Genomic DNA, 119,531 nt, shown 5'->3' on the forward strand with positions numbered 1-119,531 from the left:
CACCTCCAGTGCTGCCCACGTCAAGCTGAGCCTGCTGCCACAGGTTCAGCCTGCCCAGGCACCTCCGTGGAGCAGGAATTGCAGAGATCCCGCTGTGGCCAAAGGAGCCTCAAAGGGAGCCGACAGAACCCAGGCAAGTGGAGCACCCCCAAAGCCCAAATCCCAAATCCCAAATCCCAAATCCCAAATCACAGCTCAGCCCCTCACAGCTCCCAGCTCAGCTCATCCCTGGAAGGAAGGGCTGGGATTGCACCCAGCCACCAGATGTGGGGACGAAAGTTCTGGTCCTGGTTAACAACCAGCATCAAGATGAACGCAGGGAAATTTGAACGGAGATTCATTGGACTCGAACGCTTGGATACCGGGAAAACAAACGCACGAGCTGCACTTTCTGGAGATCCAACTCAGCACCTGAAACCGGTCCCTGCCAGTTCACAGCGTGTCCATCCCGCGTTTGAATACTTGTGATGCCAGTGTGCTCTGCCAGCTCACCCACATCCCAGAAATGTGCTTTCTCCTGGGATTTTGGTCAGGAATAAGTCACCACCCGGGACTGACAGAGTCTGCAGTGCTAATTAGGAAGAAGTTCCTCCCTGTGAGGGTGGGGAAGCTGTGGCTGTCCCTGGATCCCTGGAAGTGTCCATGGCCAGGCTGGGACAGGGGAAGATGTCCCTGCCCATGGCAGGGGTGGGACTGGATGAACTTTAAGGTACCTCCCAACCCGAACCAACCCATGATTCTATGAAATAACTGAATTCTCCAAACAGCTTCATCTGTTCTAAAAGCACCCCATAAATCAAAACTTACGCAGGGCACGAGGGGGAAGGGGGCACCTCTGATTCCATCCCTCATCCAGACAGCGAGGGCCAGTTAAGGCCTCCCAGTTAAACCCGGCTTCCAAAGGCTGAATAACCATCACAAGGCACAGATCTGCTTAACGTGCAGTTCAATTATCCCAGCGTGTGGCCCAGACAAACCCAGCTGTGCTAGGGGCTGTCCCTCGGCGTGGGGACCCTCCCTGGGACGCTGCCACCTCCTCTCTGCGTCCACCGCTGCAGCGAGGGCTTGGTGAGGTCTTGGAAGAAGGAAAAGGCAGAGGCAGGGATGATCCTGAGCTCAGCAGAGGCTCCTGCAGCCAGGGGCTCTGTGGTGCCTCCACTCTGGGACAGCGAGGAGCCAATTCCAGGCCCCCCACAACAGGACAGAGACACCAGAGTTTCCAAGGGTGACACACAGGTGACAGAAAGGACACGGCAAAATCTGGGAGCGAGCAAGGGACGTGGGAGAAGGAGGGAGCAGAGCCCACCTCAGAGACAGCTCTGCTGTGAATATTCCCACCCTGCAGCTGCTCCCAGCAGCCTCCCCAGAACTGCAGAAGGCAGCTGGATGGAGCAGAGAGGCCGAGGCAGGAGCAGAAGAGACAATTTTCACCTGGAAGTTGCACCCCCAGGCTACGAATGAAAGTTATCGTCGGTGCATCGAGCCCTGGGCAAACCTGCGGAATTTACATCAGCCTTGAAGTTTAGGAAAGCACAAAGGAAGAAAGAAATTAAGAGAGCAATCCTGGCTTTGTCTCCAGCATTGCGAGGAAGTTCTCCACATTTTCTGTGCTGCCCAAGGCTCCCCTTACGCAACAGTGGCTTATGAAAAAGCAGCCTCAGCATCAACAGTTTTCCCCTCCCTCCATGAGAAATCCTCCCTCTGTGAGAGATCCTCCTTCGACAGAGATCCTCCTTCCATGAGAGATCCTCCTTCCATGAGAGATCCTCCTTCCATGAGTGATCCTCCCTCCGTGAGAGATCCTCCTTCCATGAGAGACCCTCCTTCCACGGGAGATCCTCTCTCCACAAGAGATCCTCCTTCCACGGGAGATCCTCCCTCCCTGAAGATCTCCAGAGAAGCGACCCCAGCACCACATCCTGGCTCCATGCAGCATCAGGGAGTTGCTCCTCCCGGGAGAACTGCCCAGCTCCCACCTGCCCAGGAGCTGAACTCCGAGGCACTTCCAGGACTGCAGGATGCTCCAGAGGCTCCTTGGATGTGCTGCTTTCCTTCAGAGCAGCAGATGACCCAAGTGAAACAGAGGAGAAACGCTGGGAGGACGCTCCAGGTGTCCTCACACCCCACACACATAAAAATTCTCTCCATGAAGAGAAACGAGGCTCTCGTTTGAGCCACCCTCAGTTCCCTGCTCTTCCCCCAGCTCCTGCACCTCTGTCCTCTCTACTTTTGGTCCCACCTTCCCAGCACGGAGCCGTGAGCGTGCCCAGCTCAGCAGGGTTTGTTTTGCACTGGTGTGAGCCATGTTTTGATCCAGCTCTGCAATGCCGAAGCTGTGCAAGAGCCAATTCTCCTGCTGGCACCGTTCCTGCTCCTGGATACCAACAGCTCACGGGACAAAGCCCGATGGATCTGGGGGTGGGGGGTGGTTTGTCACCATGTTGAGGGGCAGGAAAACCCCACAAACACCATCCTAATTCTTCCTCCAGCAGACCGTACACCACACCTGGCCTTGAGACTGAAGTTTTAGGTTGAGGAGAGACAAACCCAAAGGTGGGGTGGATGTGTGCAGGTACCAGACGTGACAGATGGCCACTGCCTCACTCCAACCCCTCCGTGGGGACCCTGAGGATGTCCCCTCCCTGCTGGAGGCCTCTGGGGGTGGCAGCGTGGCGCTGACTCAGGGCTCTTTCCTCAGCATCCTCGGATATTGCCCAAGAGGCGCCGTGGTGACAGCGACGTGTGGCACCCCCAGCTCTGCCACCTCACGGGCTCTGAGCCGCCTCCAGCCCCGCTCCACCTCCAGGATGATTCTGGGAAATCTCCAGCCTCACCCCAACGGGCACTTGGGCTCTGTTTGCTATTTCTAGTGTGACAACTGACTGGGACGGTGCCACCCCAGCGCTGCCCAAACTCAAACCCAAGCGGCCGAATCCCGCTCGGCGCTGCCGGAATCCGGCGCATTCATTCAGAGTTAGCAACTGCTGCTATATCGGGAAGACAGCTTCAAGGGAGGACAGAGCTCTCCAAGACAGAGAAAGAAAACAAATCCCTCTCCTGCAGTCCGCAGGCCAGCACTGCTCTCCTCAATTTCCTTGGCTCGGCTTAACAAAAGCCGGGTTTTTGTGCTAAAAAGTGAATATTTACCAGCACTGCACGTCCCTGAACTCTGGTCACCCCCTGGGAAGCTTCATGACTCCATCACATCAAACAGCAAATGTGCCAACTCAGACCTTCCCTGAGTGACAGAACTGTCCCTGACAACCCCTGGCCCGGCCCTGCCCTCCGGGAAAGGCACCTGGAGCAGAGCAGCCGCTGCAGGGAGGCGGGCGTGGGGTGCCCAGAAACAAACCCTGTGTGTCAAGGCACCAACAAAGGCAGGAAAACATCCCGGCCGCTGGCGAGGCAGCGGGGCTGCTCCCAGCAGCGCTTTCCGAGGTATTTTTAGGGCACTCGGAGCCGCAGACAGGACCGGCCGTGCCAGGCAGGGTCACCGGGAGCTGCCCCAGCCCGACACCAGCCCGGTGAGGACGGGCAGGACACGCTGCCCTGCCCGTGGGTCCCCTCCCCGCCTGGCAGGGACACGAGGGACAGCAGAGGAGCTGGGAACGGGGAGCCGGCAGAGCCTGAACGGGACGGATGCATTCCTGCCCTCGGGGAGCATAGCAAGGGAATGAGACACAGACAGCGGCGAGCTCCAGCTCCAGGACTGACTCAGCTCCCTCCTGTGCTGTCCCAGAGAGCAGCGGCGGGGCCGGATGGAGATCAAAAGGTAATAAATCAGATCAGAACAACTCAGGTTTGATGTTTGAACCAGAGATGGAAGAGGAGATTTGCCACCTCCCCCGCCCGAGTCGGGCAGCGGGGCAGAAGGAGCTGCCTCGTTTCGGAGCCTTGCCAACACACTTGTTTGTTTTTTCCCCTCCTCAAGGTCCCAGCTGTTAAATCCATGATTGCAGGATTTCCCAGACTCACTGAAAAAGCACGTATGCCATTGTATCCCACTGCTGGAACAGGAAAAAGCCTGAAAATCTGAGCCACAGACTCTGAACACACAAGGTCTCCTTACAACTGACGTTTTCAAACCTCATTTTTCTTTCAACAGTTTCTAAATGGTTCAGAGTTTTGCCTTTCAGCTTCCCCAGAATTGTTCCTATCCCAGTGTCCCACGGTGGGAGAACGTTTTTTGGCATCAAATGTCCCAAAGCCATTGATGTGGCCACTGACATCCCCAGAGCCTCTGAGGACTTTGAGCCACCGAGCCCTGACGGAAGCTGGGTCTCGACTCCGATCCTGGGCCAGCGAGATGTGAACACAGAAACCAGGATCAGTCCCTCGTGCTCCGGCCACCCGAATTCCCCATCTCTCAACGCAATTCCAGGCCCACGGTCGCAGGAGGACACGGAGTTTCTCTCTTTGCTGCTCCCCAGAGAACACGGTGTCGCACTGAAACGCCCCTGCCAGCTCAGAGCCGCCCAGGACAGCAGCCAGCACCCAGCCAAAGCCTCTCCCTGCCCCGGGGAGGTTCCCAATGAAGCCATTTAATAACTGCAGGAAAAGACATGCTCCCATGTGCCCGTCCACGCTCAGCTCCATCCCTGCTACGCTGCTGCAGGATGAGACTCAGCCTTGGGCCAGCCCTGACACTGGGACCTGTCCCTTCCCAAAGGACACATCCAAGGGTTTGGGACCCTGCTCAGGACCCACCCGCTCCCTGCTGAGCTTCCAGCCCCACTGTGAGAGCCTCTGCTGCCATTTTCACGCTCCCACTTCCTGCTCGCATCAGGCAGAGAGTGGGAAGTGCTGAAATCCTCCGACCCTCGCTGCGAACCAGGAAGAGCCTGAGATCTCCTGAGAAAGGCTGAGATTTCAGGCTGGAACCCTCTGCGAACATCTGGTCAGAGGCATCGCATCCGGACCCTCGGAGCGGGGCCCGCTCTCCCCATCCTCCCGGAGCTCCGTCTGCTGGAACAAACCCGGGGCAGGACCACTCACAGCTCATCCTGTCGGGAAAACGCTAACGCAGAACCCAAACCCTCCGGCCACTCGCTGCCCTCCCTCTCCCGTGACTGACACCTCGTTTGTCCTGCCCGAGCCGGGTCCGGCACATCCCACACCTCCTCTGCAGGAGTCTCCCAACATCCCATTACTCAGCAAAGCCCCCAGACCACAGATAACACTTTTAGCATGGAAAAAAAAAGGTGGGAAAAAAAAAGCTGCTTTCCGGGACCGCAGGGATTGCCAGCACAGGGCCAACCTGGGATGGGGCACAGATCTGTGGGCTGCACTGGCTCGTGGCTCTGGCAGACGGATCCGGGCTATTTGGGGCATCCACAGCTCTTTTCCCAGTGCAAATCCTTTTCCCACAAAGTATTTGGAAAGAGAGAGAGAGAGAGAGAGAGGCGCCCTTGCAGCAAATGCAGCAAATGCAGCAATGCTGCTGCTCCTCTGCCCTCACAGCCCCGCTCACACCGGCCCTTCCGAAGGGAAAGGCAACAGGATTAGCACAAAAACATTCCAGCAAACCACAGGCTCGGCTTTGCCACATCTGAACGCTCTCGAAGGCAGCCACAGATCCGCGGGCCTGGCTGGACGCGGCGAGCCGGGGATTCCTGAGCCTGAGCTCTGTCCCCCAGCTCTGGCAGCTTGTGCAGCTGAGCCCCGCAGCCACACGCACCCATCCCATGGGACACGGGCTCCTCCGGGCTGGATCAGCAGCTCCCGGAGCCGCCATCCCCCGATGCACCTCCGCTCCGGGGGATGACAGCCCTGCCAGCAGCTGTACCCTCGATATGGGGTCACCGACACCCCAGCGAGCCCCGGCTGGAGCTGCAGAGCCCAGGCAGGCACTGCCGGGATCCGACAGCCCCGGGATGGGCGCTCCCCGTGCAGCCCAGCCCGCTCCCGGCTGGGGAGCTCCCGGGGCCGCACGGAGCGCCCGTTCTCTGCCCGTTCTCTGGAGCAGGGGGTGACAGAGCTGGGGAGGGGCCGAGCAGAGCCCCTCGGAGCGGAGGCTGCTCCCTCCTGCGGGGAACGGAGAGGGGACGAGGACCCCACAACCCCCGGGGGTGACAGACCCGCGGCTGCCCCCCGGCCGAGGTGGAGCAGCGGCCGCCGCGGTGTCCCCTCGTCCCGGGGTCCCGGTGCCTACCTTGGGCTGGCGGCGGCACCGAGGCGATGCCGGAGCGTCCTTGGGCGGGGGCGGCCCCGGCCGGGCCGCGCGGGGGCTCCGCGGGCTTCGGCTCCACCTGCGCGGCCGCTCCGGAACCGGGCGGGCCCGGGCGGGCCCGGGCGGGCGGAGCGGGGCGGGCCCAGCGGGAGCTGCGGGCGGTGCCGCTCCGCCCCCGGGACGGGCCGGGACCGGACGGGCCGGGGGCGGGCGGCGCGTTCCGGGTCAGAGCTCCGCCACACGAGGGACCGGGAGCGGCGACTTCCCCGGGAATCGAGCGCTGGTGGCTGGATGCTAAACTTGATCCTGAGCCCGTCCGTCCCGGGTGCTGGCGGAGCCACCAAAGTGCCGGGAGAGGGGCGGCAGAACGGCAGAACATGGGGAGAGCTCCGTGCACGGAGTTGGAGCCGAGCGCTCCCACCTGCCCGTTCCCGGTGTCTCGCTTCCTGCCCGGGCGCTTCCTTTGGCCGGGGGGACCGGGACGAGGCGGTTCCACCGCACCGGGGCGGAACGGGGATGAGCCGGGGGCAGGAGAGCCGGAATATCCCTCGGGATGAGCTGGGCAGGGAACAGCGGGAGTATCCCGAGGGATAAACTGGGCCCAGGACAGCGGGAATATCGCTCGGGATAAACTGGGCAGGGAACAAGAACAACGGGAATATCCCGAGGGATAAACTGGGCACAGGACAGCGGGAATATCCCTCGGGATAAACTGGGCAGGGAACAAGAACAACGGGAATATCCCGAGGGATAAACTGGGCACAGGACAGCGGGAATATCCCGTGGGATGAGCTGGGCAGGGAACAGAACAACGGGAATATCCCGAGGGATAAACTGGGCAGGGAACAGAAGAGCAGGAACATCCCCACGCAGTGACTGGGGGAACAGAACAGCAGAAAGAAAGAAACGGAACCAAGTTCAGAGCGAAGGAGGGAGGAGCCTCAGGGGCTTCAAATCCTGTCCAAAAGCACAGCGAGACCCCGAGGTTCCCCCGCTGCCAGCGGGGAGCAGGCGGCTGCTTGGCCGCAGCTCCTCGGAGAGGGAACAGCTGCTTTTCCAGGAAATCCAAAGCGCGGGGGGAATTCTCCAACCACCGAATTACACTTCTCTTTTCCAAGGAAGAAATCTCTTCAGACTCAGAGCAGATCCCTGCCCGCTCCCGGGGTGAGGAGCTCTGCTCAGCTGCAGCCCCGCAGTCTCTGGGCTCAGCGGGTGGAGTTTCAGCATCGAAACACGGCTGGGCAGGGATGTGCTTTTGCTGAGTTATTTTGCTCGCTTTTATGACACCAAAACAGCTCTGGGAAGTTACACACCGAGCCCGGGGGCCGGCCCATTGTAACCCCGCTTACAGAGAGGTTATTTTCGGCACTGAAGCTGGGAGGTTTCAGGGTGCGTCTCACCCACCTCCCGGGCTTTCTCTTTCCCTTTAATTTATCCCCGTTCTCTTCAAGATCAGCCTTTCCTTCCCTTTCATTTCCAAAGCCGTTTGGAATGAATTTCATTTCCATTGTGGATCAGCGGATCCACAATGAAACCTCACCTGAGGAGAGGCACAAACATCACCTGACAGTTCAGCCCAGAGCAGCGACTGCGGCTTTTTTAATAATTCAGAATTACCGGGGTTACGCTTAATGCCTCTCCGGTTTGGAAAATAAAACAGAAGCCTCAGCTCTGGTCCCTTCAGAGCCCCAGCAACACCCAAATTGCCCTGACAAGGTTTTAGTGACTAACAGCTCATTCCGAGAACAGTCAATAACTTCACAACTAAGTCCCAGCGGGCCCCGCATGAGCCCACTCCTGGGCTAATTATAAATAATAAATAATATTATTTATTATAAATAAAAATAATAAATAATATATATTATTTATTATAAATAATAAATAGTAAATAATACATAATAAATAGTCAATAATAAATAATGAAATAATAGATAACAGAATAAATAATATTATTTATTTTTCATCATTTATTATTCAACATATACTTTAATATTTAAATTATTATTTAATATATTTATTTATTATTTAATATTATAAATAAATAAAAATAATAATATAGGGTATTATATTATATAATATATAATATATTATATATTATATTTTATAATAATTATATAATAGCATAATATAATGAATTATATATAATATAATGAATTATATATAAAATTAATTATATTATGCTATTATATAATTATTATATAATATCATATATATATAATATTATATTATACAATAATTATATAATAGCATAATATAATGAATTATATATATCTAATAAATAATGATAAAAACCTGGTGGTTTTTATTGCCTGGGCAAGGCTGCAGAGCCACCACTCAGCATTTAAACGTCTTGACTTTCATTCAGTGAAAGTCAAATTATTTCTATTTCAATGCAAATGTGGGAGCATGCAGACACTCTGCATACAGGAACTTGAATAATAAATGAGTTTTCTCCTTGTCTGGCCCCTCCTCTGCCTCCTCCGTGGGGACTTGGAGACCTTCAGCACCCTCAGAGAAGCCAAGTGGCTGCAGGGGCTGCCAGCAGCCACCGCATTTCCCCAGCAGCCCCATCCTCTGCTCTGAACTGAGGGCTCACATGTGCTCAGGCAGCCCAAAAGTTTGTTTTAAATAGACACTCCTTGAATAAAACCTACAAAAATACCCCCATGTCCTGCTGCCGGGCGTGAAACCACAGCACGGCAAAGAGGAACCGTCAAGTTCAAACCAAAAAAATGAGTAAAAAATAAAAATAAACACACTTCTGCCTTCCTCAGCCTCCTGCTGCCACCGTTGCGCAAAGAGAACGGAGATGGGAGAGGAAGGGGCGATTCCAGGGGTGGGGGGCTCGTCCTGGTCTGGAGCCCCCCGGGGGTCTCTCAAGATCTGGAATCCCCCAGGGTCTCTCAGGGTCTGGAGCTCCCTGGGGTCTCTCTGGGTCCGAAGGCCCCTGAGGGTCTCTCAAGATCCAGAGTTCCCTGAGGGTCTCTCAAGGTCTGGAATCCCCCAGGGTCTCTTAGGATCTGAAGCCCTCCAGGGTCTCTCAAGGTCTGGAATCCCCCAGGGTCTCTCAAGATCTGGAGCTCCCTGGAGTCTCTCAGGACCTGAAGCCCTCCAGGGTCTCTCAAGGTCTGGAGCTCCCTGGGGTCTCTCAGGATCTGAAGCCCCCCAGAGCCCCTCCAAGCCCGAAGCCCCCCGGGTACCTTCCCCTCAGCGCTCACGGAGCTTCGGTTCCGTCCCCAGGGGAGAGAAAAACATTTGCTTTCAAAACAGGAAAATGTGATTGTCAAACCACAACAATGGGCCGGGAAGGGGCCGCGGAGGCTCCGAATTTCGCTCCAAAACACCCAACGAGTGACTCAAAGTTTCTGCCCCGCGCCCCCTCCCGTCCCCAGCTGGGACTCGGTAGCCTTTAATAGGCCTTTAATAAAGATTTCCCTGATAACGGGGCACCAAATCCACCCCTGAGACATCCTGGATGAGGTTTTCAGGTACAGAAAAACCCGGTGGGCTCCTCTCTGCACCCTCAGCCGAGCACAGCCCGACTTGGAGAGGCTTTTCCCAAGGGCAGGGAGTGACACGACAAGGGGAATGACTTCACAGTGTCAGGGAGGGGATTTAGATGGGTTTTTAGGGAGGAATTCCTCCCTGTGAGGGTCCTGAGGGCCTGGAACAGGTTGCTCAGAGAAGCTGGGGCTGCCCCTGGATCCTTGGAAGTGTCCAAGGCCAGGTTAGACTGGGCTTTTACTGGGTTTTTATAGATTTCTGCCTTTTTAATGTAACTTAAAAGCAGCTCCCACGTGGCAAAGCCAGGGAAGTCCATCACACCTGCACATGTCCCTCCTCCTCCTCACCTTTTCCTTTAGAGAAGCTCAGACCAAACAGTTTCACTGAAACTGGTCGTAGAAGCTTTGCAAATGTTACTGGGAATTGTTTATTTCCCTTCGTTTAAAGCCCAGAGGCTTTGCAGCCAGAGAAGGGAAGAATAATTGGCAAAACTCTGATTTTCTAAACACCCGAAAACTTTTTGGGTTTCCTGAGTGGATTTTATGGGGTTCCCGACAATTTTTTTGGGGTTCTCGATCAAAATTCTGGGGTTCCTGAGTGTTTTTGGGGTTCCAGACCAGAACTTTTGGGGTTCTAGACCGCCACTTTCGGGGTTCCGGACCCGAATTTTGGGGTTCTAGATTGGAATTTCTGGGTACTAGACCTTAAATGCCAGGGTTCTAGATCAGGAGGTTTTTTTGGGGTTCTAGACCTGAACTTTCGGGGTTCTAGATCGGGAGTTTGGGGTTCTAGACCCGAATTTTTGGGGTTATAGACCGGGAGTTTGGGGTTCTAGACCCGAATTATTCGGGTTCTAGAGCGGGAGTTTGGGGTTCTAGAGCGGAAGTTTGGGGTTCTAGACCCGAATTTTCGGGGTTCTAGGCCCAAGATTTCGGGGGTTCTAGACTGGAACTTTTTTTTGGGTTCTAGATCGGGAGTTTGGGGTTCTAGAGCGGCACCTTTTGGGGTTCTAGACCAGAACTTTTGGGGTTCTAGACCAGAACTTTTGGGGTTCCAGATTGGCCTAAAATCCCAGTCTAGAACCCCGAAAGTTCAGGTCTAGAACCCCGAAAGTTCAGGTCTAGAACCAACAGAAGCGCCTGGCACGCTCTGGGCACTGCTCTGAGCTGCTGGGCACGCTGGCATCAGAGGCTGTCACCCCCCCAGGTGTGACACAACCTCTCCTTGGCCACCTCCAGAGTGCCCCCAGGTCCCTGCGGCCTCTCCTGCACTTTGGAACAGGAGAAGGAGGGGATGAAAGAGGAGAGATTCGGCTGGGATTGATCCTAATTTGCACTAACTGCTGGCCACCATCAGGTTCCCATCTGCTGCTGCTCCCAGCTGTTGAGAACAGCCCTGGAGGTGTTTTCTCGGCCTGGAAGCAGCTGTAGGAACCCTGGGGTTGAAAGTTTTCCTGTCACAGTCCATGAAGAGCCTCCCCTTTCTCCCCTCCCCGAGCATCCCAGGGCAGGCTCAGTTCTTGTGCTGTGTCCTTCCCTGTCCCTCTCTGTCCCTCTCTGTCCCTCAGGCGGGGGATGAGGTGCTCCAAACTGAGCTGTGCTGCCACACCAGCCCTCCAGAAGTCACAGTCAGAGGTCTGCAGGTCACGGGATTCAGCTCTAAGGGTCCTGACAATAGTGCCAAACCCTCCAGTTCATGTCCTGCTTTCCAAACCAGGCCCCCCCAGCCTGAGCTCAGCTTTCTGGACAGTCCAGAGAAGCAAAACCCAGTTGGGTTTAGCTGGAAATTCCCTGGAGGGGGTGTGGGAGTGTTTCAGCACTTTCAGCACTTTTGAGATAGGACAAAACAAATTCTTCCATCACAGCATCCCTCCCTCCCCAAGCCGTGGTGCTGTGAGCTGCACTTCTCTGTCTTGATGCAATTTCCCATGCACAGAAAGAGAGCCAGGAAGCACCAGGGGTGGCAAGAGAAGGGAAAAAGCTGGAACACTGCCTTGGGATGAAGGAAGAAGAGATGCCCCCCACGTCCCAGCTCCAGTGGGTGCCCCGGGCGAGGGGAGCTGGGTGAGGAGATTGTCACGGGTTGTGTGGTGAGAAACCGGCGGTGACAATGCCACCTGCCCTGTCACCCATCCCTTTCCTGGCTGGTGTCACCCAGAGCTCCAGAGCCAGCCCCTCAGTGTCCATCAGAGCATCTCACCTGAAACAGCCGAGGCTGGACCAGCACGAAGAGCCCTCAGGAACAACATGGCTCAGACGGACACAGACGGGTCCATGGCAGGGGTGGAACTGGGTGATCTTCGAGGTTCCTTCCAACCCAAACCCTCCTGTGCTGAAGGTCCCTAAATCCCTGAGTGCTCTGGGTCCCCAAACACCACCCCAGCAACCCACCAGAGCCTCCTCTTCTCCAAACCCTTCGCTCCCCTCCACCTCCACATCTCCTCGGCCTCCAGCTCAGGGCTGGAGATGCCCAAACGCCCTGGCAGAGATGGAGAGCAGGAGGACAGAGATGCTCAGCAGAGAGCAGAGCATAAAGAAACTCCCCAGGGACATCTGAACACAGAAGATGGGTTGGGGAGCCTGGAGAAGATTCCCCAGAGACATCTGAACACAGAGGATGGGTTGGGGAGCCTGGAGAAGATTCCCCAGAGATATCTGAACACAGAGGATGGGTTGGGGAGCCTGGAGAAGATTCCCCAGAGATATCTGAACACAGAGGATGGGCTGGGGAGCCTGGAGAAGATTCCCCAGAGACATCTGAACACAGAGGATGGGTTGGGGAGCCTGGAGAAGATTCCCCAGAGATATCTGAACACAGAGGATGGGTTGGGGAGCCTGGAGAAGATTCCCCAGAGACATCTGAACACAGAGGATGGGTTGGGGAGCCTGGAGAAGATTCCCCAGAGATATCTGAACACAGAGGATGGGTTGGGGAGCCTGGAGAAGATTCCCCAGAGACATCTGAACACAGAGGATGGGCTGGGGAGGCTGGAGAAGATTCCCCAGAGACATCTGAACACAGAGGATGGGTTGGGGAGCCTGGAGAAGATTCCCCAGAGACATCTGAACACAGAGGATGGGCTGGGGAGCCTGGAGAAGATTCCCCAGAGATATCTGAACACAGAGGATGGGTTGGACGAGGGGAGCTGGACAGGACAGGTCGGTGTTGGTACCTTTCTTGTCGCCGCTCATCGGCCCGGTCAGAGGCCCTTGAGGCTCCCGTCGCTGTCCCGCAGCACGTGAGGGTCCCCAGGCAGGCAGAGGCGCTCTCTGCTGTGGTCTGTGCTGTGCGTGGTGAGCAGCCCAAGCCCAGCTCTTGAGCTTTTCTCCTCGGCACAGTTTCCATGCCTGGTTTCAGAATGACAGGCCCTGGTGCCGGCTGCCCTCGCTCGCTGCACCGGCGGCTTTATCTCGCATCCTTTCATTTTACTCTCACACCCAGCTGGGGACTGACTGGTTTCAAAATAAAATGAAGCTGCCAGAAGCTCCTGGGGCTCAACCAGCCTTTTGCAAACGCTTGGAGCTGCCACAGAAAACGTGGGCTGTGTCCATGAAAGCTCCCGCTGGCACAATCGGCCACCAGGGATTCCCGGACAATGAATTTCCCTGGGAGCAGATGCAGAAGATGCCCAGTTTAACATCTGGGTGGTGCAGGGAGGCTAAAATTGGAGCAGCCTCGGAGCCACCCACGCTCACCCAGGAAGGGAAAAATCCCTCAATCGGAGAAGTTCAGCTCAGATTTCCCCCCAGACACCACCCGGACCAGGAATGGCTCCGATTCCTGAGACGCAGAAGGAGAAAGGTGTCACTGTCCACCCAGCTCTGCAAGGATGAGTGGAAAGGGTTTCCTCAAGGGGAGGCTGGAAAAGTACAGGAATTGTCCCAGTTCTCCTTGCTGGAGGAGGAGAACCTGGGCTGGTCCTTCTGCTGGCAGGACCCCGTGGCTCAGATGATGGGGCTGTGTCTGTCCCCCACCACGCCGCTGGAAATTGGTTTTCTCCCTGTAATTGCCCTTCTGTTCACAAACACTAATGTGTGCTTTTAGTCCAAATCACTTTTAGTTTAGGTTAAAGGCAAATGGCAAATGAGGAGAGAGCCCGAGTGAAGCTGCCACGAGGCACAAGGCTCGTCTGTCTCCCCTGCCATGAAATGAATCGACTCCCACTCAGGGACAGCTCTTCCCAAGGAAGGACCTGCACTGGAAGTGGTCCCAGGGCCATTAAGTCCAGGTCTGATCTCTACACGAGCTGAGACGGTGCCAAATTGTCCCCAGCATCCCATTCCTGGAGCATTCCCCACTGCTGTGTTTATTGCTGAAGAGCAAAAGCCACCGGCTGTGACCTGGCACGTGAAATTAGAGGCACAACCAGCGATGGAGCCGCTCTTATTCTGGGGATAAAAGAAGGAAAAGTGCCCGGTCCTCACATGAAGGAGGATACAAATCCAGCCCTGCCTCTGAGAGAACTCAGGGATTCACTCTCACAGTAACACAACCCGAGCTGCACAATTGTCCTTCGTTTTCCATCTCCAGGTGCGTGAGAGGCGGATGAAAGAGACTGTCCCCAACAGAAAAAAAGGTTTTAAGAAATGAAGGGTCAAATTATCTTCTTATGCAACACCACTGCAACCTAGAAAATCTAAAGCTGCAGGACATAAATCAACCACCAACTGCCTGGGGTTAAAGAGAAACTTCCTCTGGTAACAACCTATTGCATAAGAGCCTTAACGGGAGCTGCTGTCTTCTGAAATCTCTGTTAGGAAGGGGTCACTGAGCTGCAGGGCTGGATCTGCACCATCCTTTCTGTGCCCTCTTGCTCTGACCCAGCTTTTGTCCCTTATTCCAGCCCACGAGCACTGGGGAGAGGCAGCAGGGCCCAGCTCTGGGCTGGGATGATGGCAAAGCTCAGCTCAGGCTGAGCTCGGTCCCTTTCTGAGCCCTGCACCAAACTGAAACAGAAGTTTAGATTTGATATTTGGAGAGAAATTCCTCCATATGAGAGTGGCACAGCCCTGGCAGAGGGTGCCCAGAGAAGCTGAGGCTGCTCCTGGATCCCTGGAAGTGTCCAAGGCCAGGCTGGACAGGGCTTGGAGCAACCTGGGGCAGGAAGAACCCAGCCCATCTCAGGCTGAGCTTTAAGGTTCCTCCCAACCCAAACCATTCTGTGGTTCTGTGATTCTCTGATTTAGCACCTTCCCCTGCTCCAACTCAAGTCCTGCAAAATTTCAGCCTCTGAACTCTTCAGCCTCGTGCTGGCCATGACCACACGTGTCCACCTGGCCACCGGACACCAGCTCCAGGTCCAGAGCTGCCCAGCAAAGCCCCTGGCCCTGAGCAGCTGCTCCTGCCTCCCTTCCCAGCCACCCCCAGCCCTTCAACCAGCTCAACTCATTCTCACCAACCACTTCAGGCTGAAACTCGGATTATTCACATTTTAACCCTTCTCTTACTTCCTCCTTCCCATAAATAAGACAGAAACCAAGAGAAATCACTGCGAGGGGCAGCCACCAGCACGGGGAGCACCAAGTTATGCCAAAAAAGGCCCCGGGGGGGGTTATGGAAAGGCGGAATTGGGGTGCCGTGCCGCGGGGTCCGAGCTGCCGCGCTGTTTGTTTGGTGACTGTTCTGCCACGGTTATTTTTAGCTGGTGACGCCCGGGGTATTTCGCTTCAGGACGTCCGGTCTGAGCCTCTTTCTGGGAATCCCACGTTCTCTAATTGTAAACAGCCCCATTCAGTCGCTCTCGAGCGCGAGAGGCCCCGGCTTGTGTCAGGTGTGAGTCAAACAGGAAACTGCTGCTGCTGCTGCTGCCGAGCAGGACAGAGGGGTTCGATGTGAAAAAGTGCCCTGGATGGAGCGGCAGCACCGGCCCCACGGCCCTGCCCGAGGCTCTGACCCAGCCAGGACGCTCAGGATGCTGCTCAGGGGATGCTGCCCACACCAGGGTTTGGTCTTGCAGCTCCTCCTCGGCCGGGTCACCCAGCGGTGCCTGTGCCAACCCCTCTGAGAGACAAAGTCTGGCTGATTCTGAGGATTTCTGCTGCTTCTGAATGTGCTGACGCTGTGGCAAAAGGGTTCCAGAGCATCAGAAAGCTCCAGCCCAGGCTGGACAGGGCTTGGAGCAACCTGGGACGGTGGAAAGTGTCCCTGCCCATGGAAGGAGGGTGAGCTTTAAGGTCCCTTCTAACCCAAACCATTCCATGGTTCTGTAGCTGGGACAGGACGGATTAACAGCAGAGAGCAACGCTTCCAAAAGGGGCTGAGGGTAGGATGCTGCAAAACATCCAGGTCTGGTAGGAACATGAGCTCCATGGAGCATCCACAGGGGCTGTGGCCTCCAGGACACCCCAGCACATGGCAGAAGCTCCCCGGAGGGAGCAGCAGCCCCGGCACCAGCGCAGGGGGAACGTGCACGTTGTGCCCATCTCTTATCTGACTCATTTCAGTGTCTCTGGGGAAACCCTGGCACTGATAAACAGCTCCTGCTCCCTGCCTCCGCCTTTACCAACCAAAATCTGGAGTCTATTTTTACCCCAAAACACCCACTGCAAGGGGGGGAGGCTGCAGCGGGGCGAGGGGTGGCTTGGCACCGCGGGGATGGGAGGGTGGCACTGCCAGCCCCGCTTTGGAGCCCGAGCTGGCTCCTGGTGCCGCTCACCGGGGTGATCCGGCTGTGGCACTGCCAAGGTGAGGCCAGAACGAGCCCTGCAGGCGCTCACCGTGCCCCACACGGGCTGTGCAAAACCAAACTGCTTCAACTTTTCACTTCCCAGCACATCCCCCAAAGCTGACCCTGGCCAAAGGCTGCCTTGAGCAGCAGAGTCCCGTCCCTGCCATGGGACAACCCCTGAGGTTTCTTTTCCAAAGCCCCGACACCATCTGTGAGGTCTTTGGTTCCATCAGTTCTGGGCCAGCTTTTTCCAGCTTTAGGAAAATCTCTGTGGCCAGGACTCCCAAATATCTTTGGATTTCTCCAAGTGGTCCCTCCAAAGGCAGTGTGAGCCCCAGCTCGGGTGAGAGCAGAGTTTGATTCTCCCACTGGCCCTTGGGGAACATTTCCTCTCATTTTCTGCCTCTGCTCCCTCCTCACACGGATTCTCTGCCTCTCCCCAAAATGCTTCAGGTCATAAAACCACAGGATGAGTTGGGTTGGGAGGGACCTGAAAGCTCCCATTTCACCCCCTGCCGTGGGCAGGGACACCTTCCTCCATCCCAGGCTGCTCCAAGCCCGGTCCAGCCTGGCCTTGGGCACTTCCAGGGATGGAGCTGCCACTGCTGCACTGGGCACCTCCGCCAGAGCCTTCCCACCCTCCCAGGGAGGAATTTAAAGGAGGAGGTTTCCTCTCCTCGGGGTGTTCCAGCCCACAGCAGAAAGCTCAGAGACCAGAAATAGCTCAGGAGACACAAATCAAGCCCGAGAAGCAGGTCCCCGTTTCCCCAGCAGGGAGTCCCAGCCCAGGCAGCCGTGAGCAGGGGGGTTCTGCCGCTCCCGGGGCTGCGGTTCCTGCTCCGGCTGTTTCTGCTCCGTTTGCAGAGATGTGCTATAAAACCTTCATTTCCTGACACACATGGGATCAGGCCAAGGGGTCGTGTTTTGGACAACCTGGCTTTTCCATGGCAACCGGCGGTGATGTCAGCGCCGTGCAATGATCCGGAGGGGCCTGGGGAATGGAGAGCTCTCCAGGAATGGGGCAGGAGAGGGGGCTGAGGTGGTGGGGGACACGCACAGGGCTGGGGCTGCATGAGAGCGGCCCAAGCAAAGTTTTCCTTGGATGGCTCCGAGCACAAATAGTGACCCAACTGCTCTGGGGCTGGAGCAGCTGCAGCTGAGAGCGTCCTCCCTTCTCCCTCCTCCTGCAGCTCCCAGCCCTCCCTGTGTGCATCCCCAGCCCCTGCAGCCAAAAGGCCCCAGCCAGCTGCTCTTGCCCAACTCTGCCTAAACCCTCTGACCCTCTCTGCCCTCCCCGTGCAGGGGCATTTGCAGGATCTGGGGGCTGTGAGCAGCTCTGCTCCCCCTTCCCTGGCCTTTCCCCTCCCTGCTTTCTTCCTGCAGCCGCTGCTTCTTCCCATCACAACCCCCCTCCCCACAGGGGAGCCCCTTTACAACAGCCAGATAATTAAAACCTCGGGCAGAGAAGTTCTTTCTGCTCACGGCCACATCTGCTGCCCCGGGGCTCCCACGGCTCTCGTGCCGCAGTGTCTGTCTGTCTGTCCAGGCTTCCTGTGGCTGGAGCCATCTGATACTGCAGCGCTTCACCTCTGGGCACGGTGCTGAGTGAGAGCCTGTCTGGGTTTGCTGCTGGAGGATAAACACGCTGAGTAACAACATCCCTGTGTGCTGGGAGCTGCCAAGGAGCCGCGGCTCCGCCTGTTCGGGGTTCGACGGGAGAACCTGAGCGTCTCTTTTCCACCCCAGAAACTCCTGCACAGGCGTGAGACCTCGGCTCGAGCCCCATCCCCGACTCCTCTCTGGTGCTTTGTGGGACTGACCTGGGCAGATGCAGACCTCAATACCACCTCCCACTATCCCAGGCTGCTCCAAGCCCTGTCCAGCCTGACCTGGAACACTCCCAGGGATCCAGGGGCAGCCACATCCTGTGCCAGGGCAGCCTAGGCCAGGACCTTACCACCCCTCACAGGGAGGAATTCCTTCCCAATATCCCCTCTAACCCTGCCCTCTGGCAGTTTAAAGCCACTGTCCCTTGTCCTGGCACTCCAGGTCTCTCTCCATCGTTCCTGCAGCTCCTTCAGGCACTGGAAGGCCACAGTCAGGTCACCCCAAACTTTCTCTTCTCCAGGATGAACAACCCCAATCCTGCCTGAAGGTCAAGGCACAAGGAAGGGCACCAGGAGGTAAAGCTGGCAGGGGTGACCCAGGTGTGGTTTAGCTCCTCGTCCTGCCCTGAGTCTCCACGTGACATCAGCCAAAAGTGGGTTCAGTGACCTGGGACAGACCTTCCCCAAAACACCCAACAAAAAAATCTTCACTTCAAGGTGAACCAACCAACTTCTCAACAGAACCAAAGGATGTGAGGCTAAACTGACCAGTTTTCATCAAACATAATCCCCAACCTACTGCTCTCCATGTCCTTCCCACAGGGACCCAACAGCACCAGCGCCGCTCGCAGGGGAAGGGGAAAAAAATACAAAAGGAGAAAAAAAACCCCCAAAACAACACCATGTAAAACCTTCCAAAAATGTTGCACGGAAAGTGGCCACTCAGCAGAGCGAGGTTTCCTGCGCAGTGAGAGTTGGCCGGGGACAGAACAGGAAATCACTGCTTCCTGCCTGCAGAGGAAGCGCCTATCGCATGCCCGTGATCAAAAACAAACAGCACTTCAATTAAACAAACAAAGGACCGAAAACTTCAGCAGCTCCAGCCTGGGTCGGCTCCAGCCGCAGGGAAACGCGTCCAAAAATAAGAGGTTTGTAACCTTGAAGAGGTTCTTCATCCCCTTCCCCTCGCTGCACGCGGGCACGGGAGGGACGGGGCAGCTCCGGGCTGTGATGGCACTCCAGGCATGTGGAAGAGGGTCCTGCTCTTGGGTTTGGGGAAGGAGCATGTCTGTCCGTCCATCCATCCATCCAATCCATGGATTCATCCCTCCATGGATCCATCCATCCCTCCATCCATCCATGGATCCATCCATCCATCCATCCATCCATCCATCCATCCATCCATCCATCCCATCCATCCCGGGGTCCCCCAGCCTGAGCCCCAAAGCTCCAGCATTGCTCATTCCCCACGTGCCCGATGCTCTGGGCTTTTCCAAAGCCAGGCTGGCTGGGAAAACTGCCCTCCCAGCATGGATGTGAGCACAGAAAGGCAGAAATGGAAAAGCCAAGGTTGTCCTGGGACTGTGTTTGTATCTCTCCACCCCCCAAGCAGCACCTGGTGACCCCCGAGGCTCCATCTCCTCCTGCTCCACCCTCAATCCAGAGGTGCAAGGGCAGCCCCTCAAATCCCACCGGGCTCTGCTGTAGGTTTGTACCACAATGGGTTTTTCAGGCACAAGGAATTCTTCTCCCGTGAGTCCTGCATTTAAAAGATGCCAAAACAACAGCAAAGCAGCTCCAGAATGAGGGAATAACTATTCCAGAGTCACCGACAGCCCCACGATGTCCTGGACAGCCAGTTCCAAGGATGGGGGAATGTGTGTGGCCACCACACAAAACTTCATTATTTAGCATTTTGCTGGTGATCTGAGACCCATCAGGTGCAGCCACCACTAAAGGCTGAGCTCAGACACGATTTTTGTCGCCTCACCCGCCTGGTTTGCTTGGGCAATAAATAACCTTACCTGTTTCCTGGCTCTAGGGCTGCTGGCTGCTTTTATTTGCTTTCAAAGTAAACTTCCTGATGAATTAGCCAAGCCTAATTAGTATTTATTTAAAGTGCATCTTCCTGACGATGCAAACACAAAGCGTGGCTGTGTCTGTGCAGGAGACACCGAGGGGCAGATGGAAATAAGGTCATGGAATGATTTAGGTTGGGAGAGGCCCCCAAGACCATCGGGTCCAGGTGTTGATGTCACAGCTGGGCAGCCACCCCCTATCACCTCAACCCCAACGTGCCACCAGCTCCAGGTGGCCATTTCCCATCCACATGTGACAACCCCAAGCTCAGCTTCACCACAGGAACGTGGCTTTTCAGCCAGGACAAGGAATGACAAAATCCCTGTGAGTCCTTCAAGACTCCAAGAAGCTCCCCCAGGTGGGACCCTGAGCGTTCCCAGGGAGGGGGAGCCCGGCAGGGACAGCCCCCGAGGTTTCCAGGCATGGTTTGAACCCAGAGCTGCTGTGCAGGAGGAACGACCTCTGAACACTCATCTGAGGCTCCCCAAACCATGTCTGGTCCTTCTTCTGCAGCACCTCAGCCCTGGCCTGGAGGATCCAAGCGTGGCTGATGCTGTTCCTCCCCTCGCTGGAAAATCCATGCAACATCCCTGGAAAGTTGATTGCTAATATGGAAATGCTGGCCCATTTCCTCATTGTGCCAGCACCAGGAGCAGGGATGAGCTCCTGGAGGCTGCCAGGAGGGGACCAGGGCACTGAGGTGGGGGGACTTTCAGTGCTGGTGAAGTTCTCGTTGCCTCCTGAAAAGCTTTGTTAAATCTGAAGGTTTCGTCTACATTTCTATTAACACGAGTCAGCTCCTGCTGGAGAAATTCCCATCCCAGCAGGGGCACAACAGCTCTGGAGGGTTCCTCCAGCCATGGACCTGAGCCCTGCTCAGTGTCAAAGCTGGACAAACTCATTTCACCCACCTCATTCTGCTACTTTACAGCCCAATTTTATCCACGTCCTTCAGCTCAGCCCATGGGATTTAAGGTCATCTTAAATCCAACACCACCTTTTCCATTGTCAGAGAAACCAGAGAGCTGCCCAAAACTGCTGGATTTAGTAGAGATCAAGAACAATTGATACAAACAAACACGGCTGCACTGGGACAGAGGGAACTGCTCCCAGTCAGACCAGAAATGGGATTTTATGGAGGGAAAAACCTCAAAACTCCATCAAACCTACTCTGAGTTATCCCACGACAGACTGCACAGGCCCTCTAAGGACTTTGAGCTCTACAGGTCCCCTAAAGAACTTCCAGTCGTGTTTTGAGCAGTTCTGTGCTGCAGAACACAGGAGAATTCTTACATTTGTTCCACAAGAACATACTGTGCTCCAGCAGCTACCTGAACCGCCACAGAGCCCCAGACGGTCTTAGTGAAGCCCTAACGAGCAATAAAAATGTTCTTTTATGCCTTGTTTGATCATTCCCTGTTTACGAGGCCCAGGATCCTGTGAATCATGTTTTATCCCAGCCAGCAGACACTGGAGACGCCCGGGATGAAGAGGAGAAACTCCAAGCGGGAGGGGAGCACCAGATAACAACATCTGGGCTGTGTTTGGCCGCATGAAATTCACTCTTCAGCCCGGGGCTCATCCCACTCGGGCTGTGTGATCCACCACAGGTCCCCAAGTCAACCAGTTCCAGTCTCCTGGGAGGGTAAAGGGAGGGATCCCGTCCTGGGAGATGCAAATCCAGCAGCAGCTTCATGGCTTGTCCCAAATCCCCTTCATTAACTCCAGGCTCCTGCCGAGCTGTCCCGGATTTCGCCTCCCGCTTTTTGCGCGTGAGACGATCCAAGCGGATCCCCGGGGCAAAGCCAGAGCCCAGACAACGCTCACACGGCTCAGGCTGCTCCCCCGCCCTCCTTCTGCACCCCGAGCACGAGGCTTCTCCCCCTCTGAGCCTTCCCAAATTCCGCTTTAGCATCCCCTGGAGCGCGCAGCCCCCAAGGGAAGAGATCTTCCTCCCGCAGCCCAGCGCAGTCACGCCTGATTGCATCATGTTTGTTTTTCTTTGCCTGTGAGGTCAGGATTCCTCCCACCTTGCCCAGAGCCAGGTTTTGCCCGGTCTCACACGGCGGGGAGCCTGTGGTGACCCAAATCCAGGGACGCGGCTGGGTGGCAAAGCCTTCTCCAGCACGGCTTGGCTGGGAGCAGCATCCAGGGGGGGACAGAGTCCGGCGGGGACAGCGCCGGCACTTCCCCGGGCGGTGCTGGATGGGTTTGAGGGGATTTTACACTCGCAGCATCAGCTCCTGAGCTACCTGATCCCTCCTGAGCTACCTGATCCCTCCTGAGCTACCTGATCCCTGCGGAGCCGGGGACAGCGAGAGGAGCTGCGGGACGGGGATGCGGGGACCGGCGGAGCCACCAGCAGGCTACTCACCCTGGCTTTGTCCTTGCATCCAGAGGAATTAAAGCCCTTGGAGAGGAGGTCTCATTGTTCAAGCTGTGCTTAAGGAAGGCAGCTGCTTTCTTTATATCTCAAGATTCACTAAAGTTCAGGAAGAGAGAGAGAGAGAGAGAGAGAAAGAGAGGGGACGGCGAAGGGGAGGGACTGAGCGCAGGGCCCAGAGGCCGTATAGAATGACAATGGAAGGAAATGCTTTATCAAACCTAGAAAGCCAACCCTGCCCTGGGAACACAGAGGGAGAAAAAAAAAAAAAAAAGGAAAAACTTGCAGAAGAAAAGCGAGTTCGGCTGCCCCGAGTCCCTCCCTTAGCAGCGGAGCCCTCCCCCCCAGCCCCTCACTCCCAAACACAATGCGAGCGCCGGTGGAAGTCGTCAGGACTTTTTTTCATTAAACAGAGAGAAGTTTCAGTTCTTTTTTTTTTTTTTAAAAAAATAATAAATCCGACAACCAAACCCTGCCCGGGAATGGGAATGTGACGCTCTTCCCCCTCCCCCGGCTCCAGCCGTCCAAGTTTCTATGAGTCAAACGTTTGCAATGTGTTACCGAAATGTTACCAAGCTGGAATGCAGCATCCAGAGGGTTCAGCTCATAAAACTTTTGTTTGTTGGCCGGGAGAAAGTGTCACCGGCACAGAATTGGGTTTTTTCCTCTCCTTCCTTTTGTTTTTTCCCAGCTCGCAGAGGGTTAAGTGCTTGTGCAGAGCTGACACCCGATGACGGTGGCATTAACCCAGCGCTCCCGGTCCCAGCGGGAAGGGAAATCGCGCTGTTCAGTGAGAAATGAAGGGAAAAGGGGCAATCTGAGAGAGCAGGTGGGAAATGAGAGCCAGAGAGAAATAAATCCGTACACACACAAAATTCCGGAATGGTTTGGGTTGAAAGGGGCCTTGAAGCTGATCTTGTTCCACCCTTAACAGCAGGGACACCTTAAATCAGCCTTAAATCACCATTAAATCAGGCAGCTCCAAGCCCCATCCCAGGGCACAGCCAGGGACAGACCTCAGCTCCTAAAGCACAACTTCCCAGATGCGAGCTTTGGGATTTTGGGGACAGAAGAGTGTTGTTTCCTCATCTGATGGTCCTGAGATGGGAACTTCCCCCCAAGACAGCGACATCCTGGGCCCAGCTTCTTCCGGCAGCGCCTGCTCTGGATCTGCAGGAATGCTGAGGGATGGGGACAGAGCATCATCTTCTGGATCTGCCAGGAGCTGGGGCCACAGCTCAGCAGCTCTGGGCTTTGCTCCCACGCTGGGAGCACAACCTGGAAGAGCTCGTGAGGATGAGGAGTGCAAGAAGGAAAGCAGGAGAGTGAGGATGTCCTGCAAGCCTGAGTCTCGTCAGGAGGTGGCTCCTTCCACCTGGAATTCCACCTCCAAAACCTTTCCGAGGGTGTTGCCTTCACCTTGCTGAAGGACCTTGAGGGTTCAGCTCCAGGAGGAGACAGTGATGCTCTTCCTGCCTCACCCCCACCCCGTCCAACAGCAGCAGTTGGCCTCATGTGGGACTGGCTTCAGGTTTTGCCTCTGTTGGAGGGAAGGGAAATCTCCAGCAGCCAGCAGGATCCTCCCGGGAGGATCCTCCACCTCTTCCGCTGAGGCTGCCCTGCTTTGTGCAGAGAGCACAGAAACTCTCCCAGGAGAGGAGCTGGGCTCCCTGCCCTGCTCCTGGATTGGAGAATCACACTCAACCTGTCCTGGAGATTTCCAGCCCAAGCATTAATTATCCTTTCATGCTGATGGGAAAAATGGCAGTGGAAAGGAAGGATCGTGGTCATCCTTCTCCCACCTCTAAAAGCCCAGAGACACCAGCCCTGCAGAGGTCCAACAGGTAAAAAAACTCCTTCATGGCATTTTTATGGCACTGTTATCAGATAAAAGAACCTGATACTCTGAGACAGGAGAAAAAAACAAACAAACAAAAAAAAGGTAAAATAAAGATCACAGGGAAAGATGTGAGGGGAAAGGCAACGATGTGCTGAGGAGGGAGCTTGGCCACCAGCCAGGCAGGACTGAGTGCCCAGGACTGGGTCACTCCTGATCCTGTAATGAGCTACAAACTCTTGCCTAGTTGGACCTTTGCATCATTTGCATGTGAGGTGTAAGGACAGGCAGGAACTGCCAAAAGCAGCTGCTCAAAGGCCAGGAGCAGATAAGAGACTGCCCTGTTTAACAAAGAGATGTTTCCAGACCTGAGGAAGTGATCCTGGCTAATTGAGATGACTGACCAAGGTCTCCCAGGAGGAAGAAAGAGGGTGAAAGATGAAAAACCTTTGTGTTTCAAAGGTGAAGAGAGCAGGAAAGCTCACCTGGGAAGGTGGGAGGTGTCCCTGCCTGTGGCAGGGGGTGGGACTGGATGGGCCTTCAGGTCCCTTCCAAACCCTTGTGATGAGCAGGGTCCTGTTCATATGCTGGAAAATCCAGGCTGCTCTTTCTGTCACCAACCAGGCCAGAGCAGGCCCCAGATGGTGTTTAGAGCATAAAAAGGCAGAAGGATTTTGGAAAACCTTTGGGTCACACTTCGAGCTTTGCTGAAAACCCCAATGCCCGCACCTCCTCCAGAACCTACTCCAGTCCAAGCACAAGGACGGAGTTGTGCTGCTGGGTCCCAGGGTCCTGAGCCCACCCAGACCCTTCTCACCTGCCCTGACGTGCTGCCAAGAGCTCCCAGAAGCCACAATCCTGCTCCCCCATCCCCGGAGATCCCCTCCCTGCCCGAGGAGAAGGGAAGTGCCAGAAGCAAAGACACAAAGCAGAGCAGCCGTGGCTGAGAGGCTGCAGGAGCAGCAGTGTGGGCAGCAGATGCCCGAGGCAGGGAAGGGGAGCTGCCTGCAGCCACATCTCTCCATAGAAGGCAGGGAAGGAGCAGGTTTGTTTCTGCAGGAGGAGAAGAGTTATGGCTGCGAGAAACGGCGGCTAAAAATACCCCGAGGAGCCGGGAGGTGACTTGGGAGCGAGCACGTCACAGGTGGCCCATGGCTGGGGCAAGGTGGCAGTGCCACACGCGTGGCACCCTCACAGCCACTGCAGGGGAGGTTCAGAGCACACAAGGGGCAGAATTGGGGTGAGCAGAGCCCTGCCTTGTGCCTGTGTTTGAGGCTCTGAATGCAGCAGCCTGGCTCAGCCTCTTGCCTGGGAATTAGGACACGATTTGAGCCCCAGAAATGCCCTGCAGGTGCTTCACCTACAGACTGAATCCTAAAGCAATATTAGGATTGTGCAGGGAACGGAGATATTGACCCCCAGGGGGACTCTCAGGGTACCCCTGAGCTCGGGCTCAGCTGTCCCCAGTCTCTGTTTGTGTGACAAACACCAAGAGCGTTTTGGATATGAAATGTCCGTGCCCCTCGCACCTCTGAGCCCAGAGATCCTCCCAGTGGGATGCACTTTTTGACTGGGAGCAACCCCAACACAGATTCCTGGTGGGATGTTCCCACTGGCAGCTGCTCAGCCCCGGAGGGGAGCACAGCCAGGTTAAACTCACCTGTTCTCCCAGCTCTGAGCTTCTCAGGATGGAGAAGGCATCACCAACATCCAGCATCGCTCCACATCACGCCAGCACCACCCTGGAGACCTCAGCCACCGGCAAATCTGCTTGAACCATTTCCCATCTCGAGTTTCAGCTGGAGAAAAGGCATTTAAAAATCATTTCTCCTCTTTTGAAGGGGCTGGTCCCTGCGGACGACTCTGCAGCGAGGGCGTGAGGAGGATCTCGCCTGGCCTGGGTCCCAGTAAATCACAGTTCAGAGACAGCTCAACTCCATTTTATGATTATTAACCCCAGCCCTGCTCATTTGTTTGGCTTGTCTGAGGCTATATATAGTGATGGGTGCAGGCATGGCCAGGGGGGAATTGTGTGCAGCTGTTCAACACAGCCCCCCACCTTCCCAAAAAATCATTTAGGGAAAAAAAAAATAAATAAAAAGCTAACAAAACAGGAAGAGTATGGCTGGGAAATGAGAAGCAGCTGTGAAGAGGAGGGATGAGGTGTCATACAGGGAGGATTGACTTCAAACCTTGCAGGAAATGTATGAGAAATTTCCCGGCCGCTTTTGTAATCCATCATCTCCCCCCACACCGTGTCCCGTGGTGGCTCTTGGCTCCCGCCACGCCTGTGAGTGCCAGGACCAGGAGCATCTCAGGCTGGACTCAGCAGGAACATCCACAAAAGTGGCTGTTTGCTCTGGCATTGCCATCAACAAGCTCCTGCTGTGCCTTTGTGACAGACCCAAATCACCACAGATGGATGAAATGGCACCAGCAGGCAGGTGCTGAACCAAGGGAGCTCCAGGGCTGGTTCTGGGAATTTCAGTAATGGAAAGCTTCAAGCACTGGTGGTGAAACACTCTGGACATTCTCATGTTCTAAAGGAGTGCAGGACGGGACCAGGAGGGAAAAATAGAGCTGGAGAAACATGGAGGTGCCTTGCTGAGATCAGTGTCCTCTTCCTGCCCCCTCCAGCCACAGATCCTGGCACAGAGCAGCAGGAGAGGCTCTTCTTCCTCATCGTGGTTCATTTTGGAGCTGTCACAGAGGGGTAAACCAGGCAAGGTGATGGGCAAGGAGTGCGCTTGTCCCTGTCCGGACACCGAACGAGCTGAGCTTGAAGTCCCCTCCAACCCAAACCATTCTGGGATTCTGTGATTTATTCCACATTCCTGGAGCAGCTCAGAGCTGGAAGGGGAGGTGAGGGAGGGAGTGTGACTTTCTCTGAAGCCCTGGTACTCGGCACAGTGGCACTGGCACGGGCTGGCCCCCAGCTCTTGGCTCTCCACCAGTTCTCCTGGTGGCTCTAACGGCAGCGCCGACACCTGAGCCGCTGCTCGGGCAGGTGCTGCAGCAGTTTAACGTTCGGTCTGGGGGCAAACCAGGGGAGGGAGGCAGTGCCAGTGCCCAGCTCATGCCCTGCTTTGGGCAGGGATGCCAGCCAGCCAGGAAAACCCGAGAGCTGACCTGGGAACCATTCACAGGTGGGACCTGGGCTCCCTACCCCAGAGCCTGCACCCTTGCTCGTAGCTTCCTGTTTGCCCGGTGGCTTTGGGGTGAGAAGGGCTGGGTTTGTTTTGGTGCAGCAGAGGCTGCTCCCAGCGAGGCACAGCGAGCTGGCTTCCCCAGGGCTGCGGTTTCGGCAGCTGCTGGCCCCGGGCTCTGCCGCAGTCAGGTGCTCAGAACCGCACGGTGCCAGCAGGAGCGGAGGGGAGCCGACATCAAGGTGCTCACCTGCAAAGGAAGGGGCTCCCAACCGAAGCACTGCCGGCGTGGTCGGCTTGTGGCCACCCGGCCCAGCCCTCCCTGCCAGCACCAAACTCGGGCCCAAGCTCGGTTCTGCACCTGCTGAAGATCCAGAGGCTCCTCCCAGGTCCTCGTTTGCTTCTCAGCCAAACGCGAGCAGAGGTCTGGGATGGGAATGGGAGAGCAAATTCCTGCTGCAGAAGGTGTCTCAGGCTCACCAGGATTTTCACTCCTCCAGGGTGACAGGAAGTGTCAGTCTCCATCTGTGGGTCCTGGGGAAAGAGCGCTGAAGTCACAGAATCCCAGAATCCCTGAGGCTGGAAAAGCTCTGCAGGATCATCGAGTCCAACCTGTGCACAAATCCTCACCTTGTCACCCAGCCCAGAGCACCGAATGCCACGTCCCATCCTTCCTTGGATCCAGGGATAGGCACTCCAAACCTCCCTGGGCAGCCCCTTCTAATGCCTGACCACCTTTTCCATGAAGAAATTCATCCTCAGAGTGCAGGCAGAGCTCAGCAAGGCTGTGCCCCCTGCCCTCCTGTGGGTCTCTAAGCCCAGGTGATTTTCCTAAAGAGAGAGGAGAGCTGGGACAGCCCTTGAGAAACTCTGGCTCTGTGCAAACACATTTGAAACCCAGAACTTCTTTTCTATCCCAACTTTGCAGCAGCCTGTGGGGATTTATCGCCTTGTTTTGCTGCTCCATCTCAATCCCACGTGCAGGCAGGAGAGGGAGAATGTGGGGAGAGAACCTGATTCACTGTGCAAATCCCCACTTGGGAGAAGGAGTTTGATTTACCAAGGCCAGAGGTAGTAAAGAGCTTGGACAGGAATTTGCATTAAACCTTTGACACACAAGACATTTCCCTTTCAGCCAAGACAAACAAAGGAAGGAAGTGTCTGGGACTTTTAAAGCGACCTAGTGGAGACAGGTAAGGGCAGATAAGGGCTGAAGGAAGAGTGGGCTGGGTGAGGGAAATATCCAGTTTTACAGATTTGTTGGAATCCTGAGTGCTCTGCAAATCAGGCTGAGGGGAGGCGAAGCCACATGGGGAAGGGCCCTTTGCAATGGGAGAAGGAGGCTGAACGTCCCCAAAGTGCTGAAGCACGGCCTTTCTGTTCTTTTCCAGAGATTCTGAGAGTTCTCTGTGCCTGAGGCTGGGTTTTGAGGCTCATCAGCTCACCAGCAGAGCTGGTCTGTCAGACCCAGACCCATCCCTACGATTTATCAGCATCATCCTCCAAGGGCAACAGCCAGAATCCGTTCCCTAAGTGTTGAAGGCAGGAGTTTGTAACGGGAAAAGAAGAGCTGGAGCTGTTCCTGTGAAAGGGAGAACACCACTCCTGTGTGATGGAGAGATTGAAACAAGCCCACATGATAAAAAAGCTCCTCCTTGATGCTGTTCTCTGTCCCCACACCACTTGGAGGGGGAACACGAGGGATTCTCCTGTTCCCAGGGCTGGGAAAGGGAGCAGCAGGGTCCCTCCTGCAGGGCAGCAGTCAGGAGGAGACCTGGCTCCCCTCTGGCTGTGGCATCTCTGCAAGCAATGATTTTCCTGGTGCAACATCCCTGATCCCTCATCCCTGTACAACAGGATTGCCACAACCTTGTCTCAGCAGACAGATTTAAAACGCCAGGCTTAACCTTGCCTGCACAGGGTTAATTTCCCTCTCAGGGTTTCAGTTTCTCCCTGGAGTCATCTGTTGGGTGACTCCACAGGTCCCCTGCCTAAATCCCTCCGGGAACATTTTGCTCTTTGACCTCAAATCTTTCCCTTCTCCACTAAATTGCTCCAGTTTCTCTTTAACCCTTTTTTCCTCACTCAAGACACAACACAGCAAGATTCAGCCACAGCACGAGGAGGCCCTGTGGGATCCTCAGGAGGGATGGAGGTGGAACTCTGGATGAAACTCCAAGGCCAGAAGGAGCAGGGAGGTCCTCAGTGCTGTCCCACAGAGTCACTGACCCCTCTCCTTGGCCTTATCTCGCAGGGTGTTTTGCATTCTGAGTCATTAAACAAACACAGGGACTGCTCTCCCTGGCCAGGACTCCCAGGGCCTGGACCAAGGCTTGGATGACGTTCCTCCACACGCCGAGTGTGAGACCATAAAAACAAAGCTGCTGCTGCTTTCTGAGTTATTTATAAAGCAAACTAGACAAATAAACCTTTCCTACCCAGAACCGTCAAGGTTCTGAATCCACAGTTCTCCTTTCCTACGGGGACCTCGCTTGTGACTCATTCCCGAGCTCGGGGGCTCCCAGGGGATGAGCTGGGAACGAGGAGCTGCCCCCAGCGAGGAAGAGGCAGAGGCAGCCGAAGGCTCCCTGCAAGGGCTGAGCACTCTGCACCCTCCTTCCTTTCCCCCGAGCCCAGAAAAGCCATCTGTGAGACAATCGAATCCTTGCAAATCCCAGGGAATTGGCTGGAGCACCATCTGGAGGCTGATCCTGGAAGGTGTGGACACCTTTCCCGGGATGAGGACGTGGGTGTCCCTCTGTCACCTCTGCTGGGGTGACACAGCCACCACCCTCCAGGCTGAGGAATTCCCATCCCACCAGGAACCACCAGGACACGGCAGGAGCTGGGATTCATCGCATCCTTGTCCTCTTCTGTCTCTCTTGGACTAAGTCTCCTCCTGGATATTCTGCCCAGCTGGCAGCTGCTCTGGCAGGTGGCCCCAAAATGAGGATTTTCCACACTCAGTCTCTGTCCTGTATCCCTGGACCCTTGGATCACATTTATTTTCCTCCAATCTGTGCATTTACAAGCCTGGTGTAACTGTTTGCCTGTGTTTCTCTGCCCTCCATTAGTTCCTGTTGCTTGAGCACAGATGGATCTGCCTGAAATTAGGGAATACTTCTCCAGGAGTCCTTGGTTTGTTACTGCTGGCCTTGATTTGTTATCGATTTTTCTAAGATTTTCTTCCAAGGATCAGTCTGGTTAAAAGTATTTTGTGCTGGGTTTGACCACAACTTTCTTATCCCGCTCCATCTTTCCGATAACGCCCGTGCAGCGCCGGGTGCCGTTTCCCTCTGCTCTCTGGAAGTGGAAATGATTAGATTTTTGAATTCTGCTGATGCTGAGAAGAGCTGTGATTTCCAAGAAGCAATGCTGTGCCTGCCCTGACACGTTTCACATCTCAGCACTGGGAGAGCCACGCTCTGCAGCCCTCAGCGGAGAGCCTGGAATTGTTTGGGGTTTTTTTGCAGGGATTTGTAACCTGATCATTCATGTTGTTCACAAAGACAACTCGATTTTTCAATATGTGATCCACTTTCTCCACGGCTGATCGAGGCTCCCTGCACAATGAGCTGACTCTTTGTTGCCGATTCCTGAGGAATTCTCACCAAACAGGGGCTTAGAAAACATTTACCTGGCTGCAGCTTTGGGATGCCCACCCTGAGCAGCTCAGGGAATGTGTTTAAAGCTGCTGCACCTCTGGGTGTTGTTTTTCCTCTTCATGTCCTACATCCACAGCATTCAACACTTCCTTCCCCTTCAGCCTCTTGAGGCTTTTCTCAAAGCTGCAACCCCAGGGGCTGCTTGAGCAGAGAACCAGGATCTGCTTATCTGGAGCTCGAAGGAAATTCTGCTTGGCTGCTGTGCTCCGGATGAAACGATGGAATGATGAAACGCCGGCGCGGCAGAGCCTCGGAGCTGCTCCCCAGGAACAGGGGAAAACTGGGAAAACAATCAGGGGCTCTCCTTTCACGGGGTCAAAGCCAGCCCCGTGCCATGGGACTCATCCAAGGCCCTCAGAGCAAGATTTTGGGATTTTGGTGCTTCAGAGAGAAGCAGTGGAAGGAGCCGATAAACATTTACGTGGGGAGAAACATCTCGGGACTGAAACATCAAATAAAACCCCATGAAATGAAATACGAGCACAAGGGCTGGATGAAGCCATTAGAAAGTCTGGGCAGGTTTAAGAGCTCACTTGTGTGGAAAAGGGGGAGTTTGGTATTTTCAAGTGTTTCTACATCACTCATGGCATTCCCCAGGGCCTGGAGCCTGCTCTTGCTGCTAAAAATAAACCACTCAGGAAGGCTCCGACAGCCTTCTCAGAGCTTCAGGTGCTCTGAGCTGGAAAAGAGGAGAAAAAGCCACAAGGAAAGAATGGATGAGGCTGTTAGACGTGCCTGGGTGAGAAATGGCCACCTCCAGCTCCGCTTGACAGAGGAGTGAGCAGGGAGCTGTCGTCTCACGGGGGGGAAATTATAGCTTAGAGAAAACAACTCACCTCTGTCCCTTCATTTCCTGCAAGCTGATGGAGGAACACTCAGAATTAGAGAGAGAGAGAGTTTGTTTTCTCTTTCTGGAAGACACTGCATGCTTTTATTCTCCCCTTTCTTTGTGCTTGTGTTTAGATAAAAAGTTAGGACACAAAGGCTTTGCTGGCTTGGTGCCAAGCTAACACTCAAGAAAACAAACCTCAACCTCCAAGGCCGAGAGGTTCAGTGGGTTGTTAAAGCCAGTCCTGCTCGCACAGGAAATCACATCATGTAATCTCTTGTTTGGGACTTTGGCAAAGGATAAAATCCTTCTCAGAAGGGAGAGCTGCCATTTCGGAGAGCAAAGGCCCAAGAGAAACACAGCATTTGAGGGAGCAGGGAATTTTCAGGATCTGTCTGCAGAAATACCCAGGCTGGGAGAGCAATTATTTATTTCAAGGCAATTAAAATGATCTTCCTCTCCAAGCTATCTACAGAAGCCTCCATCAACAGAGGTGAGAAGGAAACATTCTCCTGCCCAATCCAGGACCTGTTTCACCACTCCTGATCCAATTCTTTAACCTCTCAAAAACACACTTCACTTCTACCCTTCTGTTCTGCAAAGAAACCATAGAAAATTGTCCTCTGTGCAGGGCTAGTCGCAGTCTTGGATACGCTCTGGAGTGATTTTATGCAGTGTTTCTTTCTCTTTCTCATGGGCCATGTGGAACAGTATCAAAAGCCATAAAACTTTATGTATTTACAGCCTCTTCTGGGAGCGCAGCGCTCAGAACATCGCTGCAGATGTAAATTAGCTCAATTATCTTTGCTTGGGATGGTTGGATCTTGCCCAATTACCGTTGCAGTTTCTCATTCTCTTTGGTGCTGACAAACAACACGTTTAAGTCCTTGTTCCACTGTTTTCCCAGATGCTAACACCACATAATTCTCTCTGATCTTCAGCCTCTGTTTTAAGAGAAACCTTTGGCATTTTTCCTTGACCATTTTCTACCCTCTCTAGGTTAAAGTTCCTTTCTTGGCCTTCTGGCACCTGCTGAGTGAATTTAATCTTACCCAAATCACCTGAAAGTGATTTTAGAGATTAATTTTAGTGCATCTCTACACTGTTTTTTCCTTACTACACTGAGATTTCTCTCCTCTGTCAATTATAATCCTCGTCTGATCCGTCACCCTTTGAAGTTTTGACACATTTCAGCCTTCTTGGCATTACCCTCCATCAGCTTCTTGTCTGGAGAACGACTGAGAGCCACAGATTCCTTCCACAGACAGAAACTCCTCCGTTAATTGCCAGTGAAAACTGCTGCAATCTTATCAAAATCTCAACACCGCAATTTTTCATTACTTTTATGCCCAGACAGCAGAGCCACGTGCCTTTGGAGCAGCTGCTGGAATCAGAGGATCTGATTTCCCTTCGTGCTCTGGCTTTTATTAGTTAGCAACACTAAAAATCCTGTGGATTCTCTCGTACCTGGTGGGCCTGGTCACCTCCTCATGGATTCATTTCTGGGGGAAACCACAGCCACTCTCTCTGTGCCTGGAAAACCACTGCAAAACTAACACAAAATGCTGACACCCTCAGGTGGTGTCTGAATTCAGGGACAGGTACTGCTCCAAGTGGAGCTGTAGGAGCCAATTCCAGCGTTTCACACCTGAACTGTTCAGGTAGGAAAAGCCCTCTGAGACCATCCTGTGCCTGATCCCCACCTTGTCACCCACAGCAGAGCACTGAGTGCCACATCCAGTCCTTCCCTGGACATCTCCAGGAGCCCAGCCCCTTCCCATGCCTGTCCTCCCTTTCCACAAAGAAACTCTTCACCATTTTTCTTTGAACTTTCCTTTTTCAATTCCCTGAACTTTCACTGCCTGCGCTGCTCGCTCTCAGCTGGGGTGAACCCTACAGCCCCTCACAGGGCAGGAGCTGGAGCAAAAGGAGGAATTAAGAACTCTCAACACCCCAAACTCTCCCAGCACTCACAACCAGGCTGTTGCAGCTCTCCCTGCCCCAGATGAGCCCCCGGTGCTCTGGAGCTTCCCAGCCTGGCTGAGCAGCAAACACTCCGGGCTTATCACTCTATCAGAGCAGTTGGAAGACAGTTGAGTGTCTCTCGGGGTGCTGATAGCAGGAAAGGCTTTGCTCTGGGAGATAAGCTGCCCTCCCTGAGCAGCCAGGGGAGGCCGTTGGTATCTCAGTGTCTTCCAGGCCCTGCAGACACACCCTGGCTACGTGGGCATGGTGAGGAGCTGGGGACAGTTAACTGAAGCCTCGCTATCATCTCGCTCTGCTCCCTGGAATCGTTCCTGTCGTGCTGATCAAGCCTCTGCAGTGACCTCATTGCCTCACCCTGCTGTAAACAGGCAAAGCCTGGTGTTTTTGGAGATGGATTAATTCGGGAGAGAAAGGCGCTTGGGGAAGGTATCTCAGCCCAGGGTTTTGAAATGCACACCAGCTCTGTTTGCTGCTTGAGCAGCTGCCCAGATCTCCCTGCAGGTTTCAGGAGAGAAAAGCATCACATGAGTGCTCCTGTCCGGTCTGGGGGGAGCTGGGAGGGTCTGGAGTGCAGCTATTCCCTGCCAGCTCCAGCCAGAGCTCCCTGTGTCACCCCCAGCAGCAGATCCAGGCTCTGGTGGTACCCCACACCCCGGTGTGAGCAAGGCAGAAATTCCAGGCCACCTTTATCTGGAGGAACCAGCAGATGCAAGTGCCACGATGGGAGTGAGGAAGAAGCAGGACGTGCACAGAGGCTGCACATCCAAAGCGTTTGCAAACAAGGAGGGTAAATATTGTGGCGAGACAATACTGGCCTCAGTTTCTGTCTATATTACATAAAAAAATATTTCCTTTTTCGTTTTAAATGCTGCCCAGTCCTCCCCCCTTGGGCTGAACTCAGCTGTGAGAAGGATGAACACCCTCTCTAAGGTCCTGCTCTGCTTTCCCTCCTTGTTTTGACCCGTGGCAAACCACCACTTTCCCAAATATTGATGTTTTCATCCAAATAAAGGGGAGGGGGTTGGAACATTGTTAAAAAATAACCCAGCTGCGAGGCAGAAATGTAAAAGTGGTGTAAAAGCACGGCTCTTTTTGCCAGGCTGGGGAGAGAACGGCGCAGCAGCGTTATCCGTGGGAAGCCTCTGCCATCTGCTGGCACCAGCCTGTGCTTGGGGGAGATCACCAGGGAACAGACAGCAGGGGAAAATGGGCACCTCTGAGATTCACAACCCTTTTCTAGGAGAAACATCACCTGTTTTGGTCTCATCAAAAACACTGAGGTCATAGAAAGGTTTATGATTTAAAAAATCACCCAGTTCCACCCTGCCTGCCACGGTTCCATCAGACCAGGCTGCTCCAGGCCACATCCAACCTGGCCTTGGACACTTCCAGGGATCCAGGGACAGCCACAGCTTCTCGGGGTGACCTGTGCCAGGCCCTCAGCACCTGGATAGCAAAGGATTCTCTCCTCAAGCTTCCAAGCCAGGCTTTTCTTGTACAAATTAAATTAAATTCCTCTGTGCAAGTACCAATATGAGGTTTTAAAGTCTTTCTTTCCCCGGAGAGGTTTGTAAACCCAACCTGCAGAGCTGTGAACACACCCAAGGGCAGTGCCAGGAGCTGAAAAGGTGAAATAGAAACTGTGACAAACTGAAAGCACCTTTTTATCTGTCCTCTTACTCACAGGAGCCTCACCTGTACCTGAACACCAGTAAAGAAGTTATAGACAATTAGCAGGGAAAGAATTCAGATGTTCAGCCAGGACTCAAACTTTGTCAGGGAAATTTTGTGGCCACACCTCAAAGTATTTTTAGTTCTGGCCTCGGCTACTCAGATAAAGCTTCTTGAAGCTTCCCAATGCTGCAGGCACTGTTTGAAGAACATTTCCAGGTTCTGTCTGTTTTGCAGCTCACTCTGGTGGTTCAGAGCCCTTTCCTTGTGGCCCAGACCCAACTGAAGGAACTTTATAACAAACAGGTGGTTTTTTGGGCAAATAAACCAGGATTTCCTTTCAATCAGCTCAGAATTTGATCAGTGTTATTTGATGCAACAGAATGTTTTGAAGCCAAGGACTGTTTTCAAACCACCAGCAAAAATATTTGTATTTTTTTTTTCCTCTGCATCTTATTGCAGCTCTTTTGCTTTTCCTTCCCAACATTTATCTTTCACAACACCGAGCCTTGCCTGTACTTCCTGTTTGGCTGCTGGTTGGTAGTTTTCTCATTTGCTGTTATTTTTGACTTCCATCCAAGCTTTGTATGATATTAATAGCTGTTGCACAGAACTGTAATCATCCTCAAACCAGCCCTAATATTAGCAGATGTAGCCAAGAGCTGTTGTCAAGGCCTCAGGGATTTAAGCAGTGAATTTTCTCCTCCATCCTGCCAATTTTGCACCAGCCCAGGCAGCCAAAACATCTGCCCAGCACCCAACTCACACAGCCCCATCCTGGCCACCTCAGGCAAGAGAGAAGCAGCTTGGTCGAGCCCAAATGCACAGAAAGACGCTGAAAGAAGATGCTGATGTGAGAATTCAAGAATTAGATGTTATTGGTTGACTAATTAATGCTTCAGTCTAATCAAGATAGAGCAATCACTCATTGTTCATCCAGCAGTGCTAACACTAATAGCCAAATTACTCATTTTCTTTTAAAGGTTGTCAGCAATAGAAAAAAATAAACACAGAGGATAAAAGCATCTACCCTGCTCCTCCAGCAGTAAATTCTCCTCCTTCCTTTGCGCTGCTGCAGTGACTCATCAGCATCCTGAGGGGGAAATAGTGATAGGTTTTTTCTTCTTTGCTGGCAGGAATATGATTTTAAGGCTGGTGGTTTCTTCCTTCTCAGTTTAGAGTTTACTTGAGGCTACTTTATTTTAATATATTTTTTACTATTCTCTCTACTGGAATCTTTCTTCCCAGGGCTGCAATCCCCCATTACACCCAGACATACCACGTGTACTGCATTTTACCTTTATTTTTTATGTCACTTCCACTGCTTTCTGTCACCTGCCAAAGCCTCAGCAATGGATTCCTGGTGAGATGATGACACCCCTGGGGCCATCCCGAGCTCAGCATCCCGAGCTCTGTCAGCACTTCCTGCTCCTTAAGGAAGGATTTGGGATTTACCCCAGGGACACCGCTGTCCCTCACACCAAACTGTGCAAACACAGTTGCCATCCCCTTTTTCTGGCTGGTTGCTGTGCCAGGCAGACAAGATAAACCCCAACAAAGCCACCAGGGCAGATCCAGATGAGTCCTGGGGACAAAGTCCTGCAGCCTTTGGCTCCTCACCGATCAAGGTGACGCAGCATTTCCATTCTGATGGATCCTCCATCACCTTACACCAGGTGTAACTTCCTAAAAGCTCTAACACCAAAGTCCTTTCCAGCAGGGAGGTCTCCAGGGGGGAGTTCAGACCCTGCTGCTCTGATCACAGGGTTCCCTTCCTTGTCTATCCAATGTCATTTTATGAAGGGAAGATGGACAGCAAGAAGACACTTTCTTTTTCTGGTTTTAGCTCTTTCAGTTTCATTTCATCCTAGATAAGTGGTTTCATCTGACTCCACCCAGGAGAGAGCTTTCCTATTTAAGGCTCAGTCTGTCTTTCAGGTTACAGACTGTCCTGGCCAGGGTCTGATGCCACATAAAAGAGGTGCAGCCAAGCCATTGTCCCTCGACAGTGACGTGATATCCGCAGCAAAAATGAGGTAAGTGCACAGCATCCCTCCTTGTCACAGCTCCCACAGGAGTGTGAGGGGACAAGGCTCAGCTCATCCTGCCTCAGAATCTCACCATGGTTAAGGCTGGACAGGGCCTCTGAAAGTTGTCTTGTCCTCTAACTGCATCCAGACAGCTTTGGAGTCTCTCTGAGGGTGGAGACTGCACAACCTGTCCAGGAAAGCTGTGCAAAGCCTCTCTTCTTCTCATGGTTAAGTTTCCTGATGTCCAGATGGAGATTTCTAGGCTTGGTTGTGCCTTTCTTGCCCACTGGGCACCACTAAAAAAGCCTTGCACTTCTTTGCACCCTCCCTTCAGTTATTTCCACAGCTCTAAAATCCTCCTGAGCCTTCTCTTCTCTAGTCTGAACAGTCTCAGCTCTCTCAGCCTTTCCTCATGGAAGAGACACTCCAGTCTAACACCTTCCTTACCTTGCTGGGCTCTTTTTTGAGCCATTTCTTCATCCTTCAGCTGAAGGCACAGCTCCTACCAATAGAAGGTGAAGAAGCTTTCAGTGTATGGGTGGGGCTGGCTCTACTCTCCCTTTTTGCAGCCCATCCCTTTAGAGAAGAGAACAGCCCTGGCTCCAGGCACTGGTGACTGCACTCCTGCCCTGCTGCTCTCCAGTGGGAAGGCTCACTGAAAAATGGGCTGATTGGAACAACAATCTGGAGGTTCTTTAGTAGCCCGAGTGCAAGGGATGTGTTGAGCAACTGGAGAGAGTCTCCTCCTCCACCTCCCTTCCTCTTTTCCCCCCACTCTGTGTGGGCAGCCCAGGGTCCCACCCTTCCATAACGCAATTCACCATTTCCTCTTTGCAGCAGGGAGCAGCTGAAGGAGAAGCTGGACTCCCTCCAGTGTCACTTCACCTGGGAGTTGGACGTTGACTCTCTCTGTCCTCAGCACGTCCTGCAGAAGTTGGATGTCGAGATCAAGCACACGGCCCACCAGAACCAGGTGGCTCTCCTGGGGCTCCAGGCATTCCTGCACCAGCTGGACAACCAGAGCACGGCAGCTCTGCAAAGCCTCCGAGCTGCTGAGGAGCGCAACAACGAGGAGGAGCAGCCGGCATCCACTGCCGGCTCTTTGGTCATCTACGGGAATTATGCTTGGATTCATTACCTTCAGGGCTCCTATCAGGAGGCTGAAACCTGCCTGCAACGAGCTCAGCAGCTCTGCCCAACCCCTTGGGACGTGCGGCTGATCCCGCACATCCAGGCACACAAAGGCTGGTCCCTCCTGGTTATCAGAGCCCGCAACGGGCAGCGGGCAAGAGAGTGCTTCGAGGTGGCCTTGATGCTTGAACCAGAGAACAGATCTTTCCGTACTGGGCTTGGAATGGCTCTTTATTCCTCCTGGAATTTCTCCTGGCAACCTGATATGGCAAGCAAAGCCATAGCCCCGTTGGAAGGAATTATCAACGAGCAGCCAAATAACTACAGAGCCAAAATATATTTGGCCAGGCTACTTGGACAAGGAGATAAGGAAAAATCAATTGGCTTGGCTGAAGAATGTGCAGAGGGAAGCTCTGACCCCGAGGTCCTCAGACTATCGGTTTTTCTCAGGATGCCACAGTCGACAGAGCGAGCGCTCGAGATCGCCCAGCGAGCCGTGAAGCAGAACTCGGGTTACCACCTTCTCTACCAGGCCTTGGCCCAGTGCTACAAGCAACAGTGGCTTAAAGCAAACCAGGAGGACAAGAATAATGTACTGGATGCAGCCATCAGACACCTCCAGCAAATTGTTGAGGCGCATCCAGACCGTGACCTTACAATTGTCAGGCTGCAGCTGGCAGAGCTCATTGGTGCGAGGGATCCAGCACGGGAAGAAGAGATCTACAAGGAGCTGCAGGAGAAAATCGACACCCTGAGCCTCAGGTACCGTCAAGCCTTGAATCGCTTCTGGGGAAAGTTCTTCCTGTACCGGGGGAAGTCACTGGGAAAGGCAAAAGCCAAGTTCATGGCTGCTTACAGCATTCCTATGCAGACAGACCAGAGGAAGGACTGTGGGCGCAGGCTGAGGAGGATGGCTCAGGTCTACCAGCGCAACGGTGACCCCGACGCTGCCAACGACATCCACTGCTTCCTCCAAGAGGCCGACCGGCACCTGTATGGGGACCCTGCTGCGCTCAGTTTGGATGATGAGGATGACCCCATCCCAGAAAGAGCAGAGAATGACTTTTCCCAAGGCTAGAAGGGCAAAAGGAACTGTCTGGCTCTGCACAGCAGTGCCATCCCTCACATGGTGATTCTGCTGGCTCCTCATGTCACCCCATTGCTCACCCATCAAATCCAGGCCCACCCGTGGGTAACCAAGTGCCCACACCTCAGCCACGCTGCTGTGTCCTGCTTCTCCCCCAGGGAATGAAAACAAGAGTGAAGAATTTGGCTTACAGGGTCTGAGCACAATCTTCAGCAGGTGTGGACCCGTGTCTCTCCCTTGGAACTGCCACTGATCAGAACTGAACGCTGATTAGGGCAATGTGAGAAATCAACTCGTTAATTAGAAGAATTCCACCATTTGCAACAAACCAGGAGGTGGATTCCTCCACAAGATCGGTGAGGAGCCGTGATGAGAGTGAAGTCTTTCAGGACAGGACACAGACAGCCCCTGCTCTGTCCAAATGCATTTAACACTGCTGATTAAGGAGCCCACAGAGGTGATTTTATCTACACTAATCCTCAGAAGCACACGCACGCCTGCCCCCTGCCTGGATGTAAACCAGGAGCTTTCTTGTACTGGTTCCCACCAGGAATGACATTTGCATCCCTGTTTCTGGAGCCAAACTGTGGCTTTTAATATTCTTTGATCAATAAATATTTCTCTGTGTGATTTATCCTTGCTGGTGTCTTCTTGAAGCCTGAAGCATCCAGAGCATGGAATGCCAAAGATCTGCCCTCTCCTCACTGTTCTCACTCTCCATCCCCCTCCCAGCCCTTCCCACTTGGAATTTGTGCCCTTACCTGCAGACACAGGTGGACATCCCCCATCCCCACTGAACCACCCTCCCTCCCCTCACCAGCATGAGCAGCACTAACTCCTTTGGGCTTCCCAGGAACCCCTTTGGCTTTGCATCTACACCCTCCTCTACAGAATTCACCCCTGCAAACACATATATATAAATATATAAAATATAGTAGCAGGAAACGTTCCTTTGGAGAAGCCACAGTTCCTCGGGCAGTTCATTACAGAGAGGCTTTTGCCCACCAGCCCAGTCCAACACTGCCATCCTCAGGATTGCAGCTGCACCACCAGCCAGGTGGGACAGACTGTGCTGATGGAAAACCTCGATTCTGACAAAGTTCAGGCACTGCTGTGTCAACAACATCCTATGGAGTCCTAAAAACCCCAACCAACTGACCCTCATTTTGTGACTGCTCTACTTCACACAGGGAAAAAAACAGATGTTAGTTAAAATGCCAGTTCTCTAGAGTTTCTTTAATGATTAACACTGAACAAATCCTGCTCGTTACTGTTTTCACCAATACTACATTCAGCACAGCATTAGATAATAAAAATAAATTGCACTATAAAATCCCATTAAAAGTCTCAGTTAAGCTGAAAGATAAAAGGCAAAACATCATTTAATATAAGCTGCCAGGGGCCACAGAGACAACCTGTGCTTCTTCCACATGTGAGCATTGCTGTGCAAATGCCAGGACAAGACCAACTCCCAGGTCTTCACTTCAGCATAGGAGAGGCAAAGAAGTTCCCCTGATGCCCAAACTGGGGTGTTGACTTGCTTTTGCTCCCAAATCTAATTCAAGAGAAACACAAGAACATCAGTATGGATTCTGATTCCATACTGATATCCTGTTGGTATAACATAGACCAAACATAACAAGGTAACATCCTCCTGCTGGACACAGAAGTTTAAGACTCTCCCTCTTGCAGGGAACATTCACCCAAATTTCACCCGCCTCCCATACTAAGTTCCTCTGTGTACCACAGGAGGATGTTTGTTACCCATCAGGCAGCTGCTGTTCCCACAGCACAGATTAAGGGAGGGTTTAGTGAGCAGTAAATGCTGACTGCCCCCAAATATCTGCTCTCCTAGAGCACCCAAACCACCTGCAGTCATTCCAAACATGGCATGAGAGCACCCACTGGCACTTACTTGGGGGTGGTCTTGCTGAATGTGGAGCGGACCCTCTGGGACAGGGAGCTGGATGAGGGTGTCTTGGAGAGCTGCTGCTCCGGGGTGGTGAGAGGTCCCAGAATGCTCACTGCCAAAAGAGAGCAGCACAGTGTGGAGACAGCTCAAGTTTTTTCTTTGCCATGCAGGGAACATCAGGCATTCCCTGGCATCTGTCAAAAGCACTAGACAAATCTGGCATTTCCTGGCAGACTTTGCTTTTCCCTCTCCCTGTGTGAAGCTCTGAGAGCCTCCCAGGCTGCTGGGATTGCTGTTTTTAGAAAGGGAGGAAAAGGCAGGATTACCTTGAATCTCAGGTGTCCGTGGAGTGGAGTAGGCGTTGGTGTTCTCAATCACGTGTGCTGGGTCAATGTTCTCCTGCTCCACCATCATCATCTGGCTCCAGTAGTCCATGGGCAGCAGCAGGAGTCGCTCCACGACCTACAGACACCCCTGTGAGTCACTGTTCACAGAATCATGGAATGGTTTGGGTTGGAAGAGAGAAAATCACCAAGGTTTGTCCTACCTTGGGCTGACGCTTCGTGTCCTGCAGGAGGGTCATGGGGTCAGGATCTGGGACCGCGTGGGCAACTATGGTGGGGCCAAAGACTTTGGCCAAATTGGAGATGTCCATTTTGGTGTCCGGGCTCTGAGCCACCCTGCAAGATAAGAAATTCAAAAAGAATGTAGCTTCACCCCTTCACTTGTGACACAAGTCCCCTGTCCCACACACACTTGGCCTCTGAGGGAGCAGAGGTTTGTTCCAGAATTTGTTCATGCTCATAAGCAGTAACCAGACCCAATCAGAAAAAACACCCGTGGGGTAACCTTCCCCTTTCAGATCACAGAATGGTTTGGGCTGGAAGGGACCTTCAAAATCACCTGGTTCCAACCCCACTGTCCCTCAGAACGTACCTCTGCAGGTGGACCATGAGGAAAGCCAAGGTGTCCCTATTGGCCTGAGGCAGTTCTCCAATTGCTTGATACATAGCAGCAATGCTGTTGTCCTCATCCAAGATTTCTAGCAGGAAAAAATAATATTTAGACCTAAGAAAGTGCTCCCAGAAGATGCAATATGCCCCTCACAGCCACAGCTACCCTGAAAAATAAGCCAGAAACTGCTCATGCTGTGCTAATAATCTTGTATCCTGCCCAACTACAATTCAGGCACGAGGACTCCACAGAGCACCAAGGCCTGCTGGCTCACTTGACAGCAAAACCACAAGCACTGAGCCTCAGGAAAGAGCTGCAGATGTCACGCAGCAATTCCTCACCTGCAGCTTCCATGAAAGTCTTGTTTAACCGGAAAGTGAGAAGGGGCTCTTTCAGGCTGCGCAGGAAGTCCTTGAGAAGGCCACAGATGGCGTGGATATCGTCCACTTTACTGAGCAAAGGAATGTTCTTTCCTCTAAGAAACTTCTCTTTCAGTTCCCTCACAGTCTTCTCACAGCCAGAGACGCGGTAAATGCCTGTCTGTTGGCACAAAGCTTGGCTCAGAGGAGGAGGTCAACTGATTTTCTTCCATCCCCACCTTCTCTCCACACCTCAGTCACTCACTGAGCAGCACAATCCATATCATAAATACAGGATATTTGGGTTAAAAATTTGTGCTTCCCTACCACCACAACCCATTTCATTAGCACTGTTTCACACTTCATTTTCCTCTTACCTCATGCAGCCCTCGTTGCTCAATCTCATTAACACAGTGCACGATGATGGAAGGGATCATTGGAGGAGTAGAAGGGACAAAATCCATCAAGGTGCCCTAAAAGGCAGAAGGGAAAGTAAAAAAAAAAAAAAGACTGATTCAGTCACCAAGACATGGAAAATACTCTCTCAGGAATTCACAGCAAGATCTATGGTCTGAAAACAAGAATTGTTGCTCTTCTCAGGACTGATGAAGAAACATCACATCCATCAGCACAACGCTGCATCGCCTGCCCAGAGCTGCCACCTTCCCCACTCAACGCCCTCCTACCATCACACCCCTACACCCCCTCCCTGCTTGTGGAATGATGCATTAGCGAGCTCATTTGCATGTTATTATGCAGCTCTGAGCAACAGGAGCTTTTGCTGGGGAAGGCAGCCTTGGAGCTGAGCGAGTCCCCAAGCCAAGGTAGGCCCTTGTGGGGCACAGACCCACCTCGCCAATGCGGACCGGAGTGCCCGTCAGCGTGGGGATGCAGGGCAGAGGGCAGCGCTCCCGGCACTCCGGGTGAGTGACCACCCTGCAGTCTCTGCATTTCAGAGAGATCTTCCCAAACTTGACTCTCTTTCCACATGGAACACATGATTCTGGCTTGATAACCTGGTGATGCAGAGCACACAGATGGGAGAGATTAGTGCAGTGTGGTAACTTGGCAGGAATTAAACTGGGTAACAGTTCCCTGATCCATGCAGGTATTGACCCGAGACATAGCCATAGAATCATGGAATAGCCTGAACTGGAGGAGACCCACAGAGATCATCAGTCCAGCTCCTGCATAGGCACCCCAACAATCCTGCCCTGTGCATCCCTTGGGGCATTGTCCAAATGTTCCTGGAGCTCTGGCAGCCTTGGGGCTGTGCCCATTCCCCAGGGAGCCTGGTCAGTGCACGACCGCCCCTCTGGGAGAACCTTTTCCCAATATCCAACCTAAACTTCCCCCGACACAGCTGTTAGCCTCTTATCACACACATTTCAAGATGGAAGGAGATGCTTTTCCAAGCTCCTCCTGCCTGTAGACCCACCGTCTTTGAAACAAAGTCATGCAGCCTCACTCCCCCGTTGTGCTGCGGGGTGCTGGAGCCATCGGTGTCTGATTTGGACTCCAGCTGCTTACTGCCTATGCTGGACTCGCTGTTCCAGGGCTGCAAAGGACCTGGAAGACACAAGAGGACGAGGCTGACTGGCTGGAATCACCCTCTGCCCCTAAAAGCACAGCTATCATAAACCAGAAGCAGCTCCCAGGTCCTGGAATAACAAACATTTCAGGATAGGCCAGGTAGTTGTGTCAGGACAGGATGGAGATTGCACCTACCGCTCTTCCTCCGGCTCCTCCGAGGGTAAGGCACAGTCTGGATGGTAGAAATGGCTTCAATTGGGCCACCGTCATTGGGGACCATCACAGTGGTCTTTGCTACTATGGATTCATTAGCCTGGAATGACAAATACACCAGTGACAGGAGTGCTGACGGAACACAGGAGTGCCAGTGGCCCTGGAAACAGGCAGGAACCGTGGCCAAGCGCACACAAACCCAGCTGTGACCACCATACCTGGTCTGCTGTGTTGCTAATGGATCTGGATTTCTTCTGAGGAGCTGGGGGGCCCTCAGCAAACTTCCTGGAAGAGCGCTGAAAAGAGAGCACATTCTTGTTTAGGAGCAGGAATGCTCTTCACTTGGCATGACACTGGTTCAGCATGACTAGGAGGACTGAACGCTTTGTGCATCTGTGGTGTGTGCAGACAAGTCCTCCAGAGGTACCTCTGCTTTGTGGCAACCTTGGAGGTGCCAGGAAGAACTAGAAAACCTCTTTCAGATAATTTTCCTAGCCAGTTTTATAATTCAGTTCAGAAAAAGAAAGCTAGCCTAAGAAAAGAGGACAAAAAAGAGGACAAAAAAGCCCCAACAAACCCACAAACTACACACACAAAAAGCAGCAACTAAGCAAATCCCAGACTCTTCCCAGCTCCTCTAGGTGATGGTTTAAGGCTCTTTCCCACCTGTATCTTCTGCAGATTAAAGCAGAACAAGCACCAGCTCCTTTACAGCATAGAAAAATGTTAACTTTCCCCTTATGTCACCATTTTCCCCTAATCTGGGAGCTGTTAATAATCTCCAAGTGTTTTCTAGCAAACCCCAGACTGTAACACCACAAGATATACAGAAACTCCACTTATTTTCAGTAGACAAACAATGGCATCAAACTTAAATTTCAATCTAAACCCTCACAGCAGCAGCAGCACATCCATGCAAGGTCTGGCTGTGCTCAGTGGCTCAGAGGTCACTACAGGTGGCTGTGAGGTGACAGATGGTGGCATTGTGGCAGCCAGGGGGAACAGTGGAAACTGTGTGACAAGGAACAATTGAACAATACCCGCTTCTCTCTCCTCTTCAGCCTGACAGCTTTCACCACCGAGGAATTCCAGTCCTGGGGGAAATACATTGGTTAATGGTAAATACCACACAGCCCCTGGCCAGGGCTTTCATCAAATTTTAGCCAACAGCACACCCAGGAAATGCAAATCAGCTCAGCCACGTTAATATCCCAGTAATCTAAACACAAAGGGTCTCTGGAGATCAACCCCCTCCCCTCGGGCTTTACAGGGGAGAAGAACTTCAGAACGTGGAGTTACATTACCAGTGAGTCATCGGTCTTGTCAAAGCTGATGTCTGACAGAATTGAGCCAGATTCATCTATTGTAGACAGCCTAAAAAACAAAAATTAGAAGCAGCTTGTATCAGTTTGGCTTTCAGTCAGTCACGGTTCCAGAACAATCTCACTGACTCAGAAGAGCCGTATTTTAAAGTGGAGCAAAAAGGAAAACTGTTGACATGGGTGCGGAATGTGTCACAGAGGCCGACAGCTGGATTGATGCCTGACACCTCAAATAAAAAGCTGTTTCCTTACCTTTTGTTGCCTGCATTTCCCAGAGAAGTCTGTGGCCTGTTCAGGAAGGCAAGGACAGACTTCTGCTCCTCGCTGAGCTGGATGCTGCCCGAGGCATCACACATGAGCAGCTCCCGAATCAGCTGGATTTGCCGCTCCTGTGAGCACAGATAACATCAGCAGCTGGACACACTGTGCTTAATTACTGTAAGACCCCAAGTGTTTGAGATACCAGAGATAAGCTCTTAGAACTTGTGTCAGTGGGCTGCTAATGCTTGTAGGCAGGTAATGGCAGCTCAGACAGGTAATGGCAGCTCAGTCTCTTTTCCCAGATCAAAGCAGAAGGCTGCTCCAAGAAGCTGAACCAATTCCTTGCTTTTTTTTCCCCCTTTTCTTCCCATGAGTGGCACTGATCAATGCAGTTAAATCGCCTTGTCTCCACCCTCCCAACAGCTGATGGGTAACACAGGAATTACTCACCAGCTTCTCACAGTCCATCTCGGCTTTTTGCCGCCGTTTGATCTCCACATCCACCTGATTGCGGGCGTGTTTCAGCTTCACGTCCAGGGCACTGCGCTCAGCTTCTGTCTTCATGAGGAGATCTTTGTACCTGCCGAGCTCGTGCTCCGTTTTCTGCCATTCCCTCCGGTACTCCTCAAAGTTCTTCGCTAACTGGATAAACTCTGGGGAGAGAACACATGAGGCTTTAGCTGGGCAAGCAGAGGAGCAGCTGAGAGCAGGGATCTGTTCACACAGAATCCCAGGATTCCTGAGGCTGGAAAACATCTCTAAGATCACCGAGTCCAATCTGTGCCAAATCCCCACCTTGTCACCCAGCCCAGAGCTCTGAGTGCCACATCCAGTCATTCCTTGGACACTTCCAGGCATGGGGATCCCAAACCTCCCTGGGCAGCCCTCTCCAACCCCTGACTGCCCTTTTCATGAAGAAATTCTTCCTCCTGATACCCAGCCTGCTCCCAACTGAGGTGTGGAGAACCCAGCCACACGAGATCCATTTTTCAGACCAAGCCCTTCCTGTCAGCACCAGCCAGAAGAGCTGGAACACGAGACATTGCACAAGCAGCACAGTTTGCTACAAGCAGAACGTGGTCCTGCATAGAAATTCAGCTGGGACTCGATGTTTCTCCATAAAGGAAAAAACCAGATTGGGCTGGTTTTAGCATCTTCAGCAGATTTTTGAGGAACAAAACTCACGGCATTCGTTTCCTTCGCTCAGAAGCTCGGCCTGGCGCGTGAGCTGCTCGTACAGACCCCGTAGGTTCACCATGGCAATCTCCATCCTCCTGCCAAAAAAACACAGCTAATGACAGCCCAGCCCTTCCCTCCCACCTCCGAGCAGAAACCAGCCCAAAGAGAAGAGAACCAGCCTCAGAGTTACTGGTTGTAATGCTTTCAGGCATGTTCGAGAAGCTGCACGAACAAAACTCATGTTTTATGGAGATATATGCATCTACTTTTTTCCATTGGGAATGAAAATCCACAGCTCTCCACAGTTTATGGATAAGAGAGCTTCGGAGAGAGGCAGATCTGCCCACCTTAGTGCTTCCACTATCCTCCAGCACAGCACTGAGGGTCAGAACCCAAGGCAAGATGAGGGATCCCAAGTCCTTCCCAGCAGGAAGGATACAGAACAAAGCCCATGCCCTGTCTACAAATATCTTGGTACTATATAGGCCACTAAAAACCTGCAAGTTTTCAGCACTTTGTAAGATAAAAATAGGAGCAACATTCCGGGGAATTTTAATACAGTTTTAAATTTAGCTGCATTTTAAGTTACAGCTCCTCCTGCAAATAGCTGTTAAAATTCAACCAGTCAGCACATTTCTCTCAAACAGCAGCAACAACGGCATAAACAGAGGCAGCGAAGGGGAAAGTCTCCAGCTCAGCAAGACAGAAATGACTTCACTAATGCAAGAGGTGGCTGGGGCAGGCAGGGCAGGGAAATGCGCTGGTGCTGGAAGGCTTGGGAGAGGTGCCAGGAGAGAACACAACAAGCACAGAAGGCGTTGAGGTACCTGTTTCACAAGTACAGACTTCACAGGCACACCGATACCTCAGTAGTTTCTCTATCAGGCGGACTGGGCGGTGTGGAAGAGCTCTGCCCTTGCCCTGCGAACTCACAGCACGGGGCAGGCCCAGCTCGGTGCCTCAATTACCAGCACCAACATCACCATCCCCACGCCCACCGCGACCCCCGAGGCGGGGAGGTGGGCTTCGACCCCCGAGGCTGCGACCCCCGAGGCCGGGAGATGGGTCTCGATCCCCGAGCAGAGCGACCGGGGCTCCGAGAACCCTGAGGAATGGGCCTGGGCGGCTCCGGGATCCGCCGCTCCCCTCAGCCTTCCGGATCCCCCGCACTTCCCTGAGCGCCCGGTTCCTCCCAGCTCGCCCCCAGCCCTCCTCCGCCCATCCCTGCACTCACCTGAGCCCCTCCAGGTTCCCCTCAGGGTCCCTCAGCGGAGCCCCTCCAGGTTCCCCTCAGGGTCCCTCAGCGGAGCCCCCCCAGGTTCCCCTCAGGGTCCCTCACCCGGACCTCAGCGGCGCGCGCAGCCCCAACCGCCCCGCGCTCCGGTTTGAATCCGCGCCTCCAGCCAATCCCCGCTCGGTCCGGCCCCACCGATGTGTGTCATTGGCTGGGCGCAGCGGGATGCTGAAGCCGGCCCGCCGCCATGTTTGCTGAGGATGGGCCCCCCCTGCTCTCTAGGGCCGTTCTTGGGGCGCGGCCGCGCGCGCGCTGAAGCCGCCCGGGCGCCATCTTTGGTGCTGGCCGCTGGTGCCAGACCGCGTTGCGTAGGAACGGGGACGCCGTGAGGGCCCGGGACCCCCAGGCCTGGACCTGCTCCTTGTCCAGAGGAGCTGAACTGGGCAGGAAAATCCCTCCTCAGGCCGAGCCCTGGCTCTCATTTCCAGCAAAAACACTGGCACAGGGCTCGTGAGGGCCTGAGCCCCCCGCCGTGGTTCTGCAAAAGGTCCCTGCAAGGGGCTGGCTGCAGCCGGGTGAGGGTTGAAATTCACCGCGAGGCTGCTTATGAAGTGTTGGCGCTTGAGAAATACGATGCCTTGCCTGATTTTTGTCTTTAAATGTTGATTTGAGTAACAGCCGGCAACTTGCGCCAAAGGCGAAACCCATTTCAAGCCACGTACGAGTCTTCCCTGTGCAGGCGTTTAAAATGCAAACAGATAAAACCCAAACCCAACAATCACACAAAGGGAATTCACATAATAATAAAATAACAACGCGCTTTAATCTTTTAAATCTGAAACAAAACAGCGGGTAATTGAAGAATGGATATTAGCAATTAGAAAGCGGAACTAAATGCTTAAAATTGCGCAGTGGAAAAGGGAGTTCATAAAGCAGATTGCTCTCATCATCCAGCTGCTTTGTTGGAACTGCTTTATTTAGGGTATATAGTTTGTTTTAACTTAATAATAATTAATTTGTAATAGATTGTAAAAAGCCTCAAGATCTTTGGAAAAGTAAACGTTACTGTGAAGAAGAGAGCAAAAATTATCTACATTTTATAGGGGAAGTGAGGCCTAGAAGGGACACAACTCATCCTCTGAGCAAACGGCCAAGCAAGAGAAAGGTTCTGACTTTGATAAATGAACTTATAGATCACCCAAAAGGCCAATTTGCCCCTGTCTGGGAAGAAGCTGGAGGTTGAAGGGTACACCTGGCTCTGCAGAGTCTCTTGTGCAGGTACATTCCCCCCTTTGTGATGAGGCTCAGCTGTTTTGGTGTCAGCCCGGGGCCTCCTGCAGCTCCTGCCTGTAATTAAATCTTTGAAGATGCTAAGATGTCTCTATTGGCAGATCGTATTTATAGGCAGGCGAGTTGTTTTAGTGTCGTTCTGAAGAGTTAAGGAAGCTTTTGCTCATAAGCAAATTCTGTTCTCTTTCAAATTGTCATCCGCAATCTCATGCCAATAAAAAAGCACATTATTTTAGATGATTGCCCCCGCGGTGCTTGTAGTGAGTTACTGCAGTAGGTGCTGGGCTTGTGTTACACAAATTACATTTCTTCCATATGTGTTCAACCATCGTCCTTCCAAATCCTCCTCTGAATCAGGAGGGCAGCAGGATCTGAGCACCCCAAAAAGCTGCTCAGAACCCCCTCAGCCTGTGCTGTGGACCTGGCAAACGAGCATTTGCTCAGCCCCAGGCCCTAAAACCTTTGTGGAGCCTCTTTTCCTCCTCCTCGGTTGATGAATGATGAGAGCAGAGAGGTCAGCAGCACCTTTCATTTGGAGCTTTATTCGCCGGAGAAGAAAGGCAGAAGGACTGAGGGCCTTTTCAGGAGCTGCTTTATGGCAAAGTAATTATATTCCCTTTTTGTTTGTGTCAGGAAGGGGGGGAGAAGCCTTGAAATGTCTCATCTGGGAAACCGTTAATAGAATTTATGCTAATTTGATGATTCCGGCGATTACTGGCGGAAGCACTTCACATTCTCAGGCAGCAGAAATTCTCCTCCAGCTCCTCCCGCAGCCTCACTGGGTTGGTCTTCAGCCCATTCTCCACCTCCAGCCACTGCAGACCCTTCACTGGGCAGCTCTGGCCGACCCCAGGGACCCCAGGATGTGACCCCAGGATGTGACTGGGCTCCATGCCCATGGTGACCCCATTCCTCGATCTTTTGGGGCAGGATGGAAGGAAAACCTGCCCTGGTGCCTCACTGTGTGAGCAAAGCCAAACCTCTCCCTGCCAGCCTCATCCTCTGGTGAAGCTTTGCAAACACCGATTGCTCTGCCCAGCTCCCGTAATTAACTCTGCAATTGCAAACCCATTTGTGCAGCTTTGTGCTCAGGGGAAACCTTTATTAAGTTCCTTTTAATCCAAAACCAGTTAGAGCACGATGGTCTTCATAAACAGTCATTCAAAAAAGAAAAAAAAAAAAAAAAAAAAAAAAGGCAGGGGGAGGCAAGTGGAATTAGACATTTTAAGACAGCAACCTTTCTCCAGGGAAAAAAAAGGGAGAAAAAATAAATCTTAGATGCATTTCCTTGATGCATTCATACAGCAGGGGTGTTAAAAAGGAGTTGTTCTGTAGCAAGAGGGAAAAAAACATCGTGCTGAGCAGCGAGGGCAGCCGAGGTTTAGCCAGAGGAAGATGGACCTTTTAGGGAATTAATTTCTGATTTCTCCTGGCTGGCCAGAGGCAGAGGCCGGCAGATGGCATCAGGCTCATGTGCTGGGTGGGAGCTGCTGGGCAAAATGTGGCCAGAGCATCACCCACGGGGGGGCTGGGAGCAGGGGGATGAGGAGTCCATGGGGTCTGTGAGGAGGGGCCAGAAGGACCCTGTTTTTGCCATTAGTCCAACAACAAACCAGGTTCATGTGTGATGTCCTGCCTAAGAGAAGCCGGGGTGTTTCCTACATCAGCTTCGGGGTGAAGATCACTCGGACGGGAGGAGCCGAAGTCGCCGCGCTCCTCGAAGTGAAACAGTGCATTAACGTCAGCAGAGAAGCCACGGCCTTATCCTGAACTCCTTAAAAAACAAAGGGTGTCTCTATTGCCTTCATCTGGCTTTTAATGAATGACCTCGTGTCGCCGGGAGCTGCGTGCAGTGACAAAGGACCTTTGTGGGCCGATATTTATGATTTCATTTAAGGCAGGGAGTAAGCTAAGGCAGAGGGCTGGAAAATAAGAGCTGAGCTGATGGTTCTGTCTTTAAACTCAAGGGATCTTTATCTAGTTTTTGTGTTAATACAGTTGTCATCTCTTAAATATTTGAGCAACTCACAGCCGTGAAGGCTCCCACCCCAAAGGGACACGGGAAAATGACTCCGGCTCTCCCAAACCCACACCCTCCTCTGGACCTGGGGAGAGAAGAAGGGTTTGCATTTTCCTAGAGCCCCCCAAACCACACGTGAAGCCTGCTGTGAGTGCCCACGACCTGCTCATGGGGGGCCCCAGGCTCCACCGCCCCTCCCCACACCAGCCACTTGCCAACACTGATAAATTTTTTGCCTTTTCCTTCGGCAGGCCTTGGTGGAGGATTAAACAGCTGGGAGTCGGGAGTGAGAGCGTGTCCCCTCTCCTTTGCCATGCAAACAGAGAAAATTAATCTCCCAGCTTCCTCTGATATTTGGGCTGAATTACAAGCTGGGAGCGGAGATAAACCGCGGGCGAAGGAAGGCACAGGTACAGCGGAGCCGGGCTGCTGGCACAGGCCTTTGTCCGTGCAGATAACACTCCCCTCCTGGAGTCATGCATAATTCACCAGTGCTGCCTCCCTGGTCCTGGTCATCCCTCCCTCTGCTCGCTCTGCTCTCCTCCCTGAGCAGCTGGAAGCTCGGTGTCCGGGTGAGGACACGCTCGTGTGGGAGCCATCGTGTGTGCGGTGACACATCAAACCTCAGTGACAGCCTGCTGGGACAAAGGGGACCTTGTCCCCTCTCCCTGGAGGCTGATGGAGCAGAGGGGTGATACCCCACAGCCTGTGCTGCCGTGGGGCACCCCCTGCAATTCCCACCTGCAGTCCAGCCAAAGCACGGCAGCACATCCTCTCCTGCCAGGGCCTGGGCTGTGTTTGAAATGCCCATCACATCCCAGCTAACCACGCAATCTCCCTAAATCCCTCCACGTTATACTTGGATAGAGGTTGCATCCTCTGGGATACCAACCCCAGCATTTAACACACACCAACTGCATTTTATTTGGTCGATCATCCGGAGGCTCCTCTGCACCGTTCCTGACAGAACTGTGCCACACAGAGTGGGAAAGCCATGGAGGTTTTCCACAGCTACCAAGAGTTCCTCTCCCAGAACAAAGCAAGAACAACCTCGGTCACTCCCAGCCAAACAGCAAAAACACACACACACACACCTGCTTAATGATTTTTGCTTTGTAAACGAAAGCGGTGCCATGAGTTTAATAACCACTGCTTGGGAGTAATTGGGGCGATTATTGTATGGCCCAGGGGGAAAATTGCAGCTTGTTATCTCCAGGGAGTAGCATTAGGATCCAGCAGATAATCAGACCGTTATTTGTTGCACTTCAGATGACATTTCTCATGGATTTAGAAACGATAGTGATCGAGCCATGTTGTCAGAGCCACTGCCAAACTGCGGAGTCCAGAGACCTGGAAGCTAAATAGCCCCTGAAGCTGCCTGGGACAGCTGGTCTTCCAGCAGGAATAACACACCTGTGTGCCACATCGAGCTCAAAGACATCCAGACCTCAGCAACACTCGTCTCTTCTTTAATTTGATCTTCTCATAAGAGAGACAACACTCAGGATGAGGATGCAAAGGGATCAGCTCTAACGTGCCACCAGCCAGATCTATACTCAGTGATTAGGTTTCTTGAGACCTTCCTTCTTGTTTTTCCCTCTCCACCCCAATCAATGGTCTCTGTCTGTCCCCTTGCTTCCAGCAGCCCTGAAATTTGAGGCTTGGGCAGGAGATGCAGCATCAGGGCTGTTGCCTGCAGGGTCCTGGGTTTCTGAGCTGGGGGAGCCAGTCCCAGCACACCCAGATAGGGTGGGTGGGTGAGACACAGCACAGCTCCCACTGTGAGACACAGCACAGCTCCCACTGACACGGCCCCCACAGCAGCTCACCTGCACCCCACACCGAGCTCAGCCAGCACCTGGGTGCAAAACGGGGTTTCAGCAAGGCTAAAACCCCAGGCACACTCTCTTCTGCAGGTTTCCTGCACAGGAGCATCCCCAAATCCTGCTTTGGGCTCTGCTCCCAGGGCTGGGCTCACAGATGACACGGCAGCACCTCGGCCCCACACGACAGCAGCGATGAGGATCCTGCCAGGCCTGGAGAGCTCTGAGCCAAGGCAGCTCCGTTATTGATCCCCGATCAATGACAGCTCAAGGCCTGGAAATGACAGCGCCTTCCCCAGCCCTCAGCTCCCAGCCCAGGCTGGAGGCTCACGCAGAGGTTTAGCAATAATCCGAGGCAGGAGAGGGAATGGGAAGAGCCTCTTGCAGCAGGTGTGTTGTTTAACAAATTGGACACATAACGAGACAAAAGGCACAGAGGAAGGAGATCTGGTGGGACCGGACCTTTATCTCTGGCACGCTGGCCGCCAAATCTTTGTGCAACATTTATCAAGGGTGAGCGGACAGGAGAATTGGCAGTCGATGCATAAGTGAGGAATTAAAGCCACTGCCATCCTTATCTCCCCGGCAGAGAGGCGAGGGGAGGGGTGGGCAGGAGCTGCGAGCCAGCCCAGGGCAATCGACTTTGAAACCATTTGTGGATTTAACGAGTCCAAACTTTATTAGCTCAGCTGATGGGGAGCAGAGCAGAAGCACCAAGAGGGCAAACCAGCACATCCACATACTCCAGCTGCCGGTTTCCACTGGGAAGTCCCTTGTGTCACTGATCAGACATTGCACGGCTGGGGGAGAGAGGGCAGAGCTGCCCCAGAGGCTCCAGGTAAGGGGTTTGTGGTCTTCCAAGTTAAAATTCACTTTTAAACGAGGACTTTAGGAACTGCCGCCCTTTCTCTCCTGGTTTCTCTCAGCGGTGAGACAAAGGCAGACTGCTCTGCCCTCGGGGTATTCACGTTTCGCACACCCGGAGGCGCAGCTCCTGGGGAGAGCAGACACTGCTCGGCACTTCCAGCCACCCTGTGAATCTGCCCCAGGAGACACAGCCAGGAAAACCACAGGGGAAGGGATGGATACAGCCCCCATAACCACAGAGCTCCAAGTCAGTCCATCCAGGGCGTTTGTGCATGAGCCATCCCCAGGGAGGGCAGCTCAGCCCCCGGCCGGGTGCTGCGGATGGCGAGCAAAGGGCTGCTCCATTGCCAGCATCCCCTGGGAATCCCCTGTGATCACATAACGTCTGTAATTAACTCCATTATTGGCTTTTCTTTTGCTGAGACTGCACGTTCAAGATGGGCTCCATCTGCTCCGTGCATGGGCCTGGCTGCCGAGGGAGGGGACACAGCCCCTCCTTCCAGAGAAATGTGACATTTCTGCCAACAGGGGACAAGGACAAGGCCACACCGGGGAGCAGCAGCAGCCCCTGGACAGTGGCTGTGGGTCCAACTCCCCCAGCCCACACACCAAACTCTGCCAAGCAACCTCCTCCCCCTGGGCATCCAGCAGCCCCAGACCCGGCTCCACCGGGGCCATCAGCTCCCTTAAATTGTTTAAAGGGATTTGCATCTCTCTGTTTAATTTCTCTTCCATGCAAATAAGAGCCCGGGGAGCCAAGTGGGAGATGCTGGACTGCTGTGTGTCGGGAGGCTGCTGGGAGGAAGATGAGCTGATCTCCTGGAGCATCCAGGGCCATTTTCCCCCCTCCCTGCACCGCACAATCCCTCCCGCGGAAATGGGACACGAGCACCGAGAAGCGTCAACACCAGAGTAATTCCCAGCTACAGCCCTTTCCAGGCAGGCTCCCCCTTTGGCCCTGCTGTGGTTCTCATAAATCCTCCCCAGGTTATTCCAGCCGCTGTCACGGAGCCGTGGCAGCAAATCTGAGCTTAGCTGGGAGCGCTGCACGTGGCGCTCGCGGGTCCCCCAGCACCCATCTGCACCGCCTTTGTCTCCGCAGCCTTTCAGCCTCTCTTCCCCTCCTCTCTGCTGCAAAGAAACGCATTAGTTGCAACATTGCTTTAATTTGTTTGCCAGCTTTCGGAGATGGAGAGGCTCCTGCTCCCATCGGTGCCGTTTGAGGATGCCGGCAGCGTTAACCCTTTGGCTCCCACAGCCCCGAGCTGCTGCTGGAGCGGCTTTTGCACACCCGAGACGCCCGAGCTGCCTCCTCCAACCCGGCTCTGCAGCCGACCTGGCACTTCCCAGATGGAGGGATCCATTTCCCCTTCCAGCTACCCTCAGCATTTCCATAATGAGATGAGTTTTGTTGTGACCACAACCAGTGTCACAGGGAATAAAAGAAAAAGTGATCCAGATGGGGGCTGTGGCAGTGACAAGGACACGAGGACAAACAGCAGCCAGCAAAGCCAGGGCAGTGTGGGTGCAGAAATGGAGTGGGACGAGTGGGGCAGCACAGGAGGACGGGCTGGATCCACACCCAGGGAGGGGCTGGAGGTTCCTGTTGTCCTGTGCCACACTGGGCACATCCCGGGATCTCACCTGAGCACACACACACACACACCTGTGTGCCATGACCTGATCCTGGCCTGGACCTTCAGCAAGGTGCCTTTGGACACAGCTCTGGGAACACCAGCGTGGCCCAACAGGGCCCAGAAGCTCCAAACCAGCTTCTGGTACGGATATCAGAGCGGTGAGAGAGCAAGCAGCCAGGAGGGATGGCCTTGGGCAGCGCTGCAGGACCGCTGGCAACCTCGCAGATCCCTGCTTGACCTAGCATCCTGTGGAATGAGTTTGTTTGGGCTCTGCCCCACACTTCCACGTACAGGTCCCATCCAGCCTGAGCATCCTCAGCCCCTTCAGCCCAGGGCTGCAGCCCCAGGGCTCTGTGTGTCCCAGGAGATGTTTTCTCTGGGCACTGGGTGAAACAAGTGAGGATGGCAGGACCCACCCAAGGTGGAATTTGTGCACAGGGGAAGCGTTTCAGGACAGTGGTTGAGCAGGAGCCAGTGGTGTTGCATTGCCTCATGCTAATTGCTCAAGCTAATGAAGCCACACACCCATCTTGGTGATTTTCCACAGCGTTTCCATCCGCCTTCGGTTTTCAAGGTGCTGTCCACAATTCCGGAAAGATGCGTCCAATTGATTGCAAGATTCCGGGATGGAAAAAGAGCAAAAACAACTCTGAAAGGGCTACGAAAAACACACTCAGCCCCAAAGGAGGTGAGGGGCACCCAGATGAAAGGGTGATGAGCAGCAGGAAGAGGAATTCCCAGCTATCCAGCCCCAGGCGTGCAATGTTGATGCAACACAGGTGCAGCGTTATGGCTCTTCCCCAGGCTGCTGGTGAGGAGGTGTTCCTGCCCTCCCACAGGATTCCATCCCCAGGGAATTTGCTGCCTGGCTCTTGGGGATGGTTCCTGCTGTCAAAACCCCGGGACAGCCCAAGCCACCTTCCCCATGGCGCCATGCCTCCACCCTGCACCTCAAGGTGCACGGTTGTTAAGCAGTTCAACCTCCTTTTCATCCCAAGCACAGTTCTGAAGGTTTAAATAGAAAGATATCAAAATAAAAGATAATTGTTGAGAAAGATGAATAGGGGGAGAAAAAAACCCCATCAGCACGGAGGAACTCTTGTCTAATTTCTCACCCACGCAGAGCACAGCGATATTAGTGCCTTCAACTCTGGTTCGTAAAAGCTTTCATGGCTTTATTACCAACTCCCCGAACAGCTTGTCCTTTTAATAAGCCAAGGCCTCCAGATAGCAGATCTGCCCATGGGAGATCCCATCAGGACCTGGTTAATCCAGGCAGAAATAGCACAAAGCATCATCACACTCACCTGGCTAAGGAAGCCCCTGTCTGAGGCAGGAAAAGGTTAAAACCTAACCCAAAATGCAGGGGGAGAAGGGAGGGAGGGAGAGCTGGACCTCCTCGGTGGCGGGTTAACCGGTGCTGCCGGGTGTCCTCGCCTTCCCCATCAGCCCTGCTCTCCACAGCCGCTGGCATTGGCCATGGAGGCCTTTAATTATCCAAACTGCTGCCCCTCACAAAATTAAATGCTGCTGAGGATGACTCAGTGTTTAATGGACTGGCTGCTCCTCACGCCGGGAGAGCCAAGCGGGTGCAAGCGAGAGCACAGCACAACACGGCATAAATCACCCGGAGACGCCGCTCACGGGGCCCGGTGACCCAGCGGCTCGCATCGGCCACTGCTGGGTTTAAACACTGCTGTTTTCACTCAGGATAACCCCGGGGGGAACTCCTGGGAGCAGCAGCTCCGGGCATTGCAGCTCGACCCTCCGCCCTGGCTGGCTGTGACCTTTCCCCAGCTACCACCACGTGGATGCTGGGGATGCGCTCGGTTTAGAGACCCCACGGATTCACCGAGCTGACTGTGCTGGGTTCTCTGTCCCCGGGATTCAGATGGTTTCCTTTGGGAAGGTCTCAGCAGTGGTCAGATGTGGTTTGGAAGGCAAACAGGTGCCAGGGGATGTGATACAAAGCTTGTCTCTGCCTTTGCTCACCCGCCTGGGACGGCACTGCGCTCGGGGCCAGCCCAAGCCAGCATGGCAAGAAGCAGCTCTGTTAATAGCCTCGTTAGTCTCACCAAGATGCCGAGGCTTTGGCTTCCAGCAGATAATTAACGATGTGCTCATGAATTAGGAAACCCTGGACCTCTACCAGGATCTCTGTGGAGACAACGGAGCTGCTCTTGGTTCAGACCTGGAGCAAAGCACTGCCTCGAGGAGCAGCACAAAGCAATGGGAATGACCAGCAGGGACTGGCAGAGGCCGTCTTTGCCCATCTTTAATGGCAAGACCAGTTTTTCCTCCAGGTACCCAACACCTGGAGCTGGAAAACAGGAAACATTTCTCCATGGAAAATGTTGTCAAACCCAGGCAGTCCTGGGTAGTGGTGGAGGCACCATTCCTGGAGGGATTTAAGACACATAGATGTCTTAAAGGACATCTTGAGGACGTGGCTCAGTGCTGGCCTTGGCAGTCAGAGGATGATCTTGGAAGTCTTTTCCATTTAAAGGATTCTGTGCAGGTGCAAGAGTCCCTAACGCTGGAGCTGCCCCACCAGGGAGAAAGGCACACATAAGAAGTCCTAATAAGGCCCCACGGTGCCTCATTTGAATACAATTTACTGTCGCTAATGATGCTGATGGTTATTTCCCCAAGCTAGGAAGTGTTTGGCCCCAAAATGGGCTCCTGGAAGCAATTTCAGACGGCAATCTGTAATGCCAGAGCTGATGGAAGCAATTTGCAACCCATTAGCAGAGATCGGCTGTGAAGATATTTTACACATCACTCAGTCCACGTTTATGGGGGGATGGAGCTTTTCCCCCTCTCCTTTGGAATTTTTGTCCTGGATGTCCTGGAGAGGGCTGCCTCTGCAGCTTTGCCACATGCCAAGGGTGACTTCTGAATTAAATCTCTTAAATACACAAATACAGCCCCGGACTGCAGAGCCAGGCACCCCCAGAGCCTCATGCTCCAGGAAGGGACACAGCGGTGCCCAGCACCTCCAGCACCCACAGCACTAATTGACCATTATTAATTAATTTGCCTCCTGGACAGCAGCGGATGCAGGTAAAGAAGCGATTTGCAATCCAGGGCTGCCTCCGTGGAGGGAGGGATAGCACGGCATGACACCAAAAAAGCGTGGAAAAGCATCACTTATCCATCCTTGCCCTGGGGACGCTCTTCCAAGAACCAGGAGGCGAGCTGGTTTCCGTAATTGGGGTGTGTATGGTGGAGCAGGGACAAGCTCTGCTGGGAAGGTGAGAAAAGAGCCCCAGGCCCTGAGTTATCCCTTGGCCCAAACTCCCGAGGTGTTCCCAGATTCCTGCCTGTCTGCCAGAGCCTGCGCTGGGAGCCTCAGCTCTGTAGCACCTTCCCTTAATTACTTTTTCCATTCTAATTAGATCTGAGGGCACGCTGAGGGGAGCCCTGGTTACTGAATCTGTGCTCTGAGCACCCATTTTTAACAGAAGGACTCCCTCACAGCCTCACCACCCCCTCATTAACCCGCCCCTTTAAACCTTGGTGTCTTGCAGTTGTCACCTGGGGCTGTTACCTCCTCACCCATCCCACAGCCCTCGGCTGGTTCCGATGTCTCTTCCAGCAGGAATTAACACAAGCCTCACGTGGCTTCCCCAAAAAATAACACGGAAACGCTCCCAGTCCCCACGCTCCACTCGATTCCAAGGATGCAGCTGCGTTCTCCCTGGATGAGGGCCAGCGGTGAGGAAGTTTCCTCTGGCCGTTCTCCTCCTCCCTGGCTCCTGTAGAAAAGGGTCCTTTGGGTCTCTGGGGCCCCAAAAGCTCCACGAGACCCCCCAGGAAACATTCTCCATCCCGGGGATGCAGCAGAGCCTCTTTCCTGGGGTGTCTTGTAGAAATCAAGGACTCCCAAGAACGTCCAGGTGCTCACCTGCTCCAGCCTGAGACCTCCTCGCCCCCTGCCCGCTGCTGTCAATAAAATCCCTGCAGAGAGTGACTTCTCATCTGGAAGAAAAGAAGGAGCGGGAGGGAGGGACAAGCACTTCCTAAACGTCCTTCTCCCTTATCCCAGCAGCACATCTTTCTCCGGGCTCCCATCAGGAGCGCTAATGGAGGGACAGCTCTCAGGCTCTCGGCCCGGCAAGGAGCGATGCCGGCTGCAGAACGGAGCGGGGAGGGGAAAGGCAGAGCTGGTGCCAACTGGGAATGCTAATGCTGCTCTCCCGGCCTCGTAGCCATGTCCCCAAGCACTGGCAGGGCTGTCCCTGAGCCCAGCAAGGGGGGCACTGCCTCAGGGGGTGTCCCTGTGCCCCACCTGTGTTGCTCCCGAGCAGCTCCCGCTGTAAAAGCCAGGGCTCCTGCTCGGGCAGGGGAGAGGATGCTCCAGGAAAGATCCAAACCAAGCGTGCCCAAGCCGTGGGATTTTGGGAACAGGGTCCGTGCGCCTCACCCTGCTGTATCCCTGAATGCCCACGCTCCCGTTTGCCGCGGTTCAGGTGGGGACACGGCGCTGGGAAGGCACCTCTGGGCAGGGACACAGCTTGTGACAACCCTGGGGTCTGGCTGTCCCTTTCCAGCATCACACTTGTAAAGGACATTGAAGCATCCTTTTCCATTTGACTGCAGCCGCCTTACTGGGAGCAGTGGGCGGGCGCCTGCCGCAGCCTCCGCACCCAGAGCCGCTGCCAGGGGGGCTCACCCTGGGTGACGGGGGCACCCCGCTCCTGCCGGGGACAGTGGGAGATGTGCTGGCACTGGGGGGAGCTGGGCAGAGCTGTGCGACCCCCCCCGCTCTGCCCCGGGGAGGAGCAGAGCACCCTGTGCCTCCTGCCCCGGGGACAGCGGCACAAGGACGGTGCTGGGAAAGGGGCGGCGTGTCCTGAGCGAGGCCCGGAGCCTCCAGCAGGGTCAGTCCCTGTCATCGTGACAGGCGTGACAGGGACCAGCCGCGGGCAGCAGAGCGGGGCCGCACGGGCTGAGCCCGGGGTGGACACTCGAGTGGACACACGCGCTCCCCACGGCCAGAAAAGAGCTGGAAGGCCACCGGTGCCCCCCAAAAAGGAGCAAGGCCGGGGTGTCCCAGCACCCGCCCCGCCGCTGGGACCACCACGGGTGAAGGCTGAAGGGCGGGGGAGGCCGCGGAGAGGGAGAGACGGGTCAGGGCTGTGGCAGGGGGCCGGGGGGCTCCGGCGGAGCGAGGAGCGAGGAGCCGGAGCATCCCTGGAAGGCGCTGGGGGATGGGAGCGGCACACGCACACGCACACACACATTACCCACATGCACACGGCAGCAGCACCAACAGCCCCTGCCAGCGCCTGCAATCGCTGGAGCGCCGCTCCTGCGCCTCTCCCTCCTCCTCCTCCTCCTCCTCCTCCTCCTCCTCCTTCTCCTCCTCCTCGCTGCCCACCGGCCTGCGGCACCCCTCACCGCTCCGCGGCCTCCGGCCCCACCAGCGCTCAGACAATGACTTCATGCGGATTATGCATCTGAAGAAATCACCAGCTCCCAGATAGCCACAGGGGGAGGTATCCATGTGTTTGGCAGGGAAGCAGCCTCCTGCTCGCCTTCCTTCTCCTCCTCTTATCTCCTCGCACACGGCAGCTGCCTCCTCTCCAGCGATGGTCGCCTGCGGTCCCCCCGCGCGGCGCTGAGCGAGGCCCCGGCGCATCCCCGCTCCCACGCTTGCACCAAGGTACCAACGAGGCTATTTTTATTCCCCCCCCTTCTTTTCCGGTTCACCCGCCGCTGCCGGGCTCGGTGCCTCAGCACCCTCGGTGCCTGCACATCTCCCGCTCCCGTGTTCCCAGCCGGCGGCGAGAGGCTCATCCCAGCCCCGGCTCCCACGGCGCAGCGGCAGCGACACGAACCCAGCTCCAGCCACGGCCGCCGGCCCTGATTCCAGGTTTGCATCCCCGATTCCTTCATCTGTTTGTCGATGCGCCGGTGCCATTTGTGGGAGGTGGAGGGGGAGCGGGGGCAGGTGGGAGGGGAGGGGGAGATAAGGCGGGGGCGGGGGGGGCACAGCACCCCAGTCCTGCCGTGGGATGGGGAGGGCAGGGAGGAGGTGGGAGGGGAGGAAATGCAAGAGGCTGCATCCACATAAATGTATGTATATATGTATATATGTATAGATATATATATATTTATATATATATATGCATGTCTGTGTATATATATATATATATATATATATATATATGTATGTATGTAGGCTCGGGGGCAAGAGCAGGGCACAGCGCAGCATCTGCCCCTCGCGGGCGCTGCCGGGCGCGTCCCTGCCCGGGGCTGCCGTGGGCTGGGCACCCTCAGCACCCACGAGGCACCCACGGGCTCCCTTCTTGGCAGAGTGGCCACCCCGGCGTGCTGGCACTGACCATGATGGACCTGAAAGTGGACGAGGAGGAGGTGGACAGCGGGCAGCCGGTGAGCATCCAGGCCTTCGCCAGCAGCTCCACCCTGCACGGGCTCTCACACATCTTCTCGTACGAGCGGCTGTCGCTGAAGCGCGTGGTCTGGGCACTTTGCTTCCTGGGCTCACTGGCTCTGCTCGCCCTCGTCTGCACCAACCGTATCCAGTACTATTTCCTGTACCCCCACGTCACCAAGCTGGACGAGGTGGCGGCCACCAGGCTCACGTTCCCCGCCGTCACCTTCTGCAACCTCAACGAGTTTCGCTTCAGCCGAGTGACCAAGAATGACCTGTACCACGCCGGAGAGCTCCTGGCCTTGCTCAATAACAGGTGGGTGCCGGTGTCTTGAGGTGGCCCCAGGTGACATCTCAGTTAGTCTGGATGCAGCTGAGAGCCACCAGGTCCTGCAGCTGAGAGCCACCAGGTCCTGCTGATGCTCCTGGGTGTGTGCCTCCCACACCGGGCTGCCCCAGATGGCTCCAGCACACACAGCTCCCATCCCCAGTGTGCAGCACATGCAACAAGGCCAGGGCCACCCCCCTGGGGTCTTGTGGGGTTGATACAGGCTCCAGTGCCATGTCCTGGGTGCCATCACTCCTGGCTCCAGTGCCATGTCCTGGGTACCAACCCACACAGTGAGGCCAGCGGTGCCAGCAGGTGAAGCCACTGAGCGTGACCCACAGCCCAGGATGGTGCCATGCCTCGGGCAAGCCCCTCACCCATGGCTGTGGCGGCTCCCAGCCACTGTCAAGAGCCTGGTGCACTCCCTGCCCATGCTAATGCCAAGGGGCTTCACTGCTGTCCCCACTCCTGCCCCAGGGAGGGGTTTTCAGGCATGACACAGAGCTGAGAGCCAGCACATTCACCCAGCAAGGTCACCACCTCACCAGGACACCACACAGGGCAGGTGGCTGGGTGGCCTCAACCAGGGCTGGTGCTGCTGGACCAGCAGCGGGGCAAGTGGGATGGCTTTGGAATGTGGCAAATGCCCAGCTTCTCCTCATCCATCCTTCTGCCATCTCTCATGTGCCTCTGGGCCACTCTGCGCTGTTGGATGCTCTGGGAATGCCACGTGCAAGGTGGGGCTGTGCTGAGCCCAGGCAGGGGTAGTTCCTGGCAACCCCAAGCAGCCTTTGCCAGCGGGAGCAGCCACCACAGCCAGGCCTGAGCCTCTCCCTGCTCTTTCCCCCAAGATATGAGATCCCAGACATCCAGACAGCCGATGAGAAGCAGCTGGAAATCCTGCAGGACAAGGCCAACTTCCGAAACTTCAAGCCCAAACCTTTCAACATGCTGGAGTTTTATGACCGGGCTGGCCACGACATCCGGGAGATGCTGCTGTCCTGCTTCTTCCGTGGGGAGCAATGCACCCCCGAAGACTTCAAAGTGGTGAGTGACCCGTGGGCCCTGCCCAGTGCCACCTTTCCCCCATGCAAGGAGGGTGTTTGTCCACCTGTAGCTGCTCCTGCCTCCTTCCAGCTCGGAGAGGACCGGCAGCACCGTCACTAAGGGGGTGTTGTTGGGTTTGGGGAGGTCCAGCTTGTCCCCAGGAGCACGTGTGGCTCCGTTCAGCTCCCTGGGCTGCTCCCACGTGGGCGCAGCTCCCCAGGATCATTTGGGCTCTGCAAAGCAGGGTTGTGCCAGGCTGGAAGCTGCCATGGTGAGGAGGCTCCAGTGGGAAAGCAGGGAGAGCACGGATGGCCGAATCCCTTGGGAACACGGGTCCCAGCGGCTCCGTGCTGTGCCCTGCCATGGAGGTTGTTCTTGTGCTGGTGGATCCAGCACACAATAAAGCCTTTATCCCTGCGCCTGCCCGGCCCCATCCAGCTGGGAATGGAACAGTGCCGGCTATTCGGGTGCTGCCTAATCAATTCGGCAGCCGCGGTGGCTGTTCCCGAGCAGCTGGAGCCCGTGGCCCTGCGCTCCTCGGGGTCCCCATCCTCGTCACCAGCCCAGGGCTGTCCCCTTTGTGTCGTGGCTGGGTTTACGTGGAGCTGCCACCCAGGTCCCGGCACGGTTCGGGTGATTTTAATCATCGGCATTAAATTCCCGTCATGGGCTCTTTCCACGAGCAGGTGTCTGTTGTCAGCCATGAGGCGTTTTATTTGTTAAATGGAGGCACTTTGCAGCCCGGAGGGGGCTGGATCCCCTCCAGCAGGGCCAGCTCCAGCCTGAGCCGGGTTCCGACGCCGGCTCTTCCCAGGGCACTGTCGCGTTTTCTGCGCCGAACCATCCTCAGGGACCTTCATCCCAGCTCCCTCCCTTCATCTGTTGGGTTCGAAATCCCTGTGTTCTGCATCCCCTTCAACCGGCAAAAGCCAAACAGACTCGCAGCTGCTCTGTTATTCCTGCCTGGATTATTCCTCGCGAGCAGGTTGGGATGATTTCATGGATTTGATTAGAGGAAGCTGTGGCTCTCTGCTACGTCTCTGCTGCTCTTTGGGGTCCCCTGGCAGACCGGCATGGGGAGATCTGTGTGTGCAGGGGCTGGCATGGTGCTGGGATGGGCTCCTGGCACTCTCAGAGGCTTCTAGGGGATAGTCTCACCAGTAAATCCCTGCTGCCTTGCTGCTCTCTCTCCAGGGGCTGAGCCAGGCTCGCTGCTGCTCTGGGCCTGGGGGCCTTGGCCAGGCTGGGGGGCCTGGGGTCCAGCCCCTGGGCATGCACCATCAGCCCACGCTGCCCACAGGGGCTGGGGGCCCTCTGCACTTTGGGGAGCCCCTTCAGTGTCCAGGGACGCTTTTGCATCCAGGGCTGCCCCTCTTCTCTCACTGATCCAGAGGGGATGGAGACAGATCCAGCCAGGGGGAATCTGGGGGCTGCCCAGACCCCACAGCCTGGGGCAGCTGGGGACAAGCAGGGGACAAGATGGGGACAGCCTGGAGATGAGTGGGGCCGGCCGGGGGTCCGTGGGGCCAGGCGGGGGTCCCGGGGCCGGCCGGGGGGCGATGCTGGCCGCATGCTGATGGAGCTCCAGGGCCCGACACGCCGCGGTGCCGCCTTATCTGTCCCTGGCAGAAGGGAGGGCTCGGGGCAGCCGCGGCGAATGCAGATGAGGGGCTGCCGGAGCCGAAATACCTGGGCTGACCTGAAAAGAGGAGGAGCCGCCTCCTGCCCGGGTCCTGCTGCCGGGATTGGGGAGCAGAGGCACCGCAACAGGGTCCCCTCGTGCTGGGGACACTGCCCGTGTCCCCCCAAAGCGCCCACCCGGAGCAGCCCAGGGTCAGCTCACAGAACCACCTGCAGCCAGGACAGGGCTCCCCTGGCACGAGGAGCTCGTGCTGGATGCCGTGGAGGAGCCCAGCCTGGGATGATCTGAGCTCTTCCCACCTCCTCTTTCATTCTGTGTCATCGGCAGCCACATCGGGGGTCCTGGCATTGCTCATCCCCCTCCGTGTCCCCCCCAGGGTACAGGGGCACTCTGGTGGAGCTGACCAGGCTCAGACTCATCCCATACTGCAGAGTGAGCCCTCTGAAAAGACCAGGGGGGACCATTGGCCCACCCCAGCTCTGCTCTGGCTCTCCACAGCCCCTCCAGCACCAGGGCGGTGCTTGGTGTCCACCAAAGCTTCCCTCCTGTCCAGCCCAGGACAGTGACAGGGACGCTCAGGGAGGTGCTGTCACCTCCTCCCCAAAACCCTGGCATGACCTTAAAGCCTGGAGAGGCAAACACAAAGCTGGGGGGCACATCTTGACCCCCTGTCACGACACAGCCCCCAGGGACATGGGCTGAGATGTTCCCATCCCCAGGGCTGTGCCCAGAGCCTCACTCAGGGGTGGGACAGGCAGGACACAGAATTTGCAGGAGAGGGCTCTCCCTGTCTCCCCGTTTTGGAGCCACGCTCCCTGACACCCTCATTAGCAGCACAGATCAATGTTTCACTCTTCCTCCTTCATTATTTATGAGTTGGAGCCCTCCCCCTGCTGCGGGAACGCGCAGCTCCCCCCGGCTCCCTGCTCGCGCTTCCTCCCTCCCCGTGAGGTTCCCTGGAGCCTCGCACATCCACAGGGATCCGCGCCTCAGCCAGCAAGGGAGAGGCCCATGAGTGCTGGCTCTGGGCTCTAAATCCCAGGGAGGAAGGAGAAACGCAGAGGATGAGCTTCCTTTCCACACCTCAGTATGAGAATTGTGGCTGCACAAAACCTCGGGGAGGTGCCCCGTGCTTGGGAAGCTCCTTTTGGGTGGTCGGTGCAGCCAGGGGGGGACAGGAGTGGCTGTGCCTGGCTGTGCTGGTGCCTTGGCGTGGCACAATGTGCTTTCACAGCTTTTCCTTCTGACACCATGTGAACCCGTGCCAGGGAGAGCCCCATCCCAAGTTCCATGTCCCCATCCCGCTCCGGGGCACGGCAGGCGAGCCCGGAGCCCTGGGCAGCGTGCATGGGACAGCCTCGATGAGCTGGAGAGGATTAAGACCTCTGGACCATTTCCATGAGGCTCCAGGGCTGAGCTGGCACTAGGGAGAATTGAGTTTGACGTGGAGATCATGCCGCTGCCTTTTGCATTGGATTCTGCATCCTCTGCCCTGGAAACACCGGGAGCACAGAGAGAGAGCCAGGGAGGGAGCGGGGAGGGTCTGCAGAGTCCCAGCAAACCCCAACCACACTCCTCCTCTCCTTCTCCCATCTCCAGAGCAGTGCAGGAGCTCCTGTGATGGAGAACAGATCCTGCTCCCCACAGCACCCCACTGCTCCCTGCTGAGCCTCCCCACCCTCCTTCTGACCCCACTGTGCCTTGGTGAACCCCACGAGACACCTCCAGATCCTGCTGTGCCCCTCAGACTCTGCTAAACCCCAATGTGTGCCCCTCTGCACCCCCAAAACCTCTCTGCACCCCTGGGCTCCCTGCTCAGCCCTCGCTCCGGCTTGGGGGTGTTTGAGCTCTGCTCCTGCCACCACGGGTGCCTTCTCCCCTTGAAACAAAACCCCTGGTGTGGTTCAAACCTGCCCTCTTGGTGGATGCTGGGGTGTCCTGCAGCACCCCTAGGACCCCGGAGGGATGAGCACGGTAGCTCAGGGGCGCTCAGCCGGGGGCTGCTGCTGCTCCCCTGCTCCCCCTGGCTCCCAGCCCCACGGGATCCAGGCTCCAGCCCCTTCCAGGGGACCCCAAAGGCAGCGCTGGCCCCACACGGCCCCAGAGCAGTCACAAGCCCGGAGCCCCGTGGCGAGCGGAGCTCCCCCGTGGCGCAGCGTTAGTGGATAATCACGGAGCCGGAGTGAGAAGCATCTCCAACGCAGCTGGAGAGACCGGGCGCGGGAATTACTGATACCAGACATTTCCTGGAGCTTTTGACAGTTAATAAACAAACTGCATGGGTCCATCTGGCTCTGGAAAAACAACTTGGGGACAGCGTGTAGGCACCAGGCACAGCCACTGGCCCCAGATAGTCCTGGTTTGGGGCTGGTTCCCAGCAACATTCCCAGCCCCAGCAGATCCCCCACAGTCCCCAACGGAGCCGGTGCATTTACAAATTCTGTAAGACACTTGAGTGATTTATGCAAATCACTTTTTAAAGCGGCACACAGGCTCCTAAATAACTTATAAGCGTTCGAAACTGCTGGCATGTATCCGTTCTTTCCGAGCACTGATTCACCTCGGGCATCCCGCTGGTGTTCCCAGGGGCCCGGCTGAGCATCCTCACCTGGATCATCGGCAAACTCCGCCCGGGCTCATCCCCCTCTCCCGGATTCTGACCCCCGAGTTTTGCCCCGTTTTCCAGACGAATGGAGCAAAGCCAGCGGGACACGGCACGAGATAATCGGAGGTGATGGAGCAGAGGAGCCGCCGCGCACGGGACCGCAGCCGTTTGCTGCTGGTACTCGGCTCTCCCGGGAAGCGCAGCGGGTTGGGAGTGCCCCAACTCTGTTGTCTGCTCAGCAGCTCGGAGATTTTCCCGTATCACCGTATTTTGCTCAAAGCAAATGATCCAGAAAGCAGCCGTGAGCTGTTTCACCCTCGGGCACGGAGCAGAGACGCTCAGGCGCCGCTCCTCAGCTGCCTCCTTGTCCCAGCCTCACCCGAACGTTCGCAGACCCGGTCAGGCAGGACCGGGGAGCCCTGGGCTGTTTGTGGCTTTGCTCACCCCACTGACACGAAGGTGGACGGGAATTCTTGCGGGAAGCCGGGCTGTTCCTCACTCTGCGGCAGGACGGTGATGCCACAGCCCCGGAGCTGTGGGACCAGCACCACCGAGCCCACCACCACTGGTCTCGGCGAAGACGGGGCAGAAGAGGATCAGGAGCAAGAGGGATGAGAACACAGCCCTGACGTGGCACAGTGAGAGGCCGCCACGTGCCTGTACCTCACAGCCACTTCATTAAAGCTGTGAATGGCACATCCTGAACCTCAGAGCTCTGGTGGGATTACAGGAGAAGGACTTGCGGGATCAGGATCAGGCTCAGCCGGTGTCATTCAGTCCCTGGCTCTGCCCAGGGGCCGTGCCCAGCCCCAGCAGCTCTCCCTGCACACCCGGAGGGGTCACGCACCCCCAAAGCTCTGCACACACTCGGGGGGGTCACACACATCTTGCTCACGTGGAGATGTCACCCCCCAAAGCACTCTGCACACCCGGAGGGGTCCCACACCCCCAGAGGTGTCACACCAAGAGCTCAGAGCGTCTCAGCTTCATCTCTGGCCAATCCTGTTCCTCTTGCAACGCCTTTGCACACAAAGACTCGTTAACAAATGAATTATTAATGATTATTAATAAGCTGTAATGGCATCTGTGGCTGCTGGAAGAGATGAGGAAGCTTTCGAGTGGTATCCGAGCACAATGGAGGTGAGGATTTCACAGCTGAGGACAGGGCACGTGTGTCCCAAGGGATCCAAAGGCTGGAAGCACAGCCCTGGACAGCACCAGCATATGAGGGGTTCCAAGTTGTTCCCCTCAGCCTCTTTTTGGTGTTTTTCCCAGCTCCAGGCTGGGCAGTAGCAAAATGCTCTCTGAGGGCTCCAAAGGAGCTGCCCAGGAACCTCCTGGTGCCATAACTCTCTGCCTGATATCAAGTGGGGAGAAGCCAGGCTGGAGGGGGCAGATCCCCCGAGCCTCTGGAGCCACAGATCTCCACAGGGAGACCAGGGAATGAACTGTCTCATGGCCTTTTTGCCTCAGTTTAATTTCTCTGGCTGGAGCCACCTGTGTTTTATCGCCTGTGGAGCTTGGCGGGGGCTCCCGAGGCAGAGCTGCAATTCCCGCTCCAGCCAGGGCTCAAGGAGCTCCTCACCAGCTCTTATTTATTGATACAGCCCCGACACTTGGACATTATAACCAATTAATTATTTTTGGAGAGTTTTTTCTGTATGGAGGGTTTGGTGTGTTTGCATCCAGGCTCTCAGCTCAAGGACAGGGCTGGAGCAGGGTGTTCCCACCCACTCTGTGATTTATCAGGGATTTTAAACCTCTGCTCTCCTGGCAGGGACAGGGAGACCCTTCCAGAGGCACCACATGCCAGGGCTGTGTGACTGCTCTGCTTGGATTAGATTAGATTTGAAAAGCGTGATACGTGTGGAGCCGGAGCGAGCACAGCAAGGAAACCAGACCGGAACACCGTGGGTTTTTTCCCCCCGCCAATAAAAGCGCCGGCTCGAATCTGCCTGCATGAACTGTCTGAGCGATTGTGAAGGATGTCGGAAAAAATCGCAACCTGCTTACGGGTAATTCGTGATCCACGGGAAACACGGGAAGGCGTCGGGATCAGGGTCGGCAGGGACAAGCCTGGATGCACGGGAATTAGCGACACCTCGGCAGCATCCTCGGTGTCCTGGCGGAGTCCTGGTGACCCCTGCTCGGCACAAAGGGACTCTGCCAGCGGCTAAATCACCGGCAAGCTCTCAGCGGTACAAACTGCTTCAATTACAGGAGCGTAAACAGATCCTGGAGAGGAGGATGCGGCGGCCGCGGAGCCGTCACGGCGGATCACAGCCGAGGCTCCAGGGACACGCTCGGCTGCTCACAGAGCTGCGGGGGGGTCCTGGCTGAGCCCCCCGAGCCAGGGTGGCTGCAGGTGGCCTCAGTGCCCAGGGCAGCAGCACCGGCACTCGGCAGGGCTGGCTGGGAAGAGCCTGCCCAGGAAAGCTTTGAAAGATTAATAGAGTTTAAATGGAAGCGTTTGGAGAGGAGATAAGGCTCATCTGATATGAAATCATATGGAACAACGGGATCCAGGGAGGCCCTGGCTCTATAATGAAGTCCAGTTCGCACATTACTCACCATAATGTGCTTTTTATTAAAGTCCTGTGCTGCAGGTGCTGAGTGTGCAGCGGGGAGCGTGGGGCTGGGATGGAGCAGGGACCTGGAGTACCGGACCCACCACCAGAAGCAGCCGGGATGAGGCTTGGAAAAGGCACCTTCGGCCTCCTGGTTCCCACCCCCTGTTTGATCCGGGGATGCGGCTCCGGCATCAGCCGTGCCCGAGGCTGGGGCTGGTGGGCCTGCAGGGACGGGGTGGAGAGGAGGCGGAGGTGGGGAATAATACAGAGGAAAAACTCCTTTTTAATCATCAATTTTTCTGCATTAGAATGTGACATGCTAATCCACTGTGAAGCGTCTAATCTGGGGGATAAAGGGCCGGATAACACAAGCTGCGCCCGGCTTGGCTGGTGGAGCGAGCTGAGGCAAGGTGGCAGCATCTGATAAGGGGTGCAGGATTAGTCCCGGCACAGATCCCGCCTGCCCGGGCAATCCCACCTTGCTTGGCTGCCTCTGCTCTGTCTCTCGCCAGGGTCAGGGAGGGATCTGCAGCCCTGGAGCCGTCCCAGAGCGGCTCATCCCGCCCGGAGCGGCCGTGGCAGCACTGCCGGTGCCTCCACCACCACCTTGGCAGCTCTGGGAGCTGCAAAGCACATCCCTGGGCCAAGACGCGTGGAAAAACCTCATTTTTCTCCTTTTCGATTGGCACGCCCGGATGCGCGGTGGGAGCAGGACAGCCCGGCTGTGGGGTCTCCATCTGCCCCAAATGTCCTTCCTCATCCCATCCCTTCCCAGCAGCCAGCTCCGACCTCCGGCCACCCCCAGGGATGAGGTGGGCAGCTCAGCCAGGCTTTGGCAGGGACGGGCAGCGCCCGTCACAAAACCGAGCGGGTCCAGCTCCCGGGGCGTTTTCGGCGACAGCTTCCCCGGGGCTCGGAGACCTGGGATAACAGAACTTGCAATGTTGTTTTCTCCTCGCCTCCTCGGGGATTGGTTTATCTCTATGAATAACTCCATCCCGGCTTTGATCTCCTCTGCCATTAAAGCGTGACAGGCTGTGAAATGTGCTGTTGCTGCCGTCAAATCCCGCTCCCACTTCCCCCCCCCGCCGCCTCCGTGCTCCCCCGCTCCGGGAAACCTCCTTTCCCAGGCCCGTGAGGAGCTGCAGAGCATCGAGCGGGGCCGAACCGCCCCGGGACAGCGGCCAAACACGGTGCTGGAGGCAGGAAAATCCCATTTCGTTCTACCATCACACACCTCTCGCTGGGGCGGGGAGGAGGGCGCGGAGCATCCCCGGGCCCAGCGCCGGGTCGGGTGTGGCGGCATCATCCCAGCACCCGCCACGGGGGCTGATGTCACGGCTAATTATAACCTCCCCCGTCCCTCGCCCCCGCCAAAGCTTTACCTGAGAGAGGGTAAAAATAACTCCCGGCGAGGGAGGAGCTGGAACGAGCCCAAGGACTCCTCCAGCATCTCCAAAACTCGCACAAACCAGGACGGCACCTCCCTGCCTGCAACACATTTTGTCCCCGATCTGGGGGTCAGGACGCGCTCCCCTTGGCTCCGGTGCCACCGTGCTCGGGGCTGCGGCTGTCCCCGGTCACCTTCAGCCCGGCTCGGGTGTCGGTGCTGGGACAGGTGGAGGTAACCGGAGCCGGGTCCTGCTCGTCCTCCCGCCCCACGCGGCTGCTGGGAACCAGCCCCGGCGCTCCCCGCGAGCTGTTTAAGCCGAGCGAAGCAGGTTAATGGCCCCAGTCGATGATGGAATGTTTTCATTACAGCAGCTTTCTCACTCTCTCTCCCTGCTGCAATTGCTCGCAAGAAGAGACATTAAAGCTCCCCGCGCCCCGGGAGCGGATCCGCCCTTCGCTCGCACCGTCGGGGACGGGCTGATGGCCCCGGGCAGCACCGCTCACCTGTCCGAGCCCAGCCGGGGCCAAACAACCCCCTCAGCCTGCAATTCCTTCATTCCATTTCCCTTCTCCTCTCCCTGCTAACAGCCAGGGCACAGGAACCCAGGAGCACCAGAAATCCCAGCCCAACCCCAGACTGCTCCTACCTGCTCCTGCCTGTCAGAGCATCCTCCGGTGCCAGTGTGTGTGTGGGATCATCCCAGTGTGTTTCCCAGCCTGCTCCCACAGGGCTGAACCAGCCCAAGTCTTGCAAACCCCCTCCCAGGAGCAGCCCTGGTGCTGTTAGAGCCCTGCCCTGCAGCTTGTCCCCATCAGACACAGGGCACCTGGGACCTGGCCCCACGTCCTGATTGTTCCCAGCCACTCAGTACACCTTCCTGACTCTTTTCCAGGAGGACTTTTCATCTCAGATTCTCTGGGATGTTCCTGACTCTTTTTTCCAGGAGGACTTTTCATCTCAGATTCTCTGGGATGCTCCCAAAAGGTGTAACCTTGATCTTGGCCTGATGAAATTTCATCCTGTGGTGCCGGCGCTCATCCTCAAGGTCATCCACACTTTCTCCCAGGTCCCCAGGCAGCATCTGCCAGTTCCCCTCTTACACAAGGGCCCTACTGAAGGGAATATTGAGCTTGGGGAGCCCCAGGATGGGACAACCCTCTGTCACATCACAGATCCCTGCCCCTGGTGGGGATCCCCCAGTGCCTGTTCCACCAGCATCACCTGCCCAGGAATCTCAATAACTGTGCTGGTACCAGATCAGATTTTTTTCTGCGTTCCTGACTGATTTGTTCTCTCAATTTTTGGTGTCTGTGTGCGCCGGAATGTTCTCAGGAACCCTGCAGGGTGCACAGGGAAGGAGACACAGCGGCTGAACTGAGGGCTTGGGGTGAGTCTCTCCCACCCAGGCACCAGCCCAAACCTCCCATCCAGCCCCTGCACATCCAAGTGCTGCCGGATTTAGATTCTCCCCCTGAGCCGGTGATGGCAGTGCCGGGATGGGGCTGGAGATTGCTCTGTGGTCTCTGGATGCTTTTATGAAGTGCTGAGCACAGGAAAACAGCAAACCACGAGAAGGGGCTGCGCTGCTGCAGAGAGGAGACGCTTGTGTGCTCCCAGCAGCCGCCGGCTCCATCCCAGCATCCTGCACCAGAGCTGCTCCCTGGGACCCCCAGCCCAGCTGGCTCAGCAGCACCAGGCCTGGATGCAATTCCTTGAGGGAAGAGGTGGCTCCCTGTGCCCCACCGGGATCCGAAGCACGAGGTGACATGTCCAGCACCGACCGGGCTCTGCAGAAGGACTCACTGCCTGCACAGCACCCAAATCCTGCCAAGACCAGCCCCGCTCGGAGGGGACCTCACAGCACTCAGAACATCGGACTTGCCGGATTCTCACGGGCACACGGTGGTGCCCTGAGCACAGGGGGATGAGCCTGCAGGGATGGGCACTGCCAGGGCAGGAGGAGCATCGTAGGAGCCTGAGGACACCACAGCATCCACCACTGAACCAGGCATTTTGGGAAAACCTCTGGCTCCAGCTGCCCTGGGGATGAGTGCACAGAGCCTGGCATATGGTGGCTCTGGAGACAGCCGGGGACCCAGCAGGGAGAGCCTAGGCCTGGCTGGAGCAGCCGCTTGGGCTGCCAGGGCCAGACCACGCAAGGATGGAGGGCACGGCGTGGGGACCTGCACACCTGTACACCCCGTGTGCCCCTCGGGAGCCCCTCGGGCCCCCAGGCAGCGCTGGGAGCTCCCACGGCGCTTCTGGAGCCGGTGATGTCTCTGCTCTGTCCTGGCAGCCGGAGCCGGCCGGTCCCAGGGGGCCCGGGGAGCCCGCGGAACCGCCCCTCGCTCCTCCTCCCCTCCTGCTGCTCCTGATATACCCTCCTGGCTCCGGCCGCTCCGAGCATCCCTCTGCTCCTCTCCCTCACTCCCGCTCGCCTCACTCCTTTTCCCTTCTCCATTTCTCCTCTCTGAACTTGCTCCTTCCCCCTCCCCTGCTCTCTCCACCGAGGAACTGACTGAAGACCCCCAGGCTGGGCCAGGGCAGGGGCCAGGACCCCCACACCAGAGCCAGGACTCCACACTACACCTGGGACCCCCAGGCTGTGCAATGCCTCTCCAGATATTCTGCACCATCTCCTTCTCCAGTGAGGAAGAACCAGAAGATGCTGCAGCCACTGGGAAGGGAGAAGATGCAGCAGACGAGTTCCTGTATGGGCAGGAGGAGGATGAAGATGATGAGGAGGACACAGGGGCAACCACAGACTTCGTGGCCTTTGCCAGCAGCTGCACCCTGCACGGGCTGAGCCACATCTTCGTGGAGGGCAGCCTGGGCGCCCGGCAGGCGCTGTGGGCGCTGGCCTTCCTCCTCTCCCTCTCCGTCTTCCTCTACCAGGTGGCCGACCGTATCGCCTACTACCTGGAGTACCACCACGTCACGCTGCTCAGCGAGGAGGACAGCCCCGAGATGATCTTCCCCGCCGTCACCTTCTGCAACATCAACCGTGTGCGGCTCTCGCAGCTCAGCCACCAGGACTTGCTCTACCTGGCTCCCCTGGTCGACTACGAGCCTGGGATGGAGCTGGGTTTCACCCCGGCCCAGCCCGACCCCTGGGAGGAGGACGAGCCCCTAAATTTGTACGGGTTTTTTAACCGCACTTGCCACCAGCTGGAGGACATGCTGCTGAGCTGCAGCTACCGCGGCCAGCGCTGCGGCCCTGGGGACTTTGCGCCGGTGAGTAGCCCCAGGGTGGCCCGGCACGGGAAGCAGCTCTGGAGCTGATCGGTGTCGGATCAGGCACGGCAGGTGATGCTGCCCTTGGAGCTTGCTCAGGGACAGGCTGATATTTCAGCCCCATCTGCCGGAGCTGGGGATGGCACCGGCTGTGGAGATCTTCTGGTGGGATGTGGAGCGCATCCCCGGGGCTGTGATGGCTGAGGAGGTGCCCGGCACCTCCGTCCTGGTGGCATCAGGGCTTGTGGGGCACCCTGTGGTGAGATCCCACTGCCCTCACGTGCCCTGGGCTGGCAGCAGCTCCGTGGCGCTGGGGCCATGCCGGCTGCCGGAGGAGAGAGCTGGAACGGCCAAGGAGGGATGGGGAGGTCCAGGATCCCATCCAGCCCTGTCCTCTGCAGGGATGGAGGAGGGCTTGGAGGAGGCACCAGTGCAGGCACCAGGCTGAGTGCCACCACTCTGGGGAGCCACAGCTGCTGTGGGCTCTCTGGGGCTGAAGGTGCTATGAATCTGCAGTGTCTCCTCCAAGTCCATCTCTGAGTTTTGGGGCTGGGGACGCTCTCCTGGCCCCGTGCTCCGCACAGAGGGGCCCCAGCCTCACCCCGTGTCCTCTCCTGCAGGTCTTCACCCGCTACGGGAAGTGCTACACCTTCAATGCGGGGCAGGACGGGAAGCCACGGCTCATCACCATGAAGGGGGGCACTGGCAATGGCCTGGAGATCATGCTGGACATCCAGCAGGACGAGTACCTGCCAGTGTGGGGGGAAACAGGTCAGCCACTGCCCCAGCAGGCCCACTTAATCCTGGGGTGCTACCCAGCCCCTACCCGCCTCCTCAGCCCCCTCCCAGCTCCCCAGAGCGCAGATCCACATCCCTGAGGCTCCCTTCTCCTCCCTCCTTCCATTTCTCATCACTTCTGGTCTTTTCTTTCCCTTTTCCTCCTTGTCTTTGCTCTTTGCCATGGCAACTCCCCATCGTTTAGAGACGCAGCCATCACTTGTTTATAAATAGAGGCAAATACTTTCCCTGCCACTGCTGGGTGTGGAGCAGGGGGGTCGGGGTGGAGGGGGCAAGGACATGGTGCAGCAAGAGGATGGACAGATGGATGGACACGTGGATGAATGACTTGGCCCAGGGGAAGCGTGGGAGGCAGAAGTTGTGGTCCCTCTCAAAGCAGGCTCAGCACAGCCCCTCAGAGCAGGGACAGTGCTGTGCTCACCCCACTTCTCTCTGCCACAGATGAGACCTCGTTCGAAGCCGGGATCAAGGTGCAGATCCACAGCCAGGACGAGCCTCCGCTGATCGACCAGCTGGGCTTCGGGGTGGCTCCCGGCTTCCAGACCTTTGTGTCCTGCCAGGAGCAGAGGGTAGGAACTGGGCAGGTCTGGGATGTTCCCTCCCACCCTGCACGAGCAGATCCTCCTCGCTGTGCCCCTGTCCCCACGCTGGATGGAGAGGAGGGCACGGTCCTGAGGAGCAATACCATGAGGGTGTCTGTCCCCTGCCACACTGGAGAGTGTTCTCTCCTCACTCCTGGCTTCTGTCCCCTTCCAGCTCATCTACCTGCCGCCTCCCTGGGGCGACTGCAAGGCCGTGGCGGGCGACTCGGAGTTCTACGACACCTACAGCATCACGGCCTGTCGGATCGACTGCGAGACCCGCTACCTGGTGGAGAACTGCAACTGCCGCATGGTGCACATGCCAGGTGAGCCCCGTGCCTGGCCTGGCCCCCGCCCAGCCCTCCAGTGTGGTCCCACCTGGAAAACCTGCTCTGTGTCTCCCCAGGCGATGCCCCTTACTGCACCCCGGAGCAGTACAAGGAGTGTGCGGATCCGGCCTTAGGTGAGGCTGCCCGGCCCCGTGGGACGGAGCTGCGGCGCTGGGTTTCTCCATCTCACCATGCCCCTCTCTCCCTGCACAGATTTCCTGGTGGAGAAGGACAACGAGTACTGCATCTGCGAGATGCCCTGCAACATGACCCGCTACGGCAAAGAGCTCTCCATGGTCAAGATCCCCAGCAAGGCCTCGGCCAAATACCTGGCCAAGAAGTACAACAAGTCGGAGCAGTACATCGGGTAAGGCGCTGCAGCCGCGGCGGCAGGGCAGGCTCTGGTCTCTCCATCCCAAACCTCAGCCTCATGCCGCTTCTGTCCTGAGCAGGGAGAACATCCTGGTGCTGGATATCTTCTTTGAGGCCCTGAACTACGAGACGATCGAGCAGAAGAAGGCGTACGAGGTGGCTGGTTTGCTGGGTGAGTGCTGGTGGCTGTGGGGAGCCTGTGACAGTCCCCAGCCAGAGTGCCCCAGCCAGGTGGTCTCGTGCTGGCCCTGTCACCATGGCCCGTTCCCAAGGCACCGGGATGTGCCACCAGCACAGACGTGGAGCAGGGCACCCAACTGCTGTGACCAGGTCACAGCAGTGACAAGTTCTGCCCCTTTCTCTGCTCCCTCTGCCCCCCGACTCTGGACTCAGGCCACCCTGATGGCTTCCCTCTCCTCTGCAGGTGACATTGGAGGCCAGATGGGGCTGTTCATTGGGGCCAGCATCCTCACAGTGCTGGAGCTGTTTGACTACGCCTACGAGGTGAGAGTCTCCTCCATCCCATGGCTGTGCTCGTGTGGGACATGGGGAAGAGCCACCCATGAGCCCCACGGTGCTGAAACGTGGCTCTGGCAGGTGATAAAGCACCGGCTGTGCCGGCGGGGCAAGTGCCGCAAGAACCACAAGAGGAACAACACAGACAAGGGCGTTGCGCTGAGCATGGACGACGTGAAGCGCCACGTGAGTGTGGGGCACAGCACGGTCCCCTCCTGCTTGCCCCTTTCTGCTCATCCCCTCCTGCTCATCTTCTCCTGCTCATCCCCTCCTGCTTGTCCCCTCCTGCTCATCCCCTCCTGCAGCTCGGGGGCTGCCCGAGAGGCACTGTGGGGTGTGGAGTCACTGTTCTGGGGAGTGCCTGGGAAAGGAGCAGTGATCCCAGGCAGAGATGCTGTGGGGGGATGGCGCTGGGTCTGTGCAAGGACCTGGACGAAGCCAGCGGCCCCAACGTCCCGTTTATCCTGCAGAATCCCTGTGAAAGCATACGGGGGCACCCAGCAGGCATGACTTACGCAGCCAACATCCTACCTCACCACCCGGCCCGGGGTACCTTTGAGGACTTCACCTGCTAACCGACGTCTGGATGTACAACCTGAGCTACCAAAGCCCTGCGAGAGCTGCCCTTCTCCCCGCCAGCGCCAGCGGAGAGACACATCTAGGGGGCCTTTGCTCCTCGGCACGGTGGGACACGGACAAGAGCGACGGCCTCGGATTTCGGGGCGGGCAGTGGGGTTGGGCAATGCCAGACCCCGGCGCAGCCCCCGTGGCAGCTGCTCTGCGCCTGCTCTGCTCCTTCAGAGACTCCAGGACGCTCCAGCCCGGCCGTCCCGCGGAGCGGGAGCGACACGCACAGTGGGCCAGGGCACGGGCCTGCCCCGGCTCCCCCTTGGCTCCCCTCGGCCTTTTTAACTAAAACCCAGAAGCCAAGAAGAAGCAGCCGTTCGGCCGCAGTCTCCATCCACAGCCCTGTCCGTCTGTCCTCCGTCGTCTCCATGCTCATCCTACTCCAATGCCTTGGCTGAGCTTGCCGGGCCCCCTGTGCCTGGTGGGGGGATCATCGGGGAGCCCCCGGTGTGCCCGGCCCAGGAGTCCCCTGAGAGCGCCTCTGTCCCCCGGGACCGCAGCCCCGGCTCGCCCGGGCGCTCCCGGCACGAAGACGCAGGACCTCCACCTGTCCACAACGTCTTCCTTGGCCCCTGTCCCAGGATCAGCCCCGGGATCAGCACCGGCGTCAGCCCTGGGATCAGCCCTGGGATCAGCCCCGGGATCAACCCCGGGATCAGCCCTGGGATCAGCCCCGGGATCAGCCCTGGGATCAGTCCCGGGAGCACCAGAGGGGCTCAGCTGGGAGGTGCCACCTCGGCTCTGAGGACACCGGCCACTGTCCCTCCCCGTCCACCCCTCCTGGGCTCTGGGCAGCCTGGCCAGTTCCAGCACTGCCCTGCAGCCCCCCCATCCCCAGGTGACCCCAAACCCAGCCATCCTCGGGGAGAAAGGCAGAAGGAAACCCCTGGCCCCACGTGGCCACCGCCGCCAGCCCGGCCCAGCCAGGGACACCCCCTTGGCACCACCGTGGCTGGGCGGGCACCGGAGCCCCAACCCCCCCCGGGGGTCCTGGGGGGCTCTGGAGCTCAGCTCCAGCCCCGCTGAGCCCCGACAGCCGCTGCCCCGGGGGGGTTGGGGTGTCTGTGGGTTCCCAGGGCCACCGCTGCCCCTTCCCTGGCACAGCCCTGCCCTGGCTGGGGTCCGTGGCCACCGGGTGGCTGCCCCCCGGGCCTGTCAGCGCCCACCACTCCCCTCTGGGGTCCCTGCTTGGCCCCCCAGCCCATCTTCAAGCCCCCAGGCCAGAGCCCTCCCCGGGCCCAAGTGCTACTTATCTTTAAGAGCTTTTGCAATAAGTCTTTTTAGTAATTTTTTTTTTTCTAAACTGCAGTTTTGGGTTTTTATTCTTGTCATTTTTATTCTTATTATTTGCTTCCTGACCAAAATTAGGAACTGGGGGTCAGTCCTTTGTATCCAGCAATCACCCAAAGACGACGGGTCGGCCACATCCATAAATTTTCTTATGGATTTCTCCTAACGTTTCATCTCGTTTCATTTATTTATTTTCTTTCTTTCTCTTTCCCATTCAAGCTTTTAAAGATGGGGCTGGGATTTGACCTTGAGGCTCACCTGTTGAAGAAAACGCTTTTTTGTTGTTATATCATCGGCATTTTATATTTCTTATATATAATATATATGACTATATATATATGTGTACATATATATATATATATATCTCTATATGCATCATGCCAGTGTAGATACCCATTCAGTAGAGTTTAGGCCTTGTTCTTGTGCCATTTTTTTTTTCTGTTACTGATCTCTGAATGCCTTCAAGTGTATAAAGTGTGGAATTCTCTCCGGTATCTGTACTATGTACACACATTTTCATAGGAAGCACAATAAGATGACAGATGCATTGTACATCAATACCTGCTACTCTTAACAACGATGATATAAAGAATGATATAAATGATATAACTCCCCCACGCCGAGCCTTTCTCTCTTGCTGAGCTGCTGGAAATGCTCCCCCGAGGAGGCAGGTGGGGACAGCCGCATCCCGGGATGCTCCTGGAGCCGAGGGAAAGGGAGGGGGAGGAAAAAGCTCTGGGCCAGACTTTAGTGCTGCCTGGGACGTGCAGAGTGTGCTCTGGGTCAGAGACAGCTGAGCCTCCCTTTCCTGGGAGCTCCTCGTGGAGCTCCAGCCTCGCTGCCTTCCCAAGGAGCTCCTCCCGAGGCACGCAGGGCTGGAGGAGGGAGCTGATTTCTGCTCCCGAGCAGGGAAAAGAGAATTAACACTCACGGAGCTCTTAATCCCTGACAACTCCAACACATCCGTGGTTTGGGACCCGCTTGAGCTCCAACAGGGGTCGCCAGGTGGAATTCCACCCTGGCAGGAGCTCTGGGAGCACAACCCAAATATAAACACACCTTCTGTCCTAAAAATTTCCAGCTACAGAGAGCAAAAGTAACAACAGAGCAGATCCAACAGCGGAGCCCTCGGGACTCCATGGAGACCGAATAATAGGGAGTGGGAGTGGGCAGGGAACGCTGAAATGCCAACGCACACACACACACCCCCTCCCCCCGGTCCCTTGGCTCCGACCGTGTCCCCTGGCTCCTGGAAATGGCAGAGGAGTGTTCTGCATCTCAACGAGAAGCGTCTCACCCCGCTCCGGTGCTGCAGGGGCCAGGGGGTGGGATTTGAAGGAGAACGGCGGGGCCAGGAGCGCGTTAATGAATGCGATTCATCACAACCAGAGCCGTGCCCGCTCCCTCCCCGGCGCTGCCCCCGGCTCCGGGGGCTGTAATCCCCCGGCTGGACCTGCTGGCTGTGCTGGGAGCAGGTCACCCCGTCCATCTGTCGCAGCTCGGCTCTCCGAGGGCTCGGTGAGCCTCAGGGGCAGCACAGCCCGGCAATTCCCGTGGAGCAGCAGCACGTACCGGGCAGGCACCGCCCGGAGCCGCTCCTGGATGGGGCGCGCAAAAGCTGCTCTTTCCAGGCACGAGGCTCCTTTGGAGCATCCTGGGACAGCAGCACTGGGCTGGGAACATCAGCCTGGTCGGGATCCTGAGCTCCAGACTCTTTGGGATCTGGGAACCTTCAGCCCGTTTGGGATCCACAGACACCCAGCCCACTCAGGGTCTGTGGGGATGCCGAGATTCCACCACCGCCCCTCGCGGGTCAGAATTCCCGGTCCCCCCTCGCTGGCAACAGGAGCTGAGGGACAATCCCACAGTCCTGGGTGTTGCTGTCCTGCAGCCAGAGCCAGGCTGGCTGGGCAGGAAAGTTTCCCTGGAGCCGCCAGCAGGTGCAGGGGAGGCATTTCCAAAGCTGTTCCACCAAACCCTCGGGGCAGGAGAAAGGAGGAAGGACGCAGCGAGGTCACCCCGGAGCCTCTTTTCCAGGCTGAATAATCCCGATTCTCCCAGCCTTTCCTGCCAGCAGAGCTGCTCCATCCCTCTGATCATCCCGGTGCCTCCTCTGGACTTGCTCCAGCAGCTCCACATCCTCCCTGAGCTGGGACCCCCAGGCTGGAGGCAGCGCTCATCAGATGATCATCATTAATTGTTTAATTAATACTCGTGGTGTGACTGCGCACTTGGCTTTTTCCATGGATTAATGCTGGATTTGTGTCCCTTTTCTCTCTGAGCATATGAAACTGCTTCAGGGAAAAGGAACTTAATGTTAATACTTGCAGAAAGTGGCCTTTAACTCCAACCTCCTGCTCCCTGTGGAACCCCAGGGGAGACAGGATTCCTTTTCCTGCTGCTCTGCCTGAACCTGCACAAACTGGACCCATGCATGGCCGTTTTGTTTCCCCCATAAATTTCACTGCTAAGATCCCAAAATCCCTGAGGTTGGAAAAGATCACCAAGTCCAAACTGTGACTGATCCCCACCAGAGCACTGAGTGCCACGTCCAGTTGTCCCCTGGACATCTCCAGGGATGGCGACTCCACCATCACCCAGCCCCTTCCAATGCCTGATCATCCTTTCCGTGAAATAATTCTTGTATGTTATGGAGGGCAGATTTGGTGCCGGGTGTCACTGCACATCGGAGCTCTCCATCCCTGGCAAAGGCACATCCACCTCCCTCCCAGCACATCCCAGAGCATCCAGGACCAGGGGTTGTAATCACGGCCAGGGAGCGGGGCTGACACCCCCCAGCCCTTCCCAGCGTCTGGCACAATTCCGCATCTCCAATTCCACCCCTCGTGGTCCCCGTTCTCGAATTTGCTTTTCGCATTCCCTGTCCCACATCCTCACGGTGCCTATTCCCTCCTCTGATCCCCCTTCCCGCACCCCCAATCCCACTCCTCAAGGTCCCCGTTCCCACCCCTGATCCCCCGGGACCCTGAATCCCCCATCCCACTCCTCAAGGTCCCCGTTCCCACCCCTGATCCCCCGGGACCCTGAATCCCCCATCCCACTCCTCAAGGTCCCGTTCCCTGGTTCCCCTTCCCGCACCCCCAAACCCCCCAATCCCCGCCGCTGGGTCCTCCCCGCCGCCAGGGGGCGCTGTTGGCGGCGGGCGCTGTTGGCTCCTCCCCGGCGCTCCGCGCGCCGCCAGGGGCCGTTTCCGGTTCCGCTCCCTTTGTGCGAGACAAGATGGCGGCGCGGGCCGGGTTCCAGTCGGGGCCTGCGAGCGGCGGCGGCGCCGGGGCCGCGCCCGGGGCCGCGCTGGGCCCAGGAGCGCCGGGCGGGGCGGTGCGCATGGGCCCGGCACCGGGGCAGGGCCTGTACCGCTCGCCGCTTCCCGGAGCCGCCTACCCGGTGAGGCGGGGCGGCGCGGGGCGGGGCGCGGGGCCGGGCGCGGCGGGCGCTGACCGGCTCTGTTCTCTCCGCAGCGCCCCGGGATGCTGCCGGGCGGCCGCATAGCGCCGCAGGGCCCGGCCATGGGTCCTCCCGGCTACGGAGGGAGCCCCGCGGTGCGGCCCGCGCTGGCGCAGGCCGGGCTGGAGCAGGCTCGCAAGCGGCCGGCGCCGCAGCAGCTCCAGCAGGTGCAGCCGCAGGCGGTGCCCAACCGCAACCACAAGTAAGGCACGGGGAGAACGGGGAGAGAGCGCGTCCCGGGCATAACGGGGACATCCCCGGCGACTGGGGGTATCCCGGGGCGTCCCCAGACAATGGGAGCATCTCGGGGCAGCAGCAGCAGCAGCAGCGTGCGTGGGCAGAGGGGACATCCCCTGGGCTTCAGGAGGAATTTCCTTGTGGAAATTGCCGGGCGTCGGAATGGGCTGCTCAGGAAGGTGGTGGAGTTTCCATCCCTGGAGGTTTCCACATGTGGCACTCGGTGCTCTGGGCTGGTGACAAGGTGGGGGTCAGGGACAGATCAGAGTCAAGGTCTGGAAGGGCTTTTCCAACCTCAAGGATTTTGGTGTTCTCGATCATCCCTTGGGCCCTTGTGCATTCCCCTGGCATTGGAGGACAGCACTGGGTAGGGCTGAGTTTATTTCACGTGCCTGGATCCTGATGTGATGCCCCAGTGAGAATGAAATTCATCCTGGATTTAAAACGCTGTTCCTGGAAAAGCCAATCCAAAGTTGCTCGAGGCTGGAGGGTCCCTTTGTGTGGGCGTTGTGTCAATGTCCACCTTCCCAAGGGATGAACCCCCTTTCCAAACAGATATAATTCCCTTTCCAAGTGCTCAGAAGGGTGGGAAACATTGAGATAAGCAGTTAATCACACTGGAGCAGGGCCCAGCTAGCTGGGGAGTCACTGGCCAGCTGCAGGTTTGTGAATTCCCATTCCCATTTTCACACCTGTTTTGCCTCTTGCTCCTGTCAGCGCCAAGAAGAAGAAGATGGCAGATAAAATCCTCCCACAGCGGGTGAGTGTGACGCAGAGAGGGGCTCGGGGAAGGTGAGGCAGCCTGGGGCACTCTGGGGAGCTGATGAGCATTTATTTCCATCCTTGCTTGGCTGCAGATCCGTGAGCTCGTGCCCGAATCCCAGGCCTACATGGACTTGTTGGCCTTTGAGAGGAAGCTGGACCAGACCATCATGAGGAAGCGCTTGGATATCCAGGAGGCTCTGAAACGCCCCATCAAGGTAGGGGAGTCCATGGGATGTATCCAGGGTTTGGAGGCTCCAGAGTTGAGGCAGCAGGAGGGCACTGAAGGGTTGTGCTCTGTGAGTGTGGCATATCAGGGGTCCCAGTGCTCTGGACACAGCCAAGGACTGGGCCCAGCACCACCTCTGTCCTCTGCTCCAGGAGAGGGGGAGCGTGAGGCAGCTGAAAACATTGAGCTCAGTTTTAGCTAAACCTGTGCAGGACAGTTGGCCCTGTCCAGGAGGATTAACGCTGAGCTGATGCTTTTTCTCGTAGCAAAAGCGAAAGCTGCGCATTTTCATCTCCAACACCTTCAACCCAGCCAAGTCGGACGCGGAGGACGGCGAAGGAACTGTCGCCTCCTGGGAGCTCCGGGTGGAAGGACGGCTGTTGGAGGATGTAAGTGGGAAGTACCCAACCTCAGAGGAGACTGTGGATCTGGAATTGGCAATGAAACCAGTTTCCAAGTGTCTGAGAGCACAGCTGGGGCTTGATATCCTCCTTCATCTCTGTTTTCCAAGGAGTCTGATGGTGACGAGACCGAGAGCCCAGCTTGGAGACCGATGGGTATCCCCCATGGCAGGACATGGGTTGTCCAAAGTTCTTAGAGTTGTGAGAATCACTGGTGAGAGCAGCTCAGTGGCACTTGTGTCCCCAGCTCTGAGAACCAGGGCACTGGCATTGTACGTAACTGCTGAGGGGTTTAACTCCTGCAAGCTCATCTTTAACTCCGGTCTTTCCCTTTCTGACTTGGAAACTTGATTTTTGAGCACATGTTGGTGAATTCAGGTGTTCAGAACTTACAGGAGCTGTCGTGCACGGTGGCTGTGCTTGAGTGCTGAGACTTGCTGCCCTAACCCTCTTCCTCCCTGTGTTGCTTGCAGTCTGCTCTGTCCAAATATGATGCCACCAAGCAGAAAAGGAAATTTTCGTCCTTCTTTAAATCTCTGGTCATTGAACTTGATAAAGACCTGTATGGCCCTGACAATCACCTAGTAGAGGTGAGCTGCTTTTCGCTGTGTTTCCTCTAAAAGTGGGTTGGTGTTTCAGCAGGTGGGGTTTGTGTGTCATTTATAACTTGGGAGGTGGGAATCCTTGAGGCTCTTGGGAGTCAGGAGCTCTTGAATTCTCACTTGGGCTCTTCCTCTCACTTGCTGAAGGTTGGAACAAATTTACTGACTATTGTTTCAAACTCTTTAAGTAGGAAGAACTGGAGCTTTCTCTAGTTGGGTGGGATTTAGTGGCAAAGCAGTGGGAGCAGGGAGAATCATTTGTGGGGGAGCTTCTGAATTCGCTCTCGCATTCCAGTGGCACAGGACTGCTACGACTCAGGAGACAGACGGCTTCCAGGTGAAGAGGCCGGGGGATGTGAACGTGCGCTGCACTGTCCTGCTGATGCTGGATTACCAGGTAGCACAGTGGGGAAAAATTCCTCCCTCTGGGGGTGCTGAGGCTCTGGCACAGGTGCCCAGAGAAGCTGTGGCTGCCCCATCCCTGGAAGTGCCCAAGGCCAGGCTGGACAGGGCTGGGAGCAACCTGGGATGGTGGGAGGTGTCCCTACCCATGGCAGGGGGTGAAATGAGATTTCTTTAAGGATTTTCCCAACCCAAACCGTTCCATGATTCCGTGCTGGGAGCAGCAGTGCTGGGCATGCACCATTACCTGTGTCTGGGGCTGCCTCACCTCTCCGTGCTCTTTGTTCAGCCTCCCCAGTTCAAACTGGATCCACGCCTGGCTCGGCTCCTGGGCATCCACACCCAGACCCGGCCCGTGATCATCCAGGCCCTGTGGCAGTACATCAAGACCCACAAGCTGCAGGACCCCCACGAGCGGGAGTTTGTCATCTGTGACAAGTATCTGCAGCAGGTGAGCAATGGCAGGGCTGGAACAGCAGCACCTGGGTCGTTTTCCCCGTGTGGGCAGCCAGGGGTGGCTGCACTGAGCCCCTGCTCGTCCCTCAGCCCTGTCTCTGTCACAGATATTTGAGTCGCAGCGGATGAAGTTCTCTGAAATCCCACAAAGGCTTCACGCCTTGCTGATGCCCCCCGAACCGATCATCATCAATCATGTGATCAGGTGAGGCTGCTCCACGTGAATTCCTGTTTCCAGGAAGGATGGGGAGGGATGGATGAGGCTGGCACGGGAGGACAATGTGATATGTCCTGATTTTCAGCAGCAGTTCCCGTGTTGCCTGTCACTGTTCCTTTATACAAGAACAGCCGCCTCTCTCATTACCACATCCATCTTCCAAAGGCACTCCCACATCCCTGCTGTCCTTTGCTGTGGATAGAAATCTTCTTGGAGCAATCAGTCATTTCTTTTGCTGCAAAGCCATCAGTGGGCTTTTGCTACTTCTGGGGCTGAGGCTGACAGTGTTGTGGCTTGTCCCTGTCCCTGCCTGCAGTCTGTTTGCTGCAGCATCCCAGAGGAGCTGCATTTACTGCTTTCTTGAACTGGTCCCAGATTTTGCCTCCTTTCTGGAGCTACTCCCTGATTTTGGCTTCTTGTGGATGTCCCCAGTGTTGACCCAAATGACCAGAAGAAAACAGCCTGCTATGACATTGACGTGGAGGTGGACGATACCCTGAAGACTCAGATGAATTCCTTTCTGCTCTCCACAGCCAGTCAACAGGAAATTGCTGCTCTGGATAACAAGGTAGGAAAAGCTCCTTCAGTTCTGCTCTCCTTGTTGCTGGGCAGGGATGTGTCTCTGGACAGGACAGGTGTGTTCTGTCGTTTGGAAGCTGCAGTGGGATGAGCCATGTTTACAAACATGTGGCTGTACCTGGAAGTGTAATTTTTAAAGCAAACAGTCTGTGGGAACGTTGGTAATATTTAGAGCAGGAAACTGAGAGCTGAAAATCCTTGTAAGTCTAAGTCAGCTAGAGAGTGTAAGAATTTTCCTTCGTGTGTTGGATCCCTTGATGTTTCTGACTTCTCCCCTGTTCAGCAGTTCCATTCTGTGTTTGTCTCCTTCAGATCCACGAAACAATTGAGACCATCAACCAGCTGAAGACACAGCGTGAGTTCATGCTGAGCTTTGCCCGAGATCCTCAGGGCTTCATCAACGACTGGCTCCAGTCCCAGTGCCGGGATTTGAAGGTAAAAGCTTTGTCTTGTGTGGAAGGTGGTCCAGTTCACATTCATTAGAATGAGCTCCCACAGAGAGAAGGAGAGAATTTCCTCCTTGGAAAACGAGGCTGGGATTTGAGTCAAGCATAAGAAGCTGACCTGAGTGCACTGAGATGTCTGTGAGGAAAGGGAAGGGGGTGGGTTTGCTCAGCACAGCCAGAGCTTTTGCACTCGCTGAGCTGTTGTGCCTTTGTGCTCCCCAGACAATGACTGATGTCGTTGGGAATCCCGAGGAGGAGCGCAGAGCCGAGTTCTACTTCCAGCCGTGGGCGCAGGAAGCCGTGTGCCGATACTTCTACTCCAAGGTGAGCATCCCTGAGCAGGGGTCCCTCTCCGTGCCTGTCACTCCCTGGGCACACAGTGCTGGGGAAAGGTGCTGGCTGCATCTTGCTCCCGCTTTGAGCTCACCTTTCCCAGCTGGCTCCGGTGTTAAGTGGGTGCTCTGGTCACCGAGGGTGTTAATGCTGCAACTCGGCTCCTCTTGCAGGTGCAGCAGAGACGGCAGGAACTGGAGCAGGCCTTGGGAATCCGGAATACATAAGCTGCTCTGCTCCTCCCCAGGCAGAAGCATCACAGCTGTTTGTGGACACAGAGCTGCAGAGCCACTGTTCCAGCTCACCGAATCCCACTCTGGCAGCGAGGCCCACGTTATTCATCCTGGCATTGTCCCTGCTGGGGCAAGTCCAGCACACCTGGGGCAAGCAGACAGGCTCCAGTGAGCACACATTTCTACCTGGTTTTCTTCCTGACTGTTGCCTTGTCAGTCCCAAGGCTTCCACGAGCGTTCCCATGACCCCGCACTGCCCATAGTGTCCCCGGTAGCCAGAGTTACTCAGAGCCTTCTCTCAGCCCATTCCTCCCCAGCCAGCATCTGGCTGGGCACTCAGAGCTGCCTCTGAAGCCTGGCTCTGCTTTAAGGTGTGGCTGGGCTCTTCCCCGCCACGTTTTACAGCCCGTGCCAGGCGCTGTTGTGGGCAGGATGCCATGAGCTGACATACCTCCCTGCCCTCACCCCCTCCTCGGAGGGTGCTGCTGCACTGGGCTGCCTCATAGGTCACTCTCCTCCTTGAGGAAGTTACTGAACTGTGTAGAGAATTGCTTCTTCCCCTTCTCCCTTTTTCCCTGCCCCGTTCCCTTCGTTTCCTGTGACGGACTGTCCTAGGCTGGGATCACAGGGACACGAGGCGTTGGCTTCCTGCAGGGATGTGGAAGCGTTGGAGTGATGCAGCGCTCTGCACTTCGAACACCTACAAGTGGGTTCCAGCAAACCACGTGGCTGCTTGTTATCCCTGGAGCAGGGAGAGGAGATGCAGCAGCTGCCTGGAATTCTGCAGGGACACTGTTGTAGGCTCATTCCTTTGGGACAGTTGTCCTGTGTCACTTGCTGTGGGGACCAGAGCCTCCTTCTTGTGGATCCAAGGGTGTAACAGGACAGCCCTTGGAAATGGAGATTTTTTTTCCAAGCATATGTGAGTAAGCAGGTGTTTCATTGCTGAAGCTCCTGTGGTTTTTAGTCAAGTTTTAGGCTGTGGGGCTGCCATAGGGCCCAGCATGGTTCAGGAATGTACAAATAGATTTTCTCCACTGTGAGGAGTAGCAGCTCCGATGCCTCCTCCTGGAAATGAGTTACTGGTGGTCAGGCTTAGGAGAATTAATTAGCTCCTTTTCACCCCGATCCCAGTGTTTCTGCTCGGGACTATAATGCAAATGGACTCAAAAGTTGGATGGACTCTTGGAATAGCTGCAGGATCATGTTACTGATGAGCCCTCACCCAGTTCAGTGTGGCTGGGGAGGCTGCTGTGAGTTGGAGCACCTGGGTGGCCCTACTTCTCCTTGTGTCTGTGTTACTACATGTCTGTGAGTAATAGACTCTCGACTTCCCCTCTCCTTTGCCCTTCTGAAATGCTCCTCTGTGGTACTGGGGTGAAGGTCTTGGTGCTGGAGAAGCAGCCCCTGACTCCTCAGGGTACTCCCACAGGAGGGATGCTGAGTCCTACGTAGACAAAACGTAGCTGTTGCAGAGTAACTGCTTTTCTTAACTGAATATTACGGTTTTTTCCATGGACCAAAAGTTTTTTTTTTTGTACTGTATCCTTGTAGACGTCACCCAGTTTTAATAAAAGACTCCTGTGAAGGAAGCTGTCCTCCTCCTTCCATGCTGACAGCTCTCACTCTCCCAGCTGCCATGGGGGATGAGCCTGGTGACTCCCAGGGAAGGGACAGGATTATCTCTGCTTTCTTTTCAAAGCCAGCAGAGTTGAGTGACTGGGGAGAAAATGTTCTTCATATTTTGGCCTTTTATAGCGAGCCCTTCATGGAGGGATCTCCCAGCTTGCAGACTCTGCTAAACCTTTGCAAAGTGCTTTTGTGGTAAACAAAGTAACTTGAGCAAAACTGGAAATCCAGTGGCCAGTGCTAATAAATCCTGAACTGCCCCGTGTCCACTTAGCTGGGTTGTGGCAGCCTGTTGGACATCCCAGGGGAGAAGGGCAGAATTGGAAGGAAACTAGTACAGTTAACATGCAAGGGTTTAAAATTATGCAGAAGGGGATTCATTCTCTTCACCCTGCTTGTTTATAGAATGTAAATGCTTTGCTGCAGACCTGGGAGCCCCTGGGGCAAAGGAAGGATCCTCTGTGTGAAGAGGAAAGTGCTGCTGCTGCTGCTCCTGCTGCTGCCTCGGGCTGTGGTGGAGGCAGGAGCTGAGTCCTGGGGTTGCACCAGGTGGTTCCTGCTCCTTCTTGGGGGGAAATGGCACTTTTTTAGCAAGAGAGGGACAATGAAATGCTTTTATGCAGAAAGGCTCAGCAGTCACGAGTCCACAGGCCTCATGGGGTCTGCAGCTTCCTAACGAGGGGCAGCTCTGATCCCTGCTCTCTGGGACAGTGACAGGGCCCGGGGCAGCGGCTGGAGCTGTGTCAGGGGGCATGGGATGGATATTAGGAAAAGGATATTTTCCCCTAGAGGGTGCTCAGGCACTGAACAGGCTCCCCAGGGAATGGTCACAACCCTGACCCTGCCAGAGCTCAGGGGGTGTTTGGACAACGTTGTCAGGCACAGGGTGGGATTGTTGGGTGTCCTGTGCAGGCTTGGACTCGCGCTAATCCCCGTGGATCCCTTCCAGCTCGGGGTATTCCATGATTCTGTGATTCTATGACTCCCGGTTCTGCGGGATCTGAGCTGCTCCAGGGCAGCGCTCTGCACCTGCCGGGCACCGGCTGTGCCTGGAGCGGGTGCCCGGTGCCCCCGGGGCAGGCGGGGCCGGGGGCGGGCCGGGGCCGCCCCTGCTCCGGGCAGCCTTGAAATAGCAGCGGCGGGTTCCAAGCCCGCAGTGCCCCGCTCCCGGCACCATGGGTGGCAAGAAGGTTTGCATCGTGGGCTCCGGCAACTGGTGAGCGCCGGGCACCCGGCTCCCTGCCCTCCCCTGTCCCCGCTCGACACCCCCGGTAGCCGGTGCCAGCTGTCCCCATCCCTGCGGGTCACCTGTGGTGCCCTGGGCTCCCCAGTGCCCACAGCCACGGCCTCCCTCTGCCCTCGCAGGGGCTCGGCCATCGCCAAGATCGCCGGCAGCAACACAGCTCGGCTGAGCAGCTTCGAGAACCAGGTGAACATGTGGGTGCTGGAGGAGGAGGTGGGCGGCCGGCGGCTCACGGACATCATCAACACGGAGCACGAGAATGTCAAATACCTGCCGGGGCACAAGCTGCCCCCCAACGTGGTGAGTGTGGGCTGGCAGCAGTCTCTCCGAGGGGCAGAGCTGACGGCAGGGGATGCAGCGGGCTGTGCAGGGCTGAGTTATGCCCTCCCACTGACCTTCATCCGTGCTCGCAGGAGCTGCAGCCCCGGCTGCTCTCGCTGCCCACCTTTGCCCCTGCTCTGGCATCCCACAGGCTGGGCTGGAGGCCATGTGGCTGCCTCTGAGCTGGCATCATCCCACTCTGCTCTAGCCCCTCTGTCCTGCCAGCTCTGGCAGGGACCTCGGCATGGTGACTGTGGGCCCTTCCTTCCCTTCCAGTTTCCCAGTCCCTAATAACAGTCACGCTCTATTCAGGTGGCAGAGCCAGACCTGCTCAAAGCCTGTGCAGGGGCTGATGTCCTCCTGTTCGTGGTGCCCCACCAGTTCATCGGCAAAGTCTGTGACCAGCTCAAGGGCCACGTGAAAAAAGAGGCGGTTGGGATGTCGCTCATCAAGGTGTGAGCAGGAGCAGCACTCGCCAGGGGAGCTGGAAGTAGCCTGGCTTGGAGTGGCTGCTGAGGGCATCCAGGGATTTGGGAGCAGAAATGGGCAGTGTGGGGAAAAAGGGAAGTGGGGGCAGAGTCTTTGTGGGGATTTGGAGGTGTTGGTGGAGAAGGGTGAGGGCATAGGGGGGATCTCCGGTGCTGAGACGAGCAGAGCACAGCTCTGCACATCAGGATCAGTCAGAGCTCTGCAGCCCAGGGAATGGTGGGATTGGGATGCAGGGCAGGTGTCCAGGAGGGATGAGTGCTCATGGTCTGCTTGGCAAGGGGGTGTTTAGTCAAAGGTTGGACTCAATGTCCTTAGAGATCTTTTCCAGCCTATGATTCTGTGATCTCTGTTCCTTGCTACCTCCCAGGGCGTGGATGAAGGACCAGATGGGCTGAGGCTGATCTCAGACATCATCCATGAGAAACTGGGAATAGAAATGAACGTGCTCATGGGGGCCAATATTGCCAAGGAAGTGGCAGAAGAGAAGTTCTGTGAAACCACCATCGGTAAGGAGCCAACATCCCTCCTCATTAGCAACTTTCATTTGTAATGAGCAGGAAGAGGCAAAGGGCAGAGTACGGCGCAGCTCAAACTCCTGCTGCCTCAGGTGAAGTGGCCCCACTCCCTGGGAAGAGAGGAGACTCCATAGGAGCTGCCTGAGCTCATTCCCAGGGTTTGTGATGGGATCACTCGCTTCATTAGCAATGGATTCATGTAGCTAAAAGTTCCTGCCAGCGTGGGCCTGGCATCAGGCAGCTGCCTGGCACAAATGAAAGGGGTGGGCACCAAGAGACCCTTTAGAAATAAGTTCCATCCTTGATTTCCTTGGGCTTCACAGGATGCCCACCTGGATCTCATGTTATTGCCAGCCAGGGCTGCTTGAAAGTTCATCTGCTGACTGTTTCAACATCCTCTACACTGTTGGGAACTGTGCACAGAGCCAAAGCAAACAGAACCGTTTGCTGGGTCAGAAGTCGTGGCATTCAAAGTGTCTGTTTTATTAAATAACAGCAAACACACTGGGCAGAAGGCTGGGGAGGTGGAGCAGATCCCACAGCCCCTGTGAGCACACAGGACCCTGCAGAGACAAGCAGGACAGAAAGCTCCAACTCCAAATTAGCAACCTTTGAAGATGTCTTTAACCTATTGAGCATTCAGAAAAGTAATTTCTGTCTTGCTTGACACAGCAGCAGGGATTGTCCCTGTGTTCTGGGAATGCCAAAGTTGAACATTTCTTATCTGTCAGGCAATGTGTGCCTGGCTCTGTGTGGACCTGCAAATGTTTTGCAATGTCCATTGGTTGGGAAATAGGTTCCTCTCACTGGATGACCTTCAGGAGAACATGGACCTACCTCAGAGTCTTCTCCATCATCTTCCTCCTCGTCCCTTTGTCTCCTCAGGCTGCAAGAACATGAAGCACGGGCAGATGCTGAAGGACCTGATGCAGACACCAAACTTCCGTGTGTCGGTGGTGCAGGAAGCTGACACCGTGGAGATCTGTGGGGCTCTCAAGGTGGGTGTGCAGAGCTTGATGAGCAGGGCCTGGGGCTCTGCAGGGAGCTCAGGGGAGAAGGGATGATGAGCACTGGCACGGACAGCAGCCAGTACTTGGGATCACACCAGCTGCTCCTGGATGCAGCCAAGCCCCAAGATCCCTCCACGTTGCCATTGTTTTCCAGAATGTGGTGGCTGTAGGAGCTGGTTTCTGTGATGGGCTTGGCTACGGTGACAACACAAAGGCTGCCGTGATCCGCCTGGGCCTGATGGAGATGATTGGCTTTGCCAAAATCTTCTGTAAGGGCCCTGTCAGCTCCACCACCTTCCTGGAGAGCTGTGGCATTGCTGACCTCATCACCACCTGCTATGGGGGCCGCAACCGCAAGGTCGCCGAGGCTTTTGCCAAGACTGGGAAGGTGAGCAGAGCTGGAAGCGGCTGACACTGATACCTGTGTGGATGAAGTTGTGTCATAGGAGGTTTAGGCTGGAAAATGTTCTTCAACCAGAGGGTGGTCAGGCACTGAACAGGTTCTCCAAGGCTGCCAGAACTCAAGGGGCTTTTGGACAACACTCTCAGGCACAGGGTGGGATTGTTGGGGTGTCTGTGTGGGGCCAGGAGTATGACTGCATGATCCTTGTGGGTCCCTTCCAGCTGAGGATATTCCATGATTCTGTGATCCCTGCATCAGCCTGGTGAGCACTGGGAGGTGATCCCAGTTAGTGCTGTGGGATCTGCCTGTGCTTGGCTAGTGCTGCAGCCCAGCTCTGGGGCAGGAACGTGGTGCAGCAGTGGGGCTGCAGGTCCATCTCCTCACTGCTGGGTTGTTTCAGTCCATCGAGCAGCTGGAGAAGGAGATGCTGAATGGGCAGAAGCTGCAGGGTCCCCAGACATCTGCTGAGCTGCATCGAATCCTCAAGAACAAGAATGTAGTGGAGAAGTGAGTGCTGGAATTTCTGTGCTTCGTTGGGGTGGGGCTGGGACCTTTCCAGGAGCAGCAGGAGGGGAAAGCCCCCTTGGTGTCTGCACTGCCCACGTCACACCAGCTGGGCAGGAGTGGCCTGTTGGACACAGCACAGTGCCATTGGCCACCTGCTCCTGCGTGCCATGACAGAGGTTGAGGTGCTCTGACTCTGCCATCTGTGGTGACTTTCTTTGCCTGCCCACAGGTTCCCCCTCTTCACGGCTGTCTATCAGATCTGCTACGAGGGAAAATCCGTCACTGACTTCATCACGTGTCTGCAGAACCACCCTGAGCACATGTAAGGGTCTCTGCAGACCACGGGCCCTGCCGAGGTGTGCTGAGAGCTCCTGCCCACACCAACCTCATCTGCTGCCACAGCCTTGGAAGGAGTCCAGGTCTCCTGGGAGCCTTTGCAGACTGCTCTAAGAGCAGAGGTTCCCTTCCCCAGCCCTGGACACTGCCCTGGACACTGAGCCTGGCACAGAGGTACCTGCTGACCTCTTTCTGTCTTTGAAGGGCTCGTTTAATTGCTGCTGTTGTCTAAGGTCTGCCCTGAGCAGGGCTGAGCATCTTCCTCCTTCCACTTTCTCACAGTGGATTCAGCTCTGAGAAGGACTCTGCCAGGCCATCATGATAGATAAGGGCTGGGCACTGCCTGGAAGGGAAAACAGTGTCCCAGTTCCTCCCTCTTAGCCCCATGGGTGGGTGACATCAGCTCTTCCCTACCTGCTGCTGCTTTTGCATTCCCTGTCTGGTGGAGAGGGCACAGTCCCCTGCCAGTCTCCACCTGGTGAGTGGAGCTCTCAGGACTTCCAGAGGTGCTGAGGATCTTTCTGAGCAGCACCAGCACAGACAATGGCATTCTTTGCCACCCGGCCATGTGCTGCTTTCCCCCAGCTGCTCCTGGGACACGCTGGAGCTTGTTAATTTAGAGCTTTTGCTCTCTCTATCAGCCCTGGGAGCTCCCTGTTGTCACAGGTTTGCCTGTGCTAATTCCATGCCCGCTGACTTCTCTCCCTGTCTCAGTTTGTCCTCTGGGGCTTGGCACTGCAGGGACCAACTGCCTTTGAGTCTGTGTGAGCAGCTGGTGTGACCCTGCCTCGTACCTGCACAGCAGGCAGGTGGGTCACCACAAGGCACCCGAGTCATGTTGCTGTTCAGTAAATGCTCCACAGCCACACTTTGCCTTCCTCTTGCTTGCTTTAGACCACTCTGTGCTTCCCTCTGTGGCTGTCCAGGAGCTGAACGAGGTCTCACACTTTCCCTCATGTGGGGATGCTGCAAGCTTGCCCACTGGCACAGGGGCAGGAATAAGCAAATGATCCACAACAGGTACACGGAGATGTCCAACAATCCTAGGACAGGACAGAGGTCTTGGGCCTCACACTGAACCTTTGAAATTTGCCCCTTGTCCAGCCGGGTGCCACATGTCCCTCTGCTCCTCTGAAGCTGGTGGTGTTTGCTCAGGCCAGCATGCCCAGCGGTCACTGACCCTACCTGGGCTGGAAGGTTGGAATGCGGTAGGGCTCCCTGTTCTCCCCCATTCAAGTCCCAGAGACAAGGGGTCTCTGATTAACAGTGTACCTTTAAAATAACAATAAACATGGAGAGGAGATAGGAGATGCTCTCCTTGTTCTGCGGCTCCAGTCCGTCGCTGTCGCTGGGTTGGTGCCTGCTGGACTTGCTGAGTGCTCAGAACAGGGCACTGCCGGTTCCCTCCTGGCTCTGCACCCTCCTGTGCTGTCCCAGAAACAGCAAGAATGTCCCTGTACGTCCCTGTTTAGCCACAATGTCACACAGTGTCCCACTTGCTTTGTCTCAGCAACTGTTCCAGGATTAAAATTTGGCCGTAGGACTATGGCAGGTTGGGATTGCAACATTGAGCCGGGTCCCCCTCACCTGGGGCCTGCAGGAGCCAGGCCAGGACCCCACTGTGCCCCACACGCCCCAGGCCTCCCCTCCTCTGATGTTTGGGCTTTCCAGGACACACTGTGGGATTTTATTCATCTCTTCCCAGCTGCTTTTCCCAGATTTGCCTTGTGCCTGTGTGTCTTTAAAGGAGCCCCGTACTGAGTGACCTTTCCAGGGCTCTGAACCCTCTGCTCGGTGTCTTACAAGGGGAATTTAATCTGCTGGCACTGCACTTGTTTCTGTGCCTTTTATTAGCCACGTTTTCTCAGCAGGCACTCTGTGACCTTTAAATTCAGCAGAACTGTCGTGTGGGGGGAGCCGACACAGCTTCCTCTGCTGAGGAGCTTTATTGAGCTTGGAGGGAGGATAAAGGAAGTCCAGCGTGTTCCTGCAGGGCTGGCACGACTTGTAGTTCTCTTTGTCTTCAAGGGCTTCAGGAATCCAAGTGTTTGGATATGAGGCTCATGCAGAAGGTCTCTGAGCTCTGCTCTTGCACAAACTCCTGTCAGCACCTGCCTGGAGCTGCAGCAGAATCCAGCAGGGATTTGTGTTTAGCTGGGAGCTCCTCTACGATGGAAATGCTTTGTGCATCCCCCTTGTCCATGTTTCTTTGACCCTGGAAATGCCTGAGTCCCTTGCTGAGGGTCCCAGGTCTCACGTGGGAAGACCAGCACACCAATCTCTTGCTTTTAAACACACCACACTGGAGCTGGATTTCCTGAGCTATAAAAAGTCTTCCCTTCGCCATTTGGAATTATGTTCTGCAGGCTCAGCACATCCCAGTGCCGCAGCCCTGGGAGCTCCTGCTGGAGATTCTGGCAGCTCTGGAGCTCGAGGGGGCCCTGGACGGAGCAGGGCTGGGACAGCAGAGTTCAAAGGCTGGAAAGGAGCTCCGGGAGGGGAGCAGCTGCCACAGGAGGGACAGGAGGGGATGTGGGGGAACACGGCCTGTTGAGAAGGAGGCTCTGGGCTGGGGGCACACTGGGACCCTGGGCACACACCAAGGCCCTTGGAATGGCACTGGAACCCTCGGGGAGGCACTGGGACCCTCAGGATGGCACCAGAACCCTTGTGAAGCCACCTTGACCATCGGGATGGCACCGCGCCGCCGCGCCTCAGGGCTGCAGCAGGGCCCGGAGTGCCTCTGCTTCATCCATGCGAGGTCAAAGACTATGCCTTGCGGGGTTCCCGGAGCCGCACCTCAGACAGGGAGAACCGCGGGTTGCGTCGTGCAGGGAGGCCCGTGCAGGCTGCGCCGCGGGGCCCGAGGCGGCGGCGACGGCGGCGGGAGCGGCCCCTGAGGGGGAGACTGAGGGGGGGGGCCGCCAGGGGGCGCTGAGGGCACCGCGCGCGCTTCCCGCGCCCGCCGGCGGCCACACGTGACCGCTGCCACACGTGACAGCGGCACACGTGACCGCCCAGCGCCACGTGACGCGGGCCGGCAGCGCGGCGGAGCGGGACGGGAGCGGTGAGTCCGGAGGGACGGGACGGGACGGGACGGGACGGGACGGGACGGGATGGGAGCGGTCAGTCCGGAGGAACGGGACGGGACGGGATGGGATGGGAGCGGTCAGTCCGGAGGGACGGGATGATGGACGGGACCCCGGGCGAATCCACGCCCCCGGCCCCGCTCACCGCCGCCTTCCTGCGGGCCGGTAGTCAGTGATTTCACCAGGGACCGCTGCTGGGCCTGGGCTCATTCACCGTGTTCATCACCGACCTGGATGAAAGGATTGTTTGTACCCTGAGCGGGGCTGCTGAAGATACGAAATGTGGGGCTGATCCACCCTAAGGATGTGCTGCCATTCAGCAGGGCCCCATCATGGAGAACTGGCCAAAGAGAAACCTAATGATTAATTAGAATAATCTAATGAGGCTAGCAAGGATCGTGCACCTGTGGAGGAATAGCCCCAAGTAGCAATGGGATCCTGGGATCCATCAAGAAGAGCGTGGCCAGCAGGTCAGGGAGGGGATCCTGCCCCTTGGCCTTAGAGAGGCACATCCAGAGCGATCTGCCCAGTTCTGGGCTCCTCACAACAGGACAGACAAGGAGCTGCTGCACATGGTCCAGTGCAGGCCACAAAGATGTTGAGGGATCTGGAGCATCTCTCTGAGGAGAGACTCTGGGAGCTGGGCTGGGTTAGTCTGGAGAGAAGACCGAGACGGGATCTTATTAATACATTAAAATATTTCCAAGAGGTCAGAGGATGATACCAGCCTCTTCTGGTGATGCCCAGAAACAGGACGAGGAGCAAAAGTCAGAAACTAAACCACAAGAAGTTGCACCTCAACATGAGGAAGAACTTTCCATGGAGGGGGGCAGAGCATTGGAAGAGCTCCACAGAGTCATGGGAGTCTCCCCTTCTGCAGATACCCTATGCCCACCTGGACGTGTTCCAGCGTCACCTGCTCTGGGTGACCCTGCCTGGACACAGGGGATTGGGCTAGATGTTCTCCAAAGGTTCCTTCCAACCCTGACTATCCTGGGATTCTGTGTCTCTCTCGCAGGTGCAGCCATGGTGTCCAAAAAGCAGCTGGCAGACTTTGGCTACAAGGCATTCTCGGGCTCCATGATGCTGCTGACGGTGTACGCCGGGTACCTGTGCAGTGTCCGCGTCCAGAGGATGCTCCAGCACCGCCGTGAGCGGGAGAACGCGCCTGGCCCCGAGAGCTGAGCCTGCACTGGGAGCTGGGACTGGCCTCGGGAGCTGGGACTGGCCCCGGGAGCTGGGACTGGCCCCGGGAGCTGGGACCGAGCCCACGCTGGACCAGCCCCACCTTCCCGGTCCCCCCTGGGCTGGGGGAGGCAGATGGAGTGCAATAAAGCCCGTGTGAAAGTGGTCTGTGTGGTGGTGTGTGGTGTCCCCCAAACCACAGACTGGGCTGGGAGGGACCTTAAAGGTTCCACCCCCATGGGCAGGGATGCCTTCCACAAGTCCATCAATTTTATGGTGTTCTTCCAAAAAGTTGTTTTTTCTGTGCTCCTGGCAGCAGCCAAGGGACAGCCAAGGGACACACGCTGTCCTCTGTTCTATTTCCTCAAGATGAAACACATCACCCTGAGTTTCTGAAGCAACTTTTAATTGGAGATAAGAGTAAACAACAGTATAAAATGGTAACAACTCGAGAAGTTTCCAAAATTCTGCTCCTGATTTGACTGTTCCATTGCCCCCAAGTACCATTGAGTAAAAAAAAGAGAAGCAAAGCCCACAGTGTGGCTGCTCTTCCAGCCCTGGGTTCCTCCACAGCTCTAACATCAGAGCAGCAACAATCACTTGTCTCAGAGTACAGGACCAAAACATCTCATTTTCTGGAGAGTTAAACCCAGCCCACCAGTTCTGATCCTCCCTCTGATGCCAGCTTAGCCAACTGAATCCAGTAGGTCTAGAGAAGTCTTCAAAACCACAATTTGCAACAGGAAGAAAACAATTTAAAAGGCCTGGATTATGCTGGTTGTCTCAGGGGCAATAAACCACTCCCCCAACCCCCTTGCAGAAGGCTTTGGTCAAGACTTCAGAGGGGTTTGCAGCACCAAAAGAGGCAGCAGACGCTGGCCTGGTCCCTGGTGACAGCAGAGATGAGCTGCTGGACCTCCCCAGCACCCTGGGGCGAGGCAGAGCAGTGGTTCTGGGTTAGCACAGTTCAAAGCTCGTCTGGGAGCAGAGTCTCTGCCTCACCCAGGGCAGCTGGGACACGGAACCTGCGTTCTCTGTGCTCTGAAGTGGCTTCTGGAGTGCATCAAGAGCTGCTGCACCTGCCGGGAGCGAACCGTCACCGAGTGGCACCGAACCCCGCGGTCCAAACCTGCTCTGCCTCGAGTTGATCCCAGTAAAAGCCAGTTTGTCACAAAGAAAGACACCTCTGCAAATATCAACAGGACTCAGGGGCGTTCTCTTGTACTTCTGAAGTACAAAATGGCTTGAAGTGAAATCTGCAGCTTTTTTTTTTGCCCCGGTCGTTGGCTTCATCCCTTGTGCCATGCAAAGCCTCTGACTGGTCAGGGTTGTGCCCGTTTCGGGTCTGCTGGAGGTTTCTGGGGAAGGGTTTTTGATTAAAGATCACTTGGGAATGTGGAACTCAACACAACTAGATATTGAAAGAGAAGTTCGTGTTTGCTCAAGGCCAGCCCAGGGCCTTACTCCTCTCCTGTCCACTGGCCGCCGGCCACGTGGCCGTTCAGGCGGTTGGAACCGTTACTGGAAGTGCTGAAAATTCCTTTTGTGCTGTTGGAGGTCACATCCTCCTCCTCGGAGCTGCTCTCCACGTCACTGCGGTCATCCTTGGATACCTAAACATCGCCAGTGGAATTGGGCAGTGGGAGAGGAGAAAGGGGAGTTGAAAAATTGACAGAAAGCAGCAGTTAGAAGGTTGTGTCCATGTGATGAATCACCTTCACTCACATCTGCCTCCTACATTTGAGTCTGGCTCAGTTCAAACTCCCAAGAAGGAGCCTGTCATCACACTGGGAACAAGACACAGACACTGAAAGAGACAGTTTGGAAAGATGAGCTCCATTTTGCAAATATTCTGTATATCTGTGAAAGCACTTCACTCTTGTTCTCACCAGATCAGATGATATTACAGATCTGGCATTGTTCTCATCATTCAAGAGCTCCTCTCTAGATCAGTTGGAAGGCCATTTTCTAAACAATTTGTTTTGAATCAAAAATTTCTCATGCCACGATCACAAGTGGGTTTGACAACCAAAAACCAGGAATGTGTGTCAGTTTGAGAGAGAACATTTTGTCCTACAGGGAGCAGCTCTGCTATTTTAAAAATTAACCAGCTTTATTTATCACATCACTGCTCGAACAAAGCACCTCCATTTCCACAGCCTGTGCTTCATCTGGGAGGTCCCATTTAGGAGCAGGACATGGACAGGGGATGGAGAACAAAGGCAGTGTCTGATCCAGCAAACACCCGCTCAGAACAGGAGGAGCCTCAGCCCAGGGATCCAGATCTGCTTGCAGATCAGAGTTCAGAGACTGGCTGCAAATTCAGCTCCATTTGACTTGCATGTGGGATTTTGAACCTTCCCAGGAGGAGCGTGGTGCCAGCTGCTCCCAGGGCAGCCCTGCAGAGCCAGAAGGGGAAGGGAAGAGCCCATAAACCCGGCCCCAACTGCAAACACACACCTTGGGTGGTGGCAGGTGCCAGAGCCAAACCTCCCCAGCGTGAGCTGGGCCTGGAGAGCGGCCCCTGCTCTGCCCAACTCTCACTGTCCTCACTCCCCTCCCTCTGCAGCCAACAGCCCTCAGTAACTCCATGTGCCAGAGCTCTGCCTTGCAGCTTTCCAAGGATTCCAGGATTTCATTCTACTCTGCTCTCTTGGAGGCAGGGTTAGGGCTCTTCAGCAGCAGGAAGTGGTTGAACTCCAGGGAAGATCTGGCTGGAAGCCAGGTGAAGTTAATGATCTCCAAGAACTTTTTGGATGTCCTGGCTTCTGCCTGTTACCAGAACTTTAGCTATCTTTCCCCAATCTCCTGCTGTACTGGAAGTTCAAAGGGTCACTGGAAGGAAGCAGAAATCCCTTGACATTTTTTTCCATGCTTGGGGGAGAAGTGACCGTTTCACCCCTTTTCACAAAAAGGAGTAAATTCCTCCTGCCCTCTCCCCCTCTGTGCAAGGCTGATGAGGAGCAAAGACAGAAATTGGAGTGTGTGGGTGTGTAAAAGCAGAAAGTGAAGGATGTGCAGGCAGGTGACAGCAGGTAAGAACAGACCCCAGGACATTGCTCTGACCTTTGGAAAAAACAGTATTTTAGCACCTGTCAGGACCAGGGAGAGAAGGAGAAGGCACCAAAGCCCCAAGACCAGGGCTCTGCTTGTCTTGGCCTTGACACAGACGTGTTTCAGTGAACAAACAGAACCACAGGTCACACTTACATGCACAGGGTGAAACTGTCCAGCTCCAATCTGGCACAGAGAAAAGGAGAAAAGAATGAAGAAGACAGAGCTTAGAGTCCTTTCTCTGGCTAGGTCACCTGGACAGGAGAGAACCAAGGAAAGGGAAAAGGTGTAGAACTCAGGATACAGAAACAGCTGCAGAGAATGAAAATCAGGCATTTGTAGTAGCAGCTGTGGGGAACAGATGAAGAGCTCATACCCTGAAACCAGCTTGCCCCCAGAGTCAACCAGACTATTTATCATTTTCATGTTTCATGTGTAGGGGCAGCTAAAGTCAAACACAAAATAATGCAGAGCCATCAGAGAAACTCAGATCAGAACATCAATATGTAATAGGAAAAAGCATTTTTGCTACTAAATCAGCTTTTTCGCTGGTTTCATAGAATCATGGAAGGGTTTGGGTTGGAAGGACCTTAAAGCTCCACCCCCTGCCATGGGCAGGGACACCTTCCACTATCCCAGGTTGCTCCAAGCCCTGTCCTTGAACTGGATGATCTTTAAGGTCCCTTCCAACCCAGGCCATTCTGTGATTTTTGACAGCAAACAAACCCCACTGCATCCCTTTCCCTGAGTGCTGGAGCTCAGTGCCTGCACTGGCAGACAGAAGCCAGGAAGATGCACAATTCCCAAGGACCAGCTCAAGTTGGGAAACATCCTGTTGGGAAATGTCCAATTTCTGTTCATCCTGTTGTCCAAAAGAGAGCCTGCTACCACCTTAAACTCCAGAGTACACAACAAGAGTGTCACAATCGCCATTTTAGGACATTTGAATGTACTGGAAAATGGAGTTATTTCCCTGCATGCCCAGGAGAGACTCCCTGCCTTTGAACACACCCAGGAACTCACAAGTGCTGAGCAACCAAGGTAAAAAAAATGCCATTTTTGTGAACTCCTGACACAAGTCCCTTAAGAACCATCACCAGCCCTCACTGAAAAGCCCAATTTCTCACGATTCCTTAATGGGGCTTGTAGGAAAGAGGACCCAGAAGCCCCCCTCAGCCTTACCTTGCCCCGCACCAGGGCCTTGGAGGCCGTGCGGATGATGAGGTAAGACCAGATGACGTGCAAGACCTGCAAGGTCACCAGGAGCCCGTTGAACAGCCACCAGGAAGGGTAGGGACCGATCAACTCCCAGCTTTCAAACAGGGTTGTGTTCAAAATCCTTAAAGAGATGCAGAAACACATTTCAGATCAGCTGTGCCCAGCTCTGACTGGAGGTGCCAGGCCAGATGCACAACAGTTTGTGTCTCACTGAGCATCTGCTGCTCTGCTCCTGCCAGAGTCAGGAGACTGAGTAAAGCTCATTAGGAGCATTTGAACTGAGCAACAAAACACAACATGTGAATATGCTGCAATTTGGTTACACACACGGATCTGCTGCCAATTTTCTTCTCCAAAGCACAAGCATTTATTTATAACAACTTCACAGGAAGTGATGTCAGGCTGCTCTGGTCACCAAAACAACCATTAACACCTTCCTGCTTGGGCAGCTTCTACCCAGATTTAAAGATCAAAAATCCTATCAAAAACAGTGTGGGCACGGGAGCAGGGCAGGGATTGTCCCCCTGTGCTGGGCACTGTGAGGTTGTGTGCAGCTCTGGACCCTCACAGCCAGGGAGATATTGAGGGGCTGGAGTGTGTCCAGAGCTGGGAACAGCTGGGGAAAAAGAGGTTCAGGGGGAATTTTCTGGCTCTGCACAACTCCTTGACAGGAGGGGGCAGCTGAGGGGGTGTCAGGCAACAACAGGACAAGACAGAATGTGGCAGGAAAGGTTCAGGTTGGACACCAGGAGGAATTTTTTTATGGAAGGGGTTGTTAGGAATTGGAAGGTGCTGCCCAGGGAGGTTTGGAGTCCCCATCTCTGGAGGTGCCCAAGGAACAACTGGACGTGGCACTCGCTGCTCTGGTGGGGATCTGTCACAGGCTGGACTCGGTGGTCTTGGAGGCCTTTTCCAATCTCAAGGATTCTGGGATCAGGAAGGAATTTTGTCCCCAGAAGGCCTCCCTCCCTCCCTGGGTGCTCTTCTCTTCCCTCAGAGTTTTACAGATTCCTCCAGCCAGGCTGGAAGACTCAAAACTGCTTTATGGCCCAAGCTTTGTGTTTCTTTCATTACTGTTTTGCTGTTCTTGTTGCTGGGAGTTATTGCCAGTCCTTCAGCAATTTAATAAACACTTTAGATTTTATGATGCAGAGAGGTATGGAAAGACCTTTAACGACCACATTAATTTCACACAGCTTTTAACATTTCACAAGAAAAGCAAAACAAGCCTTTCAAACAAGAACCAAAGTCCCCCAAAAGGCAGCCCCAGAAGCATTTAACTTATAGCAGGTTTATGAAAGAATTAAATGCAATTCCAGAGATCTGCTGATGTTTTACATTACTAATTAGGGAAGGGAATACACGTGCAGTGAAACAGCACAGGGTCTGCAGTGCTGCTGCAGCTCGCCAGATTCCTCTGCAAAGCTGAGGAATGACATTACAGCCAGTGGAAAACACATTAAAGATTTACAGGATGCTGAGCACTGGTGTGAGGTAAGAGCATCCCCCCATGACAGACAGCAGCTGCAAAAACAATTCTTGTCTGTCCCTGGAAGGAACCCACCAAGAAATAGGAATTAAAGCTCTTCTTCATCCAGAGTCCTTTGGTGCATTTACTGGAAAATAAGCAAGAGCTTTAACTGCAATCCCAATACTAAAGTGAAAGGATTGTTGCTGCCTGCCAGGCACCCAAAAGAATGCCAGGTGTCCATGGCCTAGGAAATAAATGCATGCAGTAAAATGGTGTAACCAAATTGTCACCACACACAATAAACAGGCAACAGCTCATTAACCAAAGCACTGCTCCAGGTCTGACCTACTGAGGTGAGAGGGAATCTCATTATGGGATGATTCTCTCTAAGCCATTTATCCAAGGTTTTACCTCCTAAGAAACCTCAGACCTATTTCAGGCTCTGAATAGCCATGACACAAGGACAGGACAGAAGTGTCATAAGAATCAAAAACTGCAGTGATGACTAAGCCAGATACAAACAAAAATTACCTCAAGAGACTGAGCCTCACTTGTAATTATTTCTAGAACTTCTTCAGAGAAGCAGAGAATCCTTCAAGCCTCTCAGAGCAGATTCTGGCTGACTCTGTCATCACTGCAGCAGGGGAGGGGCAGCTGTGAATGGGATTCTGGACTCTTCTCCCAGTCCCTCAGCTGACTGGGGAGAGATTTCTTCATGTGCCTACTCAAACCTCCTGCCCCAAACAGCACTTGGGCCGTGTGCCACTTCAGGCTGCCTCGAGGGACAGCTGGAATGCTTGGGAAAAGTCTAAAACAAAGGCTCTGCTGAAAGGACTGGGAGAACAACCAAGACCTCCCAGCTCCAGGTGCTTACCAGAAAGGGTAAATGCCCAGCCGGGTCACGATGAACACAACCCCAAAGAGCATGAAGAAAGCGTCACACAGACGTTGGTACTTGGCATAATTGGCCAGTTTTGCAGCCTACAAGAGACAATTAACATGCAAATAATTATTCCCTTTGTGCGCTCCTGTAATTACCCGGCTGGAGAGCTGCATAAAACTCTCAATCTCATTTGTACAGTTTGGAACAAAGAGGGATTATTATACTGTATTACTATTTTTATACTGTTATTTATATGGTCCCACAAGAACAATGGGAGAGACTACAAGGGCTTGGAGTGACAGGACAAGGGGAATGGCTTCAAACTGCCAGAGGATACAATCACCCTCTCTGAGAGGGTGATGAGGCCCTGACACGGGTTATCCAGAGAAGCTGTGGCTGCCACATCCCTGGAAGTGTCCAAGGCCAAGTTGGATGGGACTTGGAGCGACCTGGAATAGTGGAGCTGGATGATCTTTAAGGTTCCTTCCAACCCAAACCATTCCATAGTTTTGTGCCTCTCAGCACTCAAGCAGTTTGGAGAAAAAGCTGACAGGGCAGGATCAGCAGCACGAATTTCATGGCATATTTAAAGCACTTTTTCAAGAACGAGAATATCAGTTTGTTCCCCTGAGATCACACCAGCATTAAGGATGTGAAGATTTTAAAGGAAATTCACCTCCAAGAGGAAATCTGAAGCATCGTGGAGGCACAGCACCAGAGTTCCAACCCGCACCATGTTATTCATGTACGAGAATGTGATGAGTCCGATCGTGGCCAAGTGATGGACGAACATGATCAGGAAGTCCTGCAAACAGGAAAACCAGAAATGAAAACTCTTTGGCTGTCACAGAAATGCAAAAGTTTGGAACAGAGCCACGCAACTGAATCACTGAGGTCACAGGATTCCTTCGGTTCCTTCTGACTCCACACCAATCGCAGCTCATCACACTCCCACCATCTCAACAAAAGCTTCCAGAAAGGTCTCTCAGCTTTGGTGCTGCTGAAGTCAGAGCTCTGCCTGCTCAGGGATCAGCACAATCTCTGGCACACACACAACTGTAGCTGCAGACCCCACAGATATGACTCAGAGGACAAGATGACCCTTATTTTTGGCTCCTTCTGGTTTTTCAGACACACTGCTCGCCCCCTTGGCTCCTGGCACACATTTATTTAAGTGCTGTTCCTGCTGTCAGTGACCAAACCCTGCCAGGGCAGAGCAGGCACAGAACACCAGGGAACTCGGGCAGGAAGAACAAAAAATGTTTACAATGCACAATATTCAGGGCTGGTTTGCACTTCAGGCTTCTTGCACCTCACCCTGCTGCAGTGGGGAATGTCAACCACTCATTAAAGTCAAAATTAACCATAACAGAGTCCCAGAGGTTGTCCATCACTTCCTGTCTGCAGCTCCACTGTGTTCCATGGTGCCCCACCTGCTAATATTTCAGCACAGAAAAAAAGCCTGGGTAAACTTGTATTTTTAACAGCCAATGCAAAAATTGGGATAATTTGCTGCTTTGCAGCTCATGCAAAGGAATCAATAAGCCAGGATTTACTGGGGACTGTTCTCCAACAGCAACAATAACCAAATGCTAGAACACAGTATGACAGAATTAGATTTGAGCAACTGCAACCACTCATCATCTGCTCCTCACACAGATGAGAAATTCCTTTCAAAACCCCATTTATTATTGCCTCAGCATTTGCTATTTCCTCAGCAGCTTCAGCAAGGTACTGCTTTGAGCAGCTCATTTTCCTGCAAGCCTTCCAGTTAAATCTATTTTTAACTAGGCAATGATTTGTTAACTCTTGATTGGGAGGTATTGAGTGATGCTGTTCTGTCCCCTGGAAGGTGAAATGAACTCAAGGATACATCAGGCCTCACTCCTCCCTTTTTCTCAGTGCTTACAGGAGAAGGGAGGCTCACAAAGGTGTAAATGAGGAAGAAAACATTAATTCTCACCACATTTTGGCTTTCCTGGCTAGGCACACTCCCATTTTTTGTTAGTCCTACCTATTTAGTATTATTTTTATTACAGCTATTGAGTGGTTAATGCAATTCTGGTTCATCTCACCTTCCGTTTAATGTCTGTAAACTGAGAAAACATGAGGGACCAGTAGAAGGCCAGCTCCAAGATATAGTAATAATAAAGCCTGGATGTTAAAGGCTGGAAGACAAGAGATAGCACAGTTACAAGACAAAATAATTCAAAATTTACACTGAAATCACTTTTTTCCTTCCTCCTTTCCCAACCCACTTTGTTCCTCCAGAACTGCTGAGGCATAAGTTAAATCATTCAGGTTTAATAAAAACAAGCTTAAGCAACAGGCACCTTACTCCAGGCTTACTCACACAAATATAATTGTGTGTTTGAGCTTTCTTCCAAAGGAATAAATTCCCTTGTCAATATTTACAACTCCTGCTGAAGCCTCTTGGAGTAGGAAAGCCAGGCTCTGGAACAGACTGTTGGCCTCTATACAGTAAATAAATAAATTACCACTATGATTTTATGCCTTTTTCTCCTACTTTTAATAATCTCAGCAGCAAGTAAATATAAAGTGAATGAGTCAGAGGTATCTGAGGAAACCCTGCTGTTGCCAAATCTAATCAGGATGTAAATGCACATGTGCCTTTATCAATAACAAAAATAAAACCTGAAAATGTCCAAAGACTTGGAATTTAGGAGGTGGTTCTCTCGTACCTGGAAAGGGTAGTTGTACCAGCACTGTCGTGTGTCCCAAAACCAGGGTGCCTAAAGGGAACAGGCAGGTTTATATTATATATAAATATATAAATAAGAAGTTATATAAAACCCCAGTTTGTACTGGGTGTTTTCCTCCCCAGCACCTAAAGTCACCTAACACTATAGCACTGCTTCACTGAAATTTCACCTTCATTCTGCCATTCAAACTACATTTACTGTAAAAAACACTAGTGATTTAAAGTCTAACTTGTGCTGTCAATGTGAGTTCTGCTCCAATGGAAATTTCTAGAATAATTATATAGCTCTAATAATAATAAAGACCCAAGGAGATAAACTTGTATCCCTTCAAGAGGGAGAGGAGAAAAAAAGGAGCAGCTCTCCATAGCAAAAGAAACCCAAAACCCACCTTGTTTTCTCCAACATTCTGGGGAACACCTCAAATAATTTTCTATTATTTCCAAAATGACAGATCTGTACAGAAGCTTCCCTATAGTGTAAAGAAAATCTTTAACAGCACCCCCAGGATCCCAAATCAAGGATCACTCAACTGCAACCACATAGAACAACAACGTGGGTGACAGAGCAACTCACCGTCCAGAGAAACCTGATTCCATAAAAAAATATACTTAAATAAAATGTAAATCTCCACCTGGAAAAAGAAGCAAAAAATAAACTCAGGACACAGAATCAGCTTCTGGTTAGCATTTGTAAAAACAATTAAAATAATTAGGAAAACCCCCAAATCTGACACCTGAAAAGCCTTCACCCACCTTCATTTTCAAACATTTCAGGTAACATAAACCTACTGAAGAGTTTTCCCACCAAACATGATTTTGCATCAACAGCCAAGTTTGAAATTCAGGGTGAACATGCATCATTCATATGCTTTAAGAGACAATAAGATAACAACAAGCAAAGTTGTCACCCAGAGGTATCCTCATGTAGGTATTTTTCCCTCTTACCTTGTAGCTTTAGGTAGACAAAACCAAACTGGGGGAAGAATTGAAAGTTACTGGAAAGGAAAGAAACCAGCAGAGGAGAAACAAGTCAGGAAAAAATACTGAGGTTCTACTGCACTACAGAGAAAAATGCAGGAGCTGGGGGGAACGGGAGCAGAGAAAGGACTGAGGAGAGAAGGAAAGGAAGCCAAGGAGTGTCGGTAACTGGGAAAGCCAGAAGGTCATTCCTGCGGGAATGGGAACACGGCCGTGCAGGAGAGTCCCAGGGGATTTACACCCGGCGTGGGCATGTGCACGGACACACGGACACATGGACATGGACACATGTGCACGGACACACGGACACATGGACATGGACACATGTGCACGGACACACGGACACATGGACATGGACACATGTGCACGGACACACGGACACATGGACATGGACACATGTGCACGGACACACGGACAGGGACACACAGACACATGGACACAGACACGGACACACAGACACATGGACACACGGGCATGGACATGGACACAGACGCATTGACATGGACACACGGACATAGACACAGACACATGGACACACAGACAGACATGGACAGACAGACATGGACATGGACACACAGACCTTGACATGGACAAACAGACACGGACACACAGACATGGACACACAGACATGGACATGGACACACGGGCATGGACACACAGACACAGACATGGACACACAGACATTGACATGGACATGCAGACACACAGACATACAGACCTGGACACATGGACAAACAGCCAGAAATGAACACAGACAGACACACAGACATGGACACGGACACACAGACATGGACACACAGACAGACATGGACACACAGACACAGACATGGACACACAGACACAGACATGGACACACAGACATGGACACGGACACACAGACATGGACACGGACACACAGACATGGACACACAGACACAGACATGGACACACAGACACACAGCCAGATATGAACACACAGACATGGACACACGGACAGGGACAGACACACTCTCAAGTGCCATGAAGGACCCGGCCCAGTGTGTAAAGGTGCTCAGCACTGACTCCTGTACCCCGTTCTGGTCTCTCAGGCATGCCCACAAAATATTTCAGAATTTTAAAACCTCCTTTAACTGCCCTCGTTTGCTCGTACAGGAATTTTGGCCCTGGGCTGGCAGAGCAGCTGCCCCCAGGCCCAGCTAGAGGAGAACACAGCTAGAGTTCGAAGATGAAGCCCCTCTGCACAAACATACATGCTCTCACAAAATTTAGTGAGGGTGGTGGGTTTGTCCTGGTTCCTCCGATGCCGAAACCAGCGCTGGATCTTTCGGACATCCCAGTCCAGCTGCTTGGACAAGCCTTCTAACCTTTTTCCATCTGGAGACTGAAGGAAAATGAAACAAATGTCATTTCTCCCACTACTCAAGCTACTTTCAGTCCTGCATTATGATAGAAACAATGCACAGATAACAAAAAACACACCAGGAAGGGACCACTGAGTCTGGAAGCAAGAACACGCTGCCACAAATGGTCACTTGGTTTAACCTTCATAAGCCACTAATTATTTAATTACTCAGAATGGCTTTTGTTGAGCATTTCCTCACCTATTTCATCAGCTGACAGCACATTAAGACAAAGAATGTGACTGTTCTGTCTGTTAATTTGGGGGGAGGAGCTGTTAAAGTGTCCTGTCCTACCTGTTAAAGCTGCACATCAATTCAAACAGCCCAGAACGCAGGAGGAGCAAAGCTAAAGATGTTTAAGGTTTGTTACAGCAAGGACAGAGAAACTTTAAAGAGCTGGTTTAACACAGTAGATATTTGTATATTCCGTAAGGGCACTGTAGAAACTATGTTACTTATGTTATCAAAGTGTATAAATGAAAATATATTTGAAGGCTGAAATACTTCCATGACAAATACAGATATAATATATCCCTGTTCTCCACCTGGGAACTCTGCTGTGTCTGAATGAACACAAATGGATTTATCAAAGTGAACCAAACCTGGTAACTCCCTCTACAATGGCCCAGGAGTGAGATAATTCAGACCAGCTCTGCCAGGGAGCTCTACCACTGAAAGACGATAAACACATTTTACTATTTGATTTCCATACAAACCACAAAAGCTATGCAGAATTCTGATTTAATACAAAATCATCAGTCGGCCCTGCTGAAAATCAAAATCAGATTAATTTGATTTTCAGCACTGAGACCATGACTGTCCTGTCACTCCCCCACACCACACCCCTCAGCACCTTCCTGGGATTTAATGGTTGGGGCACTGGGAAAGCACCTGCCTCCAAGGGGAATTCAGATCTCCCAGCTCAGAGCAGCAGTGAAATCCTTCCCCTGCACCACGGCCGCCCCCAGCCTGACTCTCCAAACACAACAGCCACAGCACACTGGGACAGTTAAAGGTTTCACAAACCAGACAAATTCTGCACAGTCTGTGACCTCCCGGGTTTTCTAAACCTTAATTTCAAGGACATTCCCTGCACTGAAGTTCTCCCAACAAAGGGCATCAGATTCTGGGGATTTTTCAGTTCACACATCATTCCAAATAACTCAAAACTTTAATGTTCCCACAAGGCAAGTTTTTTGAGGTTTTTATAGAATTTCCCTTTATCTGCTCCTGTAGACAAGGTTCAGCATCACCAAATCTCAACAGAAAACCTTCCTAGACATTATCTTTAATGAAAATCTATTCAATATTGGATAAAATACAGTGGAATTCTGTCATTCTGAAGTGTTGTAGGCCTGTGAGCTTAAGAGAAAGAAGGAAACAACCCAAAGAAACACTTCCTGCCACCATTAAACGTCCTGCCCTTCATCAGGACATCCTTCACTGACTGAACACCTCTCTGAATAATCCACTTCCACTGACAGCTGCTGTCCAGGTTCACAGCAAAAGCAAAAATGAGAGGAAGACATTCACAATAAAACCATTAAAACCAGAAAAGGAACTGAGCTCAAGAAAAAGAGGAACACTTTCCCAATAAAAGTGGAAGATGCTGGGAAACCTCTTGTTAAACCAGGAATCCCCACCGTACAACTTGAACCAAAGGCAGGGAGCTAAAGGAAGCAGCTCAGGCTTGCCTATCAGGGGAACATTTGTATTCCAAAGATTCTTCTGTGCACAAAACCATAGCTCAGCCATACAGGGAATTTACTTTGCTACCAGAAAGACATGCCAGAGGCAAAGTTAAACCAGAACAAGCCCACTTGTGGATGCAAAGTGTGAATTGTGCATCTCAGTCCAGAAAAGTGGAAGCAAAAAGCCCCCCCGTGACACTTCCAGGCCTCCATTCCCTTTGGAAGGGAGGAGGAATTTGAAGCGTGACTCACCTTAGTGATGGATGTAAACACTTTCTCTAAAATTGCATTGGGCTGGGCTCTGTGAGGTCCACTGTCCTGAATGCCAAGGTTTATGGCACATGGCTTGGCAATAAACCTGCAAGAATTCCCCAGAAAGAATCGGATTAAAATGAGATATTTATATTTCCCTCCCCTGCCTGAATCACAAGGACCTGGATTCGTCACCAACTGCAAAACCTGACGAAAAAGCTTTTGAAATCTCCATTCCAACGCTTCCCAGGTGAAGAGATTTCTTTTATTGGTCCATATGGTAACTGCAGATAGCACATAGTGTGCACACCAGAATGAAAAATTAAATCTTAATGCCCTTGGCTTGTAAGGATCTGAATGTGCTCCCCAGGGGGATTCTCATTCCTCAGTAATAAAACAATAGACTGATAGCAGTCTGCTGTGAACAGAAATGCTGGAGATGAAGCCCTAAAACAAAGTATCTTGTTTCCAAAATAGGCATTGGTGCCACATAGCTCAGAAAAAAGGGAAGTTCAAGTGACACAGCTCCCAAAAGTAATTTTTTTCTTTCTTATTTTTTTGTCTTTGGGAAAAATAAAGTGGCTTGTTTCCTTCAGGACAGAGAGGAAGATGCAAGCCTCCGGTCTGAAAGATCCCTGATCTCGGGATCTCATCCATCCCACGTGTATTCCAAACTGATTTAACTCTTCCTGGATTTTATAGCACAAACTCTGCAAACAAGCCTGGATTTGCAACTGAAACGAATATAAACGTGTTCCAAATTACCAGGTTTTGCTGCACGTTTGAGTCAGAATGGACTCAGGGAATGTTCCAAGGGAAATGTCTGCATTACCTGACATGTGAATTATTCCTCTCCTGTTGGTGGAGAAAAGGGGGGATTAAATGAGCAACATTTAGTATTTTTAATCAATTACTTTGAGGAAGAACCTGTTTCTCAAACTGATTTTGAAAAGGACACAACATTTATACCATTAAAACCATTTTGCTTTCACAGAGAGATTGTTTCAGAGAGAGCTAAACTGAAATTACACATATTTAGGAGCCTCCCACTGCCACCAAGCAGAAAATGCTGCTTTTTCCAACCACAATTGTTACAATTTCTCCTTGTGTTTAAAAGGAAAGATTAAACTTCAGGAGAATCACGGTTCTAAGTACTCCAACAGTAATTATTCTCAGGAATACTCAGTGCTTCAGGAACAAATATCTGTGGATGTGTTCAAGAACAGTCCCAGGCTGTGGGGTTTTCCCTTGAGGAATTACAGATCAGCTTGTGACTGGTCCCAAAGGAACACCCAGCTCTCAGAAAACACTAAATAAATGATAGACACTGCAGGCCCAGGCTTTCCTGTCTGCCCCAGTTCTTCCTGTGTCTCTGCCCAGGATCCTCAAGGCTGGAAAATCCCTCCAGACCATCCAGTCCAAGCTGTGCCTGATCCCCACCTGGTCCCCAGCCCAGAGCACCGAGTGCCACATCCAGACCTCCCTGGACACCTCCAGGAATGGGGACTCCAAACCTTCCTGGGCAGCCCTTTCCAAGGCCTGACCACTCTTTCCATGGAGAATTTCTTCCTGATGACCCTTCTTCTGTCAGGAAGTTATGGAGAGGCAAAAGGTCCCTCCTAAGCCTCCTTTTCTCCAGGCTGAGCTCCTTTAACAGCTCCCTCAGCTCTTGTTGTGCTCCAGACCCTTCCCAGCTTTGCTGCTGTCTCTGGGCTAAACTACATTTCAACACCCACAGCTTTAAAAAAAAAATAAATTCAAAAATAAAAAAGGAAGGAGTGATTTCCTTTGAGCCTGGCTCCAAAGGCTCACGGCTTCCGCCATAATCCCGACCACCAGCCAGAAATCGTGTCCTGATGTTATGAAACATTTGGCAAGACCCCCACAAAAATGTAAAAAATATAAAGTACTCAATGTGTTTATACTCTGGTTTCCTACAGGACATACCACAAATGCAGCACAGAAGTTTACATGTGAACTTGCAGGTGGAATATGAAGTGAGTGGTCAATCAGGAAAATCCCAAGCTGACCTGCTATTTAGGTAAACTCAGCAAGGTAAACTCATGCTCCAAACTGCTGTGGCACTTCAAATTTTTGGTCCCAGAGCAGGTTTCCAGACGTGTTTTGCACTGAATCCCATAGTGACAAAGTTCTGCACAACCCCCAAAATAGGAAAAAGTACTGCTGGGACAGTAGAAGTTCCACTCTTGAGGATATCAAACTGAACAGCAGAAGATCATGGGTGCCTGAACACTGGCCTTGCTTTGAGGAGAGGATTGCATGAGGTGATCTTGAAAGGTCCCTTTTAATCTAAATGATTTTATGATTTTATAGAAAACTCAACGGCAACAAACTATACCCAAGGTCAACTTACTGCCACACCTTCCAGCAAGAAAGCCTCATCACATAAACACTTCTATTAAATCTTTATCAACAGGGATCAGCTCACACCTGAGCTACCTGGCCACCTCTTCAACACTACGCGTTAACGCACACTGATTTCAAAACCAACACCATTTTTCAACTCCACAGACTCTTATGTTGTAACAAATAGTTCTCAGGCATATTGTGATTCACAAAAAGGCAGAATCTTTCTTTATGAACAGTCCAGTTTGGCTGGTGACTCCCCACTACAGCTCTTAAAGGAAGAACAATCTCCAAAGTGAGATTTATTGAATGTGCACTCTTTGAGTTTGTATTTCCATTGTCTCCCAATTTCACTGTATTAAGATTTAACCACCTCATATCACCTTTTTCTCCCCCTCCCCAGCTGAAGCACAAGCTGCAGATCCTTCCTCAGATCTGTCCAGAAACACCCAAATCTGGTTCCAAAGAGCACTCCAGTGCAGCTAGAAACGCATCACATCCAGGTTTCTGCAGATATCTGGGATCTTTTTTTTTGTGCCTGCAGTAGGACAAGATGTGCAAGGAGAAATACTGAAAGAGATAATCAAGGATAAAAAATATAAACCCAAATTTATGGGCAAAAGTATTTATTTTTGCTGACTGGACAAAAATCCTCACTCTCCCACTATCTTTACCTTCCTCTGCGAGTCCTGCCTCACCCCTACAGTCATAAACTAATGATTATTTCGTCAGTGTTGTGATGTAAAAGGTAGTTTTTAGGGGAATTCTAACTAACAAAAATGTGTCAGTGTTACAAGTGTTGTAGCACAAAGCATTTCTTCACACCGAGGAGCTACAAAAGGGAGAGAGAAAAGCAGCAGCTCAACCAAAAGAGCTGCATGAATCTGTAATTCACATTCTGAGTCACCAAGTCCAACTGTGAAATGTGTGTCAAGAAAGACATTTGACACAATCAAAGCCTGAATTGGGGTAAATGCACCACAGGAGTTTATTGAGACAAAGTTGAACTTTTATGACATGTTCAAAGTGGCTGGAGGAAACAGAAAGGAGTTTATTCAAAGATATGTACTTTTAAAATAAACACACTAGAAACTGCCTGAGATACGCTGTCACAATCTCCTTTCACTTTGGGACGCCACCAAGACACAGCTGAGGTCAGGAACAACCCCCCTCAAGAACCAGACCTCAGCCTCTGAGGTTTGCTCTGCAGGCCGAGGAGTTGTCATTTGACTCCACCCAAAATTAACACCAAAAAAGAAGTTTCATAAACCAGGGAGATATTATCAGGACAAAGTAACTTCTGCCTGGTGCACTGTGCCATCAGGTGTAGTAGGATACACTGCATCTTCCCAAACAACTCCAGGTAAAGAGAATATTCTGCGCCTCTTCCCAAGACTGACAGCTGGACTAGGGACCTTCCTACAGTATCCTTTTCATGGGTATCATTGTGTCTCACAACCTCCTTCCCTTATGTCCTGGTAAGTACCAGCGTTTGCCCAGGACCAGCAGCACACCAAGCTGACATGGGATTTTGGCAGAGCCACATGTGTTCCTGGGTTCTCTGCACCGGTTTTCTGAAGCCTGTTCAGGGCAGAAAGACAGCGTGGAGAAAATAGAGTCTCTCAAATTTCTCACTTCTCTGCTGACCTGCTTCATTTTCCCCCATATTTGTCATCTTTTTACTTTGTCCCAATCACTTCTTCTTAATTTCTGAAAGCTCAGGAAAATTCACACTTCTTAAAGAAAACCCACAGAAAAAAACTTGACTCAATTCCCACTCACTTTACTCCTGCAGCCCTTTTCATGCTTTAGAAATACGTATGGAATCATGCAATGATTTGGGTTGGAAAGGACCTTAAAGCTCATCCAGTCCCACCCCCTGCCAGAGGCAGAGACACTTTCCACCAATTCAGGTTGCTCCAAAAGTCCATCCAACCTTGCCAACTTCTGCCCTTTCAAGGCAGAAATTTAAGATTAAATCAATGTTTAATGAACTACCTGAACAGCAATACAGGGTGTCTTGGTCCGTTTCACCTCAGGGTTTCCTAAGTAAGCCGCTTTACTAATTAATATCTCTGCCACCCACACACTGCGTGTGGCTGTGGCAGATCCACAGCACAGATCTACCTCTGCCCCAGGGCTGACTTCACATGCTTATGGATGCCCAGGTAAATGAGAAATCCCGTATTACACCTGTTTATGGGCACAGATGACGATCACTCACATCCGTCGTGCCTGAGACGAGGGAGAGCCACCACGTATTTAATAATACAACGGGCCATGTGAACGAGCCCTATTTCCTCATCCAGGAACTCAGATAAAGTACAATAAAGCACACACGGAAGCCAAGTGCGGAGCAGCAGCAGCAGCCGCCAGCTCGGTCCGTCACCCCAGCGAGGTTCTCCTGGGCAGGAGCAGGAATAAAAGTGAATTCCTATGTAAAACACGAGATTTTTCTTGTCACTCCCTCAGCAGCGCCGGACCAGAGGGACCTCTCGTTATCCAGACCCAGGGCAGTGGAGCCCCACGGGCTTCTTCATGTCGCGACAGATTCCCGGGATTACACAATGTCCCCTTTCCACGCACGAAGGGCCTGGCGGAGGCCCCGAAGGGCGGGGGGAGTCCCCGCCGGGCCGCCCCCCAGCCCAGCCCGGTGCTCACAGACCCCGGCACCTCCCGGTCCCGCCGCCCCGGGGGCGGCCCCGCGCTCACCTCTCGAAGAGCAGCCGCACGGCGAAGATGCCGAGCGCCAGCGGGAAGGCGGAGAGGACGTGAGAGGCCCGCGGGTACTGCAGCCCGCTGCCCGGCGGGCCCGCCTCGCCGGCCAGGTCCGCCCACGTCACGTTGTGCGGGTGCCAGAACCGCTCGTTCCAGAACCAGGCCCGCAGCGCCGCCGCCGCGGCCGCCGCCATCTTCCGCCTGCCGCCGCCGCGCTCGGGCGGCCGCCACACACACGGGGGCGCGGCCGAGCGCCAGCCCCGCCCCGCCCCTCACAGCGGCAGCGAATCGGGCGACAGCCACGGCCTGAGGGGGAGGAGCTTAGAGAGACCGCGCCCCTCATTACTTCTGTCCCCGCCCCGCCCCGCCCCTCCCGCCGCCGCCTCACGGGCGGGCACCGCTGGAGGAGGCCGCGCCTCTCACCGCACCGCCACGGTCCGTAAGGGGCGGGCTTGGAATAGGCCGTGCCCCTCTTTTGCATCACCGCTCCCGTTATTGCATCGCCCGCTACATCCGGTAGGCGGTGCGGAGCTGCCGCGCCCGTTAGCGCTTCGCCCCGCCCCTCCCTGCGGCCGCATTTCTGGCGGTCGCCACAGCCACCGAACGAGGCCAAAACGAGGTCCCGGCGCTCACCGCCACGCCTCAGCCCGCCCCTCACTGCGGCCGTTGCTCGCGGCGGTTCCGCCGGGACCCTCGAGCGGCCCGTTAGTTTGGAGCATGTGCAGTGCGGCGCCCCCGCGTTCCCGCCCGTGCGGCGCGCGCGGGCTCGTGAGGGAGAAGCGCGCGGCCCCGCCGCCGCCTCAGCGCTCCCTCTGAGGGAACAGAACTGGAGTGACGGAAAAGAAAGTCAAAAACAGAGCCAAAAAGTGACAGAGCCACAGGGTCACAGAATATCCTGAGTTGGAAGGGGACACACGAGGATCATCAAAGTTCGACTCGCCCTGCACGGGGCACCCCAACAACTCCGCTGAGTTGAAACTCGGGGTTTCCACAAGCAAAGACGACTTCTAACTGGTAAAAGTCCTCAAGGCAGCAAGACAGGGCAGCAAACATCGTTAGTGTAATGTCTCTTTTGGCACCTGTCCAGTGGAGAATAGATTAAATGGCCCATTAAGCACTCAAATGCTATGATAACTAATAGATTCAAGGATAGAGTAATTTATGGTCTAGTCACCCTTTTTTTTCTTTTTAATCAATGACTTTATTTAGAAGTACCCCATGCGCTAATTTCTCCTTGAAGGTGTTCAGTTGGTTTGAGTGACCACGTGTGGGTCCCTGTGTGTCAGAGACTCACAAATGCCTAAGATTTAACTAGAATTAATGATTTTCTGATTAAAGTCTCTGGTAAGTGCAGCCAATATTGCTTCAGTATCATATAACTGGGAAGACACTGTAAAATTCAATTGCGTTTCCTTAGAAACAAGCAGTTGGCATGTTCCATAAATCCAAGTCCACGACAAATAGTCTTCCCTCCCTTTTCAAATAGCACAATTTCCAGTCAGAGATATCTCTGGTTGCTTAGCAATTTGAGGAAATCTGATACTAAATGGATTTTGTTAGGAACAGAGAAAGGTGACAGCAG

At 54.4% G+C, this 119,531-nt stretch overlaps 7 protein-coding genes across 13 annotated transcripts; 5 read left to right on the top strand and 2 right to left on the bottom strand.

Annotated features, from left to right (window-relative positions):
* Positions 1-37,395: 37,395 nt before the first annotated feature.
* LOC102109926 (antiviral innate immune response effector IFIT1-like) lies at positions 37,396-40,425 on the top strand. 2 transcript variants are annotated; one of them, XM_005532847.3, is made up of 2 exons: positions 37,396-37,579; positions 38,411-40,425. In XM_005532847.3, the coding sequence occupies exons 1-2, from the start codon at positions 37,509-37,511 to the stop codon at positions 39,780-39,782; spliced, it is 1,443 nt and encodes a 480-aa protein (XP_005532904.3). In that variant the 5' UTR covers positions 37,396-37,508; the 3' UTR covers positions 39,783-40,425. The 2 variants fall into 2 exon arrangements, with proteins under 2 accessions (XP_005532904.3, XP_014116859.2); XM_014261384.2 differs by having other exon boundaries at positions 37,493-37,579; positions 38,414-40,425.
* A 571-nt stretch (positions 40,426-40,996) lies between these two features.
* RACGAP1 (Rac GTPase activating protein 1) lies at positions 40,997-48,910 on the bottom strand. Of its 2 annotated transcripts, none has more exons than XM_005532831.3 (17): positions 48,759-48,910; positions 47,531-47,619; positions 46,796-46,998; positions 46,337-46,473; positions 46,067-46,136; positions 45,803-45,856; positions 44,981-45,058; positions 44,745-44,862; positions 44,455-44,585; positions 43,868-44,032; positions 43,394-43,489; positions 42,999-43,197; positions 42,640-42,745; positions 42,251-42,383; positions 42,030-42,165; positions 41,707-41,815; positions 40,997-41,346 (listed from the first exon to the last, which is right to left on the bottom strand). In XM_005532831.3, the coding sequence occupies exons 2-17, from the start codon at positions 47,613-47,615 to the stop codon at positions 41,271-41,273; spliced, it is 1,896 nt and encodes a 631-aa protein (XP_005532888.1). In that variant the 5' UTR covers positions 47,616-47,619; positions 48,759-48,910; the 3' UTR covers positions 40,997-41,270. The 2 variants fall into 2 exon arrangements, with proteins under 2 accessions (XP_005532888.1, XP_014116858.1); XM_014261383.2 differs by lacking the exon at positions 48,759-48,910 and adding an exon at positions 48,352-48,480.
* Positions 48,911-61,922: 13,012 nt separating this feature from the next.
* ASIC1 (acid sensing ion channel subunit 1) lies at positions 61,923-79,860 on the top strand. Of its 2 annotated transcripts, XM_005532830.2 has the most exons (13): positions 61,923-62,063; positions 62,179-62,273; positions 62,717-63,111; positions 63,975-64,170; positions 76,235-76,385; positions 76,854-76,981; positions 77,169-77,319; positions 77,400-77,456; positions 77,536-77,689; positions 77,775-77,866; positions 78,119-78,198; positions 78,292-78,396; positions 78,681-79,860. In XM_005532830.2, the coding sequence occupies exons 3-13, from the start codon at positions 62,747-62,749 to the stop codon at positions 78,783-78,785; spliced, it is 1,584 nt and encodes a 527-aa protein (XP_005532887.1). In that variant the 5' UTR covers positions 61,923-62,063; positions 62,179-62,273; positions 62,717-62,746; the 3' UTR covers positions 78,786-79,860. The 2 variants fall into 2 exon arrangements, with proteins under 2 accessions (XP_005532887.1, XP_087924924.1); XM_088068798.1 differs by lacking the exons at positions 61,923-62,063; positions 62,179-62,273; positions 62,717-63,111; positions 63,975-64,170 and adding an exon at positions 74,991-75,614.
* Positions 79,861-83,367: 3,507 nt separating this feature from the next.
* On the top strand, positions 83,368-90,250 carry SMARCD1 (SWI/SNF related BAF chromatin remodeling complex subunit D1). Of its 2 annotated transcripts, XR_015774776.1 has the most exons (14): positions 83,368-83,532; positions 83,607-83,794; positions 84,547-84,589; positions 84,687-84,809; positions 85,087-85,209; positions 85,695-85,811; positions 86,119-86,220; positions 86,515-86,676; positions 86,789-86,886; positions 87,331-87,466; positions 87,790-87,912; positions 88,146-88,247; positions 88,430-89,411; positions 89,624-90,250. XR_015774776.1 is itself a non-coding variant. In XM_005532828.3 (13 exons), exons 1-13 carry the CDS (start codon positions 83,368-83,370, stop codon positions 88,481-88,483), a joined length of 1,536 nt encoding a protein of 511 aa, XP_005532885.1. In that variant the 3' UTR covers positions 88,484-90,248. The 2 variants fall into 2 exon arrangements, 1 of the variants encoding a protein (XP_005532885.1); XM_005532828.3 differs by having other exon boundaries at positions 88,430-90,248.
* A 1,006-nt stretch (positions 90,251-91,256) lies between these two features.
* On the top strand, positions 91,257-96,250 carry GPD1 (glycerol-3-phosphate dehydrogenase 1). Its single transcript, XM_005532826.3, has 8 exons — positions 91,257-91,334; positions 91,484-91,661; positions 91,995-92,135; positions 92,539-92,677; positions 93,572-93,684; positions 93,851-94,084; positions 94,500-94,606; positions 94,836-96,250. The coding sequence occupies exons 1-8, from the start codon at positions 91,294-91,296 to the stop codon at positions 94,930-94,932; spliced, it is 1,050 nt and encodes a 349-aa protein (XP_005532883.1). The 5' UTR covers positions 91,257-91,293; the 3' UTR covers positions 94,933-96,250.
* A 1,687-nt stretch (positions 96,251-97,937) lies between these two features.
* Positions 97,938-99,382, top strand: COX14 (cytochrome c oxidase assembly factor COX14). Its single transcript, XM_014261392.2, has 2 exons — positions 97,938-98,009; positions 99,050-99,382. The coding sequence occupies exon 2, from the start codon at positions 99,058-99,060 to the stop codon at positions 99,214-99,216; it is 159 nt and encodes a 52-aa protein (XP_014116867.1). The 5' UTR covers positions 97,938-98,009; positions 99,050-99,057; the 3' UTR covers positions 99,217-99,382.
* A 219-nt stretch (positions 99,383-99,601) lies between these two features.
* On the bottom strand, positions 99,602-118,144 carry CERS5 (ceramide synthase 5). 3 transcript variants are annotated; one of them, XM_005532823.3, is made up of 11 exons: positions 117,944-118,144; positions 112,865-112,970; positions 110,772-110,902; positions 109,139-109,196; positions 108,545-108,595; positions 107,918-108,010; positions 106,519-106,647; positions 105,834-105,940; positions 103,453-103,609; positions 102,427-102,456; positions 99,602-100,829 (listed from the first exon to the last, which is right to left on the bottom strand). In XM_005532823.3, exons 1-11 carry the CDS (start codon positions 118,141-118,143, stop codon positions 100,677-100,679), a joined length of 1,215 nt encoding a protein of 404 aa, XP_005532880.2. In that variant the 5' UTR covers position 118,144; the 3' UTR covers positions 99,602-100,676. The 3 variants fall into 3 exon arrangements, with proteins under 3 accessions (XP_005532880.2, XP_087924928.1, XP_087924929.1); XM_088068802.1 differs by lacking the exon at positions 102,427-102,456; XM_088068803.1 differs by lacking the exon at positions 99,602-100,829 and having other exon boundaries at positions 102,427-102,524.
* Positions 118,145-119,531: the final 1,387 nt, after the last annotated feature.

This window comes from Pseudopodoces humilis, chromosome 32 (assembly GCF_049639895.1).
Source record: "Pseudopodoces humilis isolate 2021_Gansu_Grassland_sample_001 chromosome 32, ASM4963989v1, whole genome shotgun sequence".
Lineage (NCBI taxonomy): Eukaryota > Metazoa > Chordata > Aves > Passeriformes > Paridae > Pseudopodoces > Pseudopodoces humilis.

Coding starts and splice junctions, on each gene's coding strand:
- SMARCD1 (XM_005532828.3), top strand. CDS start 83,368: ATGGCGGCGCGGGCCGGGTTCCAGTCGGGGCCTGCGAGCGGCGGCGGC. Junction 85,210..85,694: donor AAGGACGGCTGTTGGAGGAT/GTAAGTGGGAAG, acceptor TGTTGCTTGCAG/TCTGCTCTGTCCAAATATGA. Junction 87,467..87,789: donor TTGCTGCTCTGGATAACAAG/GTAGGAAAAGCT, acceptor TGTCTCCTTCAG/ATCCACGAAACAATTGAGAC.
- CERS5 (XM_005532823.3), bottom strand. CDS start 118,143: ATGGCGGCGGCCGCGGCGGCGGCGCTGCGGGCCTGGTTCTGGAACGAG. Junction 109,197..110,771: donor ACTAAATTTTGTGAGAGCAT/GTATGTTTGTGC, acceptor TTCTTTTTCCAG/GTGGAGATTTACATTTTATT. Junction 108,596..109,138: donor GAATCAGGTTTCTCTGGACG/GTGAGTTGCTCT, acceptor TGTTCCCTTTAG/GCACCCTGGTTTTGGGACAC.
- COX14 (XM_014261392.2), top strand. CDS start 99,058: ATGGTGTCCAAAAAGCAGCTGGCAGACTTTGGCTACAAGGCATTCTCG.
- ASIC1 (XM_088068798.1), top strand. CDS start 74,991: ATGCCTCTCCAGATATTCTGCACCATCTCCTTCTCCAGTGAGGAAGAA. Junction 76,982..77,168: donor TGTCCTGCCAGGAGCAGAGG/GTAGGAACTGGG, acceptor GTCCCCTTCCAG/CTCATCTACCTGCCGCCTCC. Junction 78,397..78,680: donor TGGACGACGTGAAGCGCCAC/GTGAGTGTGGGG, acceptor TTTATCCTGCAG/AATCCCTGTGAAAGCATACG.
- LOC102109926 (XM_005532847.3), top strand. CDS start 37,509: ATGCCACATAAAAGAGGTGCAGCCAAGCCATTGTCCCTCGACAGTGAC. Junction 37,580..38,410: donor ATATCCGCAGCAAAAATGAG/GTAAGTGCACAG, acceptor TCCTCTTTGCAG/CAGGGAGCAGCTGAAGGAGA.
- GPD1 (XM_005532826.3), top strand. CDS start 91,294: ATGGGTGGCAAGAAGGTTTGCATCGTGGGCTCCGGCAACTG. Junction 92,678..93,571: donor GTTCTGTGAAACCACCATCG/GTAAGGAGCCAA, acceptor TTGTCTCCTCAG/GCTGCAAGAACATGAAGCAC. Junction 94,607..94,835: donor AACAAGAATGTAGTGGAGAA/GTGAGTGCTGGA, acceptor GCCTGCCCACAG/GTTCCCCCTCTTCACGGCTG.
- RACGAP1 (XM_005532831.3), bottom strand. CDS start 47,615: ATGGAGATTGCCATGGTGAACCTACGGGGTCTGTACGAGCAGCTCACG. Junction 43,198..43,393: donor AGCAACGAGGGCTGCATGAG/GTAAGAGGAAAA, acceptor TTGTGCCAACAG/ACAGGCATTTACCGCGTCTC. Junction 42,746..42,998: donor GACTTTCATGGAAGCTGCAG/GTGAGGAATTGC, acceptor TTTTCCTGCTAG/AAATCTTGGATGAGGACAAC.